The sequence below is a fragment of the Perissodus microlepis genome, chromosome 12 (genome assembly GCF_051167445.1).
Source record: "Perissodus microlepis isolate ML-2025 ecotype Zambia chromosome 12, ASM5116744v1, whole genome shotgun sequence".
NCBI lineage: Eukaryota > Metazoa > Chordata > Actinopteri > Cichliformes > Cichlidae > Perissodus > Perissodus microlepis.
Window position 1 is genome coordinate 23,682,538 of NC_140472.1, and position 144,179 is coordinate 23,826,716.

Consider the following 144,179-nt stretch of genomic DNA (forward strand, 5'->3'; position numbering starts at 1 on the left):
GTTACCCCCCTCCGGTGCCCTTGCAGTGGCATCAGTCTGCGGGACAGATGCATTGTTATCCTGTCACATTCACTACAGCGTAACTCCACATGATGCAGCAACAAAGCAAGTAATTCACTGAACACCCCCGATCTCCTCCAATCACAGCTCTTTGTCATATACTGTAACTCACCAATACAGTACATGCTCAGTGCCAGTTTTTTTCTTCTTTCTGTTTCTTTAATTAATGTCACAACGTGTCGAGTGAAAGATCAGCAGTGAATAATGGCGCACAACACTTGCAAACCTCATTAAAGTTATTTCAGTTCGAGCTTTTTTCCTCTGCTAGTTTATAATTCACAGTATTTATGTTGCATGGGAGCAGCCCTGGTCTCTTACTGAGTGTTTTTATGCGCACTGCAGTTGAACGACATGGAAAAGCCAAAGCTATAAGTTGTGGACCTCATAAACAAGAAGAGGACAGGATATAAAAATAAAAGGCCAGCTCCGCTCTGTAAAGACAGGCCAATTCCATATCTTTCTCATCACATCACAAATTATGTCAACACTGCATCAGTGCATTGGCAGAAAGATAAAAAGCACTGGGACCAAGGAAATACAAGCACTCGCTCTCCTCTGTGCCCTCCTCCGTGTCTTTTTCTTTGTCTTAATGCCCCTCTTGCCTAGGTTATTCAGTTTTTGTTAATAAAACTCAAATCATGATATTGGTAATTGGAGTCTGAAGCTCCTTGCCGTTTTAGAGAGCAAGGGTTAGCTCAGCTTTATACATTACACAGCCTGTGATCCGTACTTTCATAATGGGTATGTGGACACTCGTGTGTTGCAGGCTGCAGCTCTCCAAAATTAGGCTTAGGTAGTTTTAATGAGACAGTTGAACTTTTTTGCATTGATCGCATTTGAGTGATCATCGATTGGAAGTCAAATCATGAACACGTTGGAAAAAATGAAAAGCTCTGTGGCGATAATGAGACAGCGTATATGGATGCTCGGGGGGGGAGAAGCAAACCAGCAGCAACAGCTGGCGCATGAAACGTTATTCACGTGTCGGGGCGGGTCGTCCTTACTAACTGGTTGCTTATGGGTGTGGGGGTTTAGGCCCATTGACAGCTGAAATCCTGGCCGAGCCTCTCTTGGCGTGACGTCTCTGGTGGACACTCCACGTGAACCAACACAGGCTACAGTTTAGGACAGAGTCCCCCCACCATGGAAGTGTCCTGTAGTTAAACGATGTCTCTTTTGCACACAAGGACAGGATACATTGTGGCTTATTCTGATGGTTATATAACCTTTGGGGGGAGAATATACATTTCACGTGAAAAAGAAAAGCAAAACGTTTTTTCTTCTATGACTTTATCATCTAAATAATAAAGAAAACTACATTTCACCGCATTCCTAAATATCTAAAACATTAACAATTAACATAAACAACTATTCTAAACACACCCATTCAACTACAGTACAGTTCGTCTGCTCTAATAAGCTGTTCGTGCAGGTCACTACTTTCTCTTCACTTTTGCTCTCACCAGAAAGCATGGCAGCGTATTAAAGGGGTTTTATTTTGGAAGTTTGGCCCGGCAGTCATTCTCCCTAGCTGCCCCCTCTGTGGTGGTGGTCAACAGAGCAGAGTGGATTGCTGGCGGATGAGGGCGCTTGATCGCTACGCGAGACACACTGCCCACTTTCTCTGTTTAAGCGACGTAGCGTGTTTCTACCCCTCCAAGTGGTCTAGACGATGAGCAGCAAATAAGGCAAAAACCCCACCAGGAAAGCACGCGTCCGATCCTGAGATTGAGTGATATGTAAAAGTCGTCCCTGTGAGGACTGAGTCGGGCCGAGCAATCTGCAGTGAAGAAGCAGGACTTGTAACCCGTTAGTGCTTGCGCTGGCCATCAGATGAGCAACTTCTGAAAAGTAAATCTGCGCCGTGCTTGCAGTTTTCAGCTCCACGCTTCGGATGAAGTAAGTTAGTTTATGTTTTTAAAGAGTGAAATGCGTTGTTTGTGCCCATAAATCTCCACGTTTTAAGCATGTTATGCACGTCTCGAGGCTTAGCTTAAATGCAGCACTTCTTTCTTTTACGCAAAAAAAGAAAAAGAAAATCTTTCCAACCCATCTCAAACTCGTTTGTTCTTCTGGTGCGCACTTTTAAGAGCTTACAGCAGAATCAACAACGAATGGGATATTTTTTTTCCTGTGCTGCAAATTGGCGTTGCAAGAGAAATTTGGAGAGCTTGGGATGGGATGCCAGCCATAGCTGGATGTGACGGATGTATACTTTTCTATTGTTACCCGTTAAGTCCCGTTAATTACAGCTCCGGGGTGTTTGTACAGTACAGTCCCGCTGTGTTAAACAGCATGCTGATAAATATCGAAACCTCAGTGGAGAAATACAAACATCTGGAATGAGACAGAAGCGCGGTTTCTTTAAAAAGTGATCAAGCTATTCTAAAATGCTCAGAAGGTGGTTGTTTTCTTTGGTGTCTTTGCATGCATCAAATTCAGAATTGAGTGATTATGATATCTGTACAGTTATATCTGTTATTGTAGACGCAAGACATTAGGACAGTGGTTCTGCGCAGGCTTCATTGGTGGGCATGTGGGTGGTGGGGGTGGCACACCTGGGGGAAAACGTGGAGTGAATTATATGACTTAAAGGGGGAATAAACAAAAGGAAGAGCTGATGCTGCGATTCTTAACTTTTTAGTTCATCTGAAATTAAGCTGGGATCTTTTTTTTATTGTTAATGATTGTGGAGTGTGAGCTTTCTTTGGCTTCTAAAGTTTGAGAAGTACTGCATGACGAGTACAAATATTATGATTTTCTCTAGAAATTGGCAGTTTTCTTTTTAAATATTTTCTCTTTTATCCCACCAATATTGAGCTGTGATTTACCTAAACTGCTCAGTTGGATTCAACACCATCCAAAGACACTCAATATCATATGAAACCAGTACAATAATATTAAGAGGAACTGCAAACATTCATGTAATCAAGCTTCTTACTGACTAAATGACTTCACTGTTTACAATATATTAAGAAATGGTAATTGATTTAGCCTCGCACTAATAGGTTAACCGAGTTTATATCATTCCAGAAAAATGACCACCATCCACACACCTGCCAAAAGAGGAGTCTGGGACTTTGTTTTTCCTCCTTATTGCGTTTTTATTAACAGCACATGCATTTACCAGTTTCGCAAGCTTCTAATCTCAGTTTGTTTCCTCTTCATCAGTGAACACTTGACCGTTTTACGAACTACAGGAGAACAATGTTTCTCATTTTGCAGTTTTGATTAGGACGCACACTGCACTCTGATGAGATACACAGAAGGCAGAGTTCCAGCTCTGCTTCTTCTTATTCATCACCCAAAATTTGTGGCCATCTGCACTTTGAGCAGTCCAGGTTGTGTGTTTTTGGTGTGTTTTGTGCCTTTTATTTTCTAGAAGAACCATATTTACTTTCACTTCAGAATCTCATAAATCCATTTGTGCAGTTGCTTGAAAACAGTATTTTACTTTAAAGTTTTACCCATAATCGATTCTCTGTATAAATACAGATATAAAAAAATCATCGGCAGTGTCTCTTAAACATCACATCAATTTTTATAGACGCATAACTTGCTAATATTCATCCTAATGTAGCTAAAGCATCTTCAGTTGGATGCTTTATTTGATCACTTCTGCATTAATGCAGAGAAAAGCAATGATGAGACATGTGGTGAGAAGCTGTGTAACTACAGCAATTACACACCAGCCCCTACTGTGCAGCTGAAAAGAAATTTCAAAACATGAGGCGAGTAGTTTTAAGAGACATTACAGCCATCAGTTTGTGTCTCGCTGTCGTCACACACAACATTAAGTACAGCTGTTATGTTCCAAAACCTCTGACAGCTCAACAGCACTCTGGAAACCATTACATTTTGCACACATCCGTGTACACCTGGGCTTCAGTCATGGTTTTCAGAATGTGCTTGTGTGTGTCTGACATACAGAGAGAAACAGGAGATTTAGACCAAAAGGGAAAGGTACATGTTGCACAGATATAATTAGTCCAAATAACAGAGCTGGAAGGGGTTAGACAGGATAGAGACTTGATTCCTTCAAATTAGATTGAACTCCAAAACCTCAACCACTGAATTTGAACTATTCAGTAAATCACAATAAATCATTAAAGCCTAATGGCACAGTTAATTTTCCAGTTCTGATTCATTTTTTTAAAAACTGTCTCTGAAATGGCCAAATTTGACTAGTAGCAGCTTTACCACCGTCAGGCACCTGTAAAAGATGAAAAACCTGATTTTAAAACATAAAACATTTAATAGTCGATAGCTTTAGACAAACCGCTGTATGTCCGCGTGCGCACAAACACAACTGGAAATTTTGTAAAGCAATTTGACTCTGCTGGACTCGTGCTTGTGCTCATTACTTTTGTCATTCTCTCTCTGACATGCATGCTTGATTTTATTTATACACATATGCATGCATATGCACACAGACACCCACTCTTTCCCTTGCTGGTCTCCCACACACATAGACATGAGCGGGGTTTGCAGATGTGTGACCTGATCTGCTTCCAGCAGAGACTTTTCTCATGCCAATGTGCTGACTCTGAGTTTTCCGCACTCTCTTATGAAATAAGAGTAGGGGACGTTAGAACCATCCAGCAGCCATATTTATATAGGGAAGTGGACACACAAACATATATGTACATAGGTTAAAAATGACATATATATTTATATGTGCGCAGCTTCTTCACAAATATACTGATTTCCAGACAAATGTATGTAAATACATCCAGCAGCACAAGGCTTATTAAGAGGAGCTGGTTGCTGCTGTATTCAGGTCCTTACTCTTGTCTGATTGGCTCTGCCGAGGTAGACTCTCACTCACTACCTGGTGTAATGTGCAGACTCATGTGGAAGTGTTACATTTACTAAAATGTTGAGGCTGGGGTTGAAGTTAAGGAAAAATGTTTGCATGCTATCTAGAGATATAACAATTCTGAACCCGAGACTGAAATTGCACTGCAATCATCCACAATAATGCATTGTGGTTCCATTTTCCTACACCGTGATGCTCCTGTGGAGTTGTTATACCTGGTTAAATTATCCTAGTTTGGTGAAAGCTGTAATGTTTAAAGATTTTTCAGGCCCTAAGTGAACTGGAAATATCTCAAAACAGCATAGTTTAGTTGTTTTCTTTTCTTTTTTGTTTTCATGATGATGATTGTCAAGCGATCAGGCCTGTGGTAAAAATAATTTTTTCCACCATAATCATTTTGTGTTGTTCCACCCCTCTAAAGAAAACCCCGAAGCTTTGGCACAGAAACTGACGTATGATTTTGGAGAAGTACACTCCTGCTGATGCGTATTACAGGAACCAGTAGTGGGCAAACGCACCACACAGTCATTGTTTGAATAGATTTCATTAAAATGACTATAATTTCTGCCACAACATTTTCCAAATAATGTTTATTTATTGTCCTTCAGTCACAAAGTATAGCTAAACCATGTTGAGACACAGTGACACGCTCCATGAAACCATAAATAATAGGCCTGTTGGGTTGCTGGTGAGAAAAAAAATCACGGCTCCATAACATTATATTCCACATTTTTCTTGGTTGTTTATGTTTACTTTGTCTTGTTTTGAAGACGATGTAGATGTCTGGCATCTGGCATCTAAATTATATTTGTTTTAAAGCTTCCCAGAGTGATGATTTTTACTGACATGCTATCATTATTTCATGATTAAAACTGTATGCAGTTAAAGATGCCCTGTAGACGTTTTTCTTCCACAAAAATTCCGTTGTTTACATCACAGATTTTTAAGATTGATTGTATTTTTCTGCTCAGGGGACATCAGAATCCAATTGCAAAAATAAAATTATGCATAATTTACTGCATGCCTGTGCATCCTGGGGCAGGATACAAACGAGTATCAGATCCACTCTTTAAATCACAGTGCTCAAAAACTTTGATACTTTTTAATGTCTCAAGCAATTGTTATAAATATTTTGTAGCATTTAGCAGAGTAGCTATGATTTTAAAATTCCACTTTTGTTGTGGAAATGTGAAAATGTTAATTCATTTGCATTCTGTCAAAGTTGAATCACATCAGGCCATTTAGAGCTTTTAAACATTAGTTTTTCTTTAATGCCCCACGAAATAATAAAACACTGAAGTGGGGAAAATGAAAAATGCAGGTCAAATTGCCCAAAGCCTCTCCCCCCCCCCCCCCGTCTGTTAGTGAATAAAATAATCTTCCTTCTTTTCTTCGTAATCCAAAATCCAAATGTTTCATGATGGCCTTGAAAACTTTACAGCATAATTTCTTTCTTGTAATGACCAAATGCTAAATCTCATTTCAAATTTCCTGTTGTATTATATGTGGACATGAGCACAGACTGTTTTGCTGACTTCTGTGTTGTATTGCGAATGTCATTAACGTGAAACCAAACTAAGCGGGCCTCTTGGGGTTATTAAGATTTAAGTTTACCGGGGTGCTGGTTTTGTCCGATAAATTAACACTCTGTCGTCTTACCCAAATAAATTTGGACATTTATGTCTGCAAAGGAGCTTGAGGAGTGCTAGTATGATAAAGACAAAACGTTAGGGCACAGTAGTCCAAAAAACAATGTCATTACTATTACGTTGCCCATCTTCTATATACAGTCTATGGTTTGGATGTAGAGTCTTTAAAAAGAAAGTATGTTTTTTTTCCATTTTAATACAAAAACAAGTTATTGTGGACACTGAAGATAAAAGAAAAAAATTATTTTGGAATGACTTGCTTTTACTCCCCTGCCCTAAGACACAATTCAAAAACACAACAGTGCACATAAGTAAATTTAGAGTATGAAATTAGTGTCTATAGAAAATATTTACTGACTGCAGAATGTCAGAGCGCCGACTACACAGTCTTTCTGTTCTTTGCTTTCTCTCTAAAAGAACCTCAAACTAAACTCTAGCTTGCAACATTGCTCTGCGAGTGTTTGTGTACATGTTGTCCTTCTTCAGTTATAGAAGGGACTAACAGAAACGATGTGCCCTTTCACCCCCTAACCTTTTTTTCTTTGGCTTCTGCCTCCCCTGTCAGCTTCTTTAGAACAAACAGATGATTATAGTAGATTTAAGGAAACATAGGAGAGGCATGGTGCTGGCAGAGGGGTGCCAAGTCAAGGTGTGCATCTGTGTGCCTTAGTATGTGTGATGTGTTCATGTTGTATGCACGCGTGTGTGTGTGTGTGTGTGTGTGTGTGTGTGTATGCTTTAGGGCAGAGGTAGTGGGTGGAGGGTTGAGGACGCAGGCCTTAAATGTTTACCAAGGGACCCCAAGAGGCCTGGGTTTAGCCTCCCTCTCTTCTGATTGGCTTAGACAACTCTTCCTGTCAGCCTGTGAGTTTGTAATTGGGTGAGAGAGGAAGAAAAACGGGGGACAGGCTTGCACAAGATGGAAAAGAAGCACCAGCCTTGCCAGGATGTCCACAGATGCTTCCAGATGTGAAAGGGTGAGACTAATGTACGGATTAACATCAGGACATATTTTGGGGTAAAGGGGCCATTTGACCCACCTTTGCTCCAATTTAGTAGTTTTACTGGAAGAATGTTAAAGAAGTAAAAAAAAAAATATGCTAAAAAGAAGTGCAATGAACTTAACTTTTCCAAGGGGGAAAAAAACAAACAAACAAGCAAAAAAAAAAAAAAAAAATCTTATCTGAAAGTGTTTATCGGACGGGTTAATAATTGTTCAACAGAACGGAAGCCAAAAATATGAAATTCATTTGAGAAAATTTAAGTAAGTCTGCATGAGCTTGCCTCTTGACAGTTCTCTGCCATGAATTCTTGCACTGTGTAACTTGGCTTTATATGACCTCTGGACCCTTGGAATTCATCAGCACAAATATGACTGACTGCTTACAGTGGACCTGTCTGTTGCCACATTCATTAAAAAATTTGCTACATGTGACGAACCAGAGTTGCAAAATTATGTTGATTCTTGTTTTTTTTGTCCATGTTGCAATGTTTAGTTTTTTTGTTGTTTTTTTTCCGTTTGTTCTTGCTTTAGTTGTGCTTCGTGCTTCAGATTTACTGACATGGATTAAGTCTATCCTTGGACTAAAAGCCTGAAATGAAAACCTTTTCTTTTGTCAAACTGAGATGTTGTTTTTCCTTAAATCTAGACTCTTTGTTTTAATGTGTAATAAATCTAAGTCAAATCAAGTAAATGGATGACTAGTGTGGTAAATATGGGCTAGTGAGCTGGATCCAGACATTTTCTTGTTGCTAGGGTTTTTTAAGATACCAGACTTTTCCAGTCTTGAACAGTTCCTGTAACCTGTGGGATCTACAAGATAAGATAAGACAAGATTACATAAGATAATGTGGAAGATAAGATAAAATGAGATAAGCTTGGATTCAGGAATCTTAAGATACTTGGACCACATAATTTAGGCAAATGTATCCTGTGGGGATGGGGTTGTTTGCTGCCCAGTAAAGTCGTGGAGCCACAGCTGTAAATAGCCAAGGGTGCGGACTGAAAATTTGGCCTATATTTAGAGGTTGTCTCTAACACTGACTTATTGAGCGTTTTGTGAATTAGCTGCCATCATATTTTCAAATAAATAAACTACTAAAATATATGTTTTATGAAGATGGCAGGAGAGGCGGTTTGTGTTAGAACTTTTGTTGGGAAATGCAGTTTCTACAAGTTAAGCCTCAACAGCTTTTTCTTTTAAGGATATTTTGCCCTTTTTGTGTCATACATTAAAATTGCCATTAATTGCCATACAGGGTTTCATAATTAGATCCAAAGTGCCAAAGTCAAACTACTTGTTGGTTTCTATCTAAAATATTTTGGTCTTGAAAAGCCAGTTTGCTGGGTTTGACATCCTTGGGGGTTTACACACATAAACCCCACCATTCATTCTGTTACATCGTTTCTAGATAACTACTTTTTGCTTACCCATCAGAAACCTACCCTACAGAAAATGCTAATAACTCTAATTTAGCAAAGATCTATAATTCCCAGCTGATACAAAAGGAACATGGTTTTCCCAGAAAGTTGGTTCTGTTCAAGCGGATGTGACATTCTCCCACTGCAAATCACAGAATCAAGTTTCTGGAATTTCCTTACCTGGATGATTAAGCATGGATCGGAACATGATTTTATTCACTCAAGTGGCGACAGCTATTCCAAACAAATGCTAATTTTGCTTTTTATTTGTTGGAAGTTTTAACTTCACATCTGTTTCCACTAATAACTTTAAATGTAATAGTGCATCAGTTTTTCAATACTGACACATTTATTGTTAATAAACCAAAGAAACATGGAGCTAAGTAATGTTTTAAAAACTTGCCCTGGCGCTAATAACAGGCTTTCAGGAGCATATATCTGTCTAATGATGTAATCGACTGTGAAACGAATGGATTTAACCATCTAAACGGTCAGAAGGTAGAGTGTACGTCATGGACAAGTTATTTCAAGTAGCTGTAACTAATAGAACTGTTACTGAGATCTTTTCTGAAATGATAAAAAATGTTTTCTTTTAGAGTTCACACAAAGCGAAACAACACACGTAAACCCCACCATTCATGTTTTCAGCTTTGAAATGCCGTAGCTGCAAACTCCCGTGATAATTCCTTACATCCTGTCCAGTGTTTGGTTTCATTGTACACCAACTGAAAATAAATAGCGGTCACAAATTGTGCTCACAGGCCAGAGAGAAAAAGATGGCGTTAGTGGGGGAAGGAGGCTAGTTCACATGGGAGTGTCACCATGGAGTTCAGCTGATAATTATAATCACAGTGTCTCTGTCCTCTCTTATTCTGTCCTCTGTCTCTCCACAGCATCATGGCTCTCTCACTCTCCTCTAATCTCCTGATTCTTCTCATTCTTTCCTCCCTGGATTGGCTGCCCTCTCCAGGATCTACATTTCTCACAGACTGGAACAACACGACATCATCAGGTAAGTTACTGGTGTTCTTACAGCTTTGTGTCACAACCAGTTAGAGGGAGAAATAACATGTGAGAAAAAAAAACCTAATTCTTCTCTCTTTCTATGTTCACCTCATTAAATATTAACAAGTGTGTTTTGCGTGCAGCATGTTGTTGACACTTGTTATCACGTCTTTTGTCAGACATCAGTTGCAGAATGCTGTTTGTTCAGATTCATGTGGAAAGGTTCACTGTTGAGCAAACGCTGCATTTTCCTGATCTGGCTTGTCAGGCAGGATAGTGATCAATAGACTCGGGGTAAATATATGACTGGGGCTGCTCTGTCAAAGTCCAGGGACAGGATGATGCAGGATGTTCAGCCAGCTAACCCAGGTGCCACTGATCTATCTGAAATAATTAGGTGAAAGAATACTGCAGATGAGGGAATGAGTTGATTTTTGCCATAATTTACCTTTTAAAACCAAAAACTTGCAAACAACCACAAATTTATAATCTTTATAATCTCTTCTGCTATTTGCACATTCTTTACTGTAAATTCCTAAGTTAATTTGTAAATTTTGTAGTGACCTGTAAATTGTAAATATTGTAAAACTTTTTTTCTGTCATTTAATGGTCGGGCATTGTACAGCTACAAGCATTTCACCCCCATGTCATACTGTGTATGGTTGTGTGTGTGTGACAAATAAAATTTGAATTTGAAAATAAGTGTGAAATAATGAATTAACATTTTAGCCTAATGATAGAAACAACTACAACTAAGGTAAAAGTGTCAAACCTGAAAAATAAAAATGGTGCTTATTCTGCAACAAACAGGTTTGAGAAATTCCTAGCAACCCCAAAAAAGTGATCAGTCGAAGGTGGTCAAGAGGAAAATCTCTTGTGCGGCAGTGTCTGCATTCCTGGATGTATTTTATGAGGATTACTTCTAGAAGACGGATAAGAAGGCATTTTCTTTTTTTTTTATTGCAGATGGACCTGGTTCAGCTTGGATAAAACAGAATTGACTCTTGTTCAAGCAATGAATCAGTACATTGTGGATTTAAGGCATCTATTGGGAATATAGTTGTGCACATTTGGATGAAAAGACTTTATTTCCATCCAAATTAATTGGCTGTAGTTTATTATGGTAAGGATTGTAGTCCAAAAAGACTGAGTTAGCAGCTTAACCATCAGGAGGCAGCTTAATTCTGTCTTAATCTGTTGATCCAGAGAAAGGCCTATAATTGAAATCAGATGCTCGATACATTTGCATACATTTAATGACGCTTAAAGCGTGCAAACCAGTTATATTTTGGCAAGGTAGTGTGCTCTGAGTATATTCTTAGGTGCATCTGTTCATTGCCATTAAAAGGTGAGCCAGACAGCATGAGTCAGTGACCTGAGATCTCCAGGCCATCTCTGGGCAGCCTGCTGGCTGCTGCAGCACCTGTTGCCAGAATGGTAAGCATGCATATTACCTGGAGAAACATTAGTGGAATTTAAACTGTTTGATTTTGGCCCTGCACTTGCACGTGCACGTATTACATGCAAACTATTTATCATTACCTTAGATTTGCATTAGTAAAATCTCTCTCTGTACTTGGATTGCCTTTGAAAAAGAGCACCTAAGCATCGCAGCACATCATGTCTGCATGATTATGGAAGGTATGGCATGCCTTATATGCTATTTTAAGTTATTAATAGTGCAGTTGACAGCATTGGACAATTTATTTCCCTCTCGTTTTTACAGTGCTTTTGATGTAGGTGACATTTAATAGTGTGCAGTGTTTTCCTGCTTTTAGAATGCAAACTCAGATTACTGTAAGCAGAGAGTACAAAGAACCTGCAGATCATTATGTTCAAGAAAACACAGCTTGATTGACTTATTTATCAGTACACAATTTTATTGATTGAGTAACCAATAAATGGAATCAAGCAGTAGTTTTAGTTTTGTAATTTTGCCATATCTTTGGTATTCTTAAACAGGGAAATAGCTTGCCAATTTACTAAGACACTTCATCTTCCTTTGTATGGGTTTAATGAGAAACAGATGGAAAAATACCACTGGAATCCACCGAAGAATGCCAACTCATCGTGTTTTCTCCGGTCAAATTAAGATCAAGTCCACACTAGTGCGTCTTTTCTATTTTTTTTTTACATTTGCTGTTATGCAATCTGCAGCAATCTGAAACACAGTGGCAATAAATTAACGTTTCACCATCTTTTATCTAGCTAAAGTTCTTCTCTTTCCCTCATTTAAAGTTTTTTTTCCTATAAAAATAATTGATTCCTACCTTAAAATGTCTTAGAAGTAACTTTCCACCTTTGACTTCTTTAGTGTGCGCAGGTCAGGCCCCCTCCGACGCTCTGTTCACTGCTCTAAAACTACTTTATATTTAATTATGGCAAGTTGCAATTCAGTCATACACGTTCAGGATGGTACACAGGCTCTCTAGGTTGATTTTTATAGACAGGAATAAGTGGAATCAAGTTTGAAAGTTCAAGTGCTGAACATATTGTTATTTCTCTTCCAGATGCCAGTACTGGTGCAAAAGAAACCGTTCTTTCTCAGATTTTTGTTGTAAATCAGTCCATCTTCTTTGCCTCGGGCCTGAATTGTTGTTTATAGTTGAGGTTCATGTTACGGGTTATAATTTCTACGCCTTCCCGTTATTGTTTTCATATATTTTCTGATGTGGCAGGAGGACGCGAGGAAGCAGGGAAAATTACGTAGTTCAGGTATTAAATTTGGTGTAGCTGAGACTAATGTCTGAGGATACGTTTTGAGCTCTGTGTCTTTGCCCTTGGGCCTTTTGACGTTGTTAACAAAGTGGATCAAATATCTTTATCTCTGTCACTTTTACAGTACCATTCTGATAAGCTCTCAGGAAAAACTGCTGATAACCAGGTGATGTCAAAACCATCGAACATTCTGTTTGGTTCACCTCAAATGTTGAAATGGTTCCCAGTGGCCACTGTGGTAGTTCAGTCCTGGTCTTCCTCAACAACCGTTAAAACATCTGTAAACACAAAGCAGCCTGTGATAGCATGAGCAAACACATGCAGCCTGTGCCTTTCCCAAGCTCACCACTGCACAACTTCCAATCTGGACAGCTGCTCTTCTCACTACGACTTAAATGGAAAATGCTTTGCATGGGCTTTTTTATATACCTAAAAAATAACGTTACAGTAAGAATGCAGTCTTGTGCATTATGTGAGCCACCCTCAGCATTATGCTTTTGGAGTTGTTTAAAATCACTTTGTTGCTCCGCTTATGGACTTAAAAGAGTCTTCCTGGAATTCTGTGTCTGCAGCATATTTATGTCTGTTGTTAGGCGAGCCACAGAACAAGCCAAGAGTAGACATTTGGAGATGCTCCTATGTAGTTAAAGGCTTACCATAGTGATTATAGGCTGTGTTAGTCATTTCATTCTATCTATCCTTGCTCACATATACACTCTCACACACACACTTTCCTTTTTCTTTTATTGTCTTCCACAACCTTCCTTCCTTGATTGTCTGTGTGGCTCAAAAGGACCTCACTCCTTAAGCACATAGATTGATTCTGTTCAACAGGGCCGTGTTCCTTACCACAGAGGTGGTAGCTAGTGGTAACCGTGCAGAGGTTTGGTCCATCTGGCTTGTACACACAATCCACAGTTACATCTGCTTCAACGACAAGCGGTGGGTGTGAGCTTCAAAGTTGGGGCCTTGTGTGGGTAATGGTGCCTGAAGTTAAACACAAAGTTGGAAGAGCAGAAGAGAGACATGCATATTGTAGATAGCAGAAGCTGAGGGGAATTCATGGTTGGGAAAGTGCTGTGTGATAGAACCAATGCTGCAAAGAAGACTAATTTAACATTTTGCATGCAGGAAATATGCCCTGATTTTCATATCTGTACATTGAATAGGAAAGTGTCATAAGCTGCAGGATTGATGGAGGAATACCAGAGGATAGATTAAAAAACATTTTCACACATCAGCAACAGTCCTGGACAGTTGTCTGCATTTCCTGGCAGAGAGACAAGAATTCAAATACCTGGCTCTGACAGCTTGGACATTAAAATGTCTTTTCTCTGCCATGTCCAGAGTTCAAGGTCCATGTGGTCTGATTAAGCGCATGTGACACTAGAGCAGGTAAATCCGATGCATGCGCAGCAAATGAGCAGTTGCCATCTGACCCGACTCTTTGCACTCACTACCCAGGCAAGCACGCTTTCCTACACTGGAGTGCTGCCAGTGGCGAGAATGCATCTCATGCGGTGTATCTATCGCTACACTCGCATACATAACTGCAGTCGCTGTGCCTCGTTCTCTAATGTGATTGGAAATGGTCTTACTTTGCGCACTAAATACGTTTACACGACAAATTGTTGATTCACAAGAATCAGAAGAGCTGTTTTGAAATTGTGCTCATTATATGGAGTCTTCATACTGCAAATAAAAGACTGTGAGAGTTGTGGAAGTGGGAAGGTTGCTTTAAGACAGAAAGCTTCCAATTAAAGAAAAAAACTAAGTGTTTCTTCGGGGGAGATAATAATTAAGAAGAAAAATGACAGCTATGGTGTGTTCACACCAAATGCAAAGCCAAGTTTCACTTTGCATTACTCACATACAAATACAGTAGATGGAATTTTTTTTTGGAAAACCACAAATATTCATCACACAGTAGGAGTGAAACTGTTACCAGGCGTACTGTTTCATTCACTTTCATTCTCCAAGCCCTCTCAGGTTTTCCCTATTTTTAAAGAGACATTGAATCGTCTCTTTTAAGATTTTTTCGCAGATTTTTCCTCTGTCTATGTCCACCTGGTGCAAATTTGTGATTTTGATTAGACTTTACGTGTTGCTGCGTGAAAACATCTCTTTATGTCTGATGTCAACAGCTCATGACATTTGGAATTCGATTCAAGCAGCAAAAGTTTGGACATAAAAACTTAAGAAGCTGCAGGATGTCTAAAAAAAAACGATAAAAACGTCTATGTTTCATTTTACGCTATCGTTTGTTTCGTGGTGTCGCAAAATAAACTGTTTACGGCAACATTTTTTCATCGTTTTGATGGTCACTGTAGTGGTTATATTAATTTCTTCTTTCTCTTATATTTTATATAACCACACTACGGATGGACAAGCGCCTGTTTTTATGCCTTGTGGTTAGCAACAACGACGGTAACAGCATCGCGTGTCCGCTTGTTTATGTTCCACATAAACCTTTCACAATAAAGCTCAAGATCCTGTTGAGACTTTTCAAAATAAACTGAATCACGTGAAAGAGCAGATTATTTACGGATGAGAAGCAAAAAAGAGCCGCCAGGTGCTAAAAAATAAACCGTAGACTCAAACGTTAGAGCAGGCTTTTCCCCGCAGTAATAAATACTCACAAAGAAAACGGCGGCCTTTACCACTTATGTCTAAAAATGTATAGTTTCATGCATCTGTTAAAACACTGGACTCCAGCTACATGACGCGCAGCTGGAAACACTTCCCGCAAGACGAGCTGCCCGAGATTCCCAGAATTTACAGAAAATGTTACATTTTTGTGATTTATATCGTTATCGGACGATAGAATTCTTATATCGGGATATGAGATTTTGCTCATATCGCACAGCCCTAGTCCCAGATGCAAAGAACTGTAAGGAAAGCCTTAAATAAAGTTTGCTAACAATCGTGAATATAGCAGAAAACATAAATAAAAACCTATAAGCTAATTGAATACCAGCTAACCTAGAAATTATGTCTGTATTTCACCTCCCTACAGTGTTGATGTATCACACTGTAATAGAAATTTGATTTGTCCCATATGAGAATCTCTGACACCCTCCAGTACAAAGTCCAAAGAACAAAATTAGGAGCGAGAACAACACTTGTTCTTTACTTGAACGTGGACATAATATGACATAACTAAGCTAAATCTGTGAGCTGTAATGGCATTAGAGAAGATTAACATCATTAGTCACTGTGACTACAATAAGCTGACTGGGTCATTACGCGGCTAAACACACCGGGCTGTGTCTCTGGGACTTCAAAGCTATGAACATTGTCATGAGGATCAGATGAATCGAGAACTTGACATCCAGTCAAGCTTCAAACGAGAAGAAGCACCATTGCATGTCCTGTTGTGTTACTGAGCGGAGAGGCAGGATGTATTCAAGGAACAGAACAATGGCATATTTTTTGTCGCTTATTGTTTTCAAGGTGTAAGTTTAGTGCATATGCATTTGTGTGTGTCCGTGCACTTGAGTATGGAACTGCATGTGCAAGCTGGGAGTTATTTATATCACCTATTTACATTCCGTTGTTTGTATCCTGTTGCAATCGCTCACCTTTCTCCCGCTCTCTTCTGGCCTGCTTCTCGCTCTTACTGGCTCTGTCAAGTGTTGCACCATGTCCTAAGTCACTATGTAACCTTCACCATTAAGCCCAGTTTGGGGCTTGTAATTTTCATTGCCTGTTTTATTTGAAGATGACGAAGATGTATGAGAGTATTATGAATATGAAATAAATTTCTTCTAGACTTTGTCCCCAAATTTTTCTCTCTGATTCTTTCTTTTCCTCGTCATCCAAGACATGTTCCCATGGAAAAAAAAATTACGTTGTGTGCTGCACACAGTTATACTTCTACCGTGTGTGCGCCTGTGTATGTGTGCGTGTGTCTTTGGGCTCTGGTGCAGGGATATAATGTAGGACTTGGCATGTGCAGACTGACAGGCACTTTTACTCTTAGCACAGTGTCAGCATGTGCTGCCAACTTCTCCATCTGGATAACAGAAATACACACAAACACAAACAGAATGATGGCGCTGGAAAAAAACGATCATATGGCAGAAGTTGGTGCTGAACAGCCAGAAAGGTCTCAAGTTTGCTAGGCAGGTACTACGGCTCGACACCTGCCAAGAATAGATGTGTAATAGACATGGGGAGCGTAGAATAAGGCATATGTGAAATGACTGGAAAACTAGCACCTTCAAACCCCACCCCAATTCCAAAACTGTTGCAACACTGTGCAAAATGTAAATAAAAAAAGAATTAAATGATTTACAAATCTCATAAACATGTTTTATTCACATAGAACACAGAAATCACTGTCTGTGAACTGTGTTCAAAGATGGTCTTCTGTGGAAGTGTTCCTGAGCTCAGTCAGTGACTTCTATGACAGGATCATTCCTGCTTTTAGTGCAGTGCTGCCTGAGAGCCCGGGTATCCGTTATTGATTTTTATCCATGTCTGTTGCTCACAGAGATTTCTCCAGATTCTCTGCCTGTTTTGATGACATTATGTACTTTCTTTGCAATTTTACATTGAGAAACCTTATTCTGAAATAGTTTCACATTGTAGACACAGTTTGTTGCAGACTGGTGAATTTCTTGCTTTCTCTACTCCAGAGAATCTCTGTCTTTCTAAGATGTTCTTTTTGTATCCAGTTGTGTTAATAAACTGTTGCCAGTGAACTTAATTGGTTGCAAAATGCTATTCCAGCTGTTTCTTTGTAATACCGTTTAGTTTTCCAGCCTGTACTTGCTCCCGTCACAACTTTTTTAGAAACTTGTTGCCAGAATCCCCCCCCCCCCTTTTTTTTTTTAATTATACATTTTCTCAGTTTAGATATTTAATATCTTTTTGTTTTTTGGTTAATAAATATTGGTTTATGCAGTTACATTCTGTTTTTACTTACCTATCTCACATTGTCACAACATTTTTAGCATAAGTTATTTTAAAATTGTGCTGTTTAAGTTATAGTTTTACTCCTATAAATGTTATCATTTATATTTATGGTTTAAATGAATACTTCCAGAAACAAGGCTGCTTTTAGTGTCATGTCATTTTATGGGGTTTTTCTGTGGTCAACTGAGAGCAGACTCTTGAGTTATGTGAACAATGTGACTGGGGACAACAGGTTCAGTTGGCAGGTCTGTGTGTTCTCTTAAAGTACAGGGCAACCAAATCATTTTTAAACTAAAACCACAATGAAGAGACATCAAGAAGTTCTCATTTACATGTCTTTTTGGCATTGTTTATAGTGATCATAAGTAAGAAGTGGACAAAAATACCTAAACATGTGCCCGAACAAAAAGTCCAACTCCCAAGTAATAGATGTAGCCCACAATATGGGGTAAACAGGGCTAAAGAGCTTTACGGTTGACAAATGTAATGGAACATTTACATGGAAATCTATTAGTGTGAATCTAATTCATGATAAAACAAAATCATAAACAGAGTTTTTTCTTTCTTTCTTTTACGTTTTCACAAAGATTCAGAAAGTAGTTTTTAAAAAAATGCTAAGGCATTTCTGTCAATATGACCTGATCAAAGTATCGTAGCTAACCATATGTATTTAATTTTCATGTTCCTTATACATCAGTCAGTAATTACTAATATTTGCACACATGAAGAGTGTGCAAAGAGTAATGGACCCAAAACTGAACCCAGAGGAACCCATGGGGTGACAGTTGGGACAGATTATAAATGATCTGCAGCGTATAAACAGTCGCCTACACTGAAATAGAAATATTGATTAAAAGAAAATGCTGCTCTGATTTAATTTCAAAATATCTCTTTTCATCAAGTGACATTTGTAGTACCGGCTAATGTTTGTTTTTTAGTGGCGTCACTCTTCCTTCCCCATTTTCCATCACATCTCGCTGTTCCTTTAGTCAGCCTTTTGGAGCATGACTAACCTCAACATTAACTTAAATTTGCAAATGAGCTGGAAAAGGTGATCATTCCACTCCTCATTACAATCGAGCATTTCGCAGTGCGGTAACTGGTAAATGCTGGTTGCACCTTTTTCTCTCGCCTTTTTCAGTTCTGTTTGCCAGCCGATGTGAGAGCCTAGGGCCGAGTGCTTTATTTAGGTTTCTTAGTGGATTTAAACCCTAATGGCTAAAGCTGACATGGAGGTAGATAAATGGTTTCCTAGCTCCTCTACACAGACTGATGAAGAGAGGACGTGAAGCTAAGAGCTGTTTATCAGTCTCAGCTGCACATCCACGTGGACAGACTGATACATATGGACAGCCAGGATGAGGCAGTACACCCACACACACACATGTACACACACATGTACACACACATACGCACACACATGTTCAAATTAGTTTCCTTCTTCCAGCCACAGGCTTTCAGCTCATTTAGTACCTGGCAGGTACAGGCAGGATTTAGCTTTCCATCACTGAAACTCAAGTATAGTTATATATGTAGTTATATATGACTACATGCAGATAATGTGAGCACAGCATTAAAAAAATATTACAAGCCTTTGCAGTCAGGTAATCAACATCCTCCTGTCAAAACATTACCCCCTGGCTTGTGAGTCAGTTACAGCTGGAACGGTCCCGTTTTTATCCTTTGAAATACTGAAAAGGAGGAAATGAGAGAGAATGACAAAATTAGAGTGTGACCCTCCAGGTGTTGCGGCTCAACCTTTCACCTTTGACATGGTTTTAAGTTCAGAAAATGCGAATAGCTTTTTTAAAAATATGGCATTGCTCTTTGACCTCAAGATTCTTCTTCTCTCGCAGACAAGAATAACAACTGGAAGATGAAACGCATAAAAAAAAAAGCTCATCTTATTACGTAATTATTGATGATCATAAAAATTCTTGTGAGTTGTGAGTAACCCCAAACATTTCCAGACGTGTAAGTGCCAATCAATACAAATTATTATCCCCCCAAATTTACAGCCCATATAAAAACCCTAGGACCTTAGAAGTTTTGCTTCTGTAGTATCCTATTCTTCTGTAGTTCTAAGGCCTTCTTGCATTCAGCGTCTGCAGAAAGCTCTTTGATGGTTGCAGCTGGAATTTGTTGGATGGGGAGGGGAAGCTGAGCTGAAATAGCAAACCTCGGGGAAGCACAACAGCGTGCAAAAGGTGAAGGGAGAGGAGGTGGGAAAGGCACAACTGCACAGGAATGCAGAGAATTATGAGGTTATACTGGCACCTGCCTGAGTTGGTCTTGTTGATAGCTTGTCTTGTTGTAGTTAGATGTGTGTAAGTTGAATCAGGATGCATGCTTGGTAGGTGTATGTCTGTATGCAGATGCCAGTAGCGTGCCTTTCTTCTTCTTCTTCTTCTTCTTTTTTTTTTTTTTTACAAGTGAACAATCTTTAACGAGTCTGTGTGGAGATATGTTTTGGTTTTATGTTTAGAAACTATCAGCTCCAGTTGGTCTGTAATTTCTTTCCCCTGTGTTTTGATGCATGTTTATGTTCTAGGTCTGTGTGTGATTTATAATGCAGGCAGTGAGAAGAGAGAGCTGGCGGAGAGCCAGTGGAGCAGAAATCAATGGTACTTTCAGCTGCTTATTTATGGTTGCACCAAACTCCGGGACTCTATATTCTGCTGGGCGAGAAACTGATCTCCGACAGGAGTGGGGGGGCTGGGAGGGAGGAGGGGTTAGGTTGTTACGAAATGTTTGGACAGATCGAAAGGTTAGCAGCATAATACATTTTTAGCAAGTTCTTTTTTTTTTCTACTCGTATGTGCACGCAAGGATATTCACGGGATTCACAGGGTAGCAGCAGCAGTTGTTAAAAGAAAGGAATAAAATATTTCTGGCACATTTGCAAGTTTGTATTTGTGCATTGTTTCAGAAATCATGTCGAAGCATGCCATGGAAGCATTTTCCATTTGTCTAGCAACTCTTTGAGTATAAATAATGCAGGATTACACTTAATACCCAGAGCTCATCTGATAGTCTTTAAATGTGGATTGTAACCTTAAGTTGCTATTATCTGTTGTGTTTTTATTGTTTTCAACTGTGGCAAGTTTCTGCAATTCTGAGGTTAAGATTAGATTTCAGCTAGTTTACTCAGCCTTTCCGTGAAAAAGTGATGTCTGACACCACCAGAAGTCATGATATTATTGCAGTTAAAGGTGACTGAGCTGTAAAAGGCTCACGCAGCATTGGTGTCATACTACCGGGCAAGAGGGCAGATGGGCAAGTGGTGCGAAGTTTGCGAATGTTATAACTCGAGAACAAGGAGACATAGGAGCTTCAAAATGATATTATAGGTGCATCTACTAAAAATCTCAGATGAGTTAGAACCTCAGTGACCTCAAGGTCAAGGTTTCTGAATATCTTGTGAAGTTTATAACTAGAGAACAAGGCGAAGTAGGATTTTCAAATTACAAAGTCCCGCAAGGAATATTGGTGGGGGGAAAAAAAGAAAATGTACTTCTGCGAAAATTCAAGTTACTTTTGCAGAGTCCCGAAAAAGTTTTGCGAGATCCTGAGAAAGACTTTTTTCCGCGCATTTAGCGTACATCTATCAGTACCCGAGTACTGCAGCTGGCTGTTAATGAATTCAGCCAAGACTGCCAGGTCAGAGTACTCCTTCGGATGAGTGTGTCCTCTTGCACTAAGTACTCTCTTCAGATGTCTCTCACTTATAAAAATGGTCTCTACTGCCAAGCACTGATCTAATTTCATAGTTTAGGCCAAGCTCAAACGAAAAATCTATTCATCTGTCCCACGGGTGTGTGTCCTCCATAACTGTGGTTTCCAAGGTCTCATTACTGACCTGGAAGTGCTTGGAGTTCAATCAAAAACTTTTGCGGGATCTCGCACAAGTAACTTAAACTTTTTTTCTCCAATGTCCTTTGAGGGGCTCTATATGAAATTGATACTAAAGGTGCATCTATTACATATCTCAGATGATTTTGAATCTCAGTATGCTTGACCTCAAATTCAGAGTAAGCTTTCTGAAAATCTTGCGCATTCAATGATTTGAAAACACAGCAATGATTTTCAAATTGATAGCGGCCCCCTAGGAGACCGTGTATCTCTGTATTGTTAGACCAATAAAGCAAAGCCCCTGCAGACACTGATAGATGTTAATAAAGGTGATTCATTAGCCTAATGCAGTCTCACTTCCTTTCTAATCGTTGCTCTTCTAACTCTGTCTTTCAGTTCTCATTGAGCCTCATTTTACTGAGTGTATATCAAGGGACCAGGAGACGTTCCGCTGCTGGTGGAGTCCTGGCAGCTTCCACAACTTCTCCTCCCCTGGAGCACTCCGAGTCTTCTACCTTAAGAAAGAGTGAGTGTAATCTCCAAAATGCTTTCTTTACTCTCAGAAATCCTAATAATTGCTTGTTTTGTAGAAAACTTCACGTAGGCACATTGTTATGTGTGAATCAGTGAGCTCCATTAATGATGATATAACCTTTACTTGACAAGAATTTAGTTTTTTACTTCTTCTTATGTTTCTTCTGCCATTGTTTCACTCATTCAGGTCTCCTACCAGCCAGTGGAAGGAGTGTCCCGAGTATATCCATTCAAATAGGGAATGTTTCTTTGATGCACATCACACATCCATATGGATCACTTACTGCATGCAGCTTCGCACTCAAAACAACATCACCTATTTCAACGAAGATGACTGTTTCAGGGTGGAGAATATTGGTTAGTAGCCAAGATTTGTGCATATTTACAGATTTTTGATTTATCAGCAAATTTGACATCCTATTGTTTCTCATTTTCAGGTTGTCTGTAAAAATCCTTTATAGCATTAGGAGATCTTTACAGATGTTACTTAATGTATTCATATGTAATTATATATTCATATTTCACAGCACAAAATTGTTACTTCTAGTTCAATGAATTACTCGTGCAGAAGGATACCAGGAAATTCTACTTGTTTTTGGACTTACGTCAGATAAACAGTGCTTAAGTGGTAAATACTTTGAGTCTAGAAGATGCTGACAAGCAATATATTATCACATGGCAACGTCATATGTTGCCTGACATCTTCTTCATGGAAAGATCTTTGTTTGTTCTTTTTATGAGTACAAATTGATTGTGGATGTTGTCTTAGACACTTGACCTGTAGTAGGGTCAGGCTTTTGGTTGCTGCCTATTCTTCCAAACCTCTTTGTTTATAGAAAGAGCGTAGCAACTACTTGTTGAATCAGCTCCAGATGATTCTTGACATTGTTTAAAATGCCTTCTCCCCCTCTTCTTTATGGCCAACGTTTCCAGTTATACCCAAGAAATATCTATTTGTGATGTGTTTATGATAATATCAAATCAGACCTGTGCAGTTTCAATCAATATTGCTTGCGTTTGCTCCAGTCTCAGTTCAAAATATCAATGTTTTACACAAATGTAATGTGATGGGAGGACTCCTTCTTTAATAATTATGACTTTGTGGAGGTTTTCACTTCTTTGCTTTGTCCTTATGTCCTCATCAATCGTGTTAAATTAATGAAGAAAAAAAACACGTGTTGATCATTTAGTTTTAAATCTGTTAAATGGAATTAAATGTTTTAATCTTTGTAAAGGGAGTGACACAGTCTGGATATAACAGATATTGACTTTTTGAACATAAGCAGTATTTTTTTAGTATTCTGTTAACCTTTTTTATGTGATCCTAAATTAGCATACCAAATCAGTAACTAGAAGTGTCCTTTCCTTCTGTTCGAATATGAACTTTTGCCTTTTCTCTGACAGTACGTCCTGACCCGCCAGTGTCTTTAAACTGGACCCTGCTGACTATAAGTCCTTCCAGGCTAAATTATGATGTCATGGTTAACTGGGAGTCCCCACCTACTGCTGATGTTAGGTTGGGATGGATGCGTTTGGAGTATGAGTTGCAGTACAGAGAGGGAAATACCACAAACTGGGAAGCAGTAAGTCTTTTATTCCTAACTTTTTAATAATCTTGCCCATTATTTCTTTTTACACACAGTTCCTCACATTGACAAAAGCAGATTTTGCACATGCACATTAACACAAATAAAAAAAGCAAATCTCATGCTCTTAAAAATAAATTGTAGGTCATCGAAGCAGAGTGTTATGTTTCTCTTTCCCTCCCCCCTGAACACTTGTAGTTAAAATGCAGTTGGAGCTTTGCTGGCAAGGCTGTGGAAGCCAGAGCAAGGCCTTAGCATCTGTGAAGGAAGTGAAGGGAGGGATCTGTAGGTCAGAGGCCATGGGACTGTGTACAGGCTCGTATTCATTACCGCTTGGCTTGCCTGATGGTTGGGGACCTCACGTCCATCTGTTATAATAGCATGTCATCTATCCAGTCTATCTGAAGTGCATCAGTAATTGTGTAGTTACAGGTGCCAAAAATAAAAACGGACCTCTTGACACCCTCCTTTTCTTACTCAGCCTTTAAGATTGGTGTTGATACTATTTCTGTCAGGATAGCTGCATCATTCTTTTTAAGCACAACATCATCATTTTTTTTTTAATTTACAAAAGGTTTGTCTGTTTTTGCAATTTTCAGTTGGAGATTCAGCCACACTCTCATCAGACAATCTACGGTCTGCACTTAGGAAAAGAATATGAAGTACACATCCGCTGCAGGATGCAGGTTTTCATTAAATTTGGCGAGTTCAGTGAATCCATCTTCATTCAAGTGACTGAGATTCCTAGCACAGGTAACGCATATGTTAGAATGATGCAATGCATTTTTGGTGAACTGCAAACTGTTTTTTTTTCCTTTGAGCATTTAACACAGTATGATTGATGAAGCCAGAGGACTGGTTGTGATCATTATTATGACGGGTTCTGTTTCATTTTGCTTCTTAGAGTTTCCTGTCCATCTCACACTGGTTTTTGTATTTGGGACTGTGGGTATCCTCATACTCATCATGCTCATAGTCATCTCTCAGCAGAACCGGTACGAGCACTCACGCACTCCCTCTCTTTCATGCATCTGTGGTGTCCAAAACATCTGTGAAACAATGAGACATTTGCTAAATCACAGGTGCACCTTTTCTCTTACATCTCTCTCTTTCTCTGTGAATGAATTTTAAAGTTCTTCTGTCATTGCAGATTAATGATATTTCTCCTGCCGCCTGTTCCTGCACCCAAAATTAAAGGCATCGATTCAGAGCTATTGAAGGTATTTCTGGTCTGTGATTTTTCAAGCAAATGCTAGACCCCTGCAGTCAAGTAGCGTGACTATCAGAGGGGGATCAAAATTATTGTGTATTTTAATCAGATTTAAAAAAGGCAATGTTTGGAAGTAAAATCATTATATAAGGGATTGTGTAATCACATTTTTAAAATTATATTTCTCCTGTCTGTCTGTCTGTGCGGCTCATTTGGTAGAGATATGTTAGGTCACAAAATCACCACATCACTCCCTCGTCTCTCTCACATTCACTACCAGTTTATCGTCTGACTCAACCACCAATTAAACGTGAAACAAAACTGAATATAAATAACAAGAAAAAATGGACATAAGGACCACTCAGAGGGAATTAGACAGAAAGAGCATCATGATTCAGGATTGTGTTGTGGGTGTATTATTCACAGAGTGCATTTAAAAGCCATACAAAACAATCTCACCTCTGAACAATTAAAAAAAAAATCCTGATGTAAATTAATAAATAAGTTATGTTGTTAATTTGTGAGTAGACCAAGCTGCCATACACTTTTTGTTGGGTTTAAAATTTTAGACGTAAGTCTGCAAAGTCAGAGTGTTTTACAGAGGAAACTGTCAATTTCTGGAGCCTCAATGTCAGAACACTTGTTTGTACACTTGCAGAAGGGGAAGCTGGATGAGCTGAATTTTATGCTGAGTGGTGGAGGAATGGATGGCCTGCCCATTTATGCACCAGATTTCTACCAAGATGAGCCGTGGGTGGAGCTCATGGAGGTCAATGAGACAGAGGATGTAGATAGTGGAGAGAAGGAGGATAACCGGGGCTCAGACACCCAGAAGCTCCTGGGTCAGTCCCAACCTGTCAGTCAACACATCAACATAAGTTGCTCTAATTCAATCAGGTATGGCGAAGATTTACATTTAAAGGTGTTATTTGTTTAATCAAATAGCTCCGTGAATACTCATTTCTTTGCCTTTCTTGTTTTTTTGGCTTCTCCTCAAGTGGTCCAGATGCTGAGTCCATCCAGGCCACCTGTTACAACACAGATCTCCCTGAAGAAGAAACACTAATGCTGATGGCCACACTTCTACCAGGACAACCTGATGAAGAGGAAACCTCCCTTGATACTGTAGAAAGATCCTCAGCCTCTGAGACAGGTGAAAGACAGCTCATCCAAACCCAAACCAGAGGGCCCCAGACCTGGGTCAACACAGACTTCTACGCTCAGGTTAGCAATGTTATGCCCTCTGGTGGTGTGGTGTTGTCTCCTGGACAGCAACTCAGAATCCAGGAGAGCATCTCAGCCGCTGAGAAGGAGACAAAAAAGAAGCGGAAAGAGAGTGAAGACAGTGAGGAGTCTGAGGAACGGAAGCAAAAAGAGCCACAGTTTCAGCTGCTAGTAGTGGATCCAGAAGGAAGTGCCTACAGTACAGAGAGCAGTATCCAGCAAATCAGCACTCCTCCCCCTAGCTCTCCCATGCCCGGTGAGGGTTACCACATCATACATCCTCAGCCAGTGGAGCCCAGACCTGCAGCCACAATGGAGGTTAATCAGTCACCTTACATTCTTCCTGACTCCCCCCAGTTTTTTGCTCCTGTTGCAGACTACACAGTGGTTCAGGAGTTAGACAGTCATCACAGTCTGCTCCTTAACCTGCCTAGCCACCAGACCCCCCCTTCCTGCCTGCCACAGCACCCACTCAAGGCACCTATGCCTGTGGGGTACATTACCCCAGACCTGCTGGGAAACCTCTCACAATGAAACGACAATGACATCAGACCTTTACGTGTAAGGCTGATTCACCAGGAAGTTACCCACAGTCGTCCTACCCGATTCCCGTTGGAAACCAAGTAACTCCCAGCACACTGGGCGGCTGAGATGTGTACGGGTGTCTATTTTCAGAGGATGCTGAAAGGCAGATATAAAAGGCTACAAGATACTCTCTTAACTTCTTTGCATCTGCTAAAGCAGTTCTTTCTTTTGAGGCAGCCAAATATTAACGTCATAAACCAAATGCACAGTTTGCTCTGTTTCGTCAGCATCTCATGCATCCATGCATGATTACAGTGAGCCAAGCAAACATAATATCAATGCTTAACTGCCTTGTGTTGCATTGTATCTCTGGCTTATTGTGTCCAGAGCAATGACACTGTTACAGTCTTAATTTTACAGTGTGCTTTCAGTGCATGACTGATGGTGTGAGTTTTCACACCAAACAAAAGTCATTGCTGACGGTGATGCTGTTTACCCCACGAGGTACTTTATCAGTTTATCAATAGACCGTTCTTATCTCATCATATCATATTAGCACTTCACTAGAGATATATTTTTATAAAAAAAACAACCAAGTACACTGTTCAATACCTATCCAGATTTAGCTTGCATTCCGGTCTTCATTTTATCTAAAAGGTAGCTGTTCATATTTTCAGAGTAAGTAATGGAATTGAGGTCGTATAATGTCAAGCTATGTTCCTCTTAACCTCTAGTTCAATAGAATGTTTAATGCTTTAAACAAATAGAGAAAAACATCCAGCACGCGTATACACACACAAGAGATACCAAAGTCAGGGCAACAAACACCAACAGCAAATTAAAGTTAGTCCAGTCACAGTTATACCTCTTTCTTTCCGTGGAAAGTGTTTAAAGGAAATCTGGGAAATGAAGGAAACCACTAACTTACACATAAGTAGACACAGTAGAGAAATTAAAACACTTCATGGACTAGTACCCATAATTAATTGAATATCACATGCTGATATACATATCTAATTGTGTGGTTTGGGGTTTTTTTAGGTTATTTATTGACATTTAATTTTGACGCCAAGTTCATACGTTGCACTGAAGTGCAGCACATGTATTATGAGGAAGAATTCTTTCAGTTTCACTCACAGCTGGGAGAAAACTGGGCTATACATTACAGAGCACCACCAAGTGCCTTGCTCAAGGGCACGTTGATTAAGTAGTTTACCGGAGAGAAAGGGACACATGCACACAGCTAGCAATTCAGAAAGACTAGGGCAGCGTATTTTTTTAACTTAAACCATAATGCTCAAGCTTTCTTCTTGGGGTTTGTATTCCTCTGGTGTAAATGAAGCAAGCTGAAAGACTGTGAAAGTATACTTTAAATGTAATTAGCTAAATCTTTCTACCTATTAACTGCCAAGTGTTAACAGCCTGTGCCTATAATATTGTAAGTGGCTTGCCAGTTCTGTGCTATGGTACTATGTTTATGCAATCACAACTTGTGCATTTATGCATTGCTTTGTGCAGGCAAGATCTAGAAGTGGACAGTGTAGGTGAACTGTGCAGAGATATCGCTTTTAAAAATCTGCACAAGCACTGCAACGGCAACACGCACGTGCGTGCATGCATACAAGAAAATAATGCGTAAAACTATTTCCCTTAATCATATTTTAGTCTTTGCCTCGTTCACCTAGTTTATCAGCTGCAAACCACAATAAGCATCCTGCTAATCATGCTCACAAAACCTTTCAAATCCAAAGTGATTATGAAAGTTCGTACTGACCACCTGCAAACTGGCATGTATGTAGCTGCGAGCATTCCTCCCCAAGAAAAGCTCAGTTATATATTGTTGCTCAATAAGTTAGATATCTTTATAATGTTTACAATAAATTTGTCCTGGGAAATGGGGGATTTTTGTAATACAATCAGAATCAGAATCAGAATACTTTATTAATCCCGAAGGAAATTAGGGTTACAGCAGGCAGCACGCTAATGGCGCATGCGCACAATGTGGGTGAAATGAATCTGAATCTGAACAGCCTCCATTTGGCAGCCTCCAAATGAGCTTTTCTCACCATAACACAAATGTATTCTACAGAGCAAAGGAAGCACATCCAGCATAGAAATACATCGTTAATACAGATGAGTGGATAGATGAGTCAGATAATATATGCCTTTTAATCAGACAATCTCATAGCAACGCAAGAGCCATAAAATGATTTTTTTATGGGAATCTGATAAATATGTGCCACTTCTCTCTATCTCGCCTTTATATCTCAGCATTATGTCGTTGCAGCCTGGCGCGAATGATCCCAGCGAGACCTTGCTGTTGCAGAAAAGTCTTAATATATTGACTGTAAAATTACAAGCATATATATTTTGTGTCATTAGTAGTAACCACAATATATTGCTGCTCAGTGCATGTATATTTCCCGCATTGAGCCTTACTGTGGTGTCAGTCGAGAGAGCGCAACGATCATTATAACATGTACGTAAGTGTTTTGCAGACGACGTCCGTAATCAGTAGCATTGTAACGTGACCGTTTCGCCCCGAGAATCTTTCACAGTGTTTACACTCATCCAAAGACCCCCAGAAGGCTCTCTGACTTTATGAAGGAAGATCAGATCATGGGAAAAGCACTGTTTTGATCCTGAATCAGTTGTACCATGGTGATTTTTAAAAGTGTACAAACTGAAATGTGGAAAAAGGAAAAAAAGGAAGGAAAAAAAAAGTCAAATCTGTTAAAGTGTTTTTTAAAGGTTACAGTACGATAGAAATATTTGGGAGGTGCTTCTTTTCTTCAAGCTGTGCAAATGTTTACTACATTTCAAATGTTATTTCAAGCTTATAAATGTTACAGACACTTTAGAAGAAGCACTTTGTACACGTACAATATATATCTGATGTAGACATATTTTGTATCAAGTGAGTGAAAAAAAAACAGCGCTATAAACTAGTATTATATATTTTCTAGTCAGCACAGTAATCAGAAAGTGAGGAACAGTATCAGTGTCGATAAGCTTCAGTTTTGTTCAAAGAACGTATTTTACACAGATTGCTTTTAACAGATTACTAGAAAGATGTATTGTAATGGAGTATTTAATATTTGCTATAAGATTTATAGATAGATAAATGCAGATTTTTAATGAAGTCATATCAAAAAAGAGGCAGAGTGAATAGGTATATTGTAACTCTGTGCTCGGACTTTCCTCCCGCTATGTGATTTCAGCATTTCATTATTTGAAAGTGCATTTTTTGACGGGGGTAAAATATTTTATAATGATGCCTTTTAGCCCCCAGCCTGTCAGTCCAAGTGTGTCTTTTGTCGTTCTACGGTGTCTGGAAGTAGTTTTGCTGGAATCTGTGCTGGCTGTTGCTCGTTATCAAGCAAAGAGCACCGAGCCACACATTTTTCAGCTTGTTGAGGAAACAGTTTCATTCTTGACTTGAGTACAGCGGTATACAGTCTGATTTTTAATGACCTTCAGTGGTTTCACTCTCTTTCCTTCCATGTGCTATTTATTTGTCTGGCCCACCACCTTAGCCAAATTAACTGTGAATGGTGCTGCATGAGTAATATTTTCGCTGCCGTGTTGTCATCTTGATTAATAAAGCTGGAAATGTTCTGCATGCCAAAATCAGATCCATCACCATTGTGGTCTCAAGTATGACGTTTCGGTTTGCATTGGCTTGTTTTCTTCATATTTTGACACAAACCCCTCACACCCACCCCCTCCGTCCTTGGAGCCGCTGTCCTTGTCTGTTGGCTGCTGTTTTACTCGGGGCTAAGAACTTGTTTATGATGTTTATTTGATATTGTTCTCTTGCCAATTGAGCCTTTCTGGTGTTGTATATGTGATCAATAAGCTCTCGACAAGTTACAAAATAAATATACAGCATCTTGGTCATTATTTTTGTCATGTTGTCTTCAAGAATGAAACAATAAAATGTTTTTAAAGGCAAATCTAACTGCTAATGCTGTTTACAAAGCGCCTTTCTAAGCTGCATTTAACTCCATCTCCAATTTGTACGCTGTGTGTTGGACCAGTTATTTTATTTTCAACTAATCTAGCGTTTTAAATGCAAACGTAAACTAGACAAATTAGATTTCCCCGAGTTATCGAGATCATGTTACTTATTATAGATAATTTACAACAGTATTTATGACTAATTCCGTTTCGAGATGCAGCTCAACAAGCTCTTCACAAGACCTCCCAAAACCACTGCCAGCTGTGTCATTAAAAGTATAATAGCATTGAAAGTGCATACTGCACAGTAAAGGTCAGCTCAGATCAGCACTGAGTGACAGAAGAAGGCTGTTAATGAAGAAAATTTGCTGCCCAATGTGGTCTTAGAGTTTAAATGCAAACAGATTTCCCTGTGTGTGTGTGACAGAGATGAACACTGGAATTGCATCCGTGTATGTGTGGCAGTTTGAGTGGGAAGAATGTGCGCTTGTTTATGAGAAACACAGAGGAACTTTGTGCGAATGAGTTCACAAGCGTGTGAGTCTCTGTCGCTGCCGGTATAAATGGAGAGAAAACGGCTGCAGAAAACGTTGTGCATCCGTGCATCGAGGGGAAAGCATATCGGACAATTAAGACAGGCTGTGTACTGCCCAGCTCTGTGTGGGGCTGATTGAATCAGAGAGACAGCCACTCACAGCTCTTTGTCTCAGGACATTGCAGGTAATTACCCATAAGTCACTGTTCCTCTGTATTGGATCTTCAGCCCAATTACGCCCACACAAGCAGTCCACCTCAGCTTCATTTATTACCTCCGGTTGCTTGTTGACCTTTTCAGACACACAGTCCAACAGGCAATTCAGCTAGATAACACTGAGCAGAGGCTTGGTGTGCTTTAAGTCTTTGAGATAATTTCACAGATTTTGGAGCTGGACACTGGCATCATTACACCAATGTTAGTATAGAAAGATGAGCTTAAGGTGCCCCTCTTCTAGATGACACTTCTGTTAATGTTTGTTGCATCTAAAGCTATTTCAATAACAAGCAAACAGTCATACAATGCCAAACCAACAAGAACTCATCAGTGCAATCACTATAAACCAGAAATGTAAGCGTGTCATCAGCATGTGCAAGCAAAGTGTTTTCCTTTAGCCAAATAAATAATTGCATAACATAAACTGGGAGTGCGATGTGTGCTTTGCTTCTGCACATTTGTTGATATGTCCTTGAATGATCCTTGAAAATGTGAGAGTAACCCAACAACCTAAGAAGTCCCTTTATTTCATTGTATGAAATGTATGAAATATGCTAATTTGGGAGGATTTGTCAGTGAATTTGTCAATTAAAGGCTCTATCAAATCTGTATGAATGGAAGGGCTTCAACAGTATACACATCAGCTCGATGGCTCAATGGTAGTGTAGTGGTGGTTTATTGTCTAGATCTTTATCGCCATCTGCTGACACATATTTGGGAAAACAGTGAAAACACTTTTTACAGAAATCATCTCCAGATCATCTAAAGGGAAAAAGTATCTACTCACAGATTTTCTGAGTTGCTGAAACATTAAATCCCACTCTCTAAATCAGGAACTCCTCAGTGTCCTGAGCCAGTTTATCAACTTTATGATAGGGAACTTTATGATGAGGAAAGCCAGATATCACACCATTTTAGCAGACTTCCTTTTTTATTCATGTTTCAGTAAGCAGTCCATTACTTACAATTATTCTTCTAGTGAGAGAATTGTTTCATTATGCTGTAAATTGCCCACATGAAGGTGTAAGGAAGATCAATGTTTTTTTTCTTCTTTTTTTTTTTTAAATGTATGAGCACTGTTTTGATGTAAACAGTATCAGCTGCGACTATACTGAATTAAATGGGACAGGATACTATATTACAGCTAATATGATCCCCCTCATTTACATGTAATATATACACTGAAAGAAAAAAAGAAGATACTCGAAAACTAGAAGAATAATTGAGCCATCTTTATTCAACTCTCATTTTTCACCTTGCATACAATTCCAATACAGTTCTCTGTCCGATCTTCAGGTTTTCAGGGTGACTGATGTCTTCCCACTGAAACCATCACTAAGAACAGAGCGTATTCAAACAGTCATTCATTGCTTTACTCTCGTTTTTCCTTGCTGTCTTCCTGAACTTCAAAAAAAAAGAAAAAAGCCTTGTAGCAATGTGTGAACTTTGAAGGCTAAATACCAAATTTGGTAAAAAGAAAAGTGAAAGAATAAATTGTACTGTTAGTACTCAAAATTTAAAGATTTTCTCTTATGGAAAAAGGTCACACCTGAGATATGTTAAAGCTTGTGCACAAAACATGTGTTAGTTACTGCTGTTATATATGTACTTGAGAATGATAATCGATAGAATGCCCCACAAAAAAATGATTGGTCTATAGTTTTTAGATTTATATTTAAATGTCTTTTAGGGGGTTTCCTCAGTAATGGATCAGTGCTATTGGACTTCCCTAATAAAAAGGCAAATACAACCTTAAGACATATTTTTAACTAATTCATAAACTGTGGTGCTCTTGTTTACTATTTCCTCTAAATTACTTTTACTTTTATTTGCAGTTTTTTGTGTAATTTCTACTTCTGAACTTTGAAAACTTTGAAGCGTTTATCATGTTTTGAACTACCCTCTCCTTTTTCTCCAGCCTGACATCATACAGATGCCACTAGATCATAGTTTCTGCATCTGGTTTCATAAAGGATGGAAAAAACATAATGGGGGGGGCTAATTTGAAAACATGACAATCACATACACTCCTGAGAAAGGAGGAGGGCAACCCACTGACAGATACATTGAGATAGTTAAAATTGTGATATTCTTTAAATCATATTCAAATTACTTCAATGATAAGCTCACAATAGCTGCTTGACTCTAATTTAACCCATTGCTCTACTGTCAGGAATGCCCACCCTCCTCTCTCAGGGTAATACTTGTTGGTAAAAAGAGCATTTGGCCCCGGTGTTGCTGACTGGTGTTAATATGAAGCTGATATCAGTATCAGCTTACAGCTGCTCTCATCCTCAGCTAACAACACCTGGGGGTCAGGCTCACTGGGCTGGCTGAGGCTCCTGTCAGGCAGCGTGAGGCAAGCGTCACTGTCAGGTTTCCCTAACGTCATTGACTGCATCGCCTATCAGCCCGTGTCACCGTCAGGAGGTGGGTAACGCCTCATCACAGTGTCAGAGACCGACTGGCTGCTCACTCCCTGCCTCGCCAAACAGCCTGCGTCAGTGTCAGCATCAGCTGCTCTTAATTTCATTGTCAGAGCCCGTCAGACCCTGTCAGTTGTACTTTAACTTTCACCTGTTCTTCCTAGATAATCAAGGCCTTTCAATGACTGCATGAGCCTCCTGTGCCACCTGTTGATTGTGCACGTCCTGGGGAATCTGGCCTAAATCAAAATGATGCTGGGTCTGAGGCATGTCACCTTCATGGAAATGCCCATGTGGTCTAACACCGTGCTGTGTCTGGTCGGCACCATTGTGATTTCTATGATGATGGCCATTGTTGTGATCACTGCCATGGCCAAAGCCACGAGGATGAACATCATGATTATCCCCATGGTGGCCGTGACCGTGACCATTCTGATGACCATGACCATTCTGATGACCATGACCATTCTGATGACCATGACCATGGTGATGACCATGTCTGGTGTCGTCCTGTTCAGCTGGGGCATCAGGCTGGACCTCTGCATTATCTTTGCACTCCTCTGGGATCTCAGCACTCTGAAATTACAAGCAGAGATTACATAAATTACAGTTTAAGATCTTGCCTCTGATTAAACAATTATTATATGATGATCATATTACAACTCTCTGTTAGATTTGATCTATACCTCATGTGTGCAGTCGCCACATAGGCGCTTGCAGTAGGTGTCTTTGATTGCCTGCTCAATATGGCCCTGTCCAATGATGGAGTATGGAAGTGAAATGCGGTGGGTTAGACGGCCACACCTGTTTGCAAAGGGACAGAAAAGCATTGTAAGATTAGGCTTGTGGAGGTGAGATATGTTGTCCAAAATTACAATGTTCTATTGGTTTTCCCAGAAAAATGTAACTGAATTTTCCACTTCATGTCAAACCTGTCATAAATGAAAAAGTCGTCTTTCTCTCCAGCCAGAGTCTGCCAAACATCAGGCTGTTGCCCGTCCTGCTTGTAAAGTATGATGTTCTTGGAAAGTTTGGCCTCCAGCAAAGGGTGCAGATGTCGTGATTGCTCCCCCTGGTGGTTAACGACCATGTAGACCACATTCTTAAGACCCTGACGTTCCAGCTTCTGCTGCAGGCCATCTAGTCTGCTCAAAAGAAGAGCATTGGGAATCAGTATCAAAGCAATATGTCAAAGTAAAAATGTCTTCTATGAATATGAATAGAAAGATTTCTTTGACAGTTTTAACAAATTTAAAAATCTCCTATAATATCTCAGTTACCAGTCTCTTGTGCTTTGCCACAGGGCTGATCCATTGTCATGACACTTTTTGTGTTATAAATAATGAGAAGTGTGATATACAACCATTGTCATATGACGGGCACATACCTGGAAGCCTGCACCAAGCAGAACAGTCAGCTGGCCTGTAAAAGGGCCACTACCGTCACTCGACCTACTGACCCCTTCATAGGCTCCACGTCTCCTATCCTCCAGTCTGAAGGTGGCTGACAGCGGGGCCCTCCCCCCTCACTCTCTGCCCCACCCCCATGGAGCAGGCAGAGAGTGAGGAGCAGACTGAGGCCTGCCCACATTTCTGTGGCGCCTCCTTACTGCCCCAACTTTAGTTTCAGAGAGGAACAGGGTAGAAAAAACAGAAAGGAACAGAAAGAAATGTATGAAACTCAGCAGAAAAACACAGCCTATTAGTACAAAAGGTCAGAGAAGGTGTACAATTTTTACATTCCTCATATCATACTAGGAATCTTTCTGGACTTGATATAGGATATATATCAAAATCTGTGCAATTAGTAAGAGTGAGCAGAGCACTTTTATGAAGTTTTCACTGGTGTTGCAACACAAATTTTAGTCCAGTGATGCAGTAAATACAAATAGTAATATAAAAATATAACTTAAGAGGATTTGTTACTGAATATTATATTTAAAAATATGTTCTACGATATACACATGCATGACAAGCAGAAAAGTTCAAGCAAAATATTTGTTGTAGTTTATGCAGAGAGAACCTGCGCACTCATCAAAAAATTCTATATTGCGAAATTCCCCAACGCCTGGTTTCTAATGGGGGTTTTTTTTGTTTTTGTTTTTTAACAGTTTACTTATTGCAGCAGTTAAACATTGACTTATGGGTCTTTACTTTATGTAAGTTAACAGAATATAATAAATGTTGTTACTTACCCTTTGGTTAAAAAGTTTCCTACCCTCTGTTCAGCTCTGCGTGGCTGCAACTCTCTGAACAAAAACAAGCCTCCTCCTCTGTTCCCTCCTTATATAGCCTCCCTGTTGTTTTTCTATCAGGAAGGAGGACAAAGTTCAGTCACAGCAGTATGCTGATCGTCACACTTTTATCAAGTTAAAAAGTCACAGTGCATGAAATCCGCTTGCTGGCAGGACAAAGATGTTTATAATGGCACATGTACAGTTTCCAAAGGGTAGTTTGTCCTTAAAGGGACCTTAAGGAATGTGTGAGGACAAAAAGTTTTGCCTATCTTATGTAAGTGCTGGAGATAGTGTGTGCATTTGACTTGTAAATCAAAGCTGTTGATTTGTTAATATGTAACATATCATATATAGGTATATTATGAAGCCAAAATATGGAAGAAGATTGTGCAATTCTCTTTCTTACTTTCTGCAGAACACACAGGGCGGGACTCTGGTGGGTGTCCAGCATGCTTCTGCAAAGTCACAGAAAAACATGTAGGGAAGGCCCATGCATATATGCATATCTGGCACAACTGAGGAATGCTGCAGCTTAATGCATAAGCATGATAAGATAAACAAAGCTTCATGAGTAATGAATAGTACAGAAATTTAGAGATCAAGTAAATTATACTCAAGTTCTTATATGCTTCCACTGAAAGAGGAATTTAAATCACTCAAACAACAAAGGGGAAAATGCTAAAGTGCAGAGAACCAGTAAGGCTAAGAACAGCAAAAGAGTCTAATGAAAAAAAATACTTTGAAAGTACATTCGGTAACCTTGTTAGGGGCCATATTGAAGTAAGCAAGCAATCCAAAGTTTGATTATATAAAAGCTGTAAACGGACTCAAAGTACAAATACTCTTAGAGTGTTATCTTTCTGCAGATGTAGGCCATGTAATTGAGAAAGCGCAAAGTCCAGTTTGGTTTTAATCAGGTAAGCAAATATCGGTGAGTTTGGGATTCATCAAGGAATTAAAAAGCCTTAGCAGACATGGTGATGTAAATATAAGGAGATATCTGGAACTGACTGTGTTTTTGCACTGTTCCAACGCCCTTCATGTCTCTACAAGTTCAGCCTTCCATATCCCCATATTGATATATTTGATACAAAACAGATGACAGATGGAGCAGCAAATTTCCTGCTGATTCAAAGAGTCTGTGCCAGGAACACAACGGCCAAATACTGTAGCAATATCTGTTGTAGTTTTACCTCGGGGGATGACAGAGGATTATGCTAATGATAAGAAGTAAGGAAAAACACCAGCAGTTATGCACACTGCAGCACGTAAGTAAAAGCACAAGTGATACTGTAGAGTTAATAGGAGGTTATGCTGTTGCAGTCACACACATGGAGTGCATAGAGTGAATGTGGTTACTAATGTCTATGAATTTAATTCAATTTAGCTTCACATATATATATATATAGTGCTAATTCACAACAACAATTGGTTCAAAGTGCTTTATATTGTATGGTAAAGACCCTATATTAGTACAAAGAAACCCAGTTGATCCAATGATTTAGGTGTACTGTTGTCTACAATTAAGAGATGCCTGCATTATTTATTACTGTAGCTGGATTTCTCTATGAGTGTTGTGGGATTATAATATTATCTTATGCCATGTTATACCCCTAATTAAAGATTGTGAAATTATTATGTAGTTTTAGTTTGTATTATTCTCCTGAATTAGAAGAAGGTGATAACTATTACAGTTATTAAACTGATTTGTATTACATTAGACTGCTGATTCAGTGTGAATGAATGACATTGTTTATGATGCATTATACTGCTGAGTAATAAGAAATACTGTTTTCAGAGAGTCAGGACTTTGCTTTTTCTGATAGTAGAGGAGACAGAGAGCACATTCCACGGGAGCTTCACCCCCACCGTTGTTGAAGGCAGACAAAATAGGGAGCCAAGGCCATAAGTCAGGCTCGCTAGGAGTTAGAAAGAATGTGAATGTTTAGGTTTTTACGACTAGGTGGGGGCCAGTTTGAGTAACCCTCCACCAGTTTGAGATTTACTGTGTCCCTCTTCATGCATGTCTCCCCATCCGGATGGTTCATGCTCAAAAGTGTTGTATTGTATATAATAAAGTAATTGTTGATTGAGCATTTATACACCGAGCATTGTCCTTCCTTCAGCCCAAAGATCGAAAGAATTGGGAGGATTTAACAGTGTATTATGCATATACGGTTGTAATTAATAATATCTTATTTTGTTCGTTGCCTGGTCAAGCAAAGTTGGTTGCCTGTCCAGTTCAATATGGTCTGGTGCCAAACCTGTCCCAGCAGCTTAAACCTATTGCAGCATAATGGATTGTTAACAGTCACCTCACCCAGGCCGCCCTGGGAGTTGGTTCCACAGGAGAAGGGCCTGATAACTGAAGGCTTTGCCTCCCGTTCTACTTTTAGAAATCTAGGAACCAAAAGTATGCATGCAGTCTGACAGTGAAGTGCTTTATTTGAATTTTTAAGATAAGCTGGAGTTTCTCTTATTAGGCATTTAGTATATGAAAATATTTTAAATTCAATTTTGAATTTAACGGGCAGCTAGTGAAGAGAAGCTAAAAAGGAAGAAGTGTGATTTGGATTTCTAGTCCCTGTCGAGCATTACTCTGAGGCAGAATGTTTCTAATTTTGGAGACTATTAAAATATTTGTTTAATGTTCACACTGAATACATATCATGATCAAAACTGACCCCCAAGTTTCTCACAGTGTTACTGGAGACCAGAGTGATACCATCCAGAGTAAGTATCAGTTTAGACACCATGTTTCTAAGATTTTTATGAGCAGCGTTATCTCAGCCTGTCTGAAATTATGTAGGATGTGTGTTATTTGACTTTATGGATAAACAAAGCTGGGTATCATCTGCATAGCAATAGAAATGTCTTTGGTGTTTTCTAAAATTGCCTATAAGGCAACCATGTTTAATGTAAAAAGCACTTGATTCAGAAAAGAACCCAGGGGAACTCCATGACAAACTTTGCTGTGTGAAGTCCCCCTATTTACATGAACACATTGGAGTCTATCAGATAGATTTGATTCTCAGTTTTCCCCAGTGCAGCACATTTCTTTTAATGCCAGTGATGTGTTCTGATTTCTGCAGTAAATGATCAACAGTATCAGATGCTACACTGAGGTCTGACAGTTCAAGTACAGAGATGAGTCCACAGTTACAGGCCATAAGAAGATCACTGATAACCTTCATTGGTACTGTTTCTGTTCTATGATGGATTCTGATTCCTGACTAAAGGTCTTTAAAAGAATATCACCTGATCGGTGCATTGAGGTGGTGTCGTAATTTCATTGTAGCAATCAGCTGACACAATAGAACATGACGTGACTGACCTGCCAAGTTATTGATTTATAGAGCCTGGGGCTGTGGTATATACTGTAACCTATTTTAATGCCACACTGATCAAATTACAATCATGCATAACATTTTCAACAGAGCCTATTAACTACTATTCACCAAGCTAGTGTATATGAAAGAGCTAAGTGTCGTGGTCAGTCTTGGACACAGGTTGTATTGTTGATATTTTTCCTGGATGCGATTTATATATTCCAGAGGTCTATGTGTGCCTAGGTTAAGTAGTATTTAATGAATTCCGTTTTGTGAATCCTCACTGTGTTTTGTCTTTCAGTGTCTTCTGTGTCATGTTAATTTAGTGTTCTCATTCAGTTATGGTGATCTTCCTGTTTTATTCTGATGTTTTATTCTGATGACCCCTCCACGGAATGCTACCTTATCGTGGTGGAGGTGTCTTGCCAAATTATGTAACCCCGAAAGAATTTTTTCCCCTGCGTCGGGAGCATGCACTGGCCTTTTGAAATCATGGACAAACAGTATCCCACATTCATGATTTTTAGTTCATAAACACTTCTAATAATGACTAACTACTCCAGAAATTTGGGAGATATTAGCTCTTTATACAGTAAAGTTACAGTGGGATACAAATAATATCAGGGTGATCCTGACACAATTTGTTCCCCCTGTCCAAAGACTTATTGCTTCTGAAATTTTGGAGGTTTTAGCTCAGTACAGTTCTGTACAGTCACTGAAGGATACAAATAATGATCAGTCAAAATGTCATTGGTTTATTGAAATAATCCCGTCCGATGTTGTGCCAAGGTCCCGACGCAGGGGAAACAATTTCTGTCGGAGATACATAATTTGGCACGACTAGATAAAGTCGGGTTCACCTCAACGCATGGCTTGAACCAGTGTCCTGGAGAGGGGCTGGACTCTGTCTCAGTCTGGAGTTGCCCTTTGTGAGAGGCGGCGTGCTGGGGTGGGTATCCTAGTATCCCATCGACTTGCTGCCTGTACGTTGGACAAGAGGGTTTGTTCCCCGCACCTTTGGGTGGGGAACTGTTGAGGTAACTAAGGCAGTTAAATAATTATGCACCCCTGGGGTGGATGAGAGGTTTGCCCTGAGTTATTGAAGGCTCTGGATGTAGTAGGGCTGTCTTGTCAACACACCTCTGTAATGTTGCGTGCGACAGCAGGTGTGTTCAACTATAGAGGGATCACACTCCTCCTCAGCCTCCCTGATAAAGTCTATGCCAGGGCGCTGGAAAGAGAGTCCGTTCGTTACTTGAACCCGGGATAGGACATCCCAGGGCATCATGGTTTAATTTAACTTCCTTCTGAGTACCTTGATAGTGGAGTCATCTGTGTCCTCACCTGTTATGTCTCCCTTCAAAATCTTGTGTATACTGTCTCAGTATTCTTTTGATGTCTCCTGTGTTCTGCTATCCTGCAAATGTTTTGGACTTGTTGTCTTCCTGTGAGGTTCAGAATTAAAGATGGATTTTGAGTGTATTTAATGCGGATATCCCCTTGGCGCCAGCTGTGAGCTCAAGGCTGGAGCCGAACAAAAACTCCCTGATAACGACTGTGTTTAGTCTGTTCCTTCCCACTCCATGCAAGGCCACCTGGGTTGGCTGGTAGACTGTTTACTTAGCCTGGTAGGGCGAAGGACACTGTCTCAGCTGAATTATGGACACGCACACACATACACTTACACTGATAAGCACTCACTCATCCCCTTCCCCTTCCAATGCCTTCGATACTTGTTGCCTGCTGGGAACACGAGGCGGGTCTGGGCCCACACTGGAGAGACGGCGCAGTGGCAGGATGGCTGCTGTGTTGCCTGGGATTACTCCTTATCCCCTACCCAACCCTGTTGCTGGTCACGTGCTCTATAATGTTGTACTGTGGACATTTATGTGCTTTCTGTGCAGAGGAGTTTTTTTGTTTCCTGTTCTCATGCTGTCCTCCTATAGCCCAGCATGAGTAGAGGTCTCTTTTTTTCCTCTTGTACTTTCCCATTGTAGTGTACATTTCAGTGGTTTTTCTGTAATGCAACCGTTCTGACTTGTATCCCCATGTGATGTCTGTGTCGTGTGTGTAAGGTCGGGGGGCGGGTTCATTCCACTGCAGGGCAACCTGCCACTGCATGTGGCGAATAAAATTTGAACTTGAACTATTTCTCATCTCATGAGTCCTGCATTTGTGTCTACAAACTGCCAGTTACTCTGCCAACATGTGAGATGTGCTGTGAGATTGCCAAGTTAAAAGTGTAGTAAGTTTTATTTTAGAGCAAAGTAGACCTGGTGCACCCATCTCCTCAATTTAACAGAGCTTCCAAGTTTCAGCTGGAATTTCTTAAGATCAACTCGTGTTAATCATCAAGCGCACTAATCCCCCTTATGCAGTAGGATGAACTTAACCGAACTTTGATCTTCCAGGCCACTACCCGGTGAAAGTTTCCATTTGGTCATTTTCCTGTTTTCATACTTTTATTTTAATTTGTCATACACCAAGAAAAAATAGGTACACGTTAATACATGCGTTTAATAAAAAGTAAATGATGAAAGTGAGAGTTCAGTTTTTTTTCCAAAATGTAGAATGTGGATATGTTGAATAAATTAAAATAAAGGAACTTCAGTGACAAGAGAATAAAGTTTTTAAATTTTTGTTTGTTTGGTAGTCGTTATTTCCCCCAGCCAGGTAAGTGTTTGTCTTTTTCTATTGTCACCAAGCAACGCTCCCCGGCGTCCTTGACTTCGCAAGGGTTTCTGGGAATCCGAGGCCTGAAGCTTGAACGACCGCCCTTTTTGGAGCAACGAGAGTAGGACATCGGTACATGCGTCGAAGGAAATATTATCGCTAAATAACTTTCTAAAGCAGGATAACCAAACTTCAGGTATGTATGCCGATGGCTTGCAACGTGTATTTCGACCCTCTATGGTTACAATTAGAATATCTGTCAGGGAAAAGTGTATTTTAATGCGCGGTTTGATGACGTAATGTTGATTGTCAAACGCGAAATGGCGAGCGTGCTAAGAGGCCCGTTACCTGCAACACTGTGGAGCTGTACCATGTTTATTTCCGTCATGTTACAGTACCAAAAGGGTTGTGGCGATGTGTCTATTCATGGTAAGCGGGGTTGCGGTGAGACGCGTCCGTCGAGTGTGTGAAATGGCTTATTTTGTGTCTCGGTTTGGGGGGAGGGTTGTGTGTTGGCTAGCTAACACGGAGCTGAGCTAACATGTGCCAAAAAAAGGATTTGAAGCACACCAAACCTTTCAGTGGTATTATTTAATGTCCGGTAGTAATTAAATGTTTATGATTTATCGTTCAGGTCTCCCTTCTTTTAAGACACCGCCCTGTAATTCTAAACATGCTCCCTTAATGGGAAAACTTTTGACGTTTACATTATGTTGTACTACATTAAGGACGTATCAAATTGTGTAAATCGCTGACTACAAATCAAAGAAACAAAAATTAGTTTAACTTGAGAAAGTGGGAAATATCACGTAGTGCCAATACTGTACAGCGTTACAAAGGGCAGCAACTTTCTTCCTGTCAGCGAAGCCTTTAATAACACTGCTGTTTACTGGATTAATCAACTAATCATTTCCTGCTGTTAAATGCTCTGCTAGGCCATAACTACGCGTGCTTTCAGTTCCTGCTCGTCTCTTTGTGAGTCTCTCTCTCTTCGGAATTGTCAGTATCTAAAAAACATGCACTGTTGAGCTGAGTCCGGAGAAGTTTCACTGTGGTTGCAGGAATGACGCCACCGGCATTTGGTTGAATATAAGCAAGCCCTGTACACTTTAGAATTCATCCTGCTGCTCTGCGTGATCAATAATCACCAGTGACGATGTGGTCTGTTACAGCTTATGAGCTGTTTGCCTGTTTTTGACTTTGCCTGGAATAGTCTTAAAGACAAATTGTAGTAAACCCAGTTTTTGCTTTTATGAAGGCTCTTGATTGTAGACAATAGTACACCTCAATCCTCAAGTGCTGATTTTATTAGATGTTGGGAAGGTTTTTTTTTCCCTAGAGCAGGAAATTGTAGTCCTCTACTTTTGTGGGTGCTTTTTGGGTGTTTTTGTAGCTGAGCTAGCTCTTTTCAAGAATTTTGCAGATTGTTGGTGTGGCCAATTCTAAAATTTCTTCTACCTCTCTAATAGGTTTGTTTTGAATTTTCAGCCTAATCAGCACCTTCCCTCGTATAAATATTTTGTGGACCTCATCTTGAGTGTTCCAGTGAAAAGCCACTAAGTTGATTCCAAATCTTTTGTGTGCTTAATTTGTTATGGAAGCACAAGGCAACACGCCTCACCTGACCATGAAACTGCTTCTCAGTTGTGTAGTTACTTTTGAGCCCTCGAACATGGCAAACTATATTTTAAACAAACTTGTTTTAAAGACTAAATGACCTTCTAAACAGTTAATGCACTTCAATTCTATACTTGAATGTTTCATTTAAAATATTATTTGGGTGTGTGCAGAGGCAAAATTGAATCGTTGTCCAAATACTTCTGGGCCTGACTGAATGGCTGTTTTGAGAGCAGTGTAAACAGTTGAGCTGGAGCACACCCTGCTGGACAAACTGTGTATTGACACCATTTCTAAAATAAGCCAAACATCTTCACATGTATTGTTTTCTGCCAAAAAAACAAAACTTAAAAACACACTAAAACATTTTCATAGTGACACATCAGATGAGATGTTTGGCCAATATCAGTCAGTAACAATCTGAACAAACAAACAAACTGGTGAACTTACTGCTTTACTACAAAAGTCCTTTCCTTTTTTTTTTTGCTTTGGATTTAGTGTCAGCTGCAGTGGTCCCAAAATATTTTCTTTGTCTTGTAATGCATAAACAGTGAGCAGTCGTTTCTATATAATAGTAGGGAAACACAGCTGTTACTAATAACATTAAGTAACTTAAAAGAACCTTCATTAAATGCCAGTATGTAATTAATAATATTTAAATAAGGCCGCGAGAAAGATTTGTGTGGTAAAATTGTAACAACGAGCAAGGTTGATCATGTTGTGTATATATATCTTCCTCTCTTCCTACAGAAGACAGATCAGACAATAATGGCAGCGGAGGTGGAGGTGGAAGTGGAGGCCACTGTGGGCAGCGAGTACCCAGCACATTACAAAGTCATGATGGACAAACTTAACGAACAGCGACAGCTGGATCAGTTTACAGATATTACCTTGATAGTGGATGGTAAACAGGCATTTGGTGTAAGTAATCTTTATAAGTTTAACGTTAAATTCTGAGGCAACACTAATTTCCATTTTTCATGTCTTTTCCAGGACACCAGTTCAGAGCCCATAAAGCAGTGTTGGCAGCATGCAGTCAATTTTTCCACAAGTTTTTTCAGGATTATACCCAAGAGCCACTGGTGGAGATAGAAGGTATGTAGTGTGTTAGTTATACTCGCGAAACTACATTGTGTCATAACAGGAAGAATATGTCCAGAGAGACTGTTCCACCTATAGATGAATTTCGCTGTCACTATTAATACAGTAGTTTAGAGTAAATGTGGTTTTACGAAACCGAATGATTTTAACTCAACTTTTACTAAAGCGTTTTTTTCCCTCCTTCATCCAAATAAGTACTCTTGATCATAACTTGAGCCATAGTGGATTATGAGAAAAAGAAGATTGCTGTTTTAGAACTTAACAAATTGTATAATAGTATTGAGCTTGATGTCAGATTTATGTTTTAGTTTGTTTGTTTTTAATTCATGACTTAGATGCCTTCTGAGAGGACACATTACAGTTTATTGCAGTTTATGGTTTAGCTCTCTGGTGGGCAAACTTTATATTGGTAACACTTGGAAACATTATTTAAGAACTCCTTTGAATACTGGCTGTAATATATCCTTAATATAGATTCTACTGGTTAGTGTTTGACAGCTGATTTATCAGTCAGTCTTATTGCTTGCTTTAACTCTGCTTGCTTGATTTACAGTTTTCAGTTTGTTTGTTTTTTGTTTGTTTGTTTGTTTTTTAATAGTTTGACCATCACACTCCCACCTCTTGGTAGTAGAACTATGTAGAATATTTTTCTAAGTGATAGGAACATATGAAAGTACATCCCTGACTATGAAAAATGCAGACATTCAAAAATTAAATTGGTGTCAGGAAGAGATTTTGCATTATATTTAATGTAAGTATTCCAAGTTTGTTGTAATTTTTAAATTGCAATTTATTATTAGTATATCAGAACAGGTTGCAATATTAGTCTTCCAGCTTGGAAGACTTGCTGTCTTCCAAGCTGGGACTTTGCTGATAGACAGATATTTTGCTACACACGATCAGCTTTTACTCACCACTGCTTTTACTGTCATATTTTAACAGGTGTGAGCAACACTGCCTTTCGTCAGCTGATGGAGTTCACATACACAGCCACACTAGCTGTAGCTGGTGAAGAAGAGGCATATGATGTCTGGAAAGCAGCTGAGTATTTACAGATGCAGGAAGCCATCAAAGCGCTCAACAATAAGTGAGAACTCATCACTTTTGGCTTTAGAATTTACCAGATTTCACTTAAAAAACATAGAATAACATTTCACCTCTTAATGATCCTCTTTTGTAGAATGAATGAAAGCTCTTCATTGACAGCAAGGAGCAAAGGAAAAAAGAGGAAAATTGCTGAGACATCGAATGTGATTACAGAAACCCTACCCTCAGTGGAAGGGGAGCAGGTCAGCATGCTTGCAGTGCACTTTTATAGTCAGCTTGATGTCCTATATTTAGTTGTTAAGGCTGAATATTTTCCCTGTTCTGCAGGTGCAGATTGAAGTTATAGGTGAAGGGCCCATTGAGGTGGAGGAGTCGGGGCTGGAGGAAGTGGTTGATGCGGCAAAGAATGCTCAAGCTGCATCAGATGATTCTGCTTTGGCTCTTCTTGCTGACATAACTAGCAAATACCAGCAAGGGCAACCAACAATACAGGTGATCAAGAAAGGAGGAATAGAAGAGGTATAAAAGCTGAAATGCACATTTTTTCTGATTTCTACTGTTAAACTGATACGCATGAAATAATTAACTCAAAGATTTTGGTTTTTTTTCTTTTCTTTCTGTGTTTTTGCTTAGCATGAGGTTGTGTATCATGAGGAAACGGTGACTGCCTCCAAGGTGCTGGAGAATGTCGAGATTGTCGAGGTCCAGATTTCTCAAGCAGACAACATGTTCCGTTGCAACAAGTGTGACCGCAGCTTCAAGCTGTACTACCATCTTAAACAGCACTTGAAAACACACCTGGGCTCGCTGGAGAAGCCCCACGTGTGTAACCACTGTGGTAAAGCTTACACACGAGAGGGTGCCTTGAAGCAGCACATCAGCACATTTCACTTTGATGCCGAGGAACTGTCTCGAAACCAGAAACCCCAAAAGAAAGTGCATGTTTGTGAATACTGCAAGAAGCACTTTGACCACTTCGGACACTTTAAGGAGCACTTGCGAAAGCACACAGGTGAAAATTTCACACTGTTTGAACTCACTTTGTTTATAATGAAAAGTACAAAGGTATGGCAACTAAACAGAAGTTATCATAGTTGTCCAGTAGATCTGTTTTTGTGTTTCTGACATTGAGACACATGTCTGTCTTTTTGTGCCCATTTTTAGGCGAAAAACCTTACGAGTGTCCAGATTGTCATGAGCGATTTGCACGGAATAGCACACTGAAGTGCCATATGGCAGCCTGTCAGAATGGGGCGGGAGCCAAGAAGGGACGGAAGAAACTCTATGAATGCCAGGTACAGTTTGTCCTCAATCAGGGCCATCAGGTTCTCACTGAAGGGATTCGGAAAGTTGTTCAATGGGGCAGCACTGAAACTCGTGTCAGTTTTCAAAGTAAAAGTCCCGGTGCATACTAAATGTTCCACTTTTGGGGTGAAAAAAGGATGACCCAACTGTTTTGGGTCATCACAGACATGCCCCCTTTATATCTGCAGTCAAAGGAATCATTTGAGCTCCTTTGTATCTGTTTATAAGCTACACAAGTTTGTGCATTAACATGTTGAACAAGGTGGGCATGACAAGAAACAGATAATGTCCTCCAACTCTGAACTATCAAAGTACATGTACATGAGAACAAACAGGAATGTGGGACAGGAAAAGCTTTTATGGATATTTGGAAATAATGGCTGAGGTGAAGAGGGGTAGTTATTTTTTTATGAATGTGAGAATTTATCAGTTATTTGTTAGTATAAATCTGCAGTCATTCATTCAGGACTCGTTCCCACATCAAAGGAAACCAGTTAAGTTGCTTCGGGGTATCTGACTAGGATACCTCCTGGGTGCGGTGTTCTAGGCATGCCCAAACAGGAAGAATCTTCCAGGACAGATGCAGGACATGGTGGAGAAATTAGTTTTGTAGCTTGCCTAGGAATTGCTCGGGGTTTGCCCATATCACCCGGAGAAGGTGGCGGGAGAGAGGGAGGTGTGGGCTTCTCTGTTTAGGCTGCTGTCGTATTGTTGTATTGTAATTTGTTGTATCACTTTACTCCCTATATTACTGTGCTATGATCATGACCTCTTCTTTTGCTCTCCACCTTCTTCAGGTCTGCAGTAGTGTGTTCAACAGCTGGGACCAGTTCAAAGACCACCTTGTGAGCCACACCGGAGTCAAGCCCAACCACTGCACCATGTGTGACATGTGGTTCACCCAGCCGAAAGAGCTGAAGGCACACCTCAAAGAGGTCCATTCCATCGAGGATAAGTTAAACGACGAACTGGTCATTACTGACTCTGCTGCAACCGCTGCTCTCACCATAGCAGCACAGAACATAGAGGGAGCCGAAACTGTCCTGTTGGAAGACGGCATTCAGGTTGAACACGTCACAGTGGAGCCTGTAGATGTGATGGAGATGGAAGAGACTGCCACGGTTGTAATGGAGGATGGAGGGGTGGCGGAGATGTGTGAGGAGGACATGGAAAGATTAAAACAGGCTGGAGTGCAGATCCAGGTTGTACACGTGACCACAACTGAAGTTGACGGACAGCACGTGGTGAACTCTCAGGTGGAAGTACAGATGGAGGGAGAGATGGTGAATGTTGAGGAAGCAGAACATGCAGCGGTTGTATGAGAATGTGAAAAAGAGTCTTTAATGAACTGCTGGACACTCTTAGTCCCTAACAGCTTTATTCTCCTGCAATGGACATTTTATTTTTGGTACACATCTCTGCATGTGAGAAGCCGCATGTCACCTCAGTACGTCCTGATGTCTGTTATGTTGAATGTCAGTTCCCACCGCCTTCACTGCTATGGACAGAGTTATCATTGTCTTGCTGTAGGTGCTATTTGCCATCGTATGCCATATTCTCGATGTCGGCAGCCCTCCATCAATTCATTTTTGTGTTTTTCTTCAAATGTTTTTTTTTTTTTTTTTTTTTTGAACTTGGGTCACTTTCTATGATAAATTGACCCAGATGTTGCTGCAGCTCATATGCTGCAGATTTCTCTTGTTGTTAATAATGATGTTTATTTTATTAACTTTCGGTGGTTTGTAGAGGGAAAATCAGCTATTAAATAAAACTGGTTTCAAGAGTGGGCTAGTTCTCCAGCTTTATACTTAGATCTTGAAGATTAAAAAATTAACACTGTTTAAAAAAACAACAACGAAAACACAAAATTAGAAAAGCATTTCAATTAGTGCAATTTCAAAGAGTTCAGTAATACACACCAGGTGTATGGTGCATACATGCATATTGCCTTATATACATCCATTAGCAGGTAAACACAGCTGCTCCTTTATCCAATCAGATTTATCCACCAAGACAAACCCAATAAATAAATAAACATTTAAATAAAAGGATAATGGAGTTGTATATCTGCTGAATGTGATTGTGCTAGAAAATTTAGCCTTTTATTTATTTTGTGTCATGGATATATACCTGTACCATATATATTGTTTTTTTTTTTTAACTTGTACCTTTTGCACAGGTTATCCACATAGACCACAATAAAGATGTTGGTAAGTATTTGTTTTAAGCAAAGAAAGTTACTGTAGTTTCATTGTAGTTTTTGGCATTCTGAAGTGAAGACTCTAAAACGTCAAATGTTTAGTTTATTTTAATTAAGCATTCGTTTTGAAATGATCGACAACTAGTGTGTCCCGAAGGCAAATATATATATAATGTGTTTGTGGGTATCTGGACATGAAAAACGTTTTAATTGTCTCCTGCACAAACTAAAGAATTTTCTATTTGTGTTTTCATTTAAATCTACATTTTTAAATTTCTGTTTGCGTGTTCATTAATCTGGACAGCCCACGTAGGTCTCCTGACCCTGACTTGAACCCCTGCTGCGTTAATAGCCTGTACAGCTAGCACGGGGCGTGACGCGTAGGTTAGGTTACCTGTTGTGTCTCGCGTGCCCGGGACAGCTCCTGAAGTACTGAGTGAAGTGGTCCTAATTCTCGGCTCTTATTGGTTACGAGATAGACGGCGGACTCCTAGAGACGCCGTTGATTCGTCTGTTCACCCGCTCGTTCAGCGGATTTCCTTCACAACAGAGAGAAAGCTGCAGCAGAGCCGGTGAGCTCAATGTCACCGGGTACGGGAGAGGATGGATTTGGGAGCAAGGTCGGTATACATTGTCGCCACGGGCCCATGAAGATGCTCACCCAAGTAAGACCGATTCTCACATGCAGCATATCCGTTCTTTTGGGGTTTTTTTACGCTAGTCTTATGATCAGAAGCCTTGGGTAAATGAGAACTGGCCTGCTGCTTGTAGATATCGCTATCATTGAACGTAAATACTCAGTCATTAGCTAATGCTGTTTAAAATGTTTCCTCGATAAGTGGATGTTGTTTGAAAACGTTGCCAACAAAAATGCATTTTTTTTTTTTAAACCTACATCGACACCTCAGTTCATATACTCGCTGGCGACCCAGCAGAGCTTTATCTCGTTTTCTCTGAGGGTGGTTGGCTAGAGCCCCTACAGTGGACCCAGATTTTACTGCACTGGACTTTAATATCTTTTCGTTTTACTTGGTTTTTTGTTTTTTAAATTCTGTCACGTATGCACATGCATTCAAAGTTAAAGCCACCAACCCCGCTTGTTGGGGGCTGCACATTTATGCATGAAACCTACAAAATGCAACACTTAACTGGAGATCCACCTAAACTCTGTTCAACTTCTCATACCGCTTTTGACCGGGCTCAATTACATCAGGCTCGGAATGAATAAAGTCTGGCTCTAACACCTGTTGGTTTTTACCAGTGTGTTATGACGAATGCCAGTCATTTCCCCCAAATTCACCTTTTACCTCATCATCTCCCTCTGTGGTAAAGGCTTGGGAGCAGTGCTTTGCTTCCTTATAGCCTGCTCTACTGGTTTTCCTGCATTAATAATTTAAAATCTTCCCTCCTGTTATAAGGAAACGATATGAAATTAATAAGTAATACTTTTTGACTTTTTGGTTTGCCCCAAGGAGCAAATACATGGAAGATGTGAAAAGTTAAGCAAGTAATCTGCACTGCATTAAGCAGTGTTTTGCATACTTAAACCTGAAGCTTAAACATTTTTCTGTCTTATAAAGGCAAAAGGGGGAAAATAGCCTTCTTGAGTTAATTTTATCTCCACTTGAAGCAAAAAAAAGTTCTTAAATTATATTTCTTTTCATGATCATTCAGTCAGTGAACATGAAACATTGTGCTTCATGTGTCTTTCTTTGATGCACGCCTCTTTGATGTGCTGACAGTGAATAACATGCAAACTCAGACGGCTCTTTAAAGCCAGAAAACATTAACGACCGAATAGAATTTAGATTTGAAGCACCAGATGCAGGATATATGTTGTCTGCAGCATTGTCCTGTTATTGTGTTCCCCTCTAATGATGTCATGTTGACTTTGGTTAAGGCCTCTATATAGCCCTCTGTTGCTCACCAAGATGTACTTGAATCTGCACAGTACTGTGTGCTGTGTATTGCCAGGCTTAGGGAATAGTAGCTCAGGTGAGTCATGCTGCATAACAAGAAAAAAGAAAAACAATATTTTTAGCATTTAATCACAGGAGCAGAAAAGTATATGCGGAAACCAATTAAGCAGCGTCTTTGCAAAGCAACTTTGTCAAAGTTATTTCCTTGTAATAAGTTGCTGTGTATCCTTTGAAGCCTCTGCCACTGTGCTTTGGACTGTGTGTTTAAATGTGCGTCAGAGGAAAGGGATTTAGAGGTCACTCTGGTTTTCTTTTCTTTCTTTTTTTTCTTTTTTTGAATTGTGAAATATTTGCCCCATAGATTCCAGAGAGGCCTGCTTCTCTGTTCCTAGGGCCCATGGTCCTCATTGTTGAAACGCTTTCACTGTTGAGCTTTTCACTCTTGTCAGCTGTGCGCCTCTGTTAACACACTGGGGAGCTTTGTGTGGGGTGAGCTCGCTGTCTGCACATGTGTATGCTTTCACGTGCATGTGCCTGTCCGAGGAAAGAGTCTGTTAATGTGCGTGTGCACTCAATGAGAGAAAATGAGATACAAGCGCGGGTGAACTGAATGAATGGAAAGCAAAGTGAGGGGTTTTTCAGAGAGGAGGAACTCTTTTACATACAGCAGCTTTGTACCCTTCTTAAGTAAAGACACAAACAGGCATTTTTGCAATAGGAACCATAACAGATGGAAAGAGCAAGTAAATCTTGATCCACAGCTGCTGTGGATGGGCTCTTGTGTTTTCCGTTGTTGGAGCGTCTGAAGAGGCTGCTGATGCTAGCAGAGTGATCAGCAGCCGGCAGACCCTACTTCTTCCCTTTAGGGATCTTGAGACAAGTGACTGGCTGTCTGGTGAGTAAAGAAGGACTCACACTTGGCAGAGCTGATTGTGTTTGCTTATGAACGCCCAGCTGTTTGCAGTCTTATACACTTTCATACATTTCTATTATTTGTTTTTTACATTTGGTGCTTCAAACAAGTGAAGATTGCATTCAATATTAAGTCATAGCATTAACTGTATGGGGAATGCAACTAATTTAGAATTTAAAATATTTAGCATTACTTCCTCAAATAACTCAATGAGGAAAATACTCATAACACCTTAGGTCTGTTAGTTTTTCTCATTATCAGTAACTTTCTTTGTTACATGGACAAAAATATCATTTTTTCATTGCAATATTTCATTTTTCAACAACTTTTTGCAATCTCAGTGCATTCACCACTGTGAACGGTTTATGAATCCGCTGTTGTGCACGTGTTGGTGTGTTTATGTCTTTCAGTCTGCTCATATACACGATTAGCACGGGTACTCGCAGGCTCAGTGCAACTGTAAATATGACACTGTGTACTCTCTTCCTTGAGGAGATCCAGTTAATGCCTAATCCTCAACCCTACACAAACACGTTTGGTCAGTGTTCATCACTAAGCAACCTGCTAGATGTGTTATACAGTGGAAGCCAAGGACAAAGCAATCTCAGTAAATACCCATTTATGGAGCTTTTCTGAAGATACTCTAAACTCAGTTGCTATCAGTAGAGCCAGTGTAGTTTACCAGTTTTACTCAATATGGCAAATGTTTCCCTGATTATTACATCACGTTTGAGACTATTATAGTGTTTGTAATGTTAAGAAATGGAAACGTGTCTGTATTTGCATATATTCAGACATATTAATCAATCCTGTTCATTCAGGAATATCCTTAAAGAAAATGTCTGGACAAAAAACTGGTAATAATGGTGATTGGGGTACCAAAACTTTCCATGCTCTCCTTAATTGTTAACCAGTTTATCTCATGCATGGCTGTCCTTTAGTGTTTTTATTTACTCACATAAAAGGCATGTATTCGGCACATGTTGCTTTGTGCTATAAAGCGTGTCTCTCCTCCCTTAGCAAGTCCTTTTAGGCTGCCCTAGATCAATGCGCAGATATTCATGGTTCCATGGCAGGAAGGTGTTTGAAAGCTGGAAGACTCTAGGCCTCACAAAAGAGAACCGCTTTGATTCTCTGGCGAGCCTTCAACACAGATTCATTCATTTTAATATATGGACAGTTGATGGAGAGCCTTTGAAAGCTCCATGTTACACTAACCGTTTCTGTTCTTTCCTTTACGTACGACTTATTACTATTTGTTATTTGTTATGCCAGCACAAATGTTTTCTTTGGGCACAATTTAATGAGTTTATTGTTTATTAGTTTGTTCAGATGCACCAAGCCCATCGGGCCGTAGTGTTGATATACAAGGATTTTGTTAAAAACAAAACAGTCAAACGGGTGTAAATTGTGGATTTACCTGGATAATTGGAGTCTTGGTGAGTGTATGAGACCAGTCCGGTGTGTGTGAGACTGAATCTAAGTATTATGCCCATGGTTGCTGTAACAAAAGAAAATTAACACCCAATTTGAATTTGTGGCTCATTCATATATATATATATTTTTTTTATTGTTTTGGCTAACAGTGGAAGAAACCTCATCAATTATTGTTGTTGGTTAATTGATTGTTTGGAGTCTCTCAGCTTTTATACTTTAGTTCCAACCTTTGACTTAATAAGCAATGTGTTAAAAGAAGGGAGATTTAAAGCTTGCAATATATATATATATATATATATATATATATATATCTCATGTACAGTACACAGTTGTATTTTTTGATGTAATTCCATTAAGGAGTCAGGCTGCTAAATTATGCACCTGAGCTAGTTTAAGTATCAAGAGTCCATTCTTTCACTCTGAAAAGAATTTTGTTCAACGTTCCAGTTTGCTTTGAAATAATACATGGTTAGATATAACATATAGTATCTAAGACAAAACCATTTTTTGGACTCAGTTTGGTGGAATCAAGGTTGATTTACAGCGCAGTTCTGCAACAACTCCAGATTTACTCCAATTACTACTCATCAAATTCTTTCATTAAGTTATTTTATTTGCCAGATTAATCACTGTAGAACAGACATTTTATTTAACTTGCGCCTTGCCAATCGGATTCGTCTTTTCTTTTCCATCTCACGGGACATTGTTAGACGTGTGTTCCCAGAGCAGTACACAGTTTTCACCTAATTACACTCTTTTGCACTCGCACACCTCACATCAAACACAAACAGCAGGAGGTGTGACATACTGCAATGAAATGATCAAGGTTAGTCATGCAGGTATTTCAGGTTGTGAGTGTCTTCTTCGTCGCAGAGAGTAATGAGTATCTCAGATTTGTTTATTCTGGCTCTCCTAGCAACCCCAGCCTGCAGCAGATTTGGAGCATGAGTCAAGCAGCAGACGAAGTAGGAGCTTCTGCGCACATTAACAAGCTCTCAAGAAGATACTGCACAGGTACATTTGTGTTATCCTTTTCAAAACAAACTTAAGATGGAATCTGGAATAAATGTGTTTTTCTGGAGATGCTTGGTCCATATAGAGAGTAGAATACTGCATGCATGTTCTTAGGTAGGTAAACCAACATTAAGCAAAAAAAGGCACCTGGAAAGTAAAAGAGGCTGTCATGAGCTTTGATATAGACAGAAAACATAACATAGAAGACGCTTACTTTTATGTCTGTCTTTTCCTTCATTACAGGTAACCACGCCATGGCTGCACCCTGACACTATCATCTGTTCATCCCCTCTGCCCCAGCCTCCCCCCTCTGCCCCAGCCTCCCCCCTCTTATCCAGCTCCTCTCCCCTCCTCCTCACCCTGTGGCCTATTTATACCCTGGAGACTCGAAGCAGTCTATTAAAGCCCACGGACCTGTTCAGAAAAAGACTCCAGTAAGCCTAAATTCCCCGTTTATCTTATCTCCGTGCTCGTCACCTTTTCCTGAACATCCGTAAGTGAGGAAAACTAAAATATCAACAAGTGCTTTAGCCTTCAGATTACAAGCTGCAAGGACAGTTTAAGCTACAGCAGGTTTTTGGAAATTCTGGATGAAGCATGAGCTTGGACCCACTGATTTTCACTCATTTAGTAGAAAAGCAGTCTTCCAAGTTAAACCATGCTTATTGGCTCACTTGTCTATGTGACTTTGGTAGATTTCGACAAGAACACTAAAGGACTTACCTTCTAAATGGAAAAGGATCACACATTCAAAGGTAAGTCAAGGCTTCTGTCGCATGCAAATTTGCTTTATCGGTTTTCATATCGAATCCATCATAGTACAGCAGAACCAGGATAGTAGGCTATATGCATAAATTCAAAATTGAATGAATAAAAACTATTGTGCATACGTTTCGCGTTCTCATTTCACGTCACACAGATTATGTCTGCAATAATATTATTGCTGTTGTGAACATATTGTAAAAGTGTGGAACAAAACAGTCTCACAGCAAAGTTAAAATTTATTGTTAATCTGCTAATAAAAATAGAGCACATATTGAAGTGGGCATCACATTTATGATATATTACATGTATTTTTAGTTTTAGGAATGGAGACACAAACATTATAGTTATCATAATAGTTTAATCTGCATTTAAAAAATTACTTTGAAGGTGATTCTGTTAAGAAAAACGGGGTATTCAAAATGTATTGAGAAAAATTAATTTTTTTAAAAACGACTTCTTTTTTTTTTCATATTCTGTATCCAGTCTTGCATCAATTCCTGCTATGAACTAAGCCCAGACCGCCTTGTGTGTCACCTGCAGGATGACTGCAGTCTACCCCTCTGAGAGTAGCCCGGATGGGGCTGAAGCTGGGACTCAGACAGCAGGCTCTAAGGGGTCAGGAGCAGGAGGAACCACTGGGACCAGCTCAGTAACTGGGGTCAAGAGCGCGGATTCTCATGGAGACTCGGTCCGAGGTTCCATTGGAAGCACGGTGGCCTCTACTAGTAGCAGCCAAAGGAACGCCCGCTGGAGCCGGCAGGACAGCTCTGACATAAACACAGATGATGAGGGAGCCACCGTCCGCCGCCTCACTCCCCTGGAAAGGCTGAACCTGGATATGTGCCAGGATGAAAGGTATGGTGATTGTAAGTTACTTGTTATATTTTTCATTGTGGGTTTTTTTTTTCTTTTTTTTTTTTTTACTTGCCAAATTGTGAAATCTGTGTTAAATGCTTTATTATCTAAACTGGTGGCAGGTTGGTCCGTGAGCTAACAGTGGGCAGAAGAATCGGCTTCTACAAAATTCATGGAGAGCTCGGGTGTGGAAATTTCTCCCATGTTAAGCTGGGAATTCATGCTCTCACCAAAGGTAAACCCCACTGTGAAACGAATGACTTGTAGCAATATTTACAGACAGCGTCACATAAAAACACCTAAACACATTGGAATAAAAAAACAAGACGCATAAGCTTCCTTTTATTACGGTGGCTTCTTATTAGACTTAATAAGTTGGGTGATAACCTGTTTCCATTAATGGGCTGCAACACTACCAAATGTGTGCTTATAGCAATTTACTAACATGGCGATTTGTGCCTGGCCAGGGGGCTGATTCAGCCACAAAGAGACAGACTGTCTGCTGCCCTTGAACAGATGGATTGATTAGAGATCTCCAGTTTCCTTAGCGACGGCTAAAATTGCTGCATGCCTCATCAAAGGCTACAACGACAGAGGAAAATTAGTGTAGCTTTGTTTGTCTGTGTGTGTGTGTGTGTGTGTGTACGTGTTCATGCATGGGTTTTTTGTTTTTTTTTACCATTTAAGGTTTGTGCGTTTTTACTCTGTGGCTGGCTCTGGTTCTGTGTGTGTGTGCGCGCAATGTTTAGGTCAGTGGTGTCATTTAGTCAAAACACAAAATGAGCTGCAGTGCATTTTAAATGCTCCTATTGAAAGCTATGTCACAGCTGAAAGAGAGTCTAATGCCAGCCTTAATAATGCATACTGTAGCACAATTAGATATCTCAACACCATTTTGCCACTTAAGAACTTTTCTGTATTCAGTTACCTGAGGTCTACTTTATGCATCTCTATGAATCATTTAACGGAACACAGCCAAGATATCAGTTTTTCAAAATTCAGAGTGCATTTGATCATTGTAAAACTGCATTTATTTATTCATTTTTAAATTTGAATTTCGATTTTTAACAGTGCAGCTAATGTAGCACTCTATTCCAGTCTTTTGTTTTTTAACCCTTTGCCATCCTTGGTGTGAGCCTACATATCTACTGAGACTTGGAGTAATTTATGACTGTCTAAGAAAATAAATCATATTGACCTCCTGGAAGAATATAATCATGAAAATTTAGTTCAGGATCAGCAAAACTTTCATCTCAGTTATCCAGACCAGAGTGTTGTTTGAACTGCTAAGTGGAACCAGGCCTACATTGTCTATCATCAGTCTACAAAAGAGTTATGTAACAACTAATTTAAAATTTATTAGAAGTGATTAAAAATTCAACCTTTTTTTTTCCTGTGTCGAGATGTATTATGTGTACAGCAATCAGTGACCAAATGTCTCCTTTTGCATCACTAGACAAAGTGGCCATAAAGATCTTAGATAAGACCAAGCTGGATCAGAAGACCCAGCGGCTGCTGTCCAGGGAGATCTCTAGCATGGAAAAACTACACCATCCCAACATCATACGCCTTTATGAGGTATTTTGGACTTTCAAGTGTCTTTCTAATGCCATTGTGCTTTTTTGATCATTAAATCTATCTGACATCAAGTACTTTTCTGCTAATGTATTCTAACATATGTACTTACACTGTATGTGTTTAGGTGGTGGAGACTTTGTCACGTTTGCACCTAGTGATGGAGTACGCAGGCGGAGGGGAGCTCTACACCAAGATTACTACAGAAGGAAAGCTTTCTGACACTGACAGCAAGTTTGTCTTTGCTCAGATTCTTTCTGCTGTTAAACACATGGTCAGTGAATTTACGTTTATATTAAAATATTCTGATAATATAAAGTCTTGATAGTCATAACTTTAACATCTATAGTGCTGCCTGTTCTCTGCTGCTACGGTGACCTGAATAAGCCAGTGTGTTCATCTAATCCTCTAACCTATTAAATCTCATATGACAATTTCTGTCAGGGCTGAATGTTTGCACAATAGCTGTGTAATGATTCATTACTTGTAACCAGCACTTTCGCTCTTTTCATGTGCACCGCATTTAGATTTTAGTCATTCATTCTCTCTCCATCTGCGGGTTGTCAAAGAATAAAAATAGATGAAAAAAAAAAAATTGCATTGTAATATTTCACTAGAATATTTAATATGTGGAAGAGCAGTTCACATGCTGACACAGATCGACGGAACTATAGTTGCAGCTGCCATAACTAATTCCTACGAGACAAAATAATTAATAAAGATCTGTTCTTGATATCAGGATGAAATATCCAAGAAGTAACAAGGAGCAAAACACGTTTTTTAATTCGAGATAGACGCGATGCTTCTGCTGCTGTTTTCACTGTGTCAGGTTACATGAAAAGAGGTGGCAAAAGTACAGACTTTCTTTACTTAAGTAGAAGTACAGATAACAACAAACACTCAGTCCTTCCTCTATAGTTAGATTTTCGATTCTCATATAATATGATCTTCTTTTTGTTCTCCCACAGCATGAAAATAACATCATTCACCGTGACCTGAAGGCAGAAAATGTCTTCTACACCAACGGCTCTTGCGTGAAGGTGGGGGACTTCGGATTCAGCACACTGAGCCGCCGCGATGAGACACTCAACACATTCTGTGGCTCTCCGCCATACGCTGCGCCTGAACTCTTTAGGGATGAGCATTATGTTGGCATCTATGTAGACATCTGGGCCTTAGGGGTGATGTTGTTTTTTATGGTGACAGGCACAATGCCATTCAGGGCGGACACTGTGGCCAAACTAAAGCGGTGCATCATGGATGGGGCCTACGTCATTCCCTCTTGGGTGCCAGATGCATGCCAGAAGCTAACCAGGGGAATCCTCCAACCCATACCAACTGACCGCTGTACAGTGGAGCAGATGATGGGCTGCGAGTGGTTGCTCCCCGTGGACCTCCCGCACGCCATGGAACCCTTTAAACTGGACCCATCCTACCTCGCAGAGAGTGATCCATCAGATCTCACAGATGAAGAGATGGAGATAAAGTCTTCGCTGGAGGCACTGGGAATCACCTCGGAGCACATCCTGAACAACCAGGGCAAAGACTGCAGGAGCTCCATCACTGGTGTCTATCGGATTCTGCTACACCGTTTTCACAAGAGACGGGTTGTCGAAAGCATTCCTGTGGTAAAACAGGCAGTCAGACCCACAGCAACAAGTAAAAAAGAACGACTAAAAGTGTACCGCAGTTTACGGCAGACATCTAAACTCTGTGCAATTCTGTGACAAAATTCTTTGCTCTGGAAATTTAATTAAGTTATGGACTTGGATGCATGGATTTATTACAAATAAAAAATTAAAACAAGAATATTTTCAGTCCAGTAGTATAAATTGAAATTATGGTATATAACCCCACTCAAGTCCTAAAATTGGTCTTTTCTTATGTCTCTGTAGCTATGTTGCTGCTGTCATCGTCTGTTTTTTCTTGCAGGGACAGGAAATCTCAAGAAATTTGAAATGTTCTGAAATGTCATTTATCCAAGTCAGCATAGCAATGATTAGATGGCATGCAGAACTTATTATTTGGGTCATGCAGGCCATATATTTCTAATTCACACTTGGCCTACGCTTAGTTGTGTTGTAACAACAAGCCCTATGAGAATCACTGTAGCTTATTTTTTATGAAGAGACATAAATCCACAATATTTTGTTGAAAAAGTGGCGAAACATGCAGTATCTACACAAAATGTGTTTATGTCTTAAATGTTTAATTGCACTTCTCCTCGATGCCTTAGTTTTTTTTTTCATCTGTTTATGAAATCAGACAGCCTGGTTTCATTGTACTCCTTAATGCTTGTGATGAGATAGTAAGTAGAGATTTTACATCTTATATAATACGTCTCTATGAGATGTCCCTGCTCATAGACTGGCTGACCTCGGTATTTTCCCTGTGGCCTGAAAAAATCCACTAGATGACATTAAGCTATGAAGACCAACTAACAGTTAGTAGTTCACATGGCAAAATAAAATTTCAGTTTTGAGTGAAATGATTCTGGTAAGAGTTTGAATCTATTTGTCTTTTTATGATTCCGTGTCCATGCAAATGTGCTGAATGAAATAAATTTAAAACTAAAAATGCTGCTTCGTCTTCTTGATGTTAAAATTATTTAATATGTGTGTGTGTGTGTGTGTGTGTGTGTGTGTGTGTGTTATAGCTGTAAATCCAAACAGACATTATATGCAGTGAATTCATATCATTATAAAATAAGTTGCTAACATGCATTGTTGGCTAATTAATTTTTATTTAATTTATAATTATATATTTTTACCTTTTTACACCTATTTATTATTTATTGTTATTTATTTGTTATGTATTTGTATTTATTTTTAACACCGAATTTTACATTTACCAGATTTATTTATTTATAGATTTATTTATTTTTCTATATGATAATTCCTGGTATATTTATAACATGATCCGTACATTTGCTTAAAGAAAGCAGTGCAATTATCGCGTACCGGAGATAAAAAACTAACTCTATTTCCCAGAAACACCAAAGAAGAGCACGTACTCATTTCCGCCTTTACGTGATGACGCAATTTTTGCCTCGTTGGAAGGTGGTTTCAGTAGGAAGCGGTCTGACGGTATACAGCGGCAGCTGAAAAAACACGAGTAGAGTAACCAAAAGACACTCGGACGCACTCACTCGAATGGTATTTCGTCTCTTGCCATCAAACGGTAAGGAAATTAATGGCAATCTTACCAGTTGTTGATGTTTCCCTGTGTTTTTAATGATACAGGGGACCACGCCCTCAGCAGAAAAAGATTATAACAGTATTATGGCTAATGTTAATGCTAGACCGGGATGCTGCTGATTCCTCGATGTTGGCCTAAGAAGACGTTTCCTGCCTTCTGACGATGATTACACTTTTGAGCTTCTTAAATTCATAAGCAAAAGAAACAAAATCACCTATGCAAACTTCTAGCTTAACTAAGTAATTCCGTTCATGTATAAAATGGCTAATATAAATATCAAAAATTATTAGTAGTATTATTTATATTATTGAAAACCAGCACCCTGCATTCGGCGCACAGCCATTTTCAAAACCTCGGCAAACAGTGCAGCGTTCAAACAGTCGTTTCACGATATTGGATAAACTAAAAATTATGCATCTTATTTATTTTGACACTTGATATTGCATTCAGACCCCGTGACAAAGGCATGGGGGGCGGGGCTTACTATAGGATGAGGTCATGATAAAACCGTGGCGCTGATGCAATAAGAGGCTACTATAGGTGTTATCGGCCCCTTGTCAGGGAACTACATCTGCTTTTCATATACTTACACGGCTGACATGCATTCAATACAGCTATGCACCTGCAGTCTCCGCGTGGAGGCTAAGACAAAGTACAGAGCAGCATCCAGTGGATGGTTACTGGACCGTCACGGTGCAATGTACCAACGCTGATGTATCAGGCGCACCTGACCTGTTATAAAAATCGTAGTATTTTGTTGGGTATCAGCACTTTTACACAGCAATCAGGGAAGGGAAGTAATGACATGAACTTTAATAAGCAAGCTAAGTCACGTGGCTACAAAACCCCAATAACAGAGAGATTCATGGGTCATTTAAAAACGGTTTGATCCATTAGAAAACATAATAATTCAATTGTAGAATTAATTGAGCCTCAATTTAAAATCATTTTAGGATCATAAAAGAAATTCCAGTAGACTTATAAAATCCTATAGAATTTTATCCTATTAAAGCCAACCATCCATACTCCCTTCTTCTGCTTATCCAGTTCAGTGGTGAGGTCAGGGTACACACTTGACAGGCTGCCAATCTGTCACAGGGCTAACACATAACCATTCACACCTGTGGCCTATTTAGAACCAGTTAACCTAACCCAAACTCCTAACTAGGTGATCGCACAACTGAACTGTAATACACTCTATGAACTTTGCTGTTCTCAATATTCCAGACAGTGATGTTATACTTCTGTTTTAGCAGCATAACTTCTATATACATTAAAATGTTATTATTACCAGATATTAAATATGCTATCCTCTGTATTTTGTTGTTTATCTGCAGATGTCAATAGCAGAAGATCTTCCGGACATGGATGGAGCAGACCTGTTTGGACTGCTGTTCCATAATGGAGAGAATGGATCCACTGAGCCCTTCTTTCCTGATGGGAATGGGCTCATTGAGTCATGGCTGTCTGAACAAGATGTAAGAGGAAGTTAATGTTGTTATTGAAATTGGTTAGATGGCGGTTTAATGCATTATCTGAAGTAACTAGGTGCTAAAATGAGTCATGCTTTGGAAGCAGTAATGTAAACATCTTTGAGTTTTAATACCAGATGTACTACATGGTAATACAGCTTCTTAAAGCCTAACAGTCTTATATGTACGTGTGTGTGTTTGCTTTAGAATTTAACACACCTTTGTCTCCCAGATGCTGCCAGATATGGATACTGAAGATTTTCTATCCAGCTTGTTAGATGGAGAGGACAACACGGAGACCATCTCTCCCTCCCATTCTCCACTGGGCAGCGACAGTGGCATTTCAGACGACAGCAGCTCCGGGGCTGGAAATAACAACCATGTTGGATGCCCCAGTCCTCATAGCAGTGATAGTGATGTTGTGCCCAGTCCCAGCTATTCCCAACCGAGCCCGGTGCACTCCGACCTTGCCGTGACATATTCAGAGGCACAAACAGAAAGCTTTGAGGCCTTAACAGTCCAAGCAGATCACAGCTACTCTCTGCTGCAGAGCGGAGGGAGGGATATGGACGTGCTGCAGAGTGTGAGGGCAGAGAAGCCAGATACAGATGTCTTCATTGATCTGGGTATTTATCATTTATTGAAGAACTACTGAAACTTTAACATTTTATTTTATCTTAGAATTTCAAATCTCTTAAAAGGAACGTGAGATGTGGTCTGTGTGGAATTTGTGGGGGATGGAAGATTTAAATGAATAGTCTTCCTCTCACAGATGACCTTGTGACTGAGGCGATGGAGGAGGATGTCAGCAGTGAGCTGCCTTGCACTTTGGCCATAGAGGACTCGGTACAAGATACAACAGAGTCCATCAAAGAAGACCAGGTCAGTTTCTTTTGCTATTCTTATGCCAGACCAGAAGACCAAAGAGATTGTATTTGATGTTTTCAGTGATGTTTGACACATGTTGTTAACGAGATAAGAACACACACAAAATTTCTAAAAGAAAAACTTTGTATTTCCCTTCTTTAGTTCCAGTTTAAAGAGATTGTGCTCACTGAGGAGGAGAAGCGGCTTTTGGCAAAAGAAGGAGTAACCATTCCCCAACACATGCCCCTCACTAAGGTAATTTTCACTTCAGGTGTTTTTGATATCTCTTTAGTTACATACTTACTTTGTTGGGTGAATATTAAATTGGTCTTTCTGTGGCACAGCTGCTCAAAGCTGTTTTATACACATCGTCATCTGTCTTGTGAACGTGGTGATTGAAAGCCTGCTCTGCTCTGCGTAACAGGCAGAGGAGAGGACTTTGAAGAGGATCAGAAGGAAGATCCGCAACAAGCAGTCTGCTCAGGAGAGCCGCAAGAAGAAGAAGGTGTATGTTGATGGACTGGAAAACAGGTGAGATACAGATGATAAATCAAAATCTTTAATATAATCTTTAATATATATTATTATTATTATATAGTCACTGACTCCAAGGATGTGGCTACATTGTTTTGTAATCAGTTTCAGAATATCTTAATTATCTAAATATTTTGACTGACTACAGTGGAACCCTGACTTACGAATACCCCATTTAACGTAAAATTCAAGTTATGAAGGCACTTAACGGCAATATTTCTGCCCGTGTTACGGCAAAATGCCCACGTAACGAAATCTGCTGGCTCTGATTGGCTGAGCCCAGAATGCCCACAATGCCATCCAAATCATGTGACAATCCCTTGGCTTTCGTACTTGTGCTTCGCTGTTCCACTTGAAGGACTTATTGTTGTTGCAGTTAGCAATTAGCCTATAGCCTATTGTTCACTCAAAAGGCGCGATGGGTGCTTCGACTTACGAAAATTTTCGACTTACGAAAGACCCTCGGGAACGAATTAATTTCGTAAGTCGGGGTTCCACTGTATTTCATTTTAAGCTCTCTTGTTTTAAACTTCAAGATTTTTATCAATATATTGATTCGTTTATGGCAGGACAGGATGGTATTATTGATAACGGTAGACAAGGACTTGTTTGTGTTGTTGTTGTTCTTGGCCAGATAAAATCATGGTCAATAAATTCTCTAATTGACTAAAATCAAATTAGCAGAGAAGAAATGATTTTTAATATAGAGCAAACACTTGTGTGTCTGATTCTTGATAAATACTAAATGATGAATTGATTTCTGTCACAGGGTGGCCATCTGCACTGCACACAACCTGGAACTACAGAAGAAAGTCCAAATGCTTCAAAAACAGAACATGTAAGAAGCCATTTCTTTGCTTCTGGGTTTTTACATAGTCGGGTCAAGCTTCTGAATCAGTTACATTGAACACGTCCTCTTGTTTTTGTTTGGTTTTTGTAAATAAACAGGTCGTTGATTGAACAACTGAGAAAACTTCAGGCTATAGTGAAGATGTCAACCATGAAGGCCAGCACAACCAGCACTTGTGTTGTGGTAAATTGGCTTTTTTTTCTCAGTGTGAAGGTCTTTGTCACTCTCTGCTATTTTTCTCACTTTTTCATTGGACTTTCAGGTTTTCCTGCTCTCCTTCTGTCTGATCATCTTCCCATCAGTCAATCCGTTTGGTGGAAACACCCAAACAAAGGAGCTCTACACGCCCTCCTCAAGTGAGTTGTATATAAATATCAAGTCTGTCTTTTATTATATTTCAGCTATCCTTGCTGTACCTTAAGATATGCATGCTTTAGTTAATAAGATAGCTGATTTCACAAATGAAATTTCCGGCAGTGTCGCCTAACCTTTGTAAACTATCTTTTCAATCATGACTAACAGTCGTCTCCAGGAGTCTGCGATCACTGCCAGCTGAAAGCACAGATGCCGTATCCTCCTCTGAGGCCAAAGAAGGTTTGTTAGTTCACCAAGTAGAGGTGGATAATGATAAAGCCATTTTTGCGGGCGGTCAGAAGAATCACACTCCTGACTACGAGAGGGTGGAACAACCTGATTCAGAAACAGGCGTCAACAGCAACTCTTCGGCAGACTTCCCGAGTCCTGCTCAGGCAGCAGAGATGAAGCAGGGGCCAGCCGGGGCATTACAGGAAGGATCCATCAATGGTGTAGTGGCGTCTGCTGTCGCATATAATGCAAAAGCTTCCAAGGACGCCTGGATAGACCGGAATCCTCCGTCTGTCATATTACAGCAGCACCGCTCTGATGAGATGTAGTAAGGACATGTTGTTCAGTATAACCAGCAGAGGGAGCTGTATTCCTAATGATTTGGGTGCCAGAGGGAACATTAATATTAAAAAAAGGGAGAAGGGAATAATGCAGTTATTCTTCCAGATATAAGATCCATCTTTTCGTCCATGCTTTTCCCTTCTGAAAGTCTTCTACTAGTTACTTTATTTGCACTTTGTTCTTGTTTCCCTTCTCCAGCGGTCAAAAGAAACTGGGGAGATATTTTCATATTTCAAAAGGACATTGCAGAGATTAAACAAATGCCTGCATTACTAGAGGGCACATGCTACTGAGTTAGCACTGAGAGCTGTCAAATTATCGTACAACATGTTGAGCTTTGCCAAAATTTCTGCATTTATTCACCAGCACAGGAATAATTGAAGTGAATGGGCAGTAGATTACTTAAAGACAGACATGAATTGATGGCCCGACTGTCACTAAATCTTGAGTGAGTTTATCTGAAAATGTCCAGCAGATTTCAGTGCTAACATATGCTGCTTATCAGTGACTTCCCAAAAATCATACTTATCATAGCCATAGTAAATTATTATGAAAAGTAGTCTAGTCGTTTGTGCTGCAAACTAGTCAGCAACGTTTATGAAGTAGTAGAAGATAGAGTGCTTGATTCTCATGAAGCTTGATCACCATGGTTGTTTGACCACAGTAATGCTTAAGCCATTGCAGGACATTTGGCCATTTTAAAGACTTGTAAAGTTTGTCATTATCTCCCTTGTAACAAGGGTTTCCATGTTCCTTTTAATTTGTGAATGCTTTGTTTTTATGTTGTACAGTAAAGCAACGCAAAATGTGATAAAAGAACCTGAATCCTGGACTTAACCGTTGTTGGCTAACCAACTCTGCCCCTGCGATCTTCTCTTTTATAACTTCGCTGCACAATTCTTACCTTCGTAAACTTGTCTGGAATATCTTAGCACACGATGAGCAGAATGAGGGGTTTGACTTATTTGCTCAGCAAACTTGCAGTAAATATTGCTCCAAAACGTTATGACCTGTTTTATCAGTGATGCATTTTTTATTTTTGTGTATTTTGTCTTTGTTACTGTTGGTATTGTAAATGGTATCGAGGCTACTTTTTGTTATACTTGACAGGCAATGAGATTTTAAATGTTAATCACTTTGAACAAAAAGCACTGGCATTTGGTGTAGTCCAAGAATGACATGTAAATATAAAAAAAAGTGATTGTAGCTCTTTATGTACATTTCAACACTTTATGTATAAGACATGTCTGAACAACTATAATAAACTTTTTATATGTCAGAGTAAATCATCATCCATGTCGTTGATGCAGAGATGCAGATGTGAAAAAGAAAGTATACTTTCTGAAGTCTAAGGATTTATGTCTCGGGACATCAAAAATGCAGAAAATGGATGAAAAGGTAACTATGGGAAATAGGAGGGTAGGTAGCAGCCAAGTGCTGCTAATTGCATGCAGTTGATTGACTGATCACGAGCAAGTGTGACCACTTGAGGTCATCCAGGTGTGTTTTAACACAATATCAAAGAAGAAAACCAAAAGCAATGATCTTAAAAGCGCAACTTCTGCTGCCTCTGCTAAAAGCCTCTTCTCTAAGAAACAACATGGCAGGTCAGCCAGGGGTAATGATTTCGATACAACCACAGAACCAGTCACCTTTAAGTCACTGAGTTGGCCGTGAACTCTTTTGTATACTGAAGAATAGAGACAAATCTGAGGCCACCTGACTGACAGCTATAGCTTGGATGAAACTGGGTCATGCAAAAGAATAATGGTCCCAAGCACAACAGCAAATCTACAAAAGAATGGCTGAAAAAGAAAAAAGGATAAAGGTGTTGCAGTCCAGATCCAACTACAATGACGTGGTGGGAACCTAAAGCGCAAAAAATGCCTGCAAATCTCAACAAACTGAAGCAATGTTTGTGAAGAAGATTGGGCTTAAATTCGACCACATTGATGTCAGAGGCTGATAAAGTCGTACAGAAAACAGTTACGTAAAGTTATTGCAACTAAAAATACTGAATCATACGGTGTATGTAGATTTTTCACACACACACACACACAATTAAACAGCGTAATAAGACGTGTTGTTTGTCTGAGGAAGGATTTAAATATTTTTAGAAACTGGTAAGCACCAGACGATTTTTTTAATGTCCTGTTAGTAAGACTAAGACGTAAACAAGGGTTGTGAAAAATAGCCTGCTACCAATTCTATTCAACCCACTTACAGGAGATGGATTTATTTCCCATGATGCATTGAGTTTTTCCTTTCCAGTCACCTTTCTCACTCACTATGTATTAATAGACCTCTCTGCATTGAATCATATCTGTTATTAACCTCTGTCTCTCTTCCACAGCATGTCTTTTATCCTGTCTTCCTTCTCTCACCCCAACCGGTCGCAGCAGATGGCCGCCCCTCCCTGAGCCTGGTTCTGCCGGAGGTTTCTTCCTGTTAAAAGGGAGTTTTTCCTTCCCACTGTCGCCAAAGTGCTTGCTCATAGGGGGTCATATGATTGTTGGGTTTTTCTCTGTATCTATGAAGCGCCTTGAGGCGACTTTTGTTGTGATTTGGCGCTATATAAATAAAATTGAATTGAATTGAATTGAATTGAATTGAATTTAATATTCTCCACTCACTTTTCTACCTATCCAACTTTTCTGCAGGTGTGCTGTGCAATTTTGTAGCCACATTGGCAGAGAAACGAGGACTTACAATCTCACAGGTATAAACTCTCACTGGAATTGTTTGCCACACCTTTTAACATAGTCAGGTGTTTTCCTCGAGATCACATGAGAGATATTTCTAATGTATTCTCCAGTGGGGTTTTCACAGGCACTCTGGAATTCCCCCTATTGTATAACCTTATCCAAATCTTGTGACCTGTTTATTGTTTGTCTTAACAGACCACTTTATTGATTTATATGTGAGTAAAATGTGAATTTATGCATGGGTAATCCTGTTCTAACTTTATATTATGTAAATGTACCTTTTATTATTTCTTTCTTTTTTTTTCACTTGCAAATCTCTTGTTTTTGTATCCCCTTGCTATTCCTGCTCCATGACTGGAAAACAGTATTTGTCTGACCTCAGCTGTGTGGAGGGTAACAGCACAGAGACTGGTTGGTGACTCACCATTGTAAGGCTGGAATCATGAGTCATGTGGCTTATTCAACATGTTGAGACAAGTTGTTTAAAGGACACGCCAGCAGGTGGAGGTGTAAATCAGGATTTGTGACACAAAGCCCTCTGTTTGCTGCGGGCCAAGTTTGTTTTCATCAGTTGACTGTGTAGGCTAGATTAGGTTAAAGGTCAATCCGTTATCATGTAGGCATCTTTTTTGCGTCCAAACAAATGTCAGCTTAGCTTATTATTTGACTCACCATTTAACATGAAACAGATCACGAAAACAACCTTTAACAGAGCGCGTTATTCCTGTAATTAGGCCCATTTGTGGGCACGTCTCACTTGTTAAGAAGATATTAGACCTCTTAGATAGATAGGAGAAGTTGTGAAGTTGTGAGGTTTTTGGTAATTCATTCACATTCAGTGCTCATTAACTGCTCACACATGGACAAGTTCAGACAACAACCCAGTTACATGCACGGCCTCGCTGTGGTCGCAACATCTGTCGGAAAAAAGGGACTGATGATGAATGTAAACACGTGCTTATCCCACCGATAAGATAAACTGACCAGAAAAGGCGTCTGGCTGCGACGCGTGGCGCTTTTTTTGGGAAGGGCCCGTGCGCATCTGTCGGGCATCTGCCGCAGGGCACTGAATAGATCTGGGTAATAAAACACGCAGGACGCACACACATACTGATCCACACCCCCCAGCGCTATGGAAAGTCCGGAGACAGGTGGAGGGATGTAGTGATATTGTGTGGCGGAGCTGTACTTTACCTCTGTGCAGAAATGCCACGCGCCCCAGACAAACTGTTTAAGCCTTTGCTTTTTCAATAGGCGAACAAAAACTGGCGTGTGGCCATAAGCTGGTTGGTCAGTCCCACAAAACACATCGCCACCAAGAATTCTGGTCCTATTCGGGTCAGGACAGGCTTGCAGATTTTCCTTCCGGGGACATTTCGGTAACTGCTGGGCAGACTGTAAACACATGAGCACGTTGAGTAACAGGTTAGTAGGGTATGACGCGCCAAGCAGGTGCACCAGGAACCGGCCGGAAAGCTGCACAAGGAAAGTTCGGATAGATGATATATATAAATATCTCCCCAGTGACTCTCCAGACTGGGGAAATCCGCTACTCCGCTAAAGGATTGTTCCAGAGTTTATCACACATCAAATTAATCGTCGCTACTGTTTTAATGCGGCTCACCCACAGAAAAAAGATCCGCCAATTTTCCCTCGGCTAATCCGCACACTCAGTTCTGTTGTCACCTGTAGGATAGTCTGAATTCTTCTATGCCCACTGTGGAAAAACACGAGGCGTAATAGTTACATAATTCCAAAAACCGGGGATGTTGCTATGAAATGGTAAATAACGCCTCTGCAAACTATGATAATAATAATAAATAAAAGAGAATCTCTTAGAATGTCTGCGGTGTGACTTATATGTTTTCTAAATATCATAAACATGTCAGCGTGTCCAGGGGCAAACTGAAGCCACAGTGGTTCAAAACAAAACAAAAAAAAAACTTCATATCACCGTGTTGTTTGCAATGACTGTGAAAGTTCATCGTAAACATCACTTGTAGTTTTTGCCCTTAGTGGTGATGCTGGATGTTGACAAGAAAAGGAGAAATCGGGAGTGGGTGGGGGGGATTTCTTGAAAGGTTGTAATCTTGCCCCACGTGGGGTTGTCAACAAGATCAGTTCGACTGCTCGGGGACTTTTTTTTTGCTTTCCTCACCAAAGCTCCTCTGAGCCAATGGTTGGAGACAGGATCGGAAAGACCGCCCCTTGCCGAGAAACGACGCCAAGTGCGGTATAAAGCCACCCACAGACTGTTCCGAACTCAGAATAACGCAAGAGACTACACTGACAACTACACAGCCTTTTCTTAACACTGCAACATCCCGATCGCGCTTGGATTATAACTATGACTCTGGAAGAGATTCACGGACAAGAGAACACAATGGAAAACGCTGATAGGTGAATATTTTACTCATCGATACAACGTTATTTAAGCTCCTGGATTGAAGCGTTGTAGCTGTTATTTTTGGGGAGGGTAATGTGATCAGTGTGCTGATGATGTATTTTTCTTTGTTAAGGGTGCAAAGTGCAGGCGCAGCCCTGGAGGAGCTGCTGATCGCTGCTAAGAAGCAGGACTACCTGACAGTTGGAGTTTACGAATCTGCCAAAGTCATGAATGTGTAAGTATTGCATTTCGTGCCACTTTCAGTTACATTTGCCCTTTAAAAAACAGAAAAGAAAAAAAGTCGAGCACACGCACAGCAGGATATGCGCTAATCACATTTCTTGTCTTTCCTACAGTGACCCAGACAGCGTGGCGTTCTGCATTCTCGCCACCGATGAGGAATACGAGTGTGACATTGCTCTTCAGATCCACTTCACTCTCATCCAGGCTTTCTGCTTTGACAACGACATCAACGTGGTCCGTGTCAATGATATCGACCGCCTGGCCGACCTCGTGGGTGCAGATGAAACCGGCGAGCCCAAGGACGCACACTGCATTCTTGTCACGGTACGTTCCCACTCAGTTAGGAGCTGGTAGCCAGTGAATCACACATGCATCACTACAGTGTCTGACTTTCTTTGTATGTCTTGTAGGTGTTGCCACTTTTGTGACTCTAAATATCTCCCTCTTTTTTTTTTTTTTAACAATTACAGAGCCCTAGTGCAAACCCATGGAAAGACCCTGCTCTGGACAAGCTGAGTGTATTCTGTGAGGAAAGGCGCAGTGTGTATGACTGGGTTCCCACTATCACACTCCCAGAGCGCTGAAGTGACACCCCCCTGAAGTTGCTTCACATGATTATGATGATGATGAAAAGAAAGTCAAGGAGCTGAGCTTCAGCTGGGGGCCTCATGCCTTTCTGCCTCACATGTCTGGATTAAGAGGCTGTGGCTGTAACTCCCCCCTTCTGCAAGAGCACACTCTTCCAGTGCATCCTGGGTGAGCCCGTTGGTTCTGGATTACCCTGTGCAAGGGTTCAGACCTCATGTGTGAACTTGTTCAGGTGTATGTGGAGTGGACAGAACGCCTGATGGACACTGAGAATGGAGCTGGACTGTACTGCATAGTACATTAAAGATGGCAAATGGTAACCCAGTGACTGCCCTTTAACAGACACTGGCGGGACTAAGCAGAGAAGGTCACGGAGAGCGATACTGTGCAAGAGATGGACTTAAGAAAGTGGACTGGACTTGTCAGAGGGGAACAAGTCAGGTGCAGATCCAGAAGAAGGTGTCTGAAAGTGTCTAAACAAAGGACTTTTCTTTATGAGTGCAGCTGTCAGGAAGTTCTTGGAATAAGCAGAAACTGCTTGCAAATCCTGATGTAAAGCTGACACTTTTTTAATGGACTATTCAGTTTTCTTTCACATATGCAGACAGAGCAATGCAGTATTGATTTGTGTTGTACTGACTTGAAATGCTTTGTGAATAAACATTTGGAATCAAACTCATCTTCTCAGAAATCTCATTTTCTCCTTTACATTTAGCTACACAGACATTAACTAACACCTAGGGTGCCACATAATGTGGGGCGTCATGGCAGACTGCAGTGATGCAGAGGTATCAGGAAAGTGTGGTGCTACTGGTTACAACTCTGCTTCACAAGAAGCTAATCGCACAATGTGGGTGGAAGGAAAGTAAAGATCAAATGATTAGGTGGCTGAGAGAGAGAGAGAGAGTAAATGAAGAAAAGGGAAGCTAAAAGTTATAATGTAATGATGATTGAGATGTGGGTTTTTTGCAGGCACTGACCTTTTACTGCTGATAGACTAGCTGCCTTATAGCACAGTGCACAATTACTTAGGCTGGAACTGAAGCCTGTGTGTGCGTGTGTGGCTAACTAATAGGTCAGTAGACAGTGGAGTTAGTTGTAGTTTTGTACATTCAAACAAATTTGTTACAAATTAATTTAACATCACTCTTCTCATGCTTGATTTTGATTTTAAAAAAGTCAATTTTCAACAACGTAGAACTTATGCATAATACACAGTAACAAATCTAGGGAAGGTCTTCCTATTCCTGCAGCCACGTGCACACACAGCCACATGCACATTGAAAATTATACCAAGATGAGAGCTGCAGCTGAATGAGGGTCAGCAGATCAACAACGGCAGGTATGGGGAAGTGTGTGAGTGCTGCGGTCAGCTCAGAGCTCAAGCTGACAGTAAAAGGTAGCCCACATCAAAGAGAAACCAGACTTCAGAGGAACTCATTTCGATTTTCTTGGCAGCAACTCAGTCGCCAGCCAACCGCTGGTCATTCTCTGCATGTGTACTCGCATGAGCACACAGGTGCACACAAAGCATGAAGCAAAACAGGCTACTGCATGTGCACACTCTTGCACAAAGTTGTGCTCAAGATCATGCATAGCACACATGCACACACAACCAAAGGATGCTGTGTTAGACAGATGTCAGGTGATTGCTCAGTGTTCTCAGAACAGAGGAAGGTTCACTCAGTCAGAATTAAAGAAGAAAAAAGAATGCAGGCTTGTATCTGGGGGACTTTCCATGGGCTTTAATATCTGCACTAGTAGGCATATGGGAGACTTGGGAGAAATTACCATAAATGCTAAATGATAAAAACTAGTCATTTTATTGCATGTGCTGTCAAAACTGTAGATTGGGACTTAACAGGCTTGTGGGACAACAATATGAAGACTAATGTGGTTGGTGATCACTTGTTGTCTGTGGTTGGTGTGCATTGGATTCTGTGATTAAACATGAAACCTAACCATATCTGAGTGAGAAATGATTGTCCCTACCTATAAAAGTCCCAGCCAAGTCACAGGTCAGACAAGGAAACATGTAAAAAATTTATAAAATAATCACAGAGGCCTGAAAAAATAATTCATTTTTTTTCTTTATTTTGCACACCTTTCCAAAAGCCTCCAAAAGATTTGAGGCTTTTTGTCCAAACAGGTCAGTGTTCTTCGTGGAGCCCTCTTTGTTTTCTGCAATAAAAAAAAAAAAGCCGCAGCAACAGCAGACACAGTTGTGTCTAATCTTGACCTGTTTTTGCAAAAAGCAATATTTAATGCCCCAGATAAGACCTATTTTATCAAGAATATAAATGTTGGCCTGAGTAAACAAAGTGTTGTATTCGTATGGCAGTCACAATTAAGCACTTAGAGTATTGTTGACTAAATCCTTGACCTAGTTTAGATAGAAGTTGGTATAGATCTGATTTTTCTTTGTGCTTTCTAAAACATGCAAGTATGCCCATCTCAGGCCTATATAAATAAACATGCCTATATTATGCATAATATAGGCCTAATTCCTTGGGCTTCAACTCATACAAGCACTATGCAAGACTAGAAAACAGCGACATGCTTGTATTTATTCTGCATTCCTTTTGGGTACAGGTATAATATGTACTACAAGAGAACAAAAAAACTAGCTGCTGGAAAGGACTTCTTGTCTCTCCTGCTGCTATTTGCACGGTAGTAACAAACATCTTCTCCCTGTGTTGGCTGTGGTGCCAAAAGCCTAGAGCAACAGTCCAGACTGCTGAGGCAGCCGACTGTCTGCACAGAGTCTGAGCCAGAGATCTAGAGCCACGATAGACTGAAAGTGAGGCAATGAGACCAGACAGATGTAGTCTGACTTGGGAATATTAGTGTTTTCAGCTGTGACACAGAAATTGGTAAACAGAGTAGTTTGAGTAGTAGTTTGCTTTTTAAATTATTTTGATTCCAGTAAGGCTATTCACTGGATTTATTCTACACGAGGGCACAACACTTAGCCAGGAAAGACATTTTCTCTACCTGAAACTTTTAATACTTTTTCCAAATGTTACAAATTCCACCTTGTACTGTTAGTAGAATAAAAATGTCACATGTGTGTTTAATCTGTCCAAAAAGCTATGCACGGGACTTTTTCTGGGTCATTCCCCACAATGGCAAAACTCTAGATGCATTGTATGAAGCATAAAGCTTCAGATTGAATTGAGGTATAAAACAGTTTTATGATTTTATAACCAGCTCTCAGCAAAACAGTGCACTAGCTAAAATGGAAAGCTACTGTTTTTGAATGTGAGCTGTATTTGAAAGCAGAATTATTTCGAGATCATCTTTCCAACTTAGAAACAATTCCTAAACTGATGAATCTCCTTTATTTGACACTGACACACTTGAACAAGACTGGCAGTTGGTAATGTGATAACCTTTTGTTCATCCATCCATTTTCTTCTGCTTATCCAATTCAGGGTCACAGTGGGGCTGGAGCCTATCCCAGCTGCCACGGGGCCAGAGGCTGGGTACATCCTGGTCAGGTCACCAGTCTATCACACATAGAGACAAAATACCATTCACACTCACAACTGAGGCTAATTCAGAATCAACAGTTACTTTAATGTGCAAGTTTTTTGGCTGGGGGAGGTTGGATTACCCAGAAAGTAACTCCACGTGGAAAGGCCCCAAGCTGGCCGGTGGATTTGACCCCAGAATCTTTTTGCTGTAAAGCAACAGTTATAACCACTGCATGACTGTTCAGCTGAAAATGTGATGATGCTAACAGGGCCCTGCTTTCACCTGGCTAAAAGAAGAACAGTGTGTTGTGCTGTGATGTCAAAATATCTAAATGCTGATTTTTTGCCTGGGGAAATGTTACAGCATGTTTTGCCATCCTGGGATACCCCAAACATTTGCAGGCTTATGGTTCAACTGTAAATATTCTGCCCTTCTCAGAGTCATTACTTTCACGGCTAACTCTCATATTCCTGCTTCAGTCCACTTACAGTAACCACAGCAAGATGAGATTACGCGACGAGCCGGCAGGCAGCATCCCCTCTCACCCCACCCCACCCATCTCCAGCTCTCTTGCCCGCGCTTGGCCAGATATGGTACCATGAGATCACGGCCCAGCTGGCCCTGGCAGGCTGCGGAGAGAGATAGAGAGATAGCTAGGCTGACTGCTGGTGTTGGGTGTCTCTAATCTAAGTATGGGGTGTGTGTGTCACTCACTGGAGAGATGAGCTGCACCCTATCTACTTCTGCAGTTCGCTGTTTCTCACCATGAGCTCATTCCACAGAAGTTATGTGATGAACCGGCACAACATGCAACTTTCAGAAGGCCTTAGATTGACGGCGCAGGGAATTTCACATTGCTGTGGTGGCCAAGGTGATTCCATAACAACAATATGTAAACACACTTTGGCTTCTGCTTGTGAAGAGTCACTATCAGTCTGTTAGTATGATATCACTCAGGTGGTTTTGAGGTTTCAGTCAGGCTGGGGTAGCTGTAAATGTCGAAGCGCTCACATGCTCACACCTGAGCCGGTGGGATGACCGCACCACAGCGACAGGGATGAGATCACATGACATAAACCTCTCAGTTGAGCGGTAATGATCGCACTTATCTTTCAGCAGAGCCTATAATCACACTGGGCAAAACAGCTGTGTGTAAGCAAAGGGGAGGGTGACCAGGTTAGAAGCACACCCACACAAACACACACCTGCCCTACACTATAAAGATCCACTGTGTCCCTTTGGGGGGTAGAGTGACACACACACACATACAGCAGGTCATTGCAGATGAGCTCATGATACAAACTTAACTACTGTTAATATCAAATACCACACTTAAGTCTCTGGTGAAAGCCAAGGAGACCTTTCTCTCTCTTTTTTAATATATCAGCTGAGCAGAGATTTTTTTTTTTTAAATTTAGAAGTGAATCCATCCACTACCCACCATTTGTACAGGATGCAGTCGTTTGGATGTTTGTTTTCAAATTGGTATGTCTGCAATTGCCTTGGGATTGCATCAGGGTGTTTGTTCAGTAGCAACTGAATGGATTGACTGGATGAAATCTGCAACTTCTGAGTGAAATATCTATAACATTAGCTCTTATTGCTTGTTTTGCTGTTTTCCCAGGGTTCCTAAAAAATATATTATATAACTCATGACACCAGTGACCTCATGCAAACCTCAGCAGTTAAATTTAGATCACATGATCCAAGTGCCAAATTTCTAATGTGATCGTGCCTGAAGGGATTTTTTTTTTCACAACTAATATTTGACATTTGTGAAAATACTTTAAGGTGAGTGTATGTAAGCTCCAAATACACAAATACAGGAGATCCAAACATACAACAAGCGTTATGATGCCAAATCCATTGATCAGATGAGACTGCGGGTTTTGGCTTGCCTCTTTATATAAACTACAATAAGTACAAGTGACAAAGGCTATCTCTCAACTGAAACAGCTTACGGTCTTATAGTCTCATCTGGTTTCATCAGACAAAGCAGGGGACATAAGAGGAAAAGAGAAGAATAGAAAATGAAAGCAAGCAAAAGGAGACAAATATAGCACAAAATGCCATTAAACAAGGACTCTAGGTTAATTATTCATTCGAGAAAATAGAATTTAATGAATGCAAGAATGTATCTTCTTTATCACTCAAACTTTTTCCTCTTATCCCTGCTCTGCCTCTAAATTCCTTTCATATTTTCTGGTTTACTCTAGCTGCCAGTCTGGCTAAGGTGGGGCAATGCTAAGTAATTTTCTAAATATGGGGAGAAGACTGTAACCTCACCGGGGCTGACACATTACTGACATTGCTGAGCTTATCGTTCCAGAAACACATGTACTCCGAGCCATGCCAGGAATCCCCTCTCAGAGCCCACAATCCTCAAGTAGAGCAGCGGGCCGGAAGGCACGGCCATAGAAGTGCAGCCAGGAGGAGGAGAAATGGGCTAACACTGCTGTCTGCAAAAATACAGACAGACATTCAGACACACAAATAAAATGTGGGGAAGTTGCAAGCTATTTGCTCATCCCATGATAGAATTTCTGCTCCGTCCTGGCATGCAGAAAGGGCAGACAGGGTGATCAGGTTGACTCAAGGATAAATAAAAAAATGTGCATAAAAACAATTAGATGGATACATAGAATAGACAGATTTCAAATTCCATTATGCTGATGTTGAATATTTCAGGACTTACAGTGTCATGTGTGACATTCTCATGCATGGAGATTGTTTAAGTTGAGTGCACGGGAAGACATAGTCCACTGAGCATTAATTGTTTAGTTCTATCACAGTTCTGTGGAAGCATTAAAAAAAGGAAACTGAAATGACAGACATGCTGCTATTTTGAGTGTGTTCATGTTGCTTTAGTGCAGGCATACTGGGGAATGGGTTAAAGCACAGAGCACAGAGTAAACAGTGTGACTGCCAGACTGCCCCTCTACTTTTAGCACATGTGCTAATTAAAGGACTTAAAAGAGAGGCCGAGCCAGCCACACTGCCTGCCCTGACACAGAGAGAACAAGACTGCAAGGGGAAGAATAGAAAAGATGGCAGAAGACAGAGGACACAGACAGAAGACCAAGAAGTAAAGGAAAGGGCAAAGGAGAATCCCTAATGGCAGCCTTGTTTGCTTTGGCTGTGCCGTCACTCAATTACGGTTCAGGGTTATTAGGAGAGTGATGATGCAGCCGCTCACTATCGCGATACCTTCCTCCTTGTGCACAAACAAGTAGACTTTCTTTCAACGAAGTACACACATAGGAATGCATAACAAGAAAAGCACACGGTTAAACATTAAATTTGACCACAACATGTTTTCAGATTTCCTACATGCATGAGGGGCTCTGATGTTATTTTAGGAGTTAAAAACATGCTCCTTGAACCACTGAGCTATTGCATAATAGCATTGGATCTGCACTGACCGACCATGTTCTTGGCAACATATCTTATCAAATGCTTTACCAACAGCCTGAGAACACTCACTGCCAGATTAAAATAAACAGTAGCTGCTTGGATGTTCATACGCTTTGTCTCAACAAATAAGTGAAAAAAGAGAAATGACCAGTGCTTTTTGTTTTTTTTAAAAAACACCAATGAGCAAAAACACTCAGAGAAGTTAAAGTTGGAGCCTCCTTCATGCATGAAAAGCATTTAAAAGTTTGCATGCTGTAGCTTCATGTGCCGCATTTCAATTTGGAATTCCTCCCAGAGGATGACTTGAAAGTCCAATTAGAATTTTGCACAGAGCACAAAAGGAGAAAGATGTGTTTTTCAAGGACTTTTCAAGGGAGTGATGCAATTGCCCCTCTTCCTTACACTAGGGCTTTTTTTCATAGCAACATATCATACTTAACCTGGTAACACAGTGAGGGCGCATGGCAACAGTGGTTCAATTTATCCCTCCTCCTCACCCATACCCTCCTGTCTACTGTACATTATTTTCAGCAGTTGTCAAACCTATACTTTTAGATCTAAACAAGTCCGGTGTTTATGTGGGTGCACTGTTACTGATGAAAAACAAAAATAAGCTTTTTGTTTTTGCCGGTGTCACGTAATCTGTGGGGATGTATGGGCAGGCAGAGGGAGAACAGGAGAAAAGGGGAAGGGGGAAGGGGATGTGCTCCCGGGCCCAAGAAGCAGCCAATAGGAGAGCAGGATTAGCTGGAGGTAGGCATAAACATGAGTTGTTGCTGTTGGTAACAGAAATCTGATTGGCTGTTGAGGGCTCTTGCACAATGGGATAGGTGTTTCAGTGTTGGGGTATTTTGATCACTGTTATGAATGTGTTTATCTGCTGTTATGCTCTTTAATAACCTTGTTATTATTCCCCCTTCTGTTTTCACTTACCGAGGAGGAGTTTTTTCATCTGACTTGTTACGTACCACCCAGAGGGCTAAATCTGATGAACTTTGGCTACCTTTACTTGCAGGCCTGCAGAAAAAAACAGACACACACACACACACACAGAGAGACACACATTTTTTATGCTATCTAGACTGCAGAAGTAAACACACACAGCAGTACAAAAGGCTGGACATCCCGTAAAAAACCACAAGGGGAGGGGAACATGTGACTCCGGGTTGTGGAGACAGGTTGGTGTCCTAGTGCATGATGCACCTGCACCTGCTTTGCCACACTGACGTAAGACAGTTGTTTACATGGACCAGACCTCATACATATGGACAAATAATTTAATCCAAACTCTCATAACTTGTTTTTCAGCGTGTTTTGTGAATTTTCATAACCCGGCATCGTAACACCATGTACGAGCCTTCAAATACTTAAAGTGCTCAAAGTCAAGAAAATAACATGTAATCCCAGAGGTCAGCTGCACTGTGTGCACACAGTCACACGCTGTTTACAACAGAGTGAGGCCGAGCTCAGAGCGCTGCACATGTCACCTTTGTTTACATGCGCTTCCTTCCTGAAAGGGGTGGTGCCACACTCACACACACAAGCAGTATTCCAGTGTTGCTTTGGAAACAGAGCTCCAACAGCAGCCAATAGGAGGGCAGGGATTATGACGTGTGTGTGTGTGTGTGTGTGTGTGTGTGTGTGTGTGTGTGTGTGTGTGTGTGTGTGTGTGTGTGAATTAATCAAACAGCGCTATCAATCAGGCAACGTGTTGACAGGGGAAGATTTTTTTTAATCAGGTCTTTCAAGAAAGAATAAACACAGGGCAATAATGCCAGGCTCAAACAGACACGCGACTAAGCCAATTAAAGATCAACAGTTTAATTTGCAAGTGAAGAATTATGAGGAGTGTGTGTATCTGCCCGTGTATCCGTAAGACTATTTGTGTATGAGGCAAAGTTTTCTGCACTTTCATTTCTTGCTGCATATATTTGTGAATGAGCAGCTGTCACAGCCACTGTGGCATGCCCAGTACATGTTTTTTTCCCTGTTTGTGGACATGTGTACATGCACGTGTGGTCATGTGTATTTTATACAGCTGTTATTGTTATGAGTGATTAATTGCTTGTGTTGGCACCTGTTTAGGGTCCTTTACCATAAGGATGTTTCGGTCTTCCTGTTCGCACTGAGTTTATCAGTGTGGCCCATAATAACACACAATAACAGAAGCTTTGCTATCTACTGTGTTATAAAATATGATTAACTCACACACTAGTATGTAAACATAAACTGGTGCCATGTGCACTTTGATGAAAACTCCAATCCCTTTTAATATTTAACATCTCTTACAGCTTATTCTCTTGCGGTTGCATAAAAATATGCACACATTGTGACTGATGGGGGTTAGGGTTGACCGTGTGAGTAGCTTGTTTGGGTAAGCTGCAAACAAAATGAACTTTCTGGGATTAATAAAGTTACCTGAATATGAGTGCAAATATACACAAATGCACGCTGTAAAATGCAAATCGGAGAAAAAAAATGGAAAAGAAATAAAACCCTGCAACGTGAAAATAAACAAGTTTCACTGTCACTTCCGGGGTAACAATGGTAGTAGATCTTATTACCTTCAGTCAAAATTACTCTAAATTCATTAAGTGAGATGAGCTCGCCAAGATGTAGCTGATTTTGCTGCTGATTCCGAGGGGAGGGAGTGGCATAATTAAATTCCCCTTTTCCCCCAGTTCATTTCAGGCTTTAGGAAAACATAGGAGGAATATGTCTTGGGAGCAAAATAAAATAACAGCCCCCATTTTTTGACAGATGTAGGTCTTTAAGTAAGATGGGAGCAAACTAAGAATAGCTGTGTAAATAACAATGTTCCAGTGGTCTAGTCCGCAGAAGAACTAAAGCGAGCACCCAAGCAGTGCACACAATGAACAATAGTGGGGAAAAGCTTTAATATTTGTGATTGATTCGGTTGTGTATTTATATGTAAAATGCATTTTGTTATTTAGATCTTAATTTGTTTAGCTGTAGAAGGGACTACCCTTTATCTGTGAATATTTTCATGTATTTGCAAAGGTGTAGGGAAAACAAAGAGTAATTCTGGTGCATGTGTGTGAGAGTGAGAACTGTTACAGAGTAACCCATGTGTTACCTACCACACAGGATGCAGCTGCAGCAAGTGAACAATAGCTTCTTCACAGTGTGGGATTGTGAATGTCTCTGTGTATGTGAGACTTTACTGATCAGTTCCTTAAAACAGAGCTTCTTTGTCATTTCTGTCTATCCTCTTTTCCTTATGTGTACCCTGGATGTAACCTTAAGGCATAAGGAAGGTAATCTAATCAGTAACCTACTGTTTCTTTTTCTTTGCACCAACAACCCACAAAGCATGCAAGTGCAATCATGTTTGCCTAATCACTGCAAAACAGGGATGTAGTAAGTGAGTGACGGTTCATCTAAAGCTGCAATATGGACAGACCAAAGTAATGCTTGATTGATCCCCCCGCTGGGAGGTGAAATAAGTTCGAGATCAGCCTTCTGGGGCTTCAGTGTCTTGCATAAGGCTATTTTTGAAGCGTGAATTACTCCACAATTAAAACAGCGGATTTACAGCAAAATCCCAATAAAAGGAGATTTAAGTATGTTAACTTAATCTGTTTAAAAAGGGATCCAAATAACACTCTGCATTTAATATAAATCACACTAAATTTTATGAAAAAAAATTGATGTAACAAACCAGATAATGAGAATGGACTGAACGCGGAGAAAGTGTAAAAAACAGAGGAATAAAACCTTGAAATATAAATCAAAAAAGCATAAAATTGTAGGCATATTTCTGCTTGGAGTTACAGTGGATGCTTTCTTGAGTACAGTATACATTTAAAATAGCTGCTTTGTCCTGGTCTAACAGTGGAGTGCCAGACAGACAGTTTATGAAACAAAGAAAGTGGGTAGCCAACCACAGCAACCTCGGCAGACTCCTCAACTCTACCCAGCAACTATTACATTCTGATACTTAGCCAGTGTGTTTCTGTCGCAAACAAACACAGACATGCATGTGTGCTCACAGACACACAGACTCAAGGCCACAGTAAAAAGATCTCGCTCAGCTTTGACGCCAAAAGAGGATCTTGTTGCTGTCGTTGTAGATATTATGTATCAAAGCTACTGTCGCACTTGTAGACGAGGGGACTACGTGTAGGCATATTTATCCACAGCCTCAGCGCAAGGCAACTTACTGACGTCTGACTCGGAAACTGACAAAGACGGACTTTGTTGCCTTTGTGGGTGAACCGAAAGAACCTAGCCTTTCAGCATCCCCCTTTGACTGCGTAAGTGTGCGTTTGTGTGTAGGTGGGTGTATATATGAGAGCAATGGAACTTTATTTCCAAGGCCAAAGGAAAGGGTATCCCCAGCCTTGTTAATAAAGGCGTAACAATAAATTTCATTGCTGGATTTAAGATGATAACAATCGATACACCCACGCATCCTACAATGAATTTTCTTATAGGGAAATTTCACTCTCTCCTTCTACCTCATCCCTCAACTTTCTCTTGTTCCTGTCAAACTCCATATGCCAAGTGTGGTTTTTTTTTTTGTCTTCAATCTCTCTTTCTTTACAAAGCCAGACATGAGTCTCTCATTCAAATAGAGTCCTCTTTGTTGGCATGGATTCAGAAGCAGTGAATGTCTCTTCAAACAGACGCATGCAAACACACATAAATGCACGCACGCACAAGCCCCCAAGGGCTTGTTTCCTTTGATCCAGGTCTTACTCAACCTTAGACAGTGCAGCAGGTGTGAGGCAGCCGTCAGGTGTGTGTGCACAAGAGCAAGCGCGTGTATATATGTGTCATCGGCCATATGGCCCTTAGTTACTAACTACACACCTAACCCACCTCATGCACCCACTCGAACAAACACGCTGGCTTTCACCGTGTCTCCAAAGCAGCTGCAGAATCTAGAAAACACTGGTGAACGCATAACCAAGGGCAAATCACAGCAATTGCTCGGCTGATACTCCACCAATCATGTAGCTTAGCCTGAGTGCAGTCTGCAGCTGAGCCAATCAGGAACAAAGAGTGAGGATAACCAATACCAGCAGGAGCCAGAAAGTGAAGCAGTTGGAGATAGAGATAAACCTATCAGAGCCTAAAGGTTGAATCCATTGATGTGATGTTTTTGAATTTCTGCTAAGAACTTTTCCTTTATAACCAAAACATACAAGAACTTAATGCCCCTTCTCGGCAGTGCTAACTCTCTATTAACACACGTGCAAATCCAATCATATAGAAGACCCGCGTGTTACAGGAAAAAAAGTCTCCTGCAGATGTTGCAAGATGATGAAATTCCAGAAATAGGCAGTGCAAACAGTATATCTGTTTTTGTTTTTTCTGCTCTTGACAGGTTGTGTTTTTGAAAGGTTACCTGACTTCCTTACTGTCCTCTATTTGAGCACATAGATCTCTGTATAAGTGTGCCACTGTGTTTGGCCCAGGTCACCCCAAACCCTCTGACTTCATGGACAATAAAGGAGAGAGGCGTGTCATTGACACACGTGCTGCCAACTGTTGCTGAGACACAAAGTGAACATAAAAACCACTTTACTGACTGTGAAGGGCCCCCCTCCTCATGACCATGGCACACTCCAATATCATGAGCCCCCCACACACATACACACTCACCCCTATCCTGGCTCCTTTGTCCCAAATGAATGAGTTGGAGAAGTGTGTGTGTGTGAGGACAGCTGGCTCTCTGGCTCCATCAGTAGCAGCTGCCCCAGCCTCGGGCCCTCAGGGTGGAACAGGGCAGATTAGAGGCTGACTGGGGTGGGGTGAAGTGTGTGTTTGTGTGCATGAGTGTGTCAAGGGGACGTGTGGCCCAGTCTGCAGCCTTACACTCAATGAATGGGCCAGCCCTCTTCTTTGTCCCATCTCCTGTATCATTTTCTTTTTCGTGGCGTCTCCCTCCAAAAGCAAAAGGAAGCACTTCTTTTTTCCTAAATGAAAAATTAGAATGCAATATAATTAGAGGGAAAGACGGAGCAGAGAGAGAGAGAAAAGTAAACAGAGAGAGATGAACGGGATCTAAAAGAGAGACAGTGAAAGTAGCCAGTGTCAGCCAGGCGAAAGGCTAGACAGTGGGATGGAGACACTGAAAGACACAGAGAGTTTTGGGTCCCCACTTGGTGCTGAGTGGGGGCCAGCTATGGTGACAGCTGTTACTCATGCCTATAGGATATCTGAGCCAGGCCTTTTCAAAAATACAGGGCTGCTATGAAGAATGGAGGGGCCACTTTTCTGTCGTGTGTGTGTGTGTGTGTGTGTGTGTGTGTGTGTGTGTGTGTGTGTGTGTGGTAGGAAAAATAAAGAGCTTTTGAAATTGATGGGTGTGGATTCTTGCCAAGACATAAAGAGTGGCACGCTTCACCCGAATGTATCGGCAAATAAAAAGAGCATTCTGAGTGGACTGATACGAAGGAGGGGAGGGAGACAGACTTTCACCCCCTAAAGAGCCATTTATAGACATGTTTTCATCCATGTTGATTTATTAAAACACAATGGCATCTCCAGGACAGAGCCACAGTTTGTTGACACAGAGGAGTCATTCAGAGCTTCACAACAACATGATATTTACACAGTAACTCGGCTTATGGAGACACATGCAAATCATTCTGACGTGATCCAGTCTTAAGCATGAGACGTTGTGAAAAGCACACAGATCAGATGGTTAAAAGCCTTAAAGAGCATTGAGTCATATGTTTGCAGAATCCCTGTAATGGAGATAAATCACAGATAAAGGCTAAATGACGTGAAGTCCCATCAGACACATAGTATATAACACTTAGCAAATAGCATTTTGAAACATCCCTAATGCAACACTGACCTTCAGAGAGTCTGTTTCAGTGCTTTTTAAAACTGCTTTTGTGAAATACTAATGCAAGACTGACCCCCAGCAGATTCTTGGCTATAGATTCTCTTTACAGCCTCTACACTTCTGTCCTCCTCCTGCTCCTCCTCTCCTCCTCCTCCTCCAATCTTACATCCTCCACATGAACTGCAAACCCACTGACCCTCGTTGCCAAGGCAACATGCCAGTCTGATCCAGAGTGACAGCTCTATTCAGGTTGTCATTGTTTCCCATGACAACCAGCGAGCAATCCTTAATTAGGCCGAGGGATGCTCCAGAAAAGAGAGTGACGGTTGATTCAATTACGAAGCCTTTGTCTGGTCTTTGTTTATTACGCACATTGTTATTCGCTGCAGTGAAAAAGTCGATTGTCTCAAAGTGTAATTTTGACAAGAAAGGCAAACATACGACAATGTGTCTTTTATGAAATTTAAAAATGTTTGACCCCACATGGCTGTGTGTAAAGAGATCAGGGCAATGCTGGCTTGAGAATCTAATTTAAAGAATAGCACTGAATGTGTTCTTTGAAGGTGTTTTCTTGTCAGGGGTGTAGAAAACAACAAGGGAAATAACTAAAAGGAAGTTAGAGTAAGATATCAATGAGGTCATAGGTCAGACTGCAGTTGTAGTGAGAGGTACAGTTTAACTGATAGTAGCTTGATAGACACCAGAACTGAATGACAAATACACATTGTTACAACCATGTCATGTAATACGCATACTTTGTGCTACGCTGCAGTCTTAAGAAGACCTCATTGAAAACAGTTTGACAACAGATGCACTGTACCATGGACTGCACTTTGAAAAAGTTCAGATCTTGCGGAAAGCAAAATTTGCAATGACCCATTATTTTGTTACTGGCTGTATCTGATGCTGGTAATTCTCAGAAAACACATTAGCAAGCAGAGATTAATCTCATCCTCTGCTTTTAGGAAGCTTCATGGGACCTTCTGCATATTTGGCAGATATTATCAGAACTTAGTCAGTAAGTAATTACTAAGTAAACAGGACACAGCATGTATTAAAGTTAGCAGCTTGATGCACTTAGCTGAATCAAGGAAGTCCAATATTTAAAAAAAGACAAATTAAATATAGCAACTTCACAGAACTAGAACTACAGTGTTGTGTAAAAGTCCAAGAAACCCCTGATTTCTTTGATATTGCAAGATAATGGGACATTGGTGCTGTGATTAACTGACACGTGTTCAAAAATATATGGAAATACATTATACAAGGCAAAAGCAGAGTTTGTACAATTATCTATAGAGCTTGGAACTCAATATATATGGTGTGAACACCATCTTTAACACAACCTGAACTCAAGGGTGCAAGTTTTATTCAATTCAATTCAATTCAAAAAAACTTTATTGATCCTGAAGGTTGACCCCGAAAGAAATTGTAATTTTGCAGTCTTCGGGACTCGTTCTCCAGACTTTTTGAAGGACATGTTCTGTTCTCTGTCAAGATGATCCCACACTACTTCAGTAACTTTGATGTCTGAGCTTCAGAGGACCTGGTTATTGAATCTTCTGATTGATGGTGTTCACCTGTGTGTTTTTCCAAGTATTCTTTTACTCCATTGGTAGTGGGTTTGGGATCCGTGTCATTCTTAAAAATTAATGCATTGCCAATCAGATGCTTATCAGATGGTATTGGATGATATATGGCTCAAAATCTGGCGGTACTTTTCTGTGTTCATAATTTAGTAATTATGACAATTTTGGCAAGATCCCAAACACCACTGGCTCACATGCATCTCCAAACCATGACAGAGCCTCTGCCATGTTTTACAGATGGCTTGCTGGAGCTCTCTCCTGACCACCTTCATACATACTGACAACAATTTAAATCAAAAGTTTCATATATAGATTTATCATATGACCCTGTGTCCACTGATTTTCAGTCCAGTTCTTGTGCAATTTGGTGTACCTCAGTCTTTTCTTCCTTAAGAATGGCTTCTTATGAAACCCTTGCACTGAGACCATCTCTGATGAGGCTTCGGCACACTAGAAGCCTGTCCTCTGAATATTTCTCAAGTCTTGTGTGAGGTCTTTGCTGCATTTTCCCCCTATATATTAAGGATTTCAATTTCAGATACTGTTCATCTGCACAACATGTCAAGATATCCCAAGTTTTCAGCTAGTAGCTCTTGGGGGGCTTTTGTTTGCCTGTCAAATTGTGTTATCTTTGGCATTTTCAATAGTTTCGTGCAAAGAAATGGGGCTAATAGTAACAAAATGCCTGCAGGTACATTTTAATTTTTTTTTGTGTAGACATAAATTACTGGTTCATCAATGACTTACATGCCTTTTTTATGCTTGAAAGATTCAAAGGTCGGTGTTAAGTTACTTAAGAGACAAAAAACGCTCACACACCTGAAATGGTCAGGTACAAGGACTGGACTGAAAATGAGTGAAAAGGCAGCCAATGTTCAAAGAAAAACTTTGAAAGACGTTCAGAAAGTCTGAAGAACTTGTTCAAGATCATTTTAAAACTCAAAGAAATCCTCATCAGTGCTAAAAAAAAGATTAAATAAGTAGCTGGGTGCTGACCACACTGTTGGTTTACATTTGTTGATGTTTCCATGCATGTATTAAAATGTGATTTTTCTTTTTACCCCTTTTTTCTTACTGCTTTTTTTTTTTTAAACAAAACTAAATATATAGATATATATATATATTGGAGCATAACCTAATGGTGCATAAGCTTGCTCATAAACTTGTCATTGCTTAGAGTTTAAGCAATGACAAGCTTTTGCTATCTTATACTTTAGACACATGTTCATCAGCACACTACACCATCTGCTGAGGCCATCAGTGATGCACCTTTACCCCCCAAAAAGTCTGAAAACTAGACTGGAAAAGTACTGCAGAAAGACACACACATGCACTCACTTGTTCACAACAAATAAACAGCACACTCCTGCTGTTGTATATGCAGACACATCTGGATGCAGAATGGATGCATGCGTGTTGTGTTGCTCTTCTCTCTCAACTGTTTGCACTTGCAACAATGCACACTACTGCATGGCTGATAACAATCTGTCTGGCTTGCTATCTGACATTGTACCTGTATCTACCTGTCGAGTCCTGTTGTTTGCTGTCGACCAGTCTTCAGACTATCTGTCTGCAGCTCCTAAAACCATTTTTTAACCTAACAACTTAATTAGGGGCCTATATATATTTGCACCAAGAGAATGAGTATCCACACTTGGAGCGACAACTTGTCTTTAGAGCCTTCCGACTTCCATTATTGCGCCCATAGTTTAGGCTGACAGTTGGATAAAATCGGGGTGATTAAGCCGTCTAACATCCGTGTTTTTCATGAGTCACAGGAAAGCCACTTTCCAAAATGCTATGAGCTCATATTTACTTGGTTATATACATAAAAACCCATCACATGATGTATGTTTGAGCAATGCTTGTTCTAAGCACTTAAAGACTACTTGATTATGTGACTCTAAAGAAATAAACAGATGTGATTTGTTAATATGTATAGATCAAAGTATTTAGAAATGTCTATTAAAATCTGTGTTCCTTATGTTCGCTTGTTATTGCATGTCTTCATGTTTTGTTTGTAGGCAAAATCCCTAAATCACACTGAATCCTCAAAGTCTTACCTCTTTTCGGATAGCATTATGTTGTAGTTGGCATCAGAAAATGAGATGGAGTAGGCAAACTGCATAGAGTGCTGTGGTTCAGTCAAACAAGAAAACAAGAAGATGCATGACCACAAAGTTCATGAGTCAGTACATTTAACAGTGGCTTGAGTCAACATTAGTCTTAAGAAATGTAGCAGGAATATAATCTAAGAAGAATTTGCAAAACATACAAAAAGGCATTTTGCTTTGCCAAGCACTTGGACACAAACTTGGTGATAAACCACAGCAGTCACTTGAATGTAAAAAGCAACGGTTACATTTTGGTTAACAGTTCTGCACAATTAGAATTAGGAATATATACAACAAAATGTATTTGTATTGGTAGCAGTTGCCCCTGCCACTGTGAGTCCTCCTATTTTTATTTGCCACAGAGAGGAGTCACACAGCAAGTGCCACTCTTGTGCTCCACTTCTTTATGTCCAGCTGTGGAGAGCTCTGTGCTAAGCTCACTGCTGGGCTTCTTGTTCCACTCGTGTCTGACCTCACACCTACTGGAGAGGTTAATTAGTTAATTAGTCATGTCTGACAGGAGTGCCACCTTCCCTCATCCGGCACTCCTCTCTAAAAAAACACCGCTTCACCTCTCCATCCTGCGACTGAGCCCAGAGACCACACCCTGCAGCCACAGTATGAAGTGCAAGAGCATAAGTTTACATCTGACCAAAATGCTAAACATTGTCAAATATATTTGCTTTAAATTTTTGATAACCATTGAGCAGGTGTGTAGTGTAATGCTTCTTGAATCTGCTTTGGTTCTCTGTGTGTCCAAAGGTACACAAAAGTTCCAAGAACTGACCTCCATGCACTTTACCCCAAGAGATGGAATGACCGGGCACAGAGTGTTTTGTTTACTCTGCCATATCTAAGAAAGACTCAGTATTTCTCAGATAGGGTTCAGGTTAGGCTGTGAAACTAGATTCCACATTGGCACACTGTCACACCCAAGTAACAGTACACTTAACTTGTCCACCCTAACTCCTTAGCCCCACAGCCAAAACCGGGAGAGTGAAGAGAAAAGGTGAAAGATCAGCCTCACACTCCTCTGAGACATGAAGCTGCCCGAGAGGCACCCTAATCCTCAGCCAAGGGGGGATTCCAGTTTTCTTTTAACCTTTAGATGGGTTTTCGGGGTAAAAATTGAGCAGTGATGAGAAAGGAGAAGGTGAGATGTGAAATAGCGGTTCCCTTGTAGATTGTGCATGTGAGTGTTTTTTTTAGAAGATAACAGGAAAGGCACCGTGAGGTGACTTCTAGAGAGTTCAGAGGAGAGGCTGGAAAGTCCAAGCTGACTCACTAAACTTTCACCTGCTCAAAATGCACAGGAGAGAGGGAATGAAAGAAAGAAAGAAAGCGGTTTTAAGTGCATAGTCTGAGGTATTATTAGCAACTGTTCTGTTTGCCAGGTTTCACCCTTGTGTCTGTTCTAGGGAGGAGTCACACAGCAAGTGCTTTTTTTTTCTTCTTTCTGTATTTTTTTCTTTGTAAAGCAGAAAAGTGTAAGATGTTCGAGGGCTTTGAAGTCTGGAAGACAAAAAAGGCTCCTAAGAAGAACAAGTTCTTTGATCATGTGTCAGCGAGTTTTAGCTTTTGTTGCAGAGATGAGTGAGTTGAAATAACTTTAGTGATCTGGTGTCATGTCCACACGGGTAGCATACAAGGTTTTTGTCTGAACGTTGTCATTGAATCGCTATTGGATCAGATTAGTGCATGCTTTTGGTCTTCACTGAACGTAAAGACAACAAAAGACTAAAAGTTATCATTTATCAAATGATACATTAATCACACCAAAAGTGCAGCTATAACACCCTAAACACCTTTGGTCACTGTTGATAGAACATCATCATACATTAAGGTCCTCCTTTGAACAGGAAAAACTTTAAGACGCAGCATATTAGCTGTTATTTTTAAACTTCCCTCAGTTTTAGCCAAAAAACACAACTTCCTAATACAAACACATTAAAACCAGACAACTCACTGAAGTGGGATTTTTATTACTCTGGCTAATGCAACGCCACTTTGATGTGAACCCAAGCACCATCTAATGTGAGCCAGACATCCCCTTTCTCAGCAGAGCAGAACTTACCTACATCCAGCGCTCCTTCACTGGGCAGCTTTGTGAAAAGACGGCAAATGTGCTTGCAACAGCCAAACACAGAATAAGTGGGTTGACTGAGCGTCAATGTGCATCTGTTGGGGTGCAGTATTTCCAGCAGTTTTTTTTGATCCTTCTTAAAAGAAGGATCAAAAAAGAAGATTGTCTAAAGTGTGTAAATTGGTCCAAAAGCCACACTTATTATCCACAAATGGGCAAACCGATTCATGAATGACTCAAATATTGTCTCTGATGTGATGCTTCCCCTTATGGCAACATTACTTTTGGCTTTTCTACATATTAGACTTAATTCTTCATTTTGTTGCATCCCAAGCAAAAGCTCAGGTCTAAGGGGGGTTAAAATTAGTTGAATGAGTAAAAAAATAGTCTAAGAGGGATTTAACTAATGAGAGAGGCAAGTGACTGACTGGGTGGCATAAATGATTTAACAGATAAATATACAAAATCTCACTTTTGTAATCACAAAAGTTTTTTTTTTTTTTCTCAGTCCCATGGATTTCCCTCCTCACTGGTATGCTGCTTGTTTGAAGTGGCTGCTGGAGACCCAGCCTGTAAAATGGGCTGAGGAAGAAAGGAAGCCAAGTCCAGCTGAGTACATAAAGATACATACAACCAGCTGCAGATTGAGTATTTGACAGAGAAAAAGAGAAGGGAAGTCAAAACCACATTGTTATTGCATAAATTCACAAATTCACACAGCTGTCCTGCAGCCAATCATATTGCCTTATATGTGTTTATACTCTCCTAAGCTAATGCGGGTTATCTAACCTAATGAGCATGCTCTCCCACACTGGACATTTACTTTGAGTAAATAGAGATGGTAAATGCAATGTTAAAGTTCCTCCAGGAAAAAGAAAGCAACGGCAAAACCCCCTAAAGCAGCAGCGTTCGTTCCTGTAAACTGAAACAAACTGGCTGCCCAGCACTGGCTCACAGAGGATATGGTTACATTCGCTCTAAGAAGTGGCTCTTGCTTTCTGAGTACTTTGCGTCTTGCTCTTCTGGCGAATTAACAAAACACACAACGTGTTGCTGTCAAATGAAATTCTTCCAAGTTATTTTTCTGTAGATGCTGCTCTCTAATAGAGGAAAGATGCTTCATGTTAGCGACATGTAACAAGCTTCTATAACAGAATCCACGGCGTTCAACACAGAATCTTCTGTCTTGCTGAGATGAGAAGCTCTTTCCAGGAAACCTGAGAGACGCTTCTGAATCATACATGTGCAAAAAATACCTCTACAGCGAGTCTGGCACCTCAGAGAGGTGAAGGAGCAGAAGGCCTTATGTGAGTCACATAAACATGAAGTTTTTATATGGCATTATAATTCCAGATAATCAAGTAGTCAAACTAACCAATTCCTGCTAATTTTGAACACCGTGCAGCTATCTTAATTGACCCCCCTCTCTGACCATCCGTCAGCTCACTCAGCCCGATGTGTAGTGTCTCTTGAGGGCCTACTGTGGAGCAGCAGTCAGTGGTAAAGTTTCATAAACACAGACACATATGGGGTGACAGATTTACACTTAAGGCATTCTTTCTTTTCTTGACATGTCCAGACACATGCGGCTAATCACCAGAAGGATAAATAGATATACTATATGAATGGAGATATGAGTTTGAGATCTAAGAGGGGATACTTTTACAGTTTCTGCCTGCTCCTTTTTCCTTCTTATCAGGCTTTCGAGCCACAGCAGCTGCCCCATGCACATAAAATCTTCAAATCCATCTCCAAATGGACAGGTAGTGCCACATGTGTGGAATAAAAAGCCTCTTGGATAACTCAGTCTTGGGTTACCAGCTGCACGCGACAGCTGCCTGAAAAAGGATCTGGTTTCTGGTGGTTTTTGTACAGTTGGTGATGGATGCAGAGCAAAACACGGGAATCGTTAACCTCCTCCTGAGCCCTACCAGTGAGTAAAGGGCAGTTTGACTGCCAGAGACAGGAGGAGCATTGTCTTAGCTCTCTGAACTCAACAACATACGTTGCAGAGAGAAAGATATACACCACTTTAAAAAAAATATGACCATAGAGCAATGCCTACATTATCCTATCTTTAATGCATTTAATTTCATATCTTTACTCCCAGTTACTCAGAAGTCTTGTTTTTACACTGAACTGCTGAGACATAAACCCACACAAAATATATGGCATATAAATGCTATGGTGAAGGTGAGCTGCCCTGCTGATATATGCACACCAGCCATTTTCATCTGATATGAGCACAATACACATAGACAACTTAATCTCCTCTCCTGTACAAGACAGGCTGAGAGTGTGTACAGACTGTGGGTGCCTGGCCTTTTCTTAACAACAAGGCAGCTCTAAGATGCATGGTGAATAGGCTCTTGTCTAAGAATACTGTGGTGGTTGTGAGATAATGGCTGATTCATATGAGGACATGACAAGCTGTGAGGGTTTATGCAAGTAGAAGTCAGATGTCAGATGCTGTCTGTGACTGCTGTACTGTACTACCTACCTCCTCAGCAAGACCTGTACACTCTGTATCTCCTCTTAACGTGTTTTTTAGGAAGATTATAGATACTGCCAGCAGAAGATGATGTCATACTTTCACGTCTGAATAGGATAGTATGCTCTTTATCTAAGGTTTGCATATCTCCAAGGGGAAAAACAAATGCTTGTCTCCAGGATAGCGTCTGCAGCATTTATATTGCTGAAACATGGTTTACACACATCGCCTTGTGTACAGAATGGAAATGAGCACACGGAGATCATAATCATCTGTAGGGAAATTCTTTTGAGTACGACAGGATTACTCAAATGTGAAACAAAGTCATCATAACGGAATGTGTTTTCTGTGTGACTCACTGTTTATCAGCCCTCCTGCGGATGACATAAAGTGTAAACATATGCATAGTGGCAAACGTTTTACTACCCGCCACATCAGTCACACCACTTTATATATTTAGAGAGTGCTGACAGTGCATCCCAGTAGTATCGATAAGAGGCAACTGTATGCATCAGTGAAACAGTTTTTCACAACTACTTTAAGATTTCATCTTCCAATCACAATGAATTCATTTTCACCTTAGGTAACAAGTGGCGTTCAAAGAGTAATAGCTTGCTGAATTTCTAATTAATTCAACTTTAAAAACATCATCAGGTGACCTGAATGACAAAAGGCTGGAGACATTTTTGCTTCCAGTTTGTCCTAGTGCTCGTTGGTGGCGTATGCAGTTTATGTGGCGTGGTTTAGACTGCCAAATAATATTAAATAGGGCATGCTGCACTGATAAAGTGTAGAGTTGAAAATATCCAGCAAAGGTACTTTTTTCTTCTTTCAAAGGCTGTCTGGTTAAGTTTGATGTTTCAAAAAGTTGAAACCCCAAGAACTTTTCCTAGCCACAATGCTGTGGTTGCACAACAGTGAAGAAATGAACTCCCAAGACAGCTCTGGAGCAAGTGTGGCAGCTGTGCACCTTTCAGGGCACTTTATCTAAAGGTCATTGAACCAAACCTTCCACAATATATAAGAGCAGGTTAACCCTTACATAAGAATACCAGGGTCTCGATTGTCACATGGGAACAATGCAAACCCTGATATATGTGCATTACAGCAAAGCCATGTTGGATTCTAGCTAATACCTTAAATAGCGAAAGACATTAACTAATTGCACTAGTTCTGATTCCCTGATGCTCAGGGTTGTATAACTTTGTGAAAGCACGGGGCCACATCACACTGCATATTGCAAGTGCTCAATCCCTGCCTGTGCTTGCTCTCTTATAAGGGCACAGCAAGGAAATCTGAACTGTCACATGGCATCTGCACTGGCCAACGCTGTTCCATTGTTGCACGTAACAACTTCCCTGGTGTGTCTATTCTCATATCAGATGGAAGAAAGAGAGGGAGAAGCACAGAGAGAGCACTGCATGCACTGAGTTTAGATGCACACGTGTTGTTTGCCTTTTGGCCTGTTGCTCTGCTGTAACAATAATAATCCATAAGCTCAGCGTGAATTCTAAAGATGTGAAATTGGCAGCTACACCATAAAAGATTCATGACATCCTCTGACATGGAAATAAAACTGTGTAAAGGGAGGGAAAAATGCATCTGCAACATGTGTGGAAAAAAAAATCCCTTAAATATCTGCATCAGCTGTTCATAGAATGAGCAACTGCTTGTGTTTTCATGATAACTATGACCGTAGTCATCCTGAAATAATGTTTTATATTTTATCTGCTACTTGATCTACATAATCTAAATGACCACGCTTAATAATGAAATTTTCTCTCCTGAATAAACTAATGCTTATGTCAAAGCTGTGGCTCGTCCCATCATGCCACTAATTTAACACATTGTAAAAGCAACCAATATGTTTTTTGAACACCCTGTGACGATTTTTCATCACCTGACACCTTCTTACCAGATTGAACATCCAACGCGTATGTGAGTGTTGCTTCCATGAAGCCCTCAAAAAATTGTAAGCAGCCCAAAGGTTGACAAGGAGACAGTCTTGAAGGGGAGATTGGCCAAATTTAAATCAGTTATATTGTTCACTTTTTACAGGCAGAGTTGAACAAACGTTTGATTGCACCTTGTAATATGCATTTATCCAAAGTTTATTATTGTAACTGTGACAATAAGATGATCTTTCCTTAAATATTATTATTTTTGTGCCCAAAACCTACTGAACCAAGTAAATCAAAGCCATAACGTTTTCATGTTTGTTTATTTTCCAGCTGCAATTTGTAGCTTTTTATCTGCATCATAACTATTACCATTTATATGCTACATCACAGGATTGGGAAATATATGATTATCTCGTGAAGAACTTGCTGGGTTGGTTTCTTTGTTTGGTTGATCGTGTTCAATCTTTCACTAGGCCTAAAAATAGAATGTGGGGCAAAAATAAAAACCTATCAAACTGTTCCAGATCTAGGTCAGAAAAAAAGAGAAAAAAATTAACTGACAGTCATAGACTGTGGTAAGAAATATTTTCCATCCATCCATCCATCCATCCATCCATCCATCTTCTTCAGCTTATCCAATTCATGGTTGGTTGGGGGTCGGGGGGGGATAGAGTAAGGATCGCCAATTAAAGCAAAGGTGCGTGTCTTTGGGAGAAAACCAGGTTACCTGAAAAACAAAAACAAACTATGCAGACACAAGAAACATGCAAAAGGCCCTAGCTGACCTGTGGATTCAAACCCAGGAGGCAGTAATGCTAACCACCACACCACTGTGCTGCAAAAAAAGAGAGCATGCTGAGCATGCCCAGCCTTGGAAAAAAAGGTTTTCAACTAATAATTACATAAATAGTGATTGAACTGCATTGCAAGTTTATGAGATGTACCATAATGCCATTGATTTCTTTTCACTGGCCTGGAGTATAATTTAAAGCAACTTATAGAAATGCATAAAGTGTCTAGACAAAGCTCACTAGATCTTAATTAAAGTGAACCTGTATTTGTATCAGGGCTGTGGAAGTTGCACTAATACTTTGCTTCATGAACAACTTATGAGAAAAAACCCAACACCTCTGGAGTCACATGACTCACTTTTACTCCATAGCGTTGTCCACTTCCTTTCTGGAAACTCAATCAACTCAACGTTGTTTCAAACAGTGGAGATTTGTGAATGAAATGGGATTCTTTTTTAACATAAATATAAAACTCCAAAGAGGACAAACACATGTAAGAGTCACATGTAAAATTCCAGTGACTCATCGGCATCCAAAATATTGTGTCCCTATTTGAGCATCCGGGCTATGAATAAAGGCAGTGTTGCTTCTTGCTATTTCCTGTGATTTTCCTCAGAGGAAACAAATGTGTTATAAAAGAATTTCTCTCTTTTGGGAAATGTTGTTATTATTTCTACTTCTGACACATGATCCTGAGTGTATTTATACATTTCTGTTTAAGTAATATTTGATGTAACAAGCCTCTTAAAACAAAAATAGAAAATTCTGTTGAAGGTTAGTAACATTTGGTTGTTTGCAAATTTCAAGCAGCTTCCTAACTTTTGGCACAGAATAAGCATGTTTTTGATGACCATAAAGGAACTGACTGTTGCAAAGACAAAAACAGTGAGTCTGCAAAGAAAGAAAAGCAATTAATACTCTAGATCTCCTTACTTTGCTGTGAAAATATGTTGGCTGTTGCTGATTGCATGTATAATTCTTTTAAACATCACAGAGTACATCAAAACAACATCTTGTACTACTCGTACTTCACTCCTCTATAAACCACCCACTGCACTCCTCTTGTCATTTGTTTTCACTAAGGCCCACTTGATGCTGCCTCATCTTGCCGTCATACTGAGCCACAGAGTCGATACTACTGGACAGCTCAGTATCTGTGAACCTGAATAACATGACTCTCATATTCTGCCCCTGGTCTTGTGGTTCCATAATGTATGACATCAATAGCAGAAACTCAGATCAGTACAAAACAGGAGGAGGAGTAAGAAGAGGAGAACAGAGTCGGTGGAATTGTGAAAACCTTGAATGCAAACAATGTAGGATATTTTTTTGACTGGCTTGCGTGTCTGTGTGTGTGTTTTGTTTTTGGGGTGGTAGTGCTGCGGTGGGGAATCGTTGCAGACAAGACTGCAATGACAACAGTTCTGAGTCCAGAGATAATGCTCTCTGACGCAGAAAGGGCCATAACGTGCAGCTGAAGCTGGGCAAAGTTTATCCTGTTCCACTGCTAATCAATACCTTCACCAGCTGATTGTGCAGAGAGAACAACCAATCCCTCTTTGGAGCTCACACAGGGACACCGGGTCCAGCACTGTAGAAAAATATGTGCAATAGAAGTCCCACGCAGACAAAAACAACGTTAGTACGCACACTGAGTGGGGCGGGGGGGAGTGGATCTGCCTCTGGCCTCCAGTGGGGGTGTTCCTTGTACAGATGTGTTTGATTTTCTCTGTTGCCTTTTGTTGCATCAGCACAAGGCTGTCTTTGTATGCTTGGAGTGCCGTGCTGCATAGTATCAGCAATGTCTGGAGTGTAGGCACTGCAGTGTCTCTGACTACAGCTCAGTGTAGGGTAAGGCAATCTGGGTCACATGAGAAGATTACTGTGGGTGAGCTCAGGACGCAGCCACTCCTGCCAGTTACTGCTTTCTGCAGAACAGCCAAAAAGTCAGGGAACACGTCTATGAAAGGTCAAGAACCCAGTTATGGTTATTATGGTTTTAAGCAAAATATAACACGATAGTTAATATGCTTCAGAGGTGCTGTTAGGCTAAACTCAATATTTCATCTCCTCCATCACTGAAAATCCATTCTCAGAGAAACTTTCCACTTTTTTTCAGTGATTTTCTTTTAGAATAATTTAAAAGCACTTTGAATGATGAAGGTCACACATATATGAGGAGTAACAATTTGTCAGTGAAAAACTATGTATTTATTGGCATTGTCAGTTTTTGGCAGCAGAGATTATGCCAGCAGTGTACTTAAATGATTTCATTTATCAATTCTTACACTTTATACAATAGCTAAAGTACAGTCACGTGAAAAAGCTATTATTCAATAGCTTGTAGAACAATCTTTAAAGGCAATAATAAGTAATAATTTTCTGTGTGATTTTATTAGTCTCTCACATCATTGTTGAGCCCATTCTTATCTATAGCGTTAGTTCATTGAGGTTTGAAAGCATTTGTTTATGCATAATTCTCTGCATTTCAATCAGGTTGAGGTCTGGAACAAGAACCTATTTTCTTCTTCAGCTATTCTCTTGTCGATTTGCTGTTGTGTTTGGGATCGTAGTCCTGTTGCATGACCCAATTTCAGACAAACTTTAGCTGGTTCACAATTGATTTAGGTATACAGAGGAGTTGTATAAGGTGCCCAGGTCCATTACTGTAAAACAAGGCCAGATCCTCATGTCTCCACCACTGTGCCTGTCAGTTGCTCTGAAGCGCTTGTGCTGAGATCCTGTGCTTGTTTTTTGTGGTGCTGTGCATTATGACCAATTTCAGTCTCATCTGCCAAAGAACCTTGTTTCAGAAGTCTTGTGGTTTGTTCAGATGCAACTTTGCAAGCCTAAGCCATGCAGCCACATTCTTTTTTGAAGAGGTTTTCTCCTAGCAACCCTTCTAAACAATGCATACTTGTCCAGTTATGTCTCTTTGTACTATAACAAACTTTAACATTTGACACGAGGCCTGCAAAGTTTGATATGTAGGTCCTGGATTTTTCTGCAGGTTCTTGAGCATTGCACAGTCTGACCTTGGAATAAATTTGCTGGGACATCAACTCCTGGGAAGATTGTGGCATTGTGTTAACACATACTGGAATGACTCAGAACGAGAAATGCCAAAGCCTACACTTTTATAGAGGTGCTTAAACTTGCTGATGATCAATTAATCAAGTGCATTTAAATTGTGGTACCCTGCTACTTATCAAATGTAATTATCTGCATCATTCCTTTGGAAGCAGGAAACAGGACTGCACAGAAAACTGTGCGAACAGTCATCCGAAAACTCTCTTTTTCACAGGACTCTTTAATTTGAGATTCTGGTGCATCTGGCACATGCCACACTTCAGAGAAAACATGTAAACATTGCACATGGCTATTATTGTAGTTTTTTTCTTTTTCTTCCTTTTTCATTTTTTTTTTTTTACAGATAGGCTTAGGTGTAATCCTCCTGCGCTGCTCTGCATAGTCAAACTCTCCTTTAATTAATTCAGTCCCTGAAAGGGCACAGCGTAACCATGTGGACGTCAACAACACGAGCGCCACATCAAAGGCCACATGTCTGAAAACAAAAACAGCGCATCCAGATACACATGTTTACATATTGACACATACGTGCACAATCGCAGGATCTGTGTCTAAAATCCCCTTAGGATGTTTTTCACTCAAGAGCTGACAGACCCCCTGAGGATTTACATGCATGTCTCTGTGTGTGTGTGTGTGTGTGTGTGTGTGTGTGTGTGTGTGTGTGTGTGTGTGTGTGTGTGTGTGTGTGTGTGTGTGTGTGTGAGAGAGAGAGAGAATGTATTTATGAGTTTGATAATGAGAAAAGAGAGTGTTTAGAAGGATCAGCTTTATAATGCATAAATATGGTTGAGCAGATCTAAATAATCAACGCTGACAGAGGGTTTGGGTGTTTTGTCCTTTTTGGGCTTTATGTCAATCCAGAAGAGTTTGTTTTACTCATTTATTTTACATACCCTTTGTACCTCCTTTGTCTTAATTATTGTCTCATTTCACCCAATTCAATTTTGTCCCTAAAAAAACGTAAAGGTAAATAAAGATTAATCTGCATCTGCAGTAGGCCTGCCACAAATCTTATCATACATCACCTTCCTACTGTATAAAGGCCTTTACAAGCAGATTTCAAACTCATTATTTCTGCACTCCAATTTTCTTCTTCTTTGTCATAGCCTCTGTCTATTTTACATTCCCAATTTTATTTCATTTCTATGCCGCAGCTGGTATTTATCCTTTTTCTCATTTTCTTACTTGCACTTATTATTCCCCATTCGCCCCCTATTATTGCCCTGAATATATTTTTGCACATTTCACCAAGGAATATACCACATTCATACGTAGCAGAAGAGATTAAGGTACTTACTAATCAGACACTGAGGGATTACAATCATTAGATGCCTTCTTACGGGGGGAGCCACCGTATATAAATAACCATAAGGAAGCAACAGATCATGTCACGATAGACGAGACAGAAGAACAGAATTAGTTTTGTGTTTATTTTGTTTTTACAGACAACTTTTTTTTTTAAGTATCTTTAACTTTGATAAAAATCAGCTGTATTCAAGAATCACATCATTAGGGAACCAGTGCCTTTGTATTAGATAGACAATGCTTTATCCTCCAGATATTCTTTTGTCTTCCCAAATCATCCTGTTTAGCAACAAGGCTGGGCTGTAATACCAGCTGAGCTAGCCCATTGTTTTTTTGAGCTGTAATCTCGTGCTCAACCAAAGCAGACGAGATAATGAATGTATGGAGATTAAAGCTCGCAGTAGCTTAAAGTAAACGATGAATGCCAGCTACAAACATATGAGCAACTGAGCCAAATGTTTCTTTCACTAAAGACTCGGGACAGTTTAAGGGGAAATACAGAAATTCTCAAAAAGTTTACATGGACAACGTCTTCAAAGCAGTTCAAATGTCTCCACTGGAGCATCTCATGCAGGTTTGATCAAGGCCATCAAACAGAGTTTGGAATTTAAATCTTCAAAAGTGCAAAATAAGAAAGAAAAAAAAAAAAAGCCCGACACAAGCTCTATTGAAGTACAGAGGGAGTTCTCTGTACCTTGCTGAAATGCTGAGCTAATGGGCTTTTTGGGAGGTTTGATGTTTAGTAGCAGGTTTTCCCAACATCATACACTTGTGTCTGCAGCTGTTGCTGTAAGCATTTAGGGCGCAGCGACAGAAGAGAAGGCCCCTGGGGATTCCCTCGGTGCTCTCTCGCTCTTGCTCTTGCTTTCGTTCTCTCTCTCTCTCTTTCCCTCTCTCTGGCCATGTGTACAGTGCAAAATGATTGGAATCAGCGGTATGCGTGTTGAACCCAAACGCCTGACGTCTGCAGCGCCGAGTTTAGCATAACATTCCTGTGGAGATTCCTTCATAATCAAAAAGCTTGTGGGTGGGAATCATACATTTAATTTGTACACTGAGCTTAAATGAACACTTGAGGGTTTGGAAACATATCGGAATAATACGGTCAGATTTTCAGTTTCGCTGACATGTTTTTCTTAAGAAGATTCCTATCAGCTAACTACAGTACCAGCTGTGTAACAGACTGGATAAAGTGTCAGGACACAAAGTGTTGTGACTCACTCTCTGGCTCTTTCTGCGAATTTATTAATAATGCAGGAGAAAAGAGGCTTGGGCTGCGCTTTTAGCACCAACAGCTCGCAGAGTGTCACCGTTTACAATAATTCCCATAACATTTCTCTTGTTCACGATGAAATCGCTCTTCCAGTAAATCTCCTTAACTATGAGGACTGAAATATTTGTGTGTATTACAGGCACAGTGTGTAGTCTCTGTGTGTGGGTGTGTGTGCTCCCATCTCTGTGCTCCCACTCACAGTAATGAGCTTCATAGCAGCTTGCCCTGCATTATAGAAGACTTTGTTGTACAGCCAGCCCGCTGGGTGTCTTCAGGCTGTCTTGTTTGAATAACACTGACCAGGCAATTAAACCCCAAACCAACCATCTGATAAGTAGCTCATTATCTTTGTTAACAGATACCCTTGAGGGTTAATGAGGAAACATGGCCACAGTTAGACAATGGAGATAAATATTTTGAAAAGTCATGTGATCTTCTGTAACTTTGATCAGTCATAGCTGGATTGGTTTTTTGCTCTCTTGTACAGGGAAGAGCAAGAGTTTTGAAATAGCTAAATTCTGCCAGATAACCTTTGTAAACATGTATGCGATGAGTTCATCTCTTTGCAGAGAAAGTATTGTCAGTGAAAGCACGTTAAATGCATCTCCACTGTCGGAGCAGATTCTTATTCAGGCAGTTGACTCATCCTCACCTTCAGTATTGTTCACAGTCCTGATGAGAGCACACAGCGATGCAAATGGTTAGTCTTGCCTTCTGGTCATATGGTTGGTTCAGAATTTAAAATATGGAACATATCAGAAAAACAATCAGATAATAATCTGTCTTTTATTATTTATAAAGGAGGATAAATTTATGGTGCAGAGTTTTGATTGTGAAATATATGTCATAACCCTCTGTTTGCTTCCACTTTTAGATTAAAACGACTGTGAAATGGGTTTCTATTTCCCCAATTTGTTTTTGCAATTCTTGACTTGTTGCCTGTGCACAAGCACTTCTCTGGGACACTTTAAATACTTTCACTGTTTACTGATTCCTCCACTCAGGTGCACACAAACAAGAAGAATATGTTTCGTGCTGCAGCTACCCAGAGAACCAGACTTGTAAATTGAATTATGTAAAACAGTTTAACACTCAAGCTATTTGTTTACATATACCCAGCGGCTTACATTTAGTCATTTGTATTAGCAAGGTGGAAGCTGCCCTTCTCTTTATCAGCTCACCCCAGGGGTTCCCGGTGAACGGCCTCTCATTCTCTAGACATCCATCTCCTTGGTTACACCCACTTCCTGCATTTACAGGGTGGGCTTTGTTAAAAAGGTGTCACTTCAACTGTAATGCTGACTCAAAAGGTGTGGTTGGAGGTACTTATTAACACAGATGTGTGTAGTGTGTCTGCGATCTCTAATGAAAGCAGGCTTTTGTAAAAACAAGCTGAATATATACTGTAATACACAATGACTGCCACTGAGTCTGCAAACGTGTTAAAGGAGTGTCTGATTGTGTGCTGTTTACACCTCCTGGATTAACCATAAAAGAATAATACACTGTTAATTCTTCTCCTTACACATTTTTAAACCCATGCTATATTTCCTAAATGGTTTTTGTTAATGACCAGCTAGTCTTTATCATACTAAACTGAAACATCTGGTGGCTTGTTTTCCACCACTAGAACAAAGACAACCTTAACTGAATTTCCTGATGTCTGACACCCTTATCAACACGCTCCCTTAGCCATACTCCCACCCTATAGAAAATGCAAAGACGGACAGTGGCACGAAACTGCTCCAGCAGGTGGTTATTTCTCTTGTTTTGATCCATGACCTACATGTTCAGATGTGGTTGCTTGCGCGGTCTAATAGAGAACCATTAATCAAGGGGAAACAGGAAGAAGTACAATTAGACCAGCCTCAACAGTGGAAACCCCACAGATGCTGCTGGTTGGGTTTGAGGAGAGATGTCACCATTGTAAAGTCTGTATGTGTGTGTGTGTGTGTGTGTGTAGGTGTGTGTGTGTGTGTGTGTGTGTGTGTGTGTGTGTGTGTGTGTGTGTGTGTGTGTGTGTGTGTGTGTGTGTGTGTGAACTTTCACAGTTTTTCTTTTATCTTCTTTCCATTGCTGTTTTATATTTCCATTGTGCTTTATATGCCTTAATGACAAGGTGTCAAAAGGGTGTAAATGGAAGTAATGTCACTGTCGTTACAGTGAAAGTTGCAATGCAAGAAACCACATTAGTTAAAAAAAAATACATAAAAAAGTGAAAGTGTCACAAAGCACTGTGAAAAATGTTAAAATACTTACGGAAAAGGAAAAAGTGAGAAACAACAGTAACCCTTACTGTAATGAAGACCAACTTTGAAGATTTCCACATTCCCCCGGCTGAAAAATCTACATATTTTGATATTTGATTTAAACATGGATTTCAAAGGGACACAAGAAAAGGGGCCATTGTCAAAAATCAAACATAAAACAAGAAGAACATTTCAATTTAAAGCTTGCTTATTTTCCCCAAAATAAGTTCATTTCTAAATAAGTAACTTTGATCATTTTTCTTTCTAACCCATTTTATGAATCAGGCAGAAATCTTTCAAATTACTGTCACTTTAAGACTGTTTTTGCCCCATTGTGAAGAGGTCACGTAAAATTACCAATGCTGCATGTAAAAATACTTGCATGTTAGCACACTAATCACAATAACTAACATTTCTTTAAAATATTCTAATTCGCCATGTGCATCCACAGTGTTATGAGGACAGCTGAGTCACTTATGACTCCTTTCCATACTGCCTCGCTCTTTTTCTCTGCCGGACCACTATTTTGCTGTGACAGATGTGTGCACACTTTGCAGCTGTGCCCTCACCTGTTGGGTGAGAGTTAACGAGATGTGACCAGCTGACAAGCTTAAAAAGAAGGGCCTTTTTAGCGTGCAGCACAGTGATCTGTGTGGCTCTGCCCGACAAAGGATGACCCATATGCTGCTTGGCACAGTGACCCATTTTTACTTCATATATACAATTTATTACTTTGAGCGACATGTAATCCTTTGTGCCTGCAACACTTTGTGCTTGATGGACTTTCTAAAGGAACACTCTTTGATTTTTGTACATTGCATAGTAGCATCTATGTCAACAATTAACACACAATAAAAACAGCATGCATGGTAATTCACAGCCCTGACAGAAATCTGAAACTGACCTGTGCAAAATTTGCTCACTCTGCTTTACAACATACTTTTATCACTGTTTATGCCTGGGTGAGATTTACTATGGCTGTGCTTTGCTGCAAATACTCATTGCCACACAGCTGCTGAGCTCCTCTGCGTGTTATAAAGGAGCTAATGACAATCTTTGTTCTTCAAAATGTCACACCTGGTCTAGTCTCACTCTCTTTTTTTCCTTTTCTTTTGGCGTGCACACAGGTTCTTACCCTTAGGCTACATGACTTAGGATGCATAAGCAGTTTAATCAGGAGGAAGAAAGAAAGAAAGACCGTAAATTCTGAATATTGCAAAACGGGAGAAAAGGAGGGAGAAGAACACAAAAGATACTGAGAGATAAAAAAGAGAGAGGCGAAGGAAACTGTTTGATGTGGGTTGGGTGGATTAGTGCTGATGACAACGTACTCAGGGAACTCACGCTACTGTGATAATTTGCTGTTTAAAAATCAGTCATAAATTGTTATCATGCGGTGGAGATCTGCTAAAATATTATCCAACCATAATCTGCTCATGTCAAAACACTTGACTGTGCTGCTAATATAGTTTTTAGTCTGTTTAGACACACATTTAAAAATCATCTTCATAAAATGGATTAGTGTTTGTTTTTTTTAATTTAAGGTTTTTTTGTTTATGTTTTTTGGAATAGGCTCTAGTCCCCCCTTGTCACTGACAGACGGGCGGACGGATGGATGCACAGACAACACAAGCATGGTTATTTTGTTCTATTTTTAGGGCATCAATAATATCCACATACCTGCACAATTAGGATTAAAATACATAGTTTGAAGCTGACGTATTCGACACAGCTTGAAACAGAGACTGTTAGCCTTCCTCCTTGGTGATCTTAAATTGGTCGTGTGATTTAAACCGGCTGGCATTAAAAAGTCAACAGACCACCCCATACCACTTTTTCCACTTCAGAGATTTCCTTGCCCTTTATTTTCAACCTTCCACCTGTCCTAACCTGTCCTGGCATCTTTTCTTGTTTTCGGTCCAAATCTGTAAATCTTTGTTAAAGCATGCAAAAACACAGGGAGTTTATTAAAGCACATTAGATAATATTCATTATTTCTCATATGCATACAGTCACAGTATAAAGAGGCCTTCTGATTGTTTTGTCGTTTGTCAGACAATGCTGAGAACATCTGGAGGCTGCTAATCAATCTGAAGAGCATTACCCCTCCCAAATCCCCCTGGATGCATAGAAACCCCAAAATCCTTCTAGAAATATGCTTTAATGAGTAATAATGCTACCACAATGACTGTTCCACCCTTTGCATTTTAATCCTGGCTTGTGTGTTTGTCAGTGTGTGTGTGTGTCTGTGTGTGTGGTGACAATCCCCGATCTGAGTACCCATATGCTGGCTCCTTTGAACTCATTAAACAAGGACTGGAATACAGGGAGAAAAAGAGGGAAAAACACAGGATTAAAAGGGATTATTGCAGCGCAGTTGCTAAAAAGTATTAATTTAGTGCCTCTTCAAAAGACAGTATTTTTGCGATGGTCAGAAGGCCGATAACAAAGACCTGTGGTTTGTGAGTGTGCACATTAGTGGTGAGAGAAAGAGATACACAGTTAAAAGAAAGACCAATATGAACCGAGATTGGTTGAATGATGAAAGGCATCACACAGAACAATAATTCTTTCTCACAGAAAACACGGTGATAAGAGCAAGTCACATACAAAGGTGCAGTTTGAGCTACTGAGTAGAAATTCCCAGAGTCTATAAATAGAAGGGTCTTTTTGATTACACTTGTATTAGGCTCATGTTGAAATTCTGGTGTGGGATGAGTGGCTCTGTCTCATATTGCACTTGTTTGACTGCGTTTAGAAAGATTTCCCCCACCTAACTGAGCTGCTTCCAAAAGAAAATTTACACCACAGTTGTTGCTGGATTTCCCGCTGAAGTAAAGGTCAGGCCTGGTTTGTTTCCGAGTCTCGTTTTCTGCACAGTCATTATGACAGCAAGTACCACGTCAGCACCAGTAATGCCTCGCCGTCTCCCCTTGTTCCTAACTCCTGTAATCTTAGCAATTCTCAGGGAGAATAAGCTCTGTAATAACAGGAATCCTAGTCCTATTGTTTATGGTTTGCACTCTCTATTTTTAGATGTCAGCAGCTCTTTTTTTAGCCTCTGTGACACAAATAGCTTAAGCTTCACAAAGTCTTCATTGTGTTTCAGCAAAAGGCCAGTGATGTCATGAATGAGGTGTCGTGGCTGCAAGTGAGTAAACTTGGCTACAGCTTAGAGTGGGTATTTTGGAATCAGTTGAATTGTTGTGTTTTTCAACCGAACGCTTAATACAAGCAGAGAAAACACAAGGTGCTGCCTTAGTAATAGGCAAACACATAACACCTCTGTTGTTATGAAGTCAGCAAAACATCATTTTTATGTTTCTATTCTATATTTCACAACTTTTATTTATTTTTAAGACAAGTTTAGAGTAATCAGACCAGTCAGTGACCTGCTGGTAACCTCTGCTCTCTAGGGAAAGAGAGTGCTGCACCAAAAATCTCTTTGTACTTGTTGCTAGCAGATTTCCGCAGTTGCCTGTTAAATTGAAGATGCTATGTCTTGATGCATGCTCAATCATCCAGGTAAATAAATCCCAAAAGGTTGATTCTGTTCATCTAGACGTAGCATTTTCCAACCTGCAGTCAGCTGAGACTGAAGAAGTCCCTTCCAGATAATCCAGATAAGGTGCTACGTCCAGATGAACAGAATCAACCTTTTGGGATTGAAAATGCTACGTTGTCTGCTAGCACTCACCGATTACTCACCAAGTAAAATTTAGAAAAAGCGTCACCAACTGGTTGGGAAATATAAACTTTTCTCCAGCAACAAAGCGGTCACCGACTGTTCTCTAAGTCTGAGTCACTTCAGCAACCAATTTTGCAGGGGCTACCAGCAAAGTCTAGCAAGTAGCTGCTAACTGGTTAGCGAATACACATTTTCCATAGTGACTTCTGGTTGAAAGCAGTCACTGATGGCTCAGTCAGACTGGAGTACTTTTGCAGCTTGGAAATCTTTTTACATTTAATGAACTATTGCATTAATTGCAGCGAACAACTGGTGGTCAAGAGGCTAAACATGCAAGAGCCTCAACTGCAATCTAACTCTGAGTCACTGCAATTACTCTCAGACTCGAATTAACCGATTGCCAGCAGGTTGTATTCTGGTTATACAAAAACAAGGTTACAAAGCAGCAATGAGATTTTACAGTTGAACTGCCATCCTGCAGCAGCTGATTATGGAGGAATTTATGAGTTGATGTTTCAAATCTACAAGGTTTTGGCTGGACTCTGAACTTAAGTGTTACTGTGATGTGTTTAATGTCCATTTCTGTGTATGTAGACAGCAACAGATCTGCAACAGATTCACAATTTTCTTATCACAGGTAATTGTCGTATTATCACAAACAGATTGCATGTAATTGCCAACTTGACCCCATACAATAACAGACAGACTCAATCTTATTGTCGTTTTATTGCAGTCTCAATGTACCAAAGTCACTTTGAAGATAGCAACTAACTGTGAGTGGTTACAGACCTGGTCCCTGTCTTCAAAACAAACATTTCTGAGGCAACAAGCTTATTTAGCAAATTTATTGCACAAGGTGTCTTAATCTACTCCCCCCCCCCCCCCCCCCCCCCCCCCCCGGTTTAGCTATAGCATGTGTGACTGGGGCCTTAAATAAAAATCTGGCAAGATACAGTATCACACATGAACTTCTGCTATAGCTTTATAGCACCTGCAGGTGACACTTTGTTTGAAGGAACATCTGATGTCACAATACTAAATCTGAAGGAGTCACTGAGGATGCCAGTCACTCTTCTCATTTAGATTCATCCAGTCACATGAATGATATTGCTTCAGATGTCCTTTTTTCAGAGTCAGTCATTAACATGACATAGCAAGCAGTTTATCAAACAAGAAACGATTTAGCTTTACATTAATCCATCGCATGTGGTTGACTTTGGTTCTCAAGAGAAAGACAGCTGTGTAATTAATATTTTCCTTGACCTCATCTCTGTGGTACAATTTGTATTAGTAATTAAGCTCAAGTGGTACAACCTTGAACTCTTGGTTAATATCAAGATGGCATAACAAAGACAGTGTCGACTTTGTAATAAAAATACATCACTGCCTAAATAACACTTAAAGAGAAGAGTTTTAAACACTACTTTGTGCTCGTGGCAAGTGACACCCTTTTAAATAAAGAGGTACCTCGCTTTATGTCTCGCTATATTTAATTGTCTTACCAATGGTTGATATGGAAGAAGGTGTTTCAGATTAGGAACTGAGCTTTCTGGGAAACGACACAATTTACTGTATCCAATAGCATGCATGCAAAAATGAAGTATATATTAATTTCTAATTTTTTATTTACCCTTGCTTGCAACTCCTGCTGGCCACTGACAGTTTCAAGCCAGCCATTATACCGTTGCCTGCTGAACTGCACCCAAGAACTAGTGGGGTTTTTTTTGTTTTGTTTTTTAAAAAAAGCCTTAACAGTGACTGCTCCCCACCAGCACTTTCACTCTCAGCCCAGAAGTTAAACAAATCATAAGGTCACAAATCTGATTTCATATGAAAGAAAGTCAGAGTGCTCTAGGGCTTTCTGTAAGAATATTACTCACATGCAAATTACTATGATGAGGAGTCATATCAGTCAGTGTCTCAATTGTATCATGACAATTACTGAGAAATAGTGAGGCCTTGTGTAACCTTTACTCTGTACTGCTCCAAGTCTCACTGCTCCACACAAATGTCATGTTATCGGAGTATTTTTCTATAATTGCAGTTTCTCTCACAGCTCTCTGCGGTTATCCAGCTCGATGGAGCTCAGATCTATATATAGAAACAGCTGATCAGTCTGGATTTGCAAATGCTACTGTTGTGAGAGGGGACTGTTTTCAGAACTGCTCAAGCAGCAACAAGATTTTCCCGTTTGAACAACAGAACTTTCACTATGACACATTTCTCTGCTTTTTTTTTTCTAAAGGAACAGAGAAACACAGAACGTGTGGATCTGAGGCATGCTAGAAGCAACAGTTGCACATGTGTTGCTTCTGCACGTATACAGTCAATAAAGATAATGGCCATGGAGGATGTACGCATGCCTGTGCATGACCTCGTTAGCAAAGAAGTAAAGTCAAAGATAGAACTCTTGTATAAAAACAAAGTTTAGATCAGGGGTGTCAAACTACAGGCCTCGAGGGCCAGTGTCCTGCAGGTTTTTGATCTCACCGTGGGTCAACACACCTGAATCAAACGATTAGTTCATTACCAGGCCTCTGGAGAACTTTAAGACATGTTGAGGAGGTCATTTAGCCATTTAAATCAGCTGTGATGGATCAAGGACACATCTAAAACCTGCAGGAAACTGGCCCTCGAAGCCTGGAGTTCAACACCTGTGGTTTAGATCTTTTTTTTTTTTAGAATTCTTAAACACACAGCCTTTTTGGACAAAAGTATTGAGCCACCCTTTAATCTTTGATTTCAGTTGTTTTCAGTTCCATGGCCACAGGTGTGTAAAATCAAGCACCTAGCCATGCATTCTGCCTTTTTAAACGTTTGCAAAAGAATAGGTCGTTCTAAAGAGCGCACTGAATCTAAGCATGGTACTGTAATAGGATGCCACCAGTGTAAGAAGTCAGTTTGTGAAATTTCTTGCCTCCTACATAATCCACAATCAACTGTAAGTGGTATTGCTGCAAAGTGGAAGTGTCTTTGAACCACAACGACTTAGCCACCAAGTGTCAGACCACATAAAGTCAAAGAGTGCAGCGGAGAGGCGCATAGTGCGCAAAAGTCGCCAACGCTCTGATGACTCAGTAACTGCAGAGCTTCAAACCTCCTCTGCCATTAAGATCAGCGTAGAAACTGCGCTCTGGGAGCTTCATAGCATGGGTTTCCATGACTGTGCAGCTCCTGTAGGTGTAATGTACAAGTGAATCAGTACTTTTGCCCATATAGTGCTTTTTATATGCTGTTTATAAGCAAATATATAGGAATATAAAGCGATAATAGACTATAATTTCTGTCGCTGACACATTGCAATCCTGGTATATACTGCAAATCTTCAGTTGAATGTTACAGGAGGTTTTTGAACTAACTTTAAGACAACATGTACTCTTTTCTTTCTGACATGCTGTCTAACAGGATCTGTTACATACAAACAACAACTGCACCTTCAGGCTCATATCCAATAGCCTTGAATGCTCAGTGCAGCTGCTGCGGCTTGCCTTTGAACTATCTCAAAAGACAATTCATCTAAAGCATCTAAAAGCCCAACGTCTCTCTAATTACAGTGTTTCTGTATTATAGGGCAGACATAGAATTCTTAGTATTCCACTTTGCTTTGAGTTTGAGCTGGTTTTAAAAAAGGAGTTCTTCGCTCTGGTCTTAATTACCCTTCTACAGAAACTGCTGTCTTTTAAACATACTAATTGTCCATGAACACTTTTATTATGTGTATAGACAGTAGTTGGGGGAGTGAGTGCAGGAGAAGGGAAGGCTGTGGATGGAAATTAGCAACGTGCTTTGCACATTTCACATATAGTTGGTGCTTTTATTACTTTCATTAAAATTAATCTCGTGCAAGATTAATTCGTTACCTTTTCAAATGATGCTCGCATAGTTTTCTAATCTGTTAATCTAAACGACTTGTTTGTGAAGTTTGCACATTTTTAAGCAATATTAAGGAATATGAAACGTATTTTGTGTAAGAAAGAATTTCATAGTATATACCCCTGAGCTTCTCAATGTAAGAAAAAACCGTTGTGACATCCCCGATATCACTGGCAGGCTTTATCAAACTTTTCCCACCATTAACACACAACAAAAAATGTAGGTTAAGATATCAGGTCCAATATATAACTGCTCGACTAACCTGCTTCCATGTTGAAGCTGGACTCGATTTGATACAAGCACTCAGTTTGACCTAGATCTGTGGATACCAAGATGTGAGCATGTGTGCAGCTCAAAATAAACATTTGCCACAAAACAGGTTGATAAATTAGAATAAGACTGTCGAGCAATGCCTTGCATTTGTACACATCCGGAGCATGCAATACGAGAAGTGAGTCATTTTGCAGTGTTAATAGTTTCTTTCTTTCTTTTTTTTGGCATAAATATGCTGATCGAAACCGCCAGGAGAGCAGATTCTAAATTGATACTACTAAACGCAGGTAGAGCTATTACTCACACTATATCTAAAAAAAGTCCAATAAAAAAAAAAAACAACAACTAGAAGACAAGATAGAAAATGAAAATATTACATATATCCATTATAAAAGCACGCCTACGTAGAGCACATGTATAGGCCTACGCACAAACACATTCTGGATGTGTAGGAAGTTTGGATAAGTGACTCAGGTCTCCCGGGTGTGTGTGGGTATAATCTTTCTGTGTGTTTTGTGCATTAGCAGAAGTTTAAGCATGCATGTGTATGAGTATATCAGTGGAAGGGGAAAGGATATGTTTTAGAGGGAAGTGGATTAACAGCAGGATGCAGGAGAGACACTAGCAACAGGCCTCTCATACGCCCGACTGAAGGTGAACAATGCACATGTATATATCGTAGAAATACGATGGAGGCTGATGGGAGAAAAAGAAGCAAAGATAAAACAAAAAAGCAAGAGGAAATGAAAGAGCAGAGTAAAGATAGTGACAAAAAGTGCTTTGAAATCAGTTTCATCTGCAATTCTGCACAAATTTAGAGAGGCATGCATTGGTTTTTCTTCTTCCTTGTCCTGAATTATTACTTTTTGTTTATTTAAAGCAAAATATTAAAAAGCAGAAGTGCACTGGATAAAGTGAACTCAGTTTTCCATAAGAACACTGGGACGTTCTGCACAGAAGCCACTGATGTCTGTCATATGTCCTTTAAACCCTAGAACCCAGCGTGGGAACGTTTTGGTTTTTTTTAATGTTTTTTGATCACCCTGATTGTTTCCTTGCTACCACCAAAAACAACTCAATTCACTTGACATGTATCTAGAAATACAGTAGCAGCTGGGGAATTTATGTAGAATAAATTAAATCACATTTGATTTGACCAAATGGATGATTGAAGTACAGTGGCCATAAGGTCAGACGCTGCTGATTCGATGTGATTTGAGCATGTGCTGTAACTGAATTTCTGCAGCTTCTCACTGGAAACTGAAACAGAAATCCCACCTTATTGACTGCAGTCTTACATCACAATCACACATCCAAACACAGGTACATGTTGGTGGTGTTACCGTTATTAGCAGCGAGATCACTCATTTGTTCTTTTTCCAGCAACAGGTTAAGATTAGATCCTACTTTGGCTCAGAACTGACCAGAGAGAACCAGATTCTACTGGAGCCACCTTTCACCTGAATAGTAGATTACCTGTCAGGGCAAATATAGGGCAGCCAGAGAAGGACTGTGTGCGACTTTAAGTGGATGACAGCACAGCAAATATCCCCTAAGATGTCTCTTTGTTTATATCCATGTGCTTTTCTTGGGGGATTTATCCTTACCAGGACTGGAAAGGTTTATTTTTGGAGCCCCAGTTCCTTTTTAAAGTGAATACGCCTTCTATTTGTAGCAGGCCACATTGAACTGTTTCCATTTCTGGCTGTCAATGTTTCTAAATCAGGCGATGTCTAAAGCAGCCAGAGTATAATCATCTCCACGTTGGTCTTGAAATAATCTCATGTGATTGTGGTTACACAGCAAAAGTCATGCTCTAAGACATGAATGGAATCGGTAATGTCACAATTTGGAATTTAATTCTGCTCTGCTAACCTTGTTTAACTTTGTACCAGGACAGAACATTTTGTAATCTGCAGATGGTAATAGAAACCATAAGTTATGACTGCAAGTGCTATAACTCATGAGGGAAGCTGTTTGGGTAAATGTCAGCTTGAGTGGCTGCAGTTTCTCAAATAATAGGCTAAGGACCTGGCAGTTATTACTTATTAACTGTATGACTGTCTGTCTGCATCCTTTCCCATTAAAAGTTTGGTTTTGTGTTGCTGCAATGTTAAGATATGATTTGCATGTCATTTGCAAATACTCCTATGAGTAGGTATCTGTCTTTGACTCACAGAATAGGTGTGCTCGCAGGGTGGAGATCAGTTTGATTCAGACTGAAAGACTTAAAGCTAATGAAAGTGGAAGATGGTGGGAATAAAGGACACTCATTTCTGAAGCACTGACTGATACAGAAACATTATGATTTTGGATTTAAACCCTTCAATTTGTGACAAGAGCCACTCCTGTCTGTCAATATGAACTGTGGATTTAAGTTCACTTTATCGGTTAGACATACAGTTTGTGCAAAACAGAGAAGATGCATGTGAATGGAGATTCGGTGGAGGGTGTGTGTGTGAACCATCTGTCTATATCTGAGTCCCTGCGAACAGTCTGTCTGCGGGTGTGTGTGAAGACTGAATTGTCAGTTACAGCAGTAGGTCTCAAAAACATCAGCTAGTCCCTGAAACCAAGTCAGACAACTCGAGTACACGGGTCACACACACACACACACACACACACACACACACGAAAAAAATTACCAGCTCTGCACCAAAAGACATATTTTTTAAAATTTTATTTGTTATTTTTTGCATAAACTCAGACTTACTGACAGCAAAAGAATTAGGCCTGAACTGAGAGACGAACACGAGCTTGCATGCAGACATGTGACCACATGGCAGACATACACAGCTTGGCTTCAGATTTAACCTGCAAATTCCTGCACTCACAAACAACACCAACAGGGAAAATGCAGCTCTCGTGGCAAACTGAACATCTAAGCTGCAGTGACAAAGTGCCCTCAGCCGTCCACACAGCTAAATCTTTATTTTAAGCGCTTGTGCACTCGGGGTTATGTCCTGCTCTAACCTTTTTATTAGAGCCATGCAGACCTTACACAACCTACAGTTGTTTATAGTCTGTACTCTCTGGAAAGCTCTGGCCTGTAACATCATGTGAAGAAATAGTACTGGCATTACTTGACATACACTTCTAAATGTGATATCGTTCAAAGGAAGATCTCTTCTACAACTTTCTCTTGCAGGGAGTAGAACTACATGAAAAAAAAAAAACATAGCGTACTCAATACTCATTTAGATTGATCCCATCTCCCTTACCTTGTCATGCAGACAAGCTCTGGTTACAACTTTCATTGAAAGCAAAAGCATGCGTGTCTCCCATACAAAGCTTTTTTTTTTCTCCCTTGTTTCTTTGTATCCTACTATCACCTTCTGTCTCAGATGATTAGATGAAGAATTTGTGCTAATAGGATTAGTGAGCCCTTCCACCTGCCACAGTACTATGTGTAAAAAAGAGCATCTCTTTAAAGTCAGCAAATCTCCTCTAGCAGTCTTAAAACTTCATTTCATTAACTCGGAGGAGCAGCTGACAATGATGCTAGTCACGTGTCTCAGACAGATACATCAGCGTAGAGGTGAATCCATGCTAGCCTGTGGGTGACAATGAGATTACAAGAGGATGAATTTGAAAAGAAAATTATTGAGATTTGATTAATCTGGTGTAGCAAAGCTGTCTTTGCACATCTCATCAAGTAAAGGCCAAAAACAGGTCAACTCCCTCGCGGTGGCAGGGATTCAATGCTTTCTCAAGTACATTTCAGCAGAACAGATGCTTGCCAAGAAGAGAGGTTTAATCAGTCGTCAAGCTGAAGGATCCTTCTGAACACAGGCTCACCCTACAGGTTGCCTTGTCTAGCGCTGAGTCCGTGTGGGTGCTGTCTATGGTTGACACCAGAGCCACCTGCAAGCTTGTGTGGGAAGAGACAGACCCCAGAAACTCAGCCTACCTCCCAACCTGTGCATGAGAACCACGGAGAGTACAACACTGTAATCCTACATGATGTTTTAATAAACCACCAGACTAACAGTTCCAGACAAACCTCGCTTCTGCCCACAAACAAAAGGTGCCCCTGTGGTTTTGCAAGCCCGACTGTCCAGCACACATGCAAACAGAAAGACCACAATTACCGCGGAAAACATGTGTCGCAAACATGAGCGGTGTGTGGTTGTGTGCTCAACAGCAAATCACAAACAGGCCATCATAAAAGCCCCTCAGAAACACCTGCACACGACACACAAACAACATCTTGCATGTGTGTGACAACTTACATGACGTAGATGTGTTGAAACAAAGAAGCACTTCAACAGAAAGCCAATGTCTACCGCAACCTCATATTCCTGAAGAAATGTAAGCCTATACATATAAAATATGAAATAAAAGGTGCTCAGGTGCACAGTGATGACGTTTTATTCTGTTTCTAGCTACTGAGATAGACCAATACAGGAGTTTTGTGTGATCTGGCTGAAGTGAAAAATATTTATCTCAGCTCCCACACTATCTTTTGCTTACCAAACTCAGCTCACATGGATTTAAAAAGTAAACAGTGAATACAGACAACTGTAACATGTGCAAGACCACCGCGGTGGCTTCTGTATACACTGTAGGCTCCTATTACTTAGTACTCCTGTGAAATTTGATGTCTGGAATCTAAAGCGACATAAAGATAGATGACTAGAAGAATGCGACTGGAGAGGGACAAAAGAGCAGGAAGGGGAAAAAAAAACTTTAAAAATGCTTTTAGCAAAGATGGAGGAGCAGGAAGATCAGGATTGGAGGGAATGTCCAAACCACCATCCTGTCTCATGATGGATGGTGATGTTTTCCAGTTTGACCTGCAGGATTAGAGATAAAATTCAGCAGCATGTGCGCAGATAATGTCAGCCCTAGTTTATTAGTAAGCAAATGCACGACTCTTCTCAATGGTAGCAGTTTTCTGCCACAATCTGATGAGTTCATTGGAAGATTTTCAAAATCAGAATAACAAGAAAAAAATATTCTGTGTATGTGTCTGTGTGCATGTGTCTACAGGAACCTAGTGAGAGTTGTAAGTAGTGCCAGTGAATTGGCCTTTCTGTCCTCAACTGCTCACGTCATCTTCTCTGTAGGCTGACAGATAACCCCAGAGACAAAAGTGTTTCCTGTCAGTCAGATAATCATCAGACACCACATTCATCCTCCATCCTGGCAAAAACAGTGACTGCAGACGGAAGAGGCTGACATGGTCGGAGGCACTGATCCATTGCCAGTTTTTACTTTTTCTTCAGAGGTGATGCAATTAAGTGAAAGCTGATTTGTGAGCGGAGTTGACAAGGGCTATGTCTTGTGTGGAAAAGCAGGTCAGAGGTCAAAGATCATCATACTCCATTAGAGGGGTCAAGCCAGTGATGATCTATTATATCAGTTGACCCTTTACCACTGTCTGGACACCAATATGTCACTAAAATCTTGGCAACTGATACTGCATTAAGCGTAGGCTTAACCATTTCACTAGCTGGGCCCACGTCCTCATTTTAGGTTTGACAGCGTTTTAGTAGGTAAAAGTAAATGCTTTGACATGAATTGAGCTGCGGTTTGGGGAAGGCCTCGAAGGGGACTGGCGACGGCTCCCGGGCCTGGCAGATCCCCATGTACTAAATACAGTGTTGGGGAGTAATGGAATACATGTACCGCTGTTACGTATTTAAAATACAAAATATGAGTAACTGTATTCCGTTACAGTTACCGTTAAAAAGGTGGAATTTAGAATACAGTTACTTTGTTGAAATAAATGGATTACACGGCGGTACTTTCCTGTTTCATATTGTGGTGGGTCAGGACTGTTTGGGTTTTGTTTGACAGCTATGTTCTGTTGTTCCAGGTGCATGTAAATATAATAATAACCACTGCAGCCAAGAAGAGTGCCTGACGAGCCCAGTTGTAAGTATGCTATTAAGACTCGACTGTACGCTGTGTTTGTGTTTATCTCTGAAACAATAAGTTCCGTTGGAGCAGCCTTTCAACGCCTCTCTTTGTCTCTCGCAAGCAAAATTGACCCACACAACAAAGTAAAGCTATTTTTCGGCTACGAGCCCGACACTGAACCCGCCGTATTAGTCAGAGGTTCCTTTACTACGGGTTCGGAGCCGCGGACCGAACCCGTAGTAAAGTAACAGTAATAAATCACAGCAATAGTACATTCACGTAGCTGTAAAAAGCATGATAATATATTAAGTAATCCAAAGTATTCAGAATACGTTACTCTCATTGAGTAACGTAACGGAATATGTTACAGAATACATTTTGGGGTATGTATTCTGTAATCTGTAATGGAATACATTTTAAAAGTAACCTTCCCAACACTGACTAAATAGAAGCGAAGAAGTTAAAGAATGGAGAACAAGGAGGGAAGGAGGGTGGGGCACGTAAATGAGAATGATCAGCTTGCAGATATATATGACAGCCGGAAGGAGCATGTTTGGAGGTGTGGTCCTGCTCCTGAAATTCCTGAAATCCTGAAAATACATAATCTCCAATAAGACTTTAATACTTCATGATCAGAACATGAGTTATTGTAGGATCTTTACCTAACAATATAAAGCACCTTGGAGTGGCTGGTGTTGTGATTTAGCGCTATAAAAATGAGTTGAGCTGAACTGAATGAGAGAAACCCATTACACTGTGCAAGAGAAACAATGGAGAGCAACTATTATCTAAATTAAATTGAACTTTAACTTCGTAAGTTATAGCATAATTTTTACCCCCAACCCCCAAATACTTATACAAAAAATGCCATTTTTGCACACTCACACTTTATGTAGTCCACTGTTGATTGTCTGTTATATGTTATATGTAGCACCATATGTATTTCCTCCAAGACCACCATATTTGGTCTTGGAGGAACATTGTCTTGCTTCACTGTGTACTGTACCACTGTGCATGGTTGAAAAGACAATAAAGCCACTTGACTCATTTGTCTCTCAATCGCTCTCTTTCTGTCTATATGCTGAATCTGACTTCAGCAGCTGTAGCTGATATTGGTTCATGTGAAATGAAAAATCGGGCCTTTAAGAGGAAATGTAAAAGTAATGTTTGCCAGATCATCTGAACAAATTTAGTGAATGCTAGCATCTCATATGAAACAAGTAGTTTGGCCTAAGTTCCAACCTCCATAGGCCTTTCATTTACCCAAAACCAGCATTAGTATTTTAGCCTGGGTTTCAAACATTTGGGGGTTGGTGTCTTAGATTAACACTTACTGGATAGCTTTTATTGCACTAACAGTAATACTTCACTTGTCTGTCCTGCTGCGCTTTGTTTGCTCTGATGTGACGCACAGTGATTGAGGCACATGACGTGCACACAGAATATGGCAACAATACAGCCAAGGAGGACCTTACACTGAGCTGAAGTGCAACAAGACTACATGAATGTATTAAATGACACACACACACACACACAGTTATATGCTTTAGACTGAAATTTGTTATCACATGCGCCAACATGCATGCAGAGTCGGACTAATGACCAAAACATGTAATTCAGACACAGTAACTTGTGAGTTACAGCTAATTATGACATTATTTTTATACAGTTGTTCTCAGTAATAGTAATTTTAAAAAAATCTAATATCTACAACCTTGGAGTCTTCAGTTAAAAAAATTCAAGCCTATTAAACTTATCATTAAAAATATATTCTAGATCTACAAGTGTGTAAATATAAAAAGAAAACTGGAATAATTCTGACAACTCGAATTTTTAAGGCAATTAGAATTTCAACTGGGAAGTGATTACATGCAAATCTAAACAGCTGCACTGTTAGGTAGTGTTGTATGTGTGGGTGTGGGTGTTTGTGTGAAATGTGTGAGAAAGACAGAAACCAGGTCACTGCGCTGGGGGGATTCCTCCGCTCAAGGAAACTCCACTTTGCTCGACATTACTGTCGCAGCGAGACCTCATGGGCACCACAACCCATGATGTTGTTTTGCTTTGTGTAGAAGTAGTTTGTATCCGACCCCCTAATCAAAATTGGAAACTTCCACGGCAACTTCCAGCTATTTATTTGACACGATAAAACCTGAGCAAATGTTCACCTGAAACTGCCTTTCTTAACTTGTGTATGTTAATGCTTAGATGCTTGCTTATACGTGAAAATAATTGATATTAGACTGTGCAGATCCTCACACCCAAAGCCTCACCACATGCTACCACGCACAGCGACAATCCCACATACACACACCTACCTACCGCCCGCACAGGCAAGGGCTGAAAGCATCCCAGAGAGAAAAAGCCATGAGTCATTTGCCCAACTGCTGTGAGGTTCTCTCCCTCTCTCTCAACTCTACACCATGTGGTCTAACCATGTTTAAGATGCTGCACTTTACCCACTCTGACTCACCCTGCTTCTTTGTCTAAAAAGGTCACACTGACAGCTCATAACGGCGCCAATTAGGACCATTTGGCACTGTAGTCTACTGTAAAATGCAGTGATGATAGATGGATAGATAAAGATATGAAGAATGCTTTCACAACCTGAATTCAGAAGCATCTGAAAAGGTCAGCACTTTTGCTGATAAGATGCATAGATGTTTGTGTATCAACAAAGAAAATACCTGACAGCTAAGAAAATTTCTGCTCAGTTTGAGTTTGAATCAGCTGGTATTTTCCTCAAACTGCGCTTCTGATAACACTGTCACTGCTGTGACTCACAAGAACTTGTAGACATGTGCATATGTGAAATAGTTCAGCAATATTAGTTCAGCAATATATATGTTATATTCCATATAACACCCTTATTCCAACATGGATTAGATTCATTTCTTTCACTGCAAAAAATCCCCATAATGACAAAGTGAAAAAAGTTTGCTTGAAATTCCTGCAAATTTATGAAATAAAAAAAATGACACTCCTGTTTCCACATCTGTTAGACGGTCCAACAATTGATTGGAGTCTACCTGTGGTAAATTTAGTCGACTGATTTGGGAGGGCACACAGTAGACAGGGCATGTCAGAGCTCAACCCAAACCATGAAGTCCAGGGAATTGTCTACAAATCTCCGAGACAGGATTGTATCTGGAAATACTTATGAACATGTTATATTTTTCAGTACTCTTATTCTAAAGTGTTCTAATGATAGCACATAATTGAGCGTGCGCATGTTGAATGTTACAAGATATTAACCGTTTATGCCTTGACTGCAGATCTTATATATGCATGCTATTCATACAGATTCTAAATGGGATACAATAAAAATGCACAAAACACCTCCTTGTGAACAAATAATTAAATGAGAGTAAATTAGTCTGGTGAGAGCATCTCGAGGGGTCAAGTTAAATGTAGCCACTGTGAATACTAGATGAAAGTACATTAGACTTTGTGTAAGAAACGAGCAACAGCAGCTGCAGCACCTTTCGGCAACACTTCTTTTAAACTTGTATATTATAATGAGCAAGCGTCAAACAAACTCTCTCCACTGGTAGCTATTCCTCCCTACACTAACATCTTGGTAACAATTTAAAACACACAAGAGGAGTGAAGTGTGTGCTTTCAGAAACAGCGATGAATGACACTTGTTGAGAATGTATCTCTACTGAGCTCAGTGGAACAGTTGCTGTGGTGACTAAGACCAGCAATATGCATGATGAAGCTCATGTTCAGCAGAAGTTCTGTTGCACAGAGCGCCTGCTGCCTCCTCAAAGCACTGAAGGCCAAACTGCTCATTGTTCGAGCATTCGGCATTTCTGTGCTGTGTTAGCCGCTCTTTTCCCTTCGCTGTATTATGTTCTGTCCTTTTCTTCTGCTTCTCCTCGCACCCTGAGTCACTGCTCCCTGGGGAAATGAGGGGGGGTAACCATGAATCATTCCTGGGGGTATGAAATGGCGTGTGTGTGTGTGCGCGGGTACACACTAGTGTAAATTCATGGGTCACTGTGTGATTCAGTCGTGTGGGCTGTGAAACCTGAGGAGTGGGCAGAGAGAAAGAGGAGCAGCAGCAGCACGATACAGACAGCACAAGGCAGCGCCCCTTTACTCTGTCGCTTTTCCTCTCATCTTGCCCTTGGGGAGATGCAGCAGCTGCGCTAGATATAGAGCGCCACTACTAACTGCAGCACCATGTACGAGACTCTTGTTCACAAAGCCTCAAGAAAGGGAAAAGTTCCCAAAAACAAAGTGGTGAAGGTTCATTTGAGAGACCAGCTTTTATCTACATGCGTGCTATTCGTGTAAGCTGCTACAGCAGTCAGACCAGCTGCTACAAAGCCACTGACATTGACAGTGTGCAGCCAGACAGGGTGCCGTTAATGTATCTTTATGAGGAAGGACAGATGTCGAGCCCCTTTTACACAGCCCAGGGGACAACGCAATTACAAAACAGAGACCTACCCCTGACCTGATGACCTCTCAGCCCGCTACTTCTTGACCTTCCACATCCCACCTACAGGAGAGCGTGTGGCTTTTTGTAAACATGGAACAGGGCTATCAGTAAATTTTATTATATTGTATTATAACATTTGCAGCCTCTAGAGTTGCCGTTTTCGAATTATTACTTTTTTAACTTGTTTTTTTATCACCCCTGGTAAGGTCTGCAAACATTCCTGTTGTCCTTCAGTTGATCAGCTTTTCTTAAAGTTGTGCACAGGAGCAATCAAAGACAGATAAATCCCCACCAACTTGTATCACAGCTGTGATACAAGACTACCCCTCTAAGCTATGTGGTCTGCTGTTATGATTTCTAACTTAGTGTACATATTCTGACTAATTGATTTGGGGAATTTGCAGCATATCAACACAGGATGTTATGAGAACATTTGTAGTGTATCCTCTGGTTAAAAAAAGTCTACATAGAGAGAGAAAAGCACCTACTGGATAGGGATTAAAGTAAATAAAGCAGGGTAGAAAATCCAACTGTTGCTTATTTCAGATATATTCATTTTAGAGCATTATATGCTTTAATGCTTTAAAATGAAAGTGCAACTTGCATAGATGTCAAAAAAAGAGAGACAAGGTTCCAGCAATTATACTGCACTCAGCTGTACTTCATTTGGTTAAACTGGCATCTGTTCAACAACCTCGGTAGGAGACTGGCCAAACAGAGAAGAGTCGGTTGCAAGCTGTGCTATAGAAGAACTTTTCAGATCGAGCCAATACGAAACGACCAATTTCACCATGTTCTCTGATCTCAAATCCTATTTAGCTTGCCTTTTGTTAAAGCAGAAGCTTCTCTATGAAGACATTTTGACCATGTGTTGCAGGCACATGCTACATCAAGACAGTCTGTTCCACTAGGTGGCTATTTTGAGAGTCCGGCTCTGTAAATCAGTTATTAAAGTCAGGCATGTGGAGTCACACGGACAAGAAGTATCTTATTCCAATCTTCCAGCACGAGAACATTTGGGCACTCATACAGCTTCACAGTGTGCACACTCTTCTATCAGTGCAAAAACTTTTCCCATTGCACTTTGGTCGAATAGACTCACTATCATTGTTAGAATAACTGTTTGTCTTTTCGCTGCTCAAATGGCTAAATATAGCTTAGTCACTTGGGGGTATGAACACAAATATAGCTTCTTGGGTGCACAGAAACAGGGAATGTGCTGCTGGTAATACTCGGTTGTTACTGTAATAGCAAGTGACCAGATGAAAAGAAATGACTGTGCACTTTTACTGAAACAAATCACGATGGTCAGCACACATTAGAGGAAAAGAGGGAGAAATACAATCTCACAGTGCTTTCTAATAGCTATTGATCTCCTTTCCTGCTCCCTTTTGAGAACATCATTAACCTTGTCTATGTATCTGTGTGCACGCGCGCGTGTGTAAGTGTATGCGCGTGTGCGTGCATGCTCCTGCTTTTGTGCGCAGGAAAATTTGAAGGTGTGTATCTGTGTGTGAAACCACTTGTGTTACTGTGATCTTTTGACAGACTTGGCACAAGGCATCATTTCAAGGGCCAAATCAGACAGAGTGTTACTCTAGCCTGGTGTTCTATTCTCTTCACTCTGGGTCAGAATGTCCTGCACCTATTTCTTTGTCCCTTTTCTTTACCTTCTGTTCTCCCATCACCTCTGCACACCTTTCGTGTTTTACACAACTGGCCCCTGCCATGCTTTCTTTACACGACACAGAAACCAATTTGGAGAAAGTTCCTTTGTGTGTGGGCTTTGTGTGCTTGTAAACGTTGTGCACATTGTGTTCTTTTCCCTCAACACTGATAAAAAACATTTGTTTATATTAACTGGCAAATAAAAATGAAAACCCACCAATGAAACTTTGACTCAGTAAACACCTCCCACTCTCAGCGTGGGGGGAGATGAAAGTATCTGGTACTTGACTTGGGGGTTTTTGAACACCCTGTCGCAGTGAAAGGGTGCACAGCTCCTGCTCTCATGGGATCAAAAGGGACATTTGTATCAATAAAAGAGCAAAAGTCAACAGGCATGCATAAAAGAAAAGAAAAGGGAAGCTTTACTGTAAAGGCGTACAGTACAGCAAGAAAAGGTCAGCGGGGGCTGAGTAATTATAAGAAGTGCAAATTAGAATTTTCATAGCTTGTTCTCTATTCCAAGTAAATGGCATTAAACCTTAAGGTGGGAGTTTATCATCTGCTAAATGTACCTCTGTGTTTCTTCAATACTCCTGCAACTGACCTCTGTTGTGGATTACAGTGTGTAACTGTTTTTGTTATTGTGAGGCCAAAATCTCTCCAGTATGCAGCATGACATCCCATCACATTGCAGGTTTGCATGCACATACTTCAGAGAGTTGGTTTGTATCTAATTGTGTCATATGGCATCAGAGGAAATGGAAAGAATCCATGAGTTGTCACGCCCCCCTTTCTGTTCTCCATGTCCCGTAGTACTCAGACATGTAGAGAAGAATCTATGTTGCTTCACTCTCACGTGAAAGTCAGCCTAAGCATTTGATAGATTCAGCCCTGAGGATAAGCACTTATGGTGAACACTGTTTCACAGTGACCTTTTTTAACATTAGAGTGGATTTTAGTCAGCTGATGATATTATGTTATTCCAAAAAATGTAAAGTCATTCTCAAAAAGCTGTTTCTGTTAATCTGGACGTATCGTTTTGTCTGTGGGAGAAACGTTTCGTCACTCATCCAGAATCAGCTTTTTGGGATTTCCTTACCTGAATGATTGAGTCAATCACACAGAATTACATCACTTTAATTAACAAATAACAAAACAGCTGAAACAGAAATGAGACTTCACTTTATTTTCTTTGTTTGCTTTTTGTTTTTTTGCTTGACCTTAGTCCATTTCACGGTGACATGAGCCAACAGTTCCAAACGTAGACAAATCTTTTCACCGGTCAAGTGATGTCACAGCGAGGCATGCAATGCCTCCAGAGCTTTCCAGTGATTTCATTTCGCTGCATGCCAACACCACATGAGCACCTCACACACAGCGGAGTGTGTTCAGCACCCGAAGAGCACACAGTACTCTAACAGCACCCCATGTTCTCTCTATTATCATTGATAGTCAGGTGACACCATGTGATCAGACCGTTCTCCAGTCCCATTTTCTTCTTGCACTCGTCATGGGTTGCAGAGAGAGCATGATCAAAGCAGATTTATTATGACTGTTGTTGTGAAGGTGTGCACAATTTCAACTTGAAGACATGTCGCAACATGCTATCAATCATGTAACCTGAGTGCAGCACCTTTAACACTCTGTAATACATCATGTCTTCAGTCAGTGCTGTTTATCTGTATCAGTTTCAGCATCTACAGTCAAGTACAGTGTGTCTTAAAACATATAAGGCAAGGCAAATGTTGGCAGATAGGAAATCAATAAATTGCAGGTCTATAATTAGCTGTAATAAACAAGGTCTGAACCCAATAAAAAATTATTGGGGGGAATCAGGGGCTCATATCGTTTTGAAATGCACTGCAGGGCTGAAACATTAGCAAACACAGAGGGGTTAGTAGGAAAAAATAAGTGTAATGTTGAAAACAGACTTCTTGCAGAGAGATTTGCTGACCTCTGCTGGAAAATGTGGAGCAAGTCTCTGTGTTCAAATGTTGTCTGCATGAGAAGTCAAAACATGCAGCACTAGAATGACAGCACATTTTCAGTTCAGTTGCAGGTTGATCAGCTCAATCTATGTTAATTATCTTAATCAATAACCTCCACCTCCCTCTTGGAGAGTAATGGATATAACAGAGTAACTGGACTGGACTGCATTTCTTTGATTCATATTCAAAGAAGTCAAGCATGCTAATACTAAATAACAATTTAAGCTCGATAAAAGAAAACCATTTTAGCGGAAATAGATGTATGAACTTTCAGCCGTGATCAGAAGTCATTTTGCCCTGCTCTCTTCCGGGAAGCATGATTATGCTTTTGTTGCGCAATGAGGTCCAGCCAGCATTTCTAGTAATAATATCCACAGCAAAACCAGGAGAACGTATTTAAGTTGTTTTTCTGGCTGTCACACCGTTTCCCAGAATCCTCCAACCCCCCCTAATCATTAAGTGTTGATTTATGGCAGGCTGCCGAGCTTCAAGCAGCCAATTGCGGACCAGCAGAGCATCTTCCTCTGCATCAGCTGATATTTCCTCCCTGTCCTCCTCCCCTCCGCATTATTGGAAAGGAGTGCGGATTTTTATCAGGAAACAGAGGGGTTTTTTTTTTCTGATAAGCTCCTCAGTCACAAAGAATTTCATAGATTTCATTCAGGGAACATATTTGTCAAATAAAGGAATTCTCTGTTGTGAGCTCTGCGCTGTCTTCTATCATCTTGTTTACTCGAGTACAGCTTGCTTTCTAGTAAACTGAAGGCTCCCTCATGGTAATTTCCTGGAAGATCTTGTACAATACTTCTCTGGAGGAGATTGTTTGGATGATACAGCACACAACTCTTTACAGAGTTATTAATGAATAATTCACATGTTCCATTTGGTTGTAAAGTGTGTTTGTAATCACTGCGTATGTCTTTTTAGGCTTTAGGAGCAAACATCAAAGCACAGCACATTGGGTTTTCTTTGAAAAGCTTTTTCATAGAAAACACCATTCGTTTTTATCTAACATGATGTGATATTGATCAGAAATGCTGTTAAAGAGACTGCAATGGAATCATTAAGCATACTGTAAATGATTTATGATTTTAAATGGAAGATCTAACAGTGCATGGATGCCTGCTTTCAGAGTCCATCCCTCCTGCCTTCCAGATACATAATGTTAGCTCAAGGCTGATTTTTGTGTGTTAAATGACTAATTAACCATGTGAGCATAGAATCCAACTGTCCTGCTGAATAAAGAGGTTATGTCAAATGTCAAATCAAATTCAGGGACCTGCTTGAGCTCCGAAATAATCCAAATACACAAGGATAAATATATTAGGACAAGCTTGTCTTTGTGTTCCAGTTAGTTACCAATTTGTGCTGTAATATGAAGGGAGTAATGCAAAGTAATGCATCAAATCTTCAGCTGTTTGTTTCTTAGAACAAACACTCACACTAAGTTTGAAAAGAAAGATATTTTTGAGCCTTAAATTAAACCCATAAAGGCTAACATTTGACACCCTGCAATGGACAGACGTCTGGCTTTTTGTTTTAGCAAACAGGAAGTTTTCAGCTGGTTCAGCATAATTCAAAAATGGGTTCGTCTCACAATCTGAGTGCCAGTGGATCATGACATAGTGAAAATTGGTTGTTTAATTCACGCCTAGATCATTTTTGATGAAAACATGGTTTATAATAAACGATTCCATTATATGTCATTTAAAGTATTTTGGATCAGTTTAATGTTAATTAAATAAAAGTACAAAAATTGACTTTTCAAAATAACCCACCTTTTGAGAAGTACTGGATTTGGACTCGAATTGTGTTTATTTTGGGCTAACATGCTCTAGCATACTAGTATGCTGAAACAGCAAGCGTTGCTTTACTCTGGAGCCCTTCTTACAACAGAGCACTTTTCTCTGAAACGGTGAAAGCACTACACTAACTACACTTACTGGTCTCTTTAAGTTATTGTAATTCATGCATTTCACCCATTTACATTCTAGGAACAGCAAAAACAATATTTTTGCCAAAAGCAATAGACACACTTATAAATGACTTCTGGCTAGCTATGAAAATGGATACAGCCCCCTTGGTTTCATATGTGCTAATTGATAATTATCCTCTATTCAAAGAGAATGAAAAGCTCTCTCTTTACTGTATTAACTGGCTTTCTAAGATAAATGCACCCACACACTAAAACTGATAATTAAAGCAGATTACATACTCCGTTTAAACACGAAACAATGTTGGATATAGAATCAATTGTAACTTGACTTGTAATCTGGCTGTTAACATTTACATTTAAATTATTCTTCACTCAATAGTCATGGCTTTGTTGTATATTACTGCCATCTACTGGTGCTAAATTGATGTTGCTTTTTTCTAAACACCAAAATGAAGGGAAAAAAGGATCCTGTGCTGTAGAAGGAAACCTAAACATGTTTTGAATTCACATTTGTCTCAATGCCAAGTTTAAAGGAAGGCAAAGAATTTGTCCAAAAAACTTTCCTCACTCAATATGTTTCTTTCTTTCCTTTCGACTCCATTTATTATGTTAAAAATCATGCCCTGGTGGTGAGGTTATTATCATGGGGAGCTCACAGGAAATGCTGTCTGCCAAATCGAAGGTGGGAAAGCTCATTCAGGGACCAGCCTGAGCTCACAAATAACCCAAATACACAAGGACTGGTGTGCAGATGTCTGAACACAAGGAATAACATGAGAATGAGAATATATGTGGTGACAGAATGTGTCAGTAGACATCCAGGCTAATAATCTGTGGGGTGCAACATTAGCTGAATTCTTGGCTTGTCCCCTTCTTTTTACAACCCTTTTGTTAAGTCCCAGGTTGACTTCTGATTTCTCTGTATCTTCCACCATAACAACAAATAAAGGAGAATGAAAAAAGGAGGATGAGATTTTAAGGTATCTACAAGCGTTTATATTACACTGTAATCAATCTTAGTTTGTTACACCAAGAGACCATTTTCTTTTGGTACATGTCAGCAACAGGTGCTTTGCATGGACAGGTTACACAGGAGTGTGACTCTTCTTACAATAACATGTCAACAGTACATCAATAACACATTGATTCACACACCAAACCGTGGTGTCAGGAAATGGTAATGCCACATGCTTCCTTTCTCAGAAAGCCCCAATGCTGAACCCGACCACCCAGCGAGCGACACTGGAAGCAAACAGCGTTTCATACAGGATGTCACTGCAATGAGACTTTTTAATCAAAATAATCTGCTCCGTGTACCCGTGGTTCATGCTATACCACCCACGTGATGTGACAGTATAGAGCTGATTTATATATGCTGGAAATGCTGTAGATGTCTGCTGTTACATTTGTTAACAAGAGGTAGTGTGAAGCTGATACAGAGCCAACTCTGAACACTTTAAGTTAGACTGAAATATATGTTTTTAGCACTTGGGGGTACATGAGATCAGCTGTGATGAAAATAATGGGTTAAACAGCTGTTTATTCGCATGTCCTGCGGAACAAAAACTTCATTATTATATTATATTTCATCACTAGACGATGTGGCATCTGACTATTCTATTCTAGTTGCTGAATATTGCATAGGCGGGTACTGTACACTGTGTAACAGTGAACTAAAACAGCAAAGTTTAAACATTTCTGCAGTTTATCTCTTAGAGCAGGGGTCGGCAACCCTGGGCACGCCTGCCACAGCTGGCACGCGAAGGGTTAACTGATGGCACGACCATAGCTGGACTGGACAAAGGCGCCGATGGTGATTTTTCGTTTTTATGGGCCGATGATTTTTTTTTTTTTTGTAACGGTATAAACAATGAAAGGTGGTGGACTGGCCGGATGCTGGTCGATGTGTAGAAATAACTCAGTTGTTTGGTGGTGACTGTGGCGGAGCTTTCACAGAAGCCAGCAGGTGGATGAGGGAAAGGGGAGACAGGAGGAGGAGAGACCCGAGGTGGGGCGGTCCGAGTGTCAGGTGAACTGAACTTCAGGTAAGAAGTAATGACCTGCAGTCTGTCTGGGTCAGATATAAGCCAAGTTTAGGTGGAGTTTATTTTTGTTGTGCGGACTTTTTTTTTTTTTTTTTTTACCGTCAGTTACAATAACTCGTACTGCGTACTAGCTAGCATGACGGACTTTCTATACAGCTGGGTGGGTGCTATGATGTTACTTATACTGAACTTTATTTTATTCATAAGGTTAGTTAGTAGAGTTGCCAACCGTCCCGTAAAAAACGGAATCGTCCGGTATTCAGAGAAAATATACTTCAACTAGAATGGAAAAAGACACAAAGCTGGAGTTTTTCTGCGTCTTTACGCTGCACAGCTGCTGCTTCTTCTCTCATTCTCTCCCCCTCCCTCTCCTGTTGCTACTTCAATCATGAAACTGATCAATGATCAGCTGATCGGTTTTTCTCTCTTGTTTGTTTATCGCCCACTTTGCACCAGAAAGAGGAAACCAGCGGATGTCGCGCTAAACAACAGCAGCACGTTTAAGCTTGATCAGCTAGAATTTATTTAATATTAATTTCTAGCATCAGCTAAGGTTCGCTGGAGCCACAGCTGTAAAGCTGCTGGTCATGATGTCGGTTTGGTTATCTGGTGAGAGGGAAACATGAAGATGAAACCAGGAGATGTCCTTACTGAATCATCAGAGCTGTGATGGAGAAACAGGTTTACCCTTTAGGTGACATGAATGAGTTGAAGGGAAGTTATGAACTGTTTCTGAGAGAAAAATAACACCAGGATCCTTTTCTATGTAGCTGACAGCTGGTAACTGTGCAGGGGCGGGTCTAGCAAAGTTTTGCCAGGGGGCCAGGTAGGGCATTAACAGGGAGAGGGGGACACAAAGAAGTACATTTCTTTCTTATTCTCATTTAAAATGTTTCGCTTTTATTAAATAATTATCTGAATCTTACAACCAAAGTTTTTATCTGACATAAAATGTATAGAAATCATACATATACCCACAAGACAGTGTACATCACTGTCACCACAGCGTTTGTTTTCATTCAAAGGCTTTATGGTTTAATACCTGGTGGGTCGGTCTCGTCAAAATGCTCAGGCCGATTTTTTGTCCCAGTCCAGCCCTGGGCACGACACGAAGTGAAATAATCTAAGAAGGTGCATTAAAAAATAAATGGTCGGGCCAGCGGTGCACATCGCAAATTAGCTCGCATAGAAACATTAGATGTGCCACTTCTTAATGACAGTATCTTAGCTAACAACCCCAACTATCAGATTCAGGTTGTAATTGGCTAAAAATAAGTTTAACTTTCTTCAGAACATTGCAGAGGCATTATTGACAGTATTTGGTTCTACATGTCTGTGTGAGCAGATTTTCTCTCATACGAAGAGTGTCCTCAGGTAGCCATCTGAACGCTGGAGACTCAGGGACCTGTGTCTCTGAGTGGGAGACCAGACCACATTAACATGTGTATCTCTGTATTAACAAACATGCCATATTGCCTCAGTTTATTTTTCTTATCATTGTTGTGAGGAGACCATAAATAGCATTTGCATTTTCTGTTGTACAGTTCATTTGCTTTTATGGAGTTCTTGTTATGGATAAAAAGTGTGTAACTATTGATATAGAGCGTAAGTAAATTTATTGCTAATGCAATCATATGGCACACTGACTTCTGAGGAAATTTTAGATGGCACTCATCATCAGAAAGGTTGCCTACCCCTGTCTTAGAGTATGGCCTCACCATGTGTTTTTCAGTCTATACAGAATATATCTGTTGGCCACATGAGGGCAGTAGCTGTCTTGGGATAGCAAATTAATTTGCTACATTGTCGCGCTGACACCCCAGCAGTACAAAAATCCAGGGTGCCAAAGCAAAGAAATTCTGTATAACAAATACAGAACTTTGAAACAGGTACCTACAAGTAGCTGAAAAGAAAATCAAGCTATCTGGGGAAATCTTTTTCTCTCTGATGGATATTTAAATTTGGTGACCAAACATTTTTTTAGGCATTTCTTCTCCCCTAAACACAATCTTTGAGATATTACATGACTGTACATTTGAAAGTGGGGAGAAAGTTCTCAGGTTTGCGGCTTCAAGCCAGTTTGAGCCAGCCTTGCAAAATGCAGAATGTGAAACCATGCAAAAAATCGTGGGGATGAAAAAAAAAATGGTTCCAGATTTTGGCTTGCCATGAAGCTCTCTGTACAGTGTTAAACAACAAACAACTGTTATCTGTCCTGACAGGCTGTATTTGAGTAGTGGCACTGCTGAATCCCACACGAAACCACAGTACAGGGCTAAGTGAGGGAGAGAGAGGGGGGAGAGAGCAGGAGAGACACAGAGAAGAGAGAGACCTTAAGAGAGGGAGCACTGGTTTTATTAAGAGACTGGGAAAATGCAACGGCAGAGCAGAGAAACACCTTGGATGTGTGATATGTACACATTTGTGGGTATGTGTCTATCTATAGAGTGTATATGATTCTTGTCTGGCAGCCTCCTGTCAGAGTCTCTGCCTGATAGTTTATTTAATTCTGCCAGTCTTTGAAGAAGTAGGCTGGGCCAGGCTGACAGCCTGATTCTGTACCTGTCACTATGCTCAAGGTGCGATGGGTAATCCGTATAAGGCTGACCAGCTACACTCACAAACCCATCCATAAACACACAGTGATGCAAAGGCATCAACACACGTACTCTTGCACACACTCAAACTCAAAATAATATTGCTCTCCTAGTGTGCAGAGATGGTTTTGTAATGCCCCAGTGGCTCAGTGACAGTCTGTCAATCAATCAAACTCATCCCACCTCATCTCACCTGTAAATGAGTGTCTGTCTGTCTCCAGGGCCATGATAGGCTGATTGGCTGTGTCAGTCACAGTGTCAGGCAAATGTAGATCAATGGGAACCATTCAGTACAGTGCCCTGTAGATTTCAACAGATTTCTCCACAGTCATGCACTGCTGATGGCAGATGTCATTGAAGATGGACCCAGCTTCAGTGAGCTTCTGAGTAATGCATAGGCACTGGGGGCTGACTGGGAAGAGTATGCATGTCTGTAGAAATAAATATGGATTTAACCAAATATAACGCACACGCACACGCAAACAAGTATCAGTGACAATAACTTTAAACATATAATGCTTTATCTATTATAGACAAGCCAAAAAATGTGAAAACCATCATAACACAAGCACAACTGTAATGTTGTCATATAGAATTTAAATAAAATGTGGTTGCTTTTAAATGCAGATGTTTAAATGCACAAAATGTTTTGTGGCATTTTACTGTGGCTGTGCAGTAAATGAATGTGTTTCTCCATAAATTCGCACATGAAAATGTGAATAAACATTATAAAATTCATAAAATGTTCCTATTTAATGTATTTGGCAGCAGAAAGCAGAGAAAAAAATTAAAGATTTTTTGAAACCTTTTTCTTTCTATATTATCTTCTTTATGGGAGTAGGTAATATCATTAGTGCTTTATGTACAGGCCACACAAGGGGTAATAATGTTAATATGAATGAATAAGAATGTAAAAATGATATTTGCATACATCAGAGTAGAAGATGTCATTATGTAGATTCTTTTCTTTGAGAGTAAAGTTATTATTTCAAATAATTAGCTTGTAAAACTTTAGATAGCATTGTCAGAAGAAAGTGGCTCTGTCATTTCAGGGCATAAAAAAGGCAGGAAAAAAAGGGTTCTTAAAATTAGGTGAATACAACATGACATCAACAAAAAACAAACAAACCACGACATATTAAATGTCTTTATTTATTTACGAAAATCTAAACCAAAATGCAGAGGTAGTGTGTAAAAACCTAAGTACATCAGAAGAGTCAATAGTTTGTAGAAACACCTTTAGCAGCAGAAAAATGATTAATTCATCAGTCTGTCACATTTTTGTGGAGGTCACTTTTCTTTACAGTATTGCTTCAGTTCATTGAGATTTGCAGGCAGTTGTTTATGCACAACACTCCTAAGGTTCCACTGCAACTTTTCAGTTGGATTGAGGTCTGAGCGGGCCATTTCTACACCTTGGTTTTTCATATATTCAGCAATCCTGTTTTAGACTTGCTGTTGTGCATGGGATCATTGTCCTGTTTCCTGTGCCCAGGTCCTTTGGTTGCAATCCATCCATCCATCCATCCATTCGCTTCCGCTTATCCTTTTCAGGGTCACGGGGGGCGCTGGAGCCTATCCCAGCTGTCATAGGGCGAGAGGCGGGGTACTCCCTGGACAGGTCGCCAGTCTGTCGCAGGGCCAACACACAGGGACAGACAACCATTCGCACTCACATTCATTCGCACATTCACACCTAGTGACAATTTGGATTATCCAATTAACCTATCCCCACAAGCTGCATGTCTTTGGACGGTGGGAGGAAGCCGGAGTACCCGGAGGGAACCCACGCAAACACGGGGAGAACATGCAAACTCCACACAGAAAGACCCCGGCCTGATGTTGGAATTGAACTCAGGACCTTCTTGCTGTGCGGCAACAGTGCTAACCACCGTGCCACCGTGCTGCCCATGGGTTGCAAATCAACCCCAAATCATCACTGTTCCACATGCTAAACATCTCATGTTTGTTCTCATCAGTTGTTGTTCCAAAAATCTTATGGTTTGTTCAGATGTGACGTTGCAAACCTAAGTCATTGTGCCGTGTTCTTGTTTAAAGAGAAAAGGCGAAGAGGCTTTCTCGTGGCAACCTTTCAGAACAAGCCATACCCGTTCCGTCTTCTTCTAATTGAAATGTCACAAACATTTACCATGTTAACTGAGGCTTGTAGAGAGGGAGATGTAGCCCTTGGGTTTTCCCGCAGTTTCTCAGAGCATTGTACGGTCTGACCTTGTGATGAATTAGAATTTGGATTTCACTTCTGAGAAAATTGGCAAATTGACATGAATGCTTACCACTTGTGAATCATTTTTCTCACCGCAGAAGGCTGGTTTTCAAATGGTTTGTAAATTACCTTAAAAGCCTTGGCAGACTGATGGGCAGCAATAATTGCTTCTTCAAGACCTTTGCTGATTCCTCCTTGGCATTGTGTTAACGCACACCTGAATGCTTCAGATCAGCAAACTGACAAAACTTCTGCTTTTAGAGAGGTACTCACATTAATGTTCACTTAATCAAGTGCATTTGATTAGCAGCACCTGGCTGCTACTTACCCTCTTAATTCTTACGGAAGCAATAAGGGTGTTTTTCACTCACTGCTTTTGCATTTTGACTTAACTTTGGTTAAATAAATAGTGTAATATGTCACACTTTGTAGTTCATCTGAGGTTATATGTACCTACTTTTAAGATCTGTTGTGATAATGATGTGCTAATATGTAAAACCTTAGAATTGAAAGAGGGTGTGCTGTTTTTCACCGTGACTATAAGTGTGAAATGTATAAAAACTGAAATAAAGAATGGAGATGAATATTGGAAACAAAAACAAGTATGACAAGTACATTGTAACAATTCTCTACTCTATTTGATATAAATTCAAATACACTCTACAGAGAAGTGAAATTTTACACCTTATGTAAAGCTGTTTTATTAGCTCTGGCAAAAGAAAAAAATTCCCCACAGAGTTCCTTTTTTTGTTATAGCTCAAAAAAATTCAAATGGCAATTATTTCTACGTTCTTTTTCATCAGTTACTTTATGTACTAAACTTTTTCTCTGTATGCGTTGGAAAAGGTCTGACCTCTTTTATCTAAAATTCACCTGCTCAATTATACCAACTACGTCTGGTCCTTAGTTGTCAGCCTCTGTACGGCACCATGCTCTGCAAATGACAGAAAAATTATTCATCACCTCAAGGTTGAGTTACTAAGCCCAAAGTGTTGGGCTTTGCTGCTTGCAAATAGATTATTTTTTCATGCACTTAGGGTAAAATCAATGAGGCTCAGTTTGGCTAGATATTACATGTTTTTCCATTTCATTTATGATTTGAAACAGTGAATGCCCCGAGACAGCTTGATAGTGAAATTATAGTTTACACAGCCTGCATTTTATACAACATAGATTTCATCATTTATTCCGAACAGTTTTACTTAGAATCTCTTAAGATCGCATTTTTGTTTAAGTGACATGTCGGTTTAATCACAGCTTTTCTTTACCTCGTGTATTTAACTTGATCGAGGAGTTGTGTTGACACTAAGTAAATCCTGTTAAGATGAGTACATGAAAGCGCCTGCTGTTTAATCAAATCCGTGTGGGGATTTTTTGGAGCAAAAATAATGACTGCTTAATGCATGAACTATATGTTACTCAAAAAGTAAATAAGTAGTTGCTTTGAGCTCTTGGTTGGCAGTACAAAGTAATAAATATGGAATGAATGCTCATTTAGAATGCACCCACCAAACTCTGCAGGAACAAAATGAACCACAGCTGTGGTTGGTGGGAAATTATCAGCATACTTTTATTGTTATCGTTTTTATTTTACCCTCCAGACTCCTTTCATTTATTACAGTTGGTTGTAGCTTTTATACCTTGCTGATAGCACAAAGTGTTCCTCAGTATTTGTGCAAAGTTTAGTGATCCTGCAAGATGAGTAGATGCACAAATTAGATAATTAGTTTTGAAAATTGAGAAAAAGCCTTTCACCTTGACTATGTGGTGCATACTTTCAACATACAGAAAGTATCATCATCAAGATTTAAAACATCATGTCACATTTGACCTCTGACCTCTTCTTCAACTTCAGTGGATTGATCAGAAGGCCAAAGTTATAATAATGATATGCAGAGCTATTTAAAACGATGTTTTTTAAGGCATTTTGGGAATGATATACAGGATTATAAATGTCACGTTACTTTGGAGCTGACCTCTTCTTCACGGGCAAATAAGGTCAAACTTCCATAATCGTATCTTTAAAAACTAGGCTTAAAGTTCTACTGCTATTATTTTTGTATAAACATCATTTAGGAAATGACATTATTATATGGGAATTCTCACACACATTACAGTTTGCATCCAAATATCATGTCACAGTTGACCTCTGACCTCACTTTTACATTTCACATCTCCCTTTCTTTCAAGTTGACCCCAAAATGCGTTATATCTTTAAAGAAAGTAAAAGAGAATCATCTGCATCTCAACTTATTCATGTCCAGTTATTACGTTCATTACCTAATCCTACATACTATTTTTGTAATCAAAGTAAAAGTCTGTCACGCTACCTTTATCTGATTTTATTGCACTAAAAACTTCTTAAAGTGTGTTTAAAAAGAAAAAAGACAAAAAAAATAAATATACACAAAGTACAATACTATTCCACTTAAATACTGCCCAGAGAGTGAGCTGCCTTGGCAAACTCTCACTGGTTTGCGTTCTCTGAGTGTTATTTGCTCGTTATATCAGTTTCCCTAAATTCTGTGAAGCCCTTTAGCATTTTAAGCTTATTGTTTTATGATTATCATTATAATTGGTAAACCCTTTTTTAGCAGCAGTGGAAACACTCTGTCAAAAGAAAACACCCTACCAACATTAGCTGGTTATAAGCTACCCGCAGTTAGCTGCCAAACAAAACACAGTTGTTCAAGCAGCTTGAGTGTCACATTTAAAAATCAGTGACTCCAAATGAAATGGAAGAGCAATTGGGTAAAAGCCATTTTTTGATATGAAGGTACAAACCGTTACCTGATACTTTGAGCACATGACACGTGGCAAATCAAAGTTAGGTTACTGTGAGGCTTTTGTCAGGTTACCAAAAACACAACTCAGGATTAATGCTAATAGTCCACTATTACGTCTGATCCACGTTTACAAGAAACAACTAGGTGTTTGCCAACATGTTTAAACTTTAAGAAAGTTTAACATACAATTGGCTGCTCGTCATCAGAAATTAAATTAGTTAGTGGCCACAGGTTGATATTGGGGAGTAACCTTGAATATGTCTCAGGTGCCATGCTGAGTGCTTTATGAGGTCAACTGCCCAGAAACATTGGATTGGAGGTTCACCCCAGGTCAACTGAGGAACTGAGGTCCTTGAGGAAACTCTCATGTGAATCAGTAGTTCTGTGCTTAGACCCAGTCTCTATTCTCCATTTGGACTAATTGCCCTACTTGGCCTAATAATACAAACATGGATGAATACTAAGCGCTCCTTTTCTGTTTTTCCCCTCTCTGTTAACCTTACACTCTCAACCTGTTTCCTTACCAGCACCTTTTATGCTCTTACCCACTTAACACTCTGCTTTTCCTCTCTTTCAGAGGCTTTCTCCTTTCCTTCCTTACTTACTCAAACTACTTGCCTGTTTTTTAAGAGGGGGGAGAAAGAGACTGACTGGCCACTTCAGGGACCAAAAGCATGAGGTAATCCCAGCAGGATTGTAGGCCTCCTTTGTCCTGCATCTCAAGACATCCCGTAGCTCCATGTGGGAAACTAAGACCACCGTTTTGCATTCAGCGGGAAACATTGGACTGAATAATCGTGTTGACAGGTGAAGGGGAACTCTTTTGTATTTACAGAGGAAAACATGGTATAAAAATGTTTTGTTGTTGAGTGCCCTTGAAGGAGCTGCCGCTTGCCAGTTCTGCCAGAGCTCTGTATGCGAGTGATGAGAACTTTGCTGGGCATGTTTTCAGCTTGGCGACAGCAACACAAGACAAACGTAACGCGAAAAGGAACATTCTTTAATGAGAAATAGTAACTGTTTCCCAGTAGCTTTGCCTTGTAAGCAGTGTCAAACAAATTGGGCTCACAGTTTAGGAGGAGATGTGCCTAGATCTGAATATAGAATGGATTCCACATTTTGAAAATACAAGCATCTTTAAAATACATAATACTGCATGCTCTCATTCAAATCCCCCAAAAAGAATACCAACTTTATACTGTTACTCCCCTCAAGCTTGCTTACAAGTTGCTTACAACTCTTAGCGGTGGCTCACACCTTTATATACATGTACAGTTTGATTTAGACAATAGCTGAAACTCAGATAAACAAATTTGGAGGTCCAGATTTGGATAAAGAAAGAACAGATAGATACATTATACTGAACATTAAATATCAGAGAAATGAGCCAAACTATACACCAAGGAATTAATTAGCTGAAGCTGAAGCTAGAAGAGTCTGACAGGATTGTTGAACTGTGCATTTGTTCTTGTCATCCATGAACTATATACAGTGTAAACATCATATCTAGTATGAGATCATCTATGTCTTTCTCTGCATTTTATCTACAGTTATTCACCGCAGTGCCTATGCTCAGCCAAAGGAGCCACTGGGCCCTATTTTTTTTACTGATTGCAATACATGAGAGTCCAATTATTGCCACATGTGACATCATATTTTCCACAAGTGCAATTATACTGTTGATTAAGCTACAAAGCTTTCTTTCACAATACTCGTATTATGCTCATGCAGAACAAGAAGAGACCCATGTTTTTCTGTTGACATGGCAGCAATTTCACGAGTCTGGGTTCATCTCCATCAGAGTTATGTAGCCGGTCATGACCTGAGCCACATCCACTTGGCTTATTAACAAAAGGAAAAACAAGTAGACATAATTGTCATAAGTTGTGTATGTCCAACCAGACAAGAGCAAGTCTAACAAAACATTTTAAGGTAAATATTTTCTGTAAGAATGGAGTGGAATGAGCAATGTCACTAAAGAAATTCAGAGGATGAAATTCTGAGAATATTCAGCTTCCATAAAACGTTTCACATTTTTAGCAGTCTTCAACAACCACTAAAACCCTGTAAACACATAGACATAATTTTTAGACTATATTCACAAAACTTCTAACTGTTCTGGCAAAAACTGAACAATTTATATAAAAATATTCACAAACCACTTTTAGATCATGCATACGATAAGTATTAAGACTAGTGCGACTATACTACGGGAATGAAACTACATATTGTGAATCTTAAAGAGAATCCAGTGAAAATGTCTAAATAGGATAATACCTGTTATACATGAAACACAAACATTAGCAAATGTGTATGTAAGACTTCTATGCCTACAGCATACTATGGTCTACTCATAAAAGTGTTCCCCTTCACATTTCTCCTTTGCAATCAATGCAACCAACCATACAGTAGGACTTTTCCTGAATTGCTAAGGCACTACTGCCCATAATCTGAAACAAAGTTTTGATGGCCTAAATCACTTTCAATCATATCAATCATTCATTTTTTTAAATTTAAATATGTTTTTACCTAGTCAGACAGAATTTACAGATCTAATTTTATTTCCATTATCTTAATTTTATATATTGTTTTTTATTAAGTTTATTAATTGTGTTGTTGCTGTTATTTTGCAAAACTCAGAGCACATTATCCCCCACTATTCAGTGATACCATTGCTATGCTAACCACATTTCACAGAAGTTAAACACAATTAATGCACATTTCCTGACTTTTTTTCTTTTTTCTTAAATACAAGGATTCAAAAGCTGAAGGTTGATAGCAACAATGCATGGAAACTATCTTAGAGGAAGAAGAAATGGAAAGATCAAGAACAGTAATTCACATTTTCATACACAGAATAATGGTTATGACAAGAAATGTAAGAAAGAATCAGAATCAGAATTTTTGTTATCCTTGTAGAAATCAAACAGTAAACAACGAAATCTAAGACCCAAACATCCCTTTCGCTCATGAATGTGCCTGCATTTGCATTTTTTAAAATGCTTAATTAATCCATATTTCTCATGAATTGTTTTGTCTGAGAAAAAAAGATCAAACTGGTTACTTTCATAATGACTATATGAGACATTTAAGTCTTATGAGATAGACAATACACATAAAATAGGAACATTTAGAACTGAACCCAGTCTGTGTAAATCCCCTTTTGCTGCCATAATCCTGACTCCTTACTGTTTACTGCTGTCTCACTCCATCACCTTGTAAATGATGCTGCTAGTTGTGGTGGTGGGAAGCCCATTTCTGTTTTTTTTAATTTACATTTCTGCAATTTCTTTAGAATTGCAAAATGCTGAGTCCCTAGGGACGTTTCCCTGGAGGGCCTAACCTGGGGGCTGTGGCCATGACCTGGTTAGAAGCTCTGGGGCTCTTGGATGGTGTTTTCCTTGTGGCTGCGTACAGCGGAGATGGGGGAGGGTCTGTGCTGGCGGACGTTGGTTACTGGCCTGGTAGCCTGGCTGCCCCTGGGAGGGTCCGGGATGGGCGTGGAGGCTTGGGGGTCTGGGGGTGCTCCGCCCCCCGGTCTGGGGTGCTGGCCGGGCCTTGGGGGCTTGGGTCCTGGCTGTTGTGTCGCCGGAGCAGTGGGCGGGTGGGTGCAGGGGGGCTCAGCCCCAGTGCAGGGGACCTCTGGTGCATCGGCCCAACTAGGGGGCTCTCTAACTGGTGGGGAGGTTGTTACATCTTTGCAGGTGGTCTCCTCACTACAGGAGCTCACTCTGCAGGTGGGGGGAGAGATATAGGAGAGGGGGAGAATGAACTCAACCTGGGTGTCTATTGTCTTGTGTAGTTTGGGAGATGATTGGATGAGGGGGTGGGTGCAGTTTTCTCTGGGGTGGAGTCGGGTGGGCTGCCCCGGACTCTGTGGGGCTGGGCAGTGCTGCTGCTGCGGGCCCCGGTCCGGATGGGCCTGGGCCTCCTTGCCCTGGTGGGTTCCAGAGCGTGGGGGTGCCTACTGGGGTCAGCGGGGGAGCTGGCCCCAGGGAGGGGCCGCTTGCCCCTCCCTTTCTTCCCTCCCCATCCTCAGCTGCCTCCCTATTCCCGCTCTACCACACCCACCCACACACGCAGGGCTTGGGGTGCAGGTATGTCACCAGGGTGCAGGGGAGGCACTCCCCCTCTGTCCCCTTCTGGCCGCCTGTGCCTCAATTTTATTCTGCAACCTAGACATCCACATTACTCACACTCTCACATAACACATACATATAGGGCCTTGGGGGTGGGCACGTTTTACAGCATCCAGAGGATGGTCGTTGTACTCCAACCCACCTCTGGCGCTGGTGCCCTACCCTGAATTTTAAATGCATTTAGACACTGAGGGTTTTCGGGAGGAGCCGTGCTGCTCTCTGAGAGGAAGCTAGTACCATGCTCTCCTGAGTTTTAAATGCACTTTAGAACAGCACACAACAACATTACATATGAGCGGGCGTAGGGAGGTTTGAGGTCTTCACTCACCCCGGTTCTGTTAGCCGTCAGGGCTGGGGGGCTGGGAGGAGGTGCTGGCCGTCGGACTGGGGTCTGGGATGCGGGGCCTCCCTGCTACTGCAGATAAGGAGGTGGTCCGCTTGCCTCCACCCCAGAGAGAAGGGTTACATCTCCTGGGTCTAGGTGCGGCTTGCCCCTCTGGGGGCGGGGGTACCTGGACCTGGGATATAGAGTATGTTTGGGGAGTGCGACTGTCTGTGCAGTGTCTATTTGTGTCTGTCTACACGTTGGGTGAGTGCCGAGTATTTGGTTGTGCATATGGGGGTGGGAATGCACGTCTGTGTCCGCGTGTGCCTGTTTGTCTGTGTCTATATGTCAGGTTGGGTCTTAGACTCAACCTCTCTGGGTACATCTCAGGCCCTCTAAAGTACGGAGGCCTATCTCCCCTCACCACACTCCCTGCCGGTGGCTGATGCCCTTAGACGTTGGTGTGTTGGTGGTCCTTGTCATCTGGGGCTGGGCGCTCATGCATGTACCGGCTCACTCCTGGTGGCCGATTGGCGGGGCCGGGCGCCTGTGGCCCGGCTGGGCTCCTTCCGGGGGGTGGGATGCCCTGAGGCCTCTGGGCCTGAAGCTCGGTCCTCTCTGGCACAGCTGGCTGCCGGCGGAGCCCGCGGGCACGCCACTGCAACCCCCTCTGGCCTCTGCTCCGTAGCTGCGGGGTGACCTCTCGTTTGGGGCTCTACTCAGCTCTTCCCAGGAGGGTGGCACGGTTCCCCCCCCCCTTTGGTGGTCCTCCTCGGGTCCTTGTACTCTGGGGCCTCTGGATATCTGGGGCCTGGATCTCCTCCATACCTGCTTCATACCCTGGTGGACGGGGCTATGGCTCCCCACACTCCCTAGCAGATCGTTACATGGAGAAACCTTTGGAATACAAGCATGCTGATCCACACAGGTATGCACACAGGTGTACACACGGGTGTTCACAGACGCGGACTACACCTTTCTTGGCTGCTGCCTCAAAGCACATTGTGCGCTGTCTATCTTGCGTGCTGCACAATATCGTTTATTATTTAGTATCTACTGTTATCTACTGCTAGCTAGTTTATCGTGATGGTGCTGTTTTTATTATGTTGCTCTTTGTTGTTTGCTTTCTCTTCTGTTTTTTTTCTCCATACAGGTGATCCAGGCGTTTTGTTTGTTTGTTTGTTTGTTTTTTCCTTTCTTCCCCCCCTTCTCACCGTCTTTTCTCCCCTTTGGTTTTCTTTCTCTCCCTCTCTTTCTTTCATTCTTTCTCCCTGTCCTATCCCCCAGTCACGTCTGTCCCGTTTGTAGCAACCGAAAATAAAATAAATACATAATTATAATAAAGGTCAATCAAATGGACCAATATGGCAAGGCCATGATGATCCACTTGGTAAAATAAATCCGCTTGGCATCTTTCTTGGCCTTAAGACAATAATTCTGATGGCTAAAGATCCAAACGGGACACAAAAAAAAAAAAAAAAAAGAATTGCAAAATGCTCACATGAGGTTGGAGAGACTTCAGTTACATATCATGAACACTTTGTTTTCAATTTCTTTTTTTTGTACTGTGTAATGAGCGCTGAGTAGTACTGTAACTGGTTGCGTGCATGAACTGAAGCTAATGTGTTGTTTTGTGCACAGATGAAACAGTTTTGATGCCATGGGTGGTTTTGCCAAAGAGTTGAAGTTTGAAATGGGTTTTGTTTTTACAGTTTACAGAGCTCAAGAAATGTTTTAGCAATTGTGAAAAACGGTAAATCGAAGAAACATTGCATGTTTTATGAGGAAAATGTGGAAATGGCCTATTTTAAGTCTAAAACCTAAAATGTGAACATTTACTATTGGAGGGAATAAGAAATATTCATGTTTCTTTCTATCTGATTTGGTTGTCTTTTCATGTACATGAATATGATCTATCACAGCTGCTTAAATCTCATGTAAAATAGTGCTCCTCTCCCTCTTCCACCACAACTTCTTACATATTGTTCTTTCTTTGCCTCCAAGATTGTTTCCATCGATCAACTTTCATCTCATACTTGCTTGCTGTGAAATCTGAACTGTTTTCTTTTGGTTAAAATACATCATTAGCAAGTAGAGTGAAGAATTTCACATTTATAGAAATGACATATGTGGTATAATTGTGTTCTGACAATTGCGTTTGGCTATGCATGCAATATTTATGCAAATCCGCAATAAGAATAAATTAGATCTAAAATAGTGTTTAACTAGATGGAAATGGTTTAAAATGTTGCCAAATTAGTGAATTTTTCACTACATTTCTTTAGGACACTTTTTATGCTTTTGA

At 40.3% G+C, this 144,179-nt stretch overlaps 6 protein-coding genes and 1 long non-coding RNA gene across 12 annotated transcripts; 5 read left to right on the forward strand and 2 right to left on the reverse strand.

The window, feature by feature from the left end:
- Window positions 1-1,522: 1,522 nt before the first annotated feature.
- ghra (growth hormone receptor a) lies at window positions 1,523-33,551 on the forward strand. 3 transcript variants are annotated; one of them, XM_084945498.1, is made up of 10 exons: window positions 1,523-1,959; window positions 9,844-9,962; window positions 21,842-21,971; window positions 22,167-22,336; window positions 23,384-23,562; window positions 24,165-24,318; window positions 24,470-24,560; window positions 24,716-24,785; window positions 25,434-25,672; window positions 25,774-33,551. In XM_084945498.1, the coding sequence occupies exons 1-10, from the start codon at window positions 1,955-1,957 to the stop codon at window positions 26,531-26,533; spliced, it is 1,917 nt and encodes a 638-aa protein (XP_084801624.1). In that variant the 5' UTR covers window positions 1,523-1,954; the 3' UTR covers window positions 26,534-33,551. The 3 variants fall into 3 exon arrangements, with proteins under 3 accessions (XP_084801624.1, XP_084801622.1, XP_084801623.1); XM_084945496.1 differs by lacking the exon at window positions 1,523-1,959 and adding an exon at window positions 7,292-7,516; XM_084945497.1 differs by lacking the exon at window positions 1,523-1,959 and adding an exon at window positions 7,293-7,505.
- selenop (selenoprotein P) lies at window positions 32,453-35,984 on the reverse strand. Its single transcript, XM_084945499.1, has 5 exons — window positions 35,856-35,984; window positions 35,049-35,278; window positions 34,594-34,806; window positions 34,348-34,465; window positions 32,453-34,237 (listed from the first exon to the last, which is right to left on the reverse strand). The coding sequence occupies exons 2-5, from the start codon at window positions 35,249-35,251 to the stop codon at window positions 33,530-33,532; spliced, it is 1,242 nt and encodes a 413-aa protein (XP_084801625.1). The 5' UTR covers window positions 35,252-35,278; window positions 35,856-35,984; the 3' UTR covers window positions 32,453-33,529.
- A 5,994-nt stretch (window positions 35,985-41,978) lies between these two features.
- On the forward strand, window positions 41,979-48,752 carry zbtb35 (zinc finger and BTB domain containing 35). Of its 2 annotated transcripts, none has more exons than XM_084946245.1 (9): window positions 41,979-42,095; window positions 44,267-44,420; window positions 44,510-44,611; window positions 45,560-45,704; window positions 45,798-45,906; window positions 45,992-46,183; window positions 46,298-46,676; window positions 46,829-46,959; window positions 47,767-48,752. In XM_084946245.1, the coding sequence occupies exons 2-9, from the start codon at window positions 44,285-44,287 to the stop codon at window positions 48,289-48,291; spliced, it is 1,719 nt and encodes a 572-aa protein (XP_084802371.1). In that variant the 5' UTR covers window positions 41,979-42,095; window positions 44,267-44,284; the 3' UTR covers window positions 48,292-48,752. The 2 variants fall into 2 exon arrangements, with proteins under 2 accessions (XP_084802371.1, XP_084802370.1); XM_084946244.1 differs by lacking the exon at window positions 41,979-42,095 and adding an exon at window positions 42,182-42,328.
- A 787-nt stretch (window positions 48,753-49,539) lies between these two features.
- On the forward strand, window positions 49,540-60,229 carry nim1ka (NIM1 serine/threonine protein kinase a). Of its 3 annotated transcripts, XM_084946247.1 has the most exons (9): window positions 49,544-49,834; window positions 54,355-54,452; window positions 54,696-54,886; window positions 55,148-55,207; window positions 55,758-56,072; window positions 56,195-56,307; window positions 57,529-57,650; window positions 57,775-57,921; window positions 58,616-60,229. In XM_084946247.1, the coding sequence occupies exons 5-9, from the start codon at window positions 55,759-55,761 to the stop codon at window positions 59,372-59,374; spliced, it is 1,455 nt and encodes a 484-aa protein (XP_084802373.1). In that variant the 5' UTR covers window positions 49,544-49,834; window positions 54,355-54,452; window positions 54,696-54,886; window positions 55,148-55,207; window position 55,758; the 3' UTR covers window positions 59,375-60,229. The 3 variants fall into 3 exon arrangements, with proteins under 3 accessions (XP_084802374.1, XP_084802373.1, XP_084802372.1); XM_084946248.1 differs by having other exon boundaries at window positions 49,540-49,834; window positions 54,696-55,207; window positions 55,701-56,072; XM_084946246.1 differs by lacking the exon at window positions 54,696-54,886 and having other exon boundaries at window positions 49,545-49,834.
- A 459-nt stretch (window positions 60,230-60,688) lies between these two features.
- Window positions 60,689-61,448, reverse strand: LOC146376330 (uncharacterized). The gene is made up of 2 exons (XR_014801842.1): window positions 60,853-61,448; window positions 60,689-60,747 (listed from the first exon to the last, which is right to left on the reverse strand). It is a non-coding gene; the product is annotated as an uncharacterized LOC146376330 (long non-coding RNA).
- creb3l3l (cAMP responsive element binding protein 3-like 3 like) lies at window positions 60,707-66,781 on the forward strand. Its single transcript, XM_084946980.1, has 10 exons — window positions 60,707-60,827; window positions 62,183-62,323; window positions 62,550-62,943; window positions 63,090-63,199; window positions 63,347-63,439; window positions 63,609-63,715; window positions 64,488-64,556; window positions 64,667-64,751; window positions 64,831-64,924; window positions 65,091-66,781. Exons 2-10 carry the CDS (start codon window positions 62,183-62,185, stop codon window positions 65,480-65,482), a joined length of 1,485 nt encoding a protein of 494 aa, XP_084803106.1. The 5' UTR covers window positions 60,707-60,827; the 3' UTR covers window positions 65,483-66,781.
- Window positions 66,782-70,447: 3,666 nt separating this feature from the next.
- Window positions 70,448-72,092, forward strand: gadd45ga (growth arrest and DNA-damage-inducible, gamma a). The gene is made up of 4 exons (XM_084947161.1): window positions 70,448-70,600; window positions 70,720-70,821; window positions 70,943-71,153; window positions 71,300-72,092. Exons 1-4 carry the CDS (start codon window positions 70,548-70,550, stop codon window positions 71,411-71,413), a joined length of 480 nt encoding a protein of 159 aa, XP_084803287.1. The 5' UTR covers window positions 70,448-70,547; the 3' UTR covers window positions 71,414-72,092.
- Window positions 72,093-144,179: the final 72,087 nt, after the last annotated feature.

Coding starts and splice junctions, on each gene's coding strand:
- nim1ka (XM_084946248.1), top strand. CDS start 55,759: ATGACTGCAGTCTACCCCTCTGAGAGTAGCCCGGATGGGGCTGAAGCT. Junction 56,073..56,194: donor GATATGTGCCAGGATGAAAG/GTATGGTGATTG, acceptor AACTGGTGGCAG/GTTGGTCCGTGAGCTAACAG. Junction 56,308..57,528: donor AATTCATGCTCTCACCAAAG/GTAAACCCCACT, acceptor TTGCATCACTAG/ACAAAGTGGCCATAAAGATC.
- zbtb35 (XM_084946244.1), top strand. Junction 45,705..45,797: donor ATCAAAGCGCTCAACAATAA/GTGAGAACTCAT, acceptor CCTCTTTTGTAG/AATGAATGAAAGCTCTTCAT. Junction 45,907..45,991: donor CCTCAGTGGAAGGGGAGCAG/GTCAGCATGCTT, acceptor CCTGTTCTGCAG/GTGCAGATTGAAGTTATAGG.
- ghra (XM_084945496.1), top strand. CDS start 7,476: ATGTCCACAGATGCTTCCAGATGTGAAAGGGTGAGACTAAT. Junction 7,517..9,843: donor TGTGAAAGGGTGAGACTAAT/GTACGGATTAAC, acceptor GTCTCTCCACAG/CATCATGGCTCTCTCACTCT. Junction 21,972..22,166: donor GTCTTCTACCTTAAGAAAGA/GTGAGTGTAATC, acceptor TCACTCATTCAG/GTCTCCTACCAGCCAGTGGA.
- creb3l3l (XM_084946980.1), top strand. CDS start 62,183: ATGTCAATAGCAGAAGATCTTCCGGACATGGATGGAGCAGACCTGTTT. Junction 63,440..63,608: donor AACACATGCCCCTCACTAAG/GTAATTTTCACT, acceptor TCTGCGTAACAG/GCAGAGGAGAGGACTTTGAA. Junction 63,716..64,487: donor GTTGATGGACTGGAAAACAG/GTGAGATACAGA, acceptor TTTCTGTCACAG/GGTGGCCATCTGCACTGCAC.
- gadd45ga (XM_084947161.1), top strand. CDS start 70,548: ATGACTCTGGAAGAGATTCACGGACAAGAGAACACAATGGAAAACGCT. Junction 70,601..70,719: donor ACAATGGAAAACGCTGATAG/GTGAATATTTTA, acceptor TTCTTTGTTAAG/GGTGCAAAGTGCAGGCGCAG. Junction 70,822..70,942: donor TCTGCCAAAGTCATGAATGT/GTAAGTATTGCA, acceptor TCTTTCCTACAG/TGACCCAGACAGCGTGGCGT.